General features: G+C 41.0%; 13 protein-coding genes across 13 annotated transcripts; 3 read left to right on the top strand and 10 right to left on the bottom strand.

The window, feature by feature from the left end:
- Positions 1-1852: 1852 nt before the first annotated feature.
- Positions 1853-4153, bottom strand: LOC139445850 (caveolin-1-like). The gene is made up of 2 exons (XM_071227080.1): positions 4007-4153; positions 1853-2573 (listed from the first exon to the last, which is right to left on the bottom strand). The coding sequence occupies exons 1-2, from the start codon at positions 4070-4072 to the stop codon at positions 2247-2249; spliced, it is 393 nt and encodes a 130-aa protein (XP_071083181.1). The 5' UTR covers positions 4073-4153; the 3' UTR covers positions 1853-2246.
- Positions 4154-8753: 4600 nt separating this feature from the next.
- Positions 8754-11191, bottom strand: LOC139445855 (caveolin-3-like). Its single transcript, XM_071227084.1, has 2 exons — positions 11053-11191; positions 8754-9750 (listed from the first exon to the last, which is right to left on the bottom strand). The coding sequence occupies exons 1-2, from the start codon at positions 11116-11118 to the stop codon at positions 9424-9426; spliced, it is 393 nt and encodes a 130-aa protein (XP_071083185.1). The 5' UTR covers positions 11119-11191; the 3' UTR covers positions 8754-9423.
- A 4769-nt stretch (positions 11192-15960) lies between these two features.
- LOC139445353 (caveolin-1-like) lies at positions 15961-17979 on the bottom strand. Its single transcript, XM_071226487.1, has 2 exons — positions 17763-17979; positions 15961-16814 (listed from the first exon to the last, which is right to left on the bottom strand). Exons 1-2 carry the CDS (start codon positions 17826-17828, stop codon positions 16488-16490), a joined length of 393 nt encoding a protein of 130 aa, XP_071082588.1. The 5' UTR covers positions 17829-17979; the 3' UTR covers positions 15961-16487.
- Positions 17980-19716: 1737 nt separating this feature from the next.
- LOC139445523 (caveolin-3-like) lies at positions 19717-21733 on the bottom strand. The gene is made up of 2 exons (XM_071226663.1): positions 21656-21733; positions 19717-20334 (listed from the first exon to the last, which is right to left on the bottom strand). The coding sequence occupies exons 1-2, from the start codon at positions 21731-21733 to the stop codon at positions 20008-20010; spliced, it is 405 nt and encodes a 134-aa protein (XP_071082764.1). The 3' UTR covers positions 19717-20007.
- A 3576-nt stretch (positions 21734-25309) lies between these two features.
- LOC139445524 (caveolin-1-like) lies at positions 25310-26798 on the bottom strand. The gene is made up of 2 exons (XM_071226665.1): positions 26672-26798; positions 25310-25980 (listed from the first exon to the last, which is right to left on the bottom strand). The coding sequence occupies exons 1-2, from the start codon at positions 26735-26737 to the stop codon at positions 25654-25656; spliced, it is 393 nt and encodes a 130-aa protein (XP_071082766.1). The 5' UTR covers positions 26738-26798; the 3' UTR covers positions 25310-25653.
- A 2782-nt stretch (positions 26799-29580) lies between these two features.
- Positions 29581-31577, bottom strand: LOC139446434 (coiled-coil domain-containing protein 91-like). Its single transcript, XM_071227758.1, has 3 exons — positions 31504-31577; positions 30583-30907; positions 29581-29925 (listed from the first exon to the last, which is right to left on the bottom strand). The coding sequence occupies exons 1-3, from the start codon at positions 31575-31577 to the stop codon at positions 29581-29583; spliced, it is 744 nt and encodes a 247-aa protein (XP_071083859.1).
- A 69-nt stretch (positions 31578-31646) lies between these two features.
- Positions 31647-34470, bottom strand: LOC139445995 (caveolin-1-like). The gene is made up of 2 exons (XM_071227262.1): positions 34408-34470; positions 31647-31979 (listed from the first exon to the last, which is right to left on the bottom strand). The coding sequence occupies exons 1-2, from the start codon at positions 34462-34464 to the stop codon at positions 31647-31649; spliced, it is 390 nt and encodes a 129-aa protein (XP_071083363.1). The 5' UTR covers positions 34465-34470.
- A 3218-nt stretch (positions 34471-37688) lies between these two features.
- LOC139445954 (caveolin-1-like) lies at positions 37689-40571 on the bottom strand. Its single transcript, XM_071227200.1, has 2 exons — positions 40515-40571; positions 37689-38021 (listed from the first exon to the last, which is right to left on the bottom strand). Exons 1-2 carry the CDS (start codon positions 40569-40571, stop codon positions 37689-37691), a joined length of 390 nt encoding a protein of 129 aa, XP_071083301.1.
- A 16215-nt stretch (positions 40572-56786) lies between these two features.
- On the top strand, positions 56787-67847 carry LOC139445213 (protein FAM185A-like). The gene is made up of 7 exons (XM_071226350.1): positions 56787-57426; positions 60645-60754; positions 61259-61351; positions 62277-62457; positions 63261-63356; positions 64239-64370; positions 64989-67847. The coding sequence occupies exons 1-7, from the start codon at positions 56877-56879 to the stop codon at positions 65096-65098; spliced, it is 1272 nt and encodes a 423-aa protein (XP_071082451.1). The 5' UTR covers positions 56787-56876; the 3' UTR covers positions 65099-67847.
- A 1224-nt stretch (positions 67848-69071) lies between these two features.
- LOC139445723 (protein UXT-like) lies at positions 69072-75397 on the bottom strand. Its single transcript, XM_071226927.1, has 5 exons — positions 75246-75397; positions 73954-74035; positions 73404-73471; positions 71968-72139; positions 69072-70263 (listed from the first exon to the last, which is right to left on the bottom strand). The coding sequence occupies exons 1-5, from the start codon at positions 75314-75316 to the stop codon at positions 70198-70200; spliced, it is 459 nt and encodes a 152-aa protein (XP_071083028.1). The 5' UTR covers positions 75317-75397; the 3' UTR covers positions 69072-70197.
- A 251-nt stretch (positions 75398-75648) lies between these two features.
- LOC139445028 (ER membrane protein complex subunit 3-like) lies at positions 75649-80924 on the top strand. Its single transcript, XM_071226089.1, has 7 exons — positions 75649-75803; positions 76729-76786; positions 76907-77000; positions 77285-77389; positions 78289-78370; positions 79136-79215; positions 79743-80924. The coding sequence occupies exons 1-7, from the start codon at positions 75655-75657 to the stop codon at positions 79943-79945; spliced, it is 771 nt and encodes a 256-aa protein (XP_071082190.1). The 5' UTR covers positions 75649-75654; the 3' UTR covers positions 79946-80924.
- A 3104-nt stretch (positions 80925-84028) lies between these two features.
- Positions 84029-117301, top strand: LOC139446780 (serine/threonine-protein kinase TBK1-like). The gene is made up of 19 exons (XM_071228104.1): positions 84029-84201; positions 86320-86445; positions 89094-89234; positions 91374-91503; positions 92873-92963; positions 94327-94417; positions 94934-95091; positions 96587-96697; positions 99840-100019; positions 100918-101123; positions 101953-102103; positions 103571-103808; positions 105093-105202; positions 106886-107002; positions 107135-107233; positions 109671-109767; positions 110154-110332; positions 110945-111016; positions 112340-117301. The coding sequence occupies exons 2-19, from the start codon at positions 86320-86322 to the stop codon at positions 112389-112391; spliced, it is 2349 nt and encodes a 782-aa protein (XP_071084205.1). The 5' UTR covers positions 84029-84201; the 3' UTR covers positions 112392-117301.
- Positions 117302-122906: 5605 nt separating this feature from the next.
- Positions 122907-139567, bottom strand: LOC139446105 (uncharacterized). The gene is made up of 5 exons (XM_071227382.1): positions 139526-139567; positions 138639-138717; positions 132430-132481; positions 125431-125676; positions 122907-123685 (listed from the first exon to the last, which is right to left on the bottom strand). Exons 2-5 carry the CDS (start codon positions 138714-138716, stop codon positions 123621-123623), a joined length of 441 nt encoding a protein of 146 aa, XP_071083483.1. The 5' UTR covers position 138717; positions 139526-139567; the 3' UTR covers positions 122907-123620.
- Positions 139568-144179: the final 4612 nt, after the last annotated feature.

Raw genomic sequence — 144179 nt, 5'->3', positions numbered from 1 at the left:
TATCCTCTGGACCATAGAGAAGCATGAGAGATCCTGAACAAATAAACATCATACACCTAATCAATAGAAAAAACTTTCATCTTGGCATATTCAATATATATATATATATGTGTGTGTGTGTGTGTGTGTGTGTGTGTGTGTGTGTGTGTGTGTGTGTGTGTGTGTGTGTGTGTGTGTGTGTGTGTGTGTGTGTGTGTGTGTGTGTGTGTGTGTGTGTGTGTGTGTGTGTGTGTGTGTGTGTGTGTGTGTGTGTGACTACAAGTTGGTTTGTATTCCAGTCATTTCATGGATATGGTTGAACCTTTGTTGCAATGACCATAATATATTTTGTAAAATCGAGACTAATACTTGATTTTGTTATTGCTTTGTTCAATACTAAAAATCTGAAAAGGTTTGTGAGATGAAATAACTGCTAGTGGAAAGTCTTGCATGATACGCTTCAACATACCTGAGAGCGAGTTAAAGTACAGTAGACTACGATTATGACGAACTCGAGGGGACCACTAATTTTAGTTTGGAATAACCGTAGTTCGTTATATGCTTACATACAGCATATATACAACAATTGGTCGGGACTAAAAATAGTTCGTTATATCCGTCAGTTCGTTATAAGCGTGTTCGTTATTAACGTAGTTTACTGTAGTTTGAGACAAATGAAAAATAGGAAAACATTACTCTTTTCTTGATCATGGCTTTATTTGGGGAAAAGCTGTTAGTTGTTTCATTAAGCCGTCTTTAATTTGTGGACATGTAATATCATGACACGGTCAACAAATCGGCGCGAAGAACAAATGCGTGCATCATGCAGTGGGGTGGATGGGTTGGTGTGGAGGATGGAGTGTAAGATGGGGCTCACAGTGTTCATTAATAGAGTTAAACTGCTTCGTGTGGACTTTTTAAGTGCTTAAGCCAACTAATTTTATCTATTATCTGGACAGATACCAGCACTTGGACCTTGATGTCTGATCATATTGAAATGTATATTTAACATCATGCTCGTGCACCAACCTATAGATATATCCAATATTACCACAAACTTCAAATTCATATTTAGCGAACGGGATTGGTATGTGATAAGAATAAATTTATTACTTTATTAATATTATTATTTTTGGATATTCTTTTACCAAGTAGTTTTTTTATATCCTGTAAAATATGTCTGTACAGTAAAAGTGGCAAACACCTAAAAGTAGAGACGGTCGTACGATTCCGACTTTATCATGAGCATGTGTATATAACTCACTATCAAACAGTGATGATACCAGGTGTTCATGAAAAGGTGAGTGTATCTTGCCCCACAACTTTTCAAAACTTTTCCCAACTGAGTAAGCTCTTTCATACGTCTCTTGTCCAACTGTGTGGACATGTGGAGGCCATTTCGCTCAAGTCAAAAATTCCTTATTTTGACTTATACCATATATATGTTCCCGTGATTTTCAGGTGGTCAACTGACTTGTTATTGCTTGTGTTTGTGACGGGTGCCACCTGGTATAATCACTATTTGATAGTGATTCATAAACATATGCCTACGCCATAGTCGGAAGCGTACAATGAACTCTACTTTTGGCAGAGATTTCTTATAATTTTGGAAATGGTTTGTATAGCTTTTAGATACAGCGCCGCGGTTAACCACTAGGCTACCCGATCGCCCCTCATGTTGTGAAATACCTGCATTGTGCCTCTGATTAGAGTGAGTGTAAGCAGCGTACTGAATATGAAGGCCATGACGATTGTGTCATCACACATCACTCATCACATTCACTACAATAAACTATATTTTGTCCTTGTGGAATGGGACACACAAAAGGTCAAAGAAACAGATAATATACCGTATAAAAGATGGTTTATTTATCACAGCAATGCGAACATGCATATATACAATATAATACTGGGATCAAGTTCTTCTTTATCAAACAAAGAATCCAGACCACGAGGATATGTCCCTTGTTTCTGCCACAGTCGAAATATAAACATAAGGCGCTGAATATCCGAGACGAAAGTTAAAAAGAAGATAACCCGAAGAGAGGGTGTTGGACAGTGTAATAGGTGTCTCTCCTCCCGGAACACGCGTGCGATGTTGTGGCGAAACATGGGCGCACTTAGTGTTTCTTCACAAAACGTTTCCAGAATAGACAGTTTAACATGTTCACATTAAAGGCAATGTGTGTTTGAATCATCCAGATCAGTCTTTCTTTGATGTTTCACTTTGTGTAAGAACGCCAGGATACTTCCATATTGTGTCTGTGTTATTGTTTGACTTGAATCTTGCTGAAGAAGGCACCACAGGACTCGCAGCATGGCGTCAGGCAGCAGTTGAGGCAGATGGTGTATATTTTCCTGAACATGATGCAATTAATTTCGCAAGCTCTGATCTGTGGTGTGTACTGCCACACGTGAGCACAGGCAAGCATGGCGTAACTCCAACCGTAGTAGAGGCCGTAGAGAGGACCACAAAGGGTCATCAACATGTAGCAGCATTTGAAGGCGCAGTTGAAGCATGTGTTGGTAAACTTCCAGCAGCAGTCAATGCTGTGGGCACCTTCGGGCTCAGCCAAGACATCCTCAAACTGGACCTGTGGGTTGTAAAATAGGAAACGTCGGTAAGAACGCATTAGGTAATGTGATATGTGAATTGTACTCTACGGTATATTTTAGTCAAAGGAATATTTAGTGACACAGATGGATAGATTGCTTTTTATTTTATTGAACTAAACTGTTAGTACATTGGTACTTGTCATCAGCTTTTTCCAGTGGTTTAAGGCTCCGCAAATTTCTGTGCAGAGTTGCATCCCTTGGGCACGTCAGAAACCTATGAGGGGCGGTCGGGTAGCCTAGTGGTTAAAGCGTTCGCTCGTCACGCCGAAGACCCGGGTTCGATTCCCGACATGGATACAATGTGTGAAGCCCATTTTCTGGTGTCCCCCGCCGTGATATTGCTGGAATATTGCTAAAAGCGGCGTAAAACAATACTCACTCACTCAGAAACATATGATCGTGAGTTCAAATCCCGGTTAGCCCCTATTAAGTTTCTAGGTTCTTCAGCACCATACCCGTGCTCGTAGATTTCACAAAATTGGCAAACGTCTGAGACCTGCATCACTTAGTTGCGACCCCAGCTTGATAATAGTTTAAACAAACATTAATAAATCAAATAAAGGTGTTTACTTAGTTACTGTTAATTAAATTAAATGTTAGGGAGCATGATGGTTGTTTATATTTATTTCGCCTTTTCCGTGTTTTTACAACTTACTGAGATCATTCAAAATGTCAATCAAACACTAAAATAAAAGTGTTTCATTGTTTCATGGGATGATGATGAGTATTGGTTTGATATAGATTTTATAGTTTTCATAGTTTGAGTGATTATCACTCCTTCATATTCAACTTTAACCTCTAAACCCAATTTCCGTAATGGAGAAATCATATTCGAGTAGAGATTTCTCCATCTTTAACCATGTTATGGTTGATATATTACTTCGCTAAAACTTTGAATAATAACCTATTGTTCTTTGCTTGTAGTTTGGACAACATTTCGTGCTCTCCTCTCTTTATTACGGCTGTAAGAGAGTGTGTCATTCTCCAGTAACTTCAACACATTGAAAGATTTACTTTATGCAATGTTTAGAAAGGTAGAAGGTCAAACGAATCGTCTCCGAAAACACCATCTTAGTAGATTATAGTACCATCTACGTAAATATAAGTAACATCGATACGTAGATGAAAGTATTATGTACGTAGATGTTAGTGTTAGACTGTGGCAATAATACGCTTCCATAAATTCAGTATCTTTTCAAACGATGTATGTAATTTGGGGAACATACATCTCAAACAATGATAGGGCACATATTTACATGTATGAAACACCATTGTCGTATTTGCATATGTTCACGAGAAATGATATAAAGATGATATAAAGATATTAAAGTATTTATATTCAATTAATATTAAATTAACAGATACATTTTCACATAATGTGGTGCATACACATAAGCATGGATTCAGTTACCTTCAAATGGTCGTTGATGTTGTTAGGATCTCGGTTCTCCAAATCGATTGTAGATTGTTCTGCCATTGTGAAACAAGATGACTTTCCTAAAGGGCGATACTTTGGAGCAAACGGTTCCCTGCTACTCTCTGGCGCACTTCAAGGCAAAGTGTCTCAAACTCACTTCGACCTCCTTATGCATATGTTCACATAGTTACAGGATCATACACTGGCACTGAGTTCATTGGTCCAAAGTAGTCATGTGGTTGACTGCTATAGAGAAGTCTCTCTTATTTTCGGGTATTGAAATCTCAGCGTTTGTTTCTTTATTGATGACGGTGGTTACTGCGTTGCCCCGTAAATAGAGTCGCGGAATTGCTATTTTATTGAACACCCTGGTATAGGCCTTTGAATAAATCTGACAGATGCTATTGTGCCTATACATTTTGGGTGTCACCTGAATCCGTCAGACTGTGCATATGTGTTCAAGTAAATCAATGTTACATATTGCTTAGTGATTTCTCTTTTCATAACAATCGAACATCAAAACTAATTGAGAAGAAAGTGTCAAAAGAGGTTTATTCCAAAGGTTTCACTACGAATTTGATGTCCAATAAAATGGATTTTTTGTATTGAGGTGAAACTACAGGAAAACACATTAATGTCTAGCAATGAAAGTAAGTGATTTATGTGGAAAACCATTTATCTTTTTAAAACAAGTTACCAAACAAAACATTGTGACAGTCATGAAGCCTCGGACGTGGCGTTAAACAGCAAACCAACCAACCAACCAAGATTACTGTGCTTTTATTTCACTTGACATTCCCATTAAAGACAATGTGTGCTAGAGTCACCCAGATTCATTTTGCACTGATGTTTCACCATTTGGAATGCCAGGCTTGTTCGAGATTGCGTTGTTGTTTGACTTGGACTTGCCAATGCTGTGGACACCTTCGGGCTCCTCTAAGTCATCCTCAAACAGGCGCTGAGGAGGAAACGTTAGTTAGAACGCACAAGTTATCTGATATGTTCATAACTATTTTATGCAGTATATTTTAGTCAAAGGAAACGAATTGTGTCGTATTATAGTTGTCGTTTTATATAATATGGTGTGCTTTTTATCAATATTGGTTGTCATGATTACACCACAACAAAGCCATGTCCAAAATTAAGTGAGTGAGTCTTTGGCGTGACCAGCGAACGCTTTAACCACCACCGCCCCTAAAAAACGAAAAACTCTATCTTTTAGGACTATTTCTTAATGTTTTCGTACCAATCACTCGAAACACATTGGATGGAAAAAATAGAATTACCTATCTTTTATGATTCAACCATTGTCGTGTGTGTATGTGTTCATGTGTTCGTGAGCTTCTCACAAGAAAATGTTCCTATACCAGGTATGAAGATATTAAAGAATACTGCCGGCAAAACTTTAGGGAACTGATGAAATGACAGTGAAGATGTCTCTAAACCTAATTTCGAGCTTGAAGATCAATATCTGGTGTGTCCAGCATGTTGGGAGATACATGCACGACACCTTGTTGGTATAGTGTTGATAGTATTGGTATTGCCCGCCATTGAAGAGCCACCCCAATCTGTGCCACTCCGCATAGAAATACCCCTCAGATGCTCTTTTGGGGATATGTCAGGCGACTTATCGGGCCTGTCCAAAGTACGAATGCCTCCACGTCTGTGATAATCGTTGACGACCTGGCCACGATGTGGTCAGACATTGCCATTTGCAGTTACAAATTTCGGCCGATAACTCTAGCGAATGAAACTTGTGTCAACTTATTGCTGGTTAGTCAAGTGTCCATTCAGAAAAACAAGATCTTCATGTGTGATGCCACCACACACCAAGTAACTACCGCTTTCAAGAATTTTTGCCCTGGTATAACATTCGCCGCTACGTCGCCAGCAATGTCTTCTGCCATCTGTGAATCGAGGGTAAAACCTTGATTGAACTCTGTACATTAAGTAACGCCATTGGTGCACAGCTGGTCTCTGGTGTTGCCTTACCCACCCCAAGCTGTTTAGTGCCACACCTTTCAGAGAACGCCAAGATTTTAATCTATTGTGTGGGTCAATTAATGTAATGAGACGACATTGTTTAGGTGTCGGTTTTTTAGGCCTGCCACGCCCAGGTCTCATTGCAGCCTCAACCGTTTGACAGTACATGTCCCACCTCCATTTTGTCTGTTCATTGAGATACTGTCTCGGAGGTATTTTTAAGCGTGTGCTCAGCTCATTGCATTAATGATTGTATGCTGTAATTGAGTATGGTTTTTCGCCGCTTTTAGCAATATTCCAGCAATTACACGGCGGAGGACACCGGAAATGGGCTTCACACATTGTACTCATGTGGAGAATCGAACCCAGGCCTTTGGTGTGACGAGGGAACGGTTTAACCACTAGGCTACCCCACCACCCCTAATCTCTGGCGTACACACTTTGGCTTCTGCATGAACGTGCATGCATGATGTGAAATATCATTGTGATTAGAGGTGCGTTCAGATGCAACGCCATGGTATTTTACATGTCCACCACAACGATAGCTACATTCAAAACATCGGTTCCCTTAATATTTATTGGTTTATCTATAATCAATTAATTGCGTTGTTAATTTACAGGTTACATTTATTCTCATAATGTAAATATGAGCATATATTCATTTACTTTCACATGTTCGTTGATGTTGTCAGGATCTCCGTTCAACAAATTGATAATCGGTTGTTCTACCATTTTGAGATTTACCTTCAAGACAAAGTGTCTCAAACTTATTACGACCTGCTTATGTATATGTCTACAAAGTAACAGGATCATAAAATGACACTGAGTTCATTGGTCCAAAGTAGTCATGTGGTTTACTGCTATATACAAGAGTGAGTGAGTGAGTGAATGAGTATGGTTTTACGCCGCTTTTAGCAATATTCCAGCAATATCACGGCGGGGGACACCAGAAATGGGCTACACACATTGTACCCAGGTCTTCGGCGTGACGAGCGAACGCTTTAACCACTAGGCTACCCGACCGATCCCTATATACAAGAGTGTGTGAGTGAGTTGGGTTAACGCCGCTTTTAACAGTATTACAGTTATATCGCGGCGTCTCAGCTTAATGTAGGAGGAAAGCCCGAAGTGATGCAGATCTCACACGTTTACCACTTCAGTGAAACCCACGAGCAGGGGTATGGTGCTGACAAACCTAGAAACATAATCGACGTGAACTTGGATTCCAACCCACAATCATAGGTTTCTGGCGTGCCCAAGGGACGCGACTCTGCACAGCGAATCGCACAGACGACTGGGCCACCAGTGCCCCCACATGTCCCTAGAAGTCACTCTTATTTTCGAGCATTGAAATCTCAGTATTTGTCCCTTTATTGATGACGGTGGCTACTGCGTTGCCTCGTAAATAGTCATTCACCTTCCGAACGGAATTGCTAGTTTATTGAATAAATCTGACTGATTCTATTATGCCTTTCCAAACGGGGTTTCAAATTCTTCCATTAAATTGCGTTTAAGTGAGCCGTACGTTCTAGCTCAAGTTAATCAAGGTTACATATCCTTTCGTGAGTTCTCCCCATTTCTTAACAATCAAACTTTAAAAAATAAATGATTTTCTTATACAGATTGAAAATGAAATTTGATATTTGAGAAAAACGTTCATAAATAAATAAAGTATAAATTGTTATCGAAAACAACAGTCTTTAGCATCACCACATCACCAGTGGGTCAAGGTTTTTAATCAACTTACTTCAAAAGAAATGTTGCTTTTTTTAGTTTTTAGTTTCTGAAGTAAAGTTTACATACACAGGTTTCACTCGATTTTAACAGCGTAAGGATTTAACAAGTACATATGCTTGTGAGTGACTGGGTGGGTGAATGGTTTGCGTTTTACGCCTCTTTGAATAATTGCATTGCAAAAATATCAAGCTTGGTACCAGACTCTTTTTACTTTAATTGGCGACACTCACGTTCATGGGGCGCTAGTGTTATTATTCCACGGATCGAATTAGGTCTGTTATTTGAACCCACAATTGACACAGCAGTTGTCGACGTCTCAGATCACTGGGTCTCACACACCCCCATGTGACCAGAAAAAGTCTCCATTAGAATTGATTGCTTCTATTTTCATTAATCTTGTAACTATATTTATCCTCAGCTTATCCAATTGTACAAAGCTCCGGACATTCGCTGTGCAGAGTCGCGTCCCTTGGCCAGAACAGAAACCCATGATCGTCGGTTTGAATCCCTGGTCGCCCTGTTTATGTTTATGTTTCTCATTACCATACCCATGCTCATGGGTTTAATCAATGTCGTCAACGTCTCTGACCTGCATCACTTCCGGATTTCCTCTCACCTTAGCTGACACGCCATGATGTAACTGGAGTATGGTTCAAAGCGGCGTTAAACTCAACTCACTCAAGTAAGTTACGTTCTCTGGGCATACGAGGGTCCGCCTAGAACCATGTAGACATGTATCTCCTTGCAAATTCCTCCCCATTTTAATATCACACACCAAGAAATTCTTCTAAAAACAGCTTGACCACGAATCATAATTTTCGTTCCCCTTCACGTTTTCCATGAAACAAATTTAGTTTTGCATCCGGGAAATTAAGTTCTACACAAACGCAGAAAGTGTTATATGCTTATGAATGAAGTCATTAAATACTAATTATTATCAACATAATTGTTTATCATAAGATTGTTTGTGCGACACATGTTTACTTGTACATGTGCCCATACAATAGAAAGATGCCTTTACCAAATGAATTAAAAGTCAAACTAAACAAAGAATTGTATGACAAAAGAAGATTCATTTGTCGCAGAAGAAATATGTACAATATAATTCGATGTTGTACCACTGGATAAAGCATGATTATTTGTTTTTAATAACACACCCTTTTGACCTTCTTTGTACCTCGAAAGGCGAAATAAACAGAAAGGTTCTTGTATAAACATAACACTTTACATTTATTTTAATAAGAGAAAGTACTATGATATGCATACTTTGTGCTCCTAGAATATAGATTACGTTTAGTCAAATTTCTTGTACACAACTGAAGATACAAGACACAAGATCCTTAAAATACACAGGAATTGTTCAGAAAACGGAACAGGCATGTTTCCTAGAACATATATTACGTTAAGTCAAGTTTCTTGAATACAGCTGAATATAAAAGCCCGATGAAATGCTACACGGTATCCTTAATATACACAAGAATTGTTTAAACACGGAACAGGTATGTTTCAAGTTTCACTTCCAGAAATGTCACTGCAGTAGATGAAGGTTGTTCTCGATGGCAGAACATGTTATTGGTTTTAGCATAACATATTCACATTGAAGCCAGTGTGTCCAAGAGACATCCAGGCCAATCTGATACTGTGTTTTACTCAGTGCAAGAATGCCAGGATACTTCAAGATTGAGTCTGTGTTATTGTTTGACTTGAATTCTGCTGAAGACGGCTCCGCAGGACTCGCAGCATGGCGTCAGGCAGCAGTTGAGGCAGATGGTGTACACTTTCCTCATCATGACGCAGTTGATCTCGCAAGCTTTGATCTGTGGTGTGTACTCCCAAATGTGAGCACAGGCAAGCATTGCGTAACTCCAACCGTAGTAGAGGCCGTAGAGAGGTCCACAAAGGGTCATCAACATGTAGCAGCATTTGAAGGCGCAGTTGAAGCAAGTGTTGGTAAACTTCCAGCAGCAGTCAATGCTGTGGGCACCTTCGGGCTCCGCCAGCACATCCTCAAACTGGACCTGTGGGTTGTAAAATAGGAAACGTCAATTAGAACGCATTAGGTTATCTGATATGTGAATTCACATCATCTGAAAATAATGCATGATCATACCATACAGTATATTTAAGTCAAAAGAAAAGAATTCTTTCCTAATATTAATGTCATATTACAAATCACTCGAAACACACTGGCTGGAAAAAATAGAATTACCTATCTTTTCAAGCGAAGTATGTAATTTTCAATCTGGCGTACACATCTCAAACAATGATAGGACACATTGTCGTGTGTGCATGTGTTCATGTGTTCATGAGCTTCTCACAAGAAAATGTCCCCATACAAGACATGGAGATATTAAAGAATACTGCCGACAAAAACTAAGTGAATGTCCTAAACCTCATTTTGAGCTTGTAGATCAATATCTGATGTGTTCAGTATGTTGGACGATACATGCACGACACCTTGATGGCGTAGTGTTGATCAACTTGCGTATGGTTGCACTTGGTATCGCCCGTCATTCTACATAAAGAGCTACCCCAATCTGTGCCACGTTGGCGGGTGCTGGGTCTCTGGCGTACACGCCCCGACCGAGAACATCCCCGGATGCTCATTTGGGGACATTCAGGGGGCTGAGCGGACCAGAAAAATGTCCGTACGCCTTCTCGTTTGTGATAATCGGTGACGACCTAGGCACGATGTGGTCAGGCATTGCCATTTTGCAGTTACAAATTTCTGCCGATAACAACAGAACACAAAGGTTTGTCGACATATCGATGGCCAGTCAATTGTTAATTCACTCACACAAAATTAGTTCGCCTGTCATGTTAAGTAAACCCCTAACCATGACACAACCGCTCCTATACCGATCATCGTCAAGAATTGTTGTCCTGCCATACTGCTCGCCACTACGTCGCCAACAACGTTTTCAGCATGGTGTGACACCAAACCCCTGCTGCCTAGTCCATCCAAATCCTTGCCGCCCATGGTTAGCTGTTAGGGTCACACCCTTCACAGGACGTCTTGTTTTGAGGCGGGCTGCATAGAGCCGGTTTTTAACGCTAGATGTTGAAATTCGCCTTCCTGTTATTGGACGGAATTCTTTAGTGACAGTGAGTAACCCTGTCGGCGGACACACTTTGACTTCTGTGTGAACGTTCATGCATGATGTGAAATTTCATTGTGATAAAACAGTTTTTGTAAATATTTAGCTCAACTATATTTCCCTTATTATTTTGTCAGTATATTGATATACAATTACCTGCTTTTAATTTACAGGTATATATTCACAAAATGTGGGCATGAATATGAGCTTAGATTCATTTACCTTCAAATGATCGTTGATGTTGTTAGGATCTCGGTTCTCCAAATCGATGGTGGATTGTTCTGCCATTGTAAAACAAGGTAATTTTGTTAAGGGGCGAACGGTTCCTGCTTCCCTCTCATGCACTTCAAGACAAATTGTCTCAGACTTATTATGACTCCTTATGTATATGTTTACATAGTTACAGGGTCATACATTGGCACTGAGTTCATTGGTCCAAAGTAGTCATGTGGCTTACTGCTTTCAACTCGACATGTCCCTGGAAGTCACCTTCATTTTCGGGCATTGAAATCTCAGCGTTTTATTAATTACGGTGGTTACTGCGTTGCCTCGTAAATTGAGTCATTCACCCTCCACGCGGAATTGCTATTTTATTGAACACCCTGGTGTAGGCCTTTGAATGAATCTGACAGATCATATTGTTCCTGCCCGAATGGGGTTTCAACTGTATCCGTCAGATTGTGCTTATGTGTTCAAGTAAATCAATGTTACATATTGTTCTGCGAGTTCTCCCTATTTCATAACAATCGAACGTCAAAACTAATTGATTTCCTTATATATATTGAAAATGAGAATTGGATATATGAGAAAAAGTAAATATGCATAAACAAATAAGTTTCAATAAGTGTCGGCATCATCACATCTCGAACATGCTTCAAACGTAGTTTTATTTCTGATCAGTTTCTATTTTGACAAGAAAGTGTCAAAAGTGGTTTGTACGCAAAAAGCTTCAATACGAATTTGATATATCCTATGCTTAAAAGTAGGGGATATTTTGTATTGAGGTGAAACAAGAGGAAAAACACAAAAATGTATAGCAGTGAAAGTAAGTGATTTAGGTGGAGAGACTATTTCCGAAAAAATCAAGTTACCAAACACAACATTGTGACAGTCATGAAGCACGTGTCCTGGGGCAGCATGTGCAAGGGGTGGTATGTTAGTGGTCTGGGTGGTCACTCAGATTCGGTTGTGAGCAGGTGCATATTGTTTTCTTCAATCAAACGGTCAAAGACACTTTATTGAACATATTTAATCATTAAGGAAGCAACAACATTGATCATGCGACGCTTGCAACGTGCAGAACGTTTACGTGCCACAGGCATGTTGCAGGTGGGCACATGCCAGATTATTGTTAACCAAACGTTGAATGTTTTTCAATCTGTCATCAGCAGATTGTGGGTCCTATACAAACAAACACATTACGTCGATGATAGACGCCACTCTGGACGCCCAAGGACAACAACTGCGGCCCAGGACAGATTAGTCAGAACGATGTCACGAATAAATCGGCTGCAAACTGCCACTTAGATAAGGGACTGGTTGCAACAGGCAACTGGTGTAAGAGTACATATCCGGACGGTGCGACATCGTCTGCACAGATGGCATTTGCGTGCACGACGTCTACGTGTCATCCCACAACTTACTGCACCTCATTTGAATCAGAGGCGATAGTGGTGTAGGGGACGTCAACAATGGGATAATGTCAGGTTTTCTCACCAATGGAGGTTCAATCTCTACTTCCATGGCTATAGGAATCCGGTTTGGAGACCTCCAAATGAGCGTTTTATGGACGTTAATGTCGTACAGCATGATCGTTTTAGAGATGGGTCCATAATGGTATGTCGTGGTATCATAAGAACCTAATGGCCTAACTGCGCTCAATCGTGCCAGGATTGTGACAAAAATACCATGTCATGCCACGGCCATTCAACACCCCTGGGACGATGAACATCGTAGGCAGACGTGTAGATCAACGTGAACATCCACCCACTACTGTTGCTATGACTGATGACTGGAACATCTGAGTCAAGCTGACAATGATCGACTCATCAGAAGCATGCCTCTACGAATCCGATCATGTCTGACCAACAGAGTTGTTATTACTGATATTAGTGATAATGGCTGCAAAATGAAAAATTTGAATATGACCCGCGACCTCTTTAAAGACCAAGTGCCCACCATCTCATCACTCAAATTATTAGAACCCTTCAGATCTGATCGCCTTCTCTCAAGCAGATATGATGATGTCATTCCCATTTGCCAATACCATATAGATGATAAGATATGTCTTGATGATTCCCACTATCCCCTACGTTTTTGGCATTGTATAGTTGGGACTAAACTAGTATATATGCTTGTCAGTGAGTGAGAGGATGGGTTGAGTTTGATGCCTCTTTGAATTATTGCAATTCAGAAATATCACGTTGGTCAGCTTGAGGTGATCCTGGTCGTAGACATGTATAACTTCACGATCATAAGTATAGTGCCATTGTTCCAAAGATCATAAGTAGGTCTGTGATTTGAACCCACTTTTGAAACAGAGCACACACACACACACACACACACACACACACTCACTCACTCACTCACTCACTCACTCACTCACTCACTCACTCACTCACTCACTCACTCACCCACCCACCCACCCACCCACTCACTCACTCACTCACTCACTCACTCACCCACCCACTCACTCACTCACTCACTCACCCACTCACTCACTCACTCACTCAGTACACTTACCTTTTAGCATAAACCAGGTTTTTTTATCACAAATACTCAAGGGGCTCGTTCTGCTTTTATGTCGTGAACGGAACTCATGAACTGTGTGCAGCTTGTTGTTATGCCGTTAAGTAGAATTGTGCGACACTTCTGGCATTCATCCAACATCACGCCCACACGTGTTTTTGTAACTGTATTACTGTTCAAAGCAGCATAAAAGCAGTTGCTATGGAGATTGAGTTGAGGTTAACGCTGCTTTGAACGGTATAGTTATGGCAAACTGAGGATCATCATCAGGACTACCTCAGAATTCGAACCAATGATCCTGTGCATCTACATAACTATTCTCAGAAATTGTTGCGCATAGGTAATCCTTGTACCCCACTATCACGAGTTAACTTTGAAAAGTGTTCTTGAGGGGCTCATCTGATTTGACTTCACATCACCAGACATTATTTTCACCTGCGTTATACTTGCGTATGGGTTCTCTCTCCAATCGAGTTGTGTCTAAACAATATGGTTTCTCTTGCTTATTTGAAACATGTTGCCAACGACAGTAATAATTCTACATCCAATTTTCATATTATTGTTATTTATAATTCATCTAAGTTGTTTACCCTAAATATCATTTCATAACAGAATTTATGCTTGACTTTGAAATCTGGGCCTGTGATGTAGATACGAGATAAGGCAAAAAAACTTTGCTCTTCGTATTTATAATTACCGGGCTAGGATTTAGCGTTTCGAATTCTGAATAGCCCAAATCGGTGTTTGTCAAGATCAAGATTGTATATAGTTGTCTCAAGTTGGTTTGACTGTATGTAAGCTGTGAGCTTCAAAAATGTTATGTAAGATTGATTGGGTCAGGAGTAAAAAGGTCTATTGTTGTATGAGCTGTGTGATTGAATTCAGTTCAGTCCATACAAATTCCGATCATGGTTGGACGGTTTTGGTTTTGGTGTATCTCCAATCTAATGGCGTAAGTAACATTCTGTTTAAATATATATATATATATATATATATATATATATATATATATATATATATATATATATATATATATATATATATATATATATATACACATATATATATATACACACACACATATATATATATATATATATATATATATATATATATATATATATATATATATATATATATATATATGTATTGCCGCTCAATCCTTTTAATCATATATATATATTTGAGGGGGGGATACGGACGGAAGTCTGATCTTGCACATGCTTCATGTATGTTGAATAACCGTGTGTAGTTATTCTGAGGTATTCTTAATAACTATGAGTGTACCATTTTGAGTATATAATACTGATTGTAAGGTGAATGGTTACTAGTATATAAACTGACATGTATCCGTTTGTTGTATTGTGTCAGGGAACACAGACGGGCACACGAGGAGGTAGGGACATTCATTTTATGTCCTTGCCTCCTCGACGACACGAGGCCAAGTATATGAGAATGCTAATCTGGACTGGGTGAGACCTGTGTGAGGCTCATAAACGATGTACAGTGTACAGGATGATGTGGCAGGAGGCGTGAGGAACTTGACTTTGTGCTTATTATGTACATAATGATGTGTAATGTAACATAATTTATTTTTGACATACATGGGTATGAAGTGATGCATTAATATATTGATGTTGTGCTGTATTAATGTTCTGAGGGTGATTGAATGATGTATTGATGAAGGGATTTAGGAGATGGAGTCTTAGTATAATATTAGTGTACTTGTTAGTGTGGTTGAGTAACCTTAAGTATTTGGAAAGTGTATGTTAGAGTGACAGAGTGCATGTGTGAAGTTTGTAAAGTGTATAATTCTTAATTTTATTTAATAAATGTATTCTTAATCCATATTTGGGTTGTATTATAACTGCGTGTTGTGACAGTCGATTATTTTTCTTGGTTTGTCAGCACTTTACACGTGCTCGTTCGGGTGTTTCATCAAATTGGTAAACGACTGACACCTGTATCACTTCAGGCTTTCCGCCCACATTAAGCTGACACGTCGTGATGTATCACGCAGTTACTCACTCACTGGATTACTGTTCAAAGCGGCGTTAAACTCAACTCACTCACTTAAGTTACGTTCTCTGGGCATACGAGGGTCCGCCTAGAACCACGTAGATTTCTACATGTATCTCCTTGGGAATTCCTCCCCATTTTAATATCACACACCAAGAAATTCTTCTAAAAACAGCTTGACCACGAATCATAATTTTCGTTCCCCTTCACGTTTTCCATGAAACGAATTTAGTTTTGCATCCGGGAAATTAAGTTCTATACAAACGTAGGAAGTGTTATGCTTATTAAGAAGTCATTAATTACTTAATACATCAAGAAAATGCCTTCATTAACTGAATCAAAGTCAAAATAAACAAAGAATGGTAAAACAAAAGAAGATTTATTGGCCGCAGTAATGCCAGTAGAAATATGTACAATAGTATTCGATGTTGTTCTCCTTGATGTAGTAGTTAAATCATAAAAAACAGAACACTTTTGTCTTTCTTTGTATCTCGAAAGGCGAAACATACAGAACGGTTCCTTTATAGACATAGCACTTTGCATAATCTTCTTTAATAAGAGAAAGTACTTTTATTTGCATACTTTGTGCTCCTAGAACATAGATTACGTTAAGTCAAGTTTCTTGTACACAACTGAAGATACAAGACACAAGATCCTTAATATAGACAGGAATTGTTCAGAAAACGGAACAGGCATGTTTCAAGTTTCACATCCAGAAATGTCTATGGAGCAGATGAAGGTTGTTCTCGATGGCAGAACATGTTATTGGTTTTAGTATAACATATTCCCATTGAAGCCAGTGTGTCCAAGAGACAGATCCATCCAGATCAATCTTATACTGTGTTTTACTCAGTGCAAGAACGCCAGGATAGTTCCTGATTGAGTCTGTGTTATTGTTTGACTTGAATCCTGCTGAAGAAGGCACCACAAGACTCGCAGCATGGCGTCAGGCAGCAGTTGAGGCAGATGGTGTACACTTTCCTCATCATGATGCAGTTGATCTCACAAGATCTGATCTGTGGTGTGTACTGCCACACGTGAGCACAGGCAAGCATGGCGTAACTCCAACCGTAGTAGAGGCCGTAGAGAGGTCCACACAGGGTCATCAACATGTAGCAGCATTTGAAGGCGCAGTTGAAGCATGTGTTGGTACACTTCCAGCAGCAGTCAATGCTGTGGGCACCTTCGGGCTCAGCCAACACATCCTCAAACTGGACCTGTGGGTTGTTAAATAGGAAACGTTAGCGGGAACGCATTAGATTATCTGATATGTGAATTCACATCATCTGAAAATTTGCAATATATTATGTTATACAGTATATTTGAGTGAAAGGAAACAAATTCTGTCGTGTTATAAGTGTCGTATTACATTATAAAAGATAGCTACGAGATACATCGCAAAGAACAATGAAGACCAAAGCGTGGTTTATTTCACAACTTTTTTCTATCATGGCGTCATTGCTGGATATTCGAAGGCGGAGGAGATAAGACAATAGGAATTGGGAAAAAAGGCACGGGTAATCGACGTGAACATAGTGGGAATAGGCGGGAAATACCCACCTGTGAATAAAATTGACTTGTCCGACATTGCCAATATTAGATTTTATTGAGGGAGTCATCATTATTTGAATACGGGTAAATATTTTTAAAGCTTGTACAATTTAACATTATCCTTAAAGAGGCTGTACATAATGTGGATATCTCATATACGAAATAAACGCTCGTGGTCGTTGAATATCGTACAATAAAACACTGCATGGAGAATAAACCACTCGGGAGTGTTTTATTGTACGATAAACAACGACCACAGGTCGTTTGTTTCTTAAACATAGTATGCTTTTTCAACATCGGTTGTGATCATAACACCACAACAAAGGCTATATCCAAGAGAAAGCGAGTGAGTGAGTTTAGAAATATTTCAGCAGTATCCCAAGAAATGGGATTCACACATTGTTTCCCTACAGGCGCGCACACTTTGACTTCGGTGTGAACGTGCATGCATGATGTGAAATTTCATTGTGATCAGACAATTATTGTACATGTTTAACTCAACTATAGCCCCCTTATTATTTTGTCGGTATATTTAATATCAATTAATTCCTTTTTAAGGTGCAGGTTAATATTCAAATGATGTTATGTATAAATATGAGCATAGATTCATTTACCTTCAAATGGTCGTTGATGTTGTTAGGATCTCGGTTCTCCAAATCTAGAGTCGATTGTTCTGGCATTTTGAAACAAGATGACTTTGCTGAGGGGCAATACTTTGGAGCAAATGATTCCTGCTACCCTCTCAAGCACTTCAAAACAAAGTGCCTCAAACTTATTATGAATCCTTATGTATATGTTTACATAGTTACAGCATCATACATTGGCACTGATTTCACTGGTCCAAAGTAGTCATGTGGCTTACGGCTTTCAACACGACATGTCCCTAGAAGTCACTCTTATTTTCGGGCATTGAAATCTTAGTGCTTGTCCCTTTGTTGATGACGGTGGTTACTGCGTTGCCTCGTAAATAGTCATTCACTTTCCACACGGAATTACTATCTTATTGAAAACCCTAGTGTAGGCCTTTGAATAAATCTGACATATCCTTTTATGCCTATCCGTATGAGGGTTCAACTTCATTCGTCAGATGGTGTTTATCTGAGCTGTACGTAGAGCTCAAGTAAATCAATGTTACATATTTTTTAGCGAGTTCTCCCCATTTCAACAATCCACTTTTTCCTTCCATTTTGCAGACTCCTCTTAATCAGGCATGTTCTTTAATTTGAAATTTGCATGCAGAGGGATTGATGCCTTAAATTTAAGCATCATTCTAAGACAAACATCAGTTTCTCAAAATGTGCCACAATATTTCAAATTTCAGGAACCACTAACAATTTCTTTTACCTATACGACAACCATTACATCCATGTTGTTCAATTATAGGAATGTGTTGCAGAATGGGGTTTTGGCAGTTCACTATGTAGATTCCACTATTTGTGGCTGCCAAGACTCAGCATACTGCTTCGAACCTGTAGGTCATATAATCACAGGTGGTTTATCTATTGTTGAGAATAGCAACTTTCGTCAGCTATTCAAATATGTACCAAAATATCGTGAGGTGCCTCCTTCCAATTGAGATCACAACTTTAAAATAATTATGGATGCTGTCGAAGCATTTGCCAATGAATGTGCCAAAAGAGAAGAGGAACCTGTTGAATGTCTTTCAGAGTGGGTTAAGTCAGTGCGTGATGTCGTCATTGTTAGGGTAACAAAGAGAAAAAGAGGAATCAGAATTGGAATCAACCCATTCTGAACCAGGCAGTTGTCATCCAAAGTCTGGCTTCCCTACAAGGAAGGTTTGTAGTTGTTCCCCCTGACAAGACCTCAAATAACAAAACCATTATATGTTAGCCTCACTACATTAATAGTTTGATCAAAGAACTTGGCAGAAGTGACGTATCAAATAATACCACATGTAAGGCCAGTATGTTAACTGAGGAAGAATCTGCCAAATGTCGTCCCGATTAGATTTGTGAGAACAATACCCGTGCTCATCGTGTCGAACGTCTGAGGCTTGCATCACTTCGGAGTTTCCTTCAACATTTAGCTGACACGGTGTGTTATAACTGGAATATTGTTCAAACTAAACTCACTCACTCAATCACCATAGTTACGTCCTCAAGGCATACCGGGATCCCCTCAAAACCATGTCAGTTCACGTAGATTTCTTTTGGGAATTCCACCGCATTTTAATATCACACACCAAGATATCAATGAAAATCTGCTAAAAACAGACTGAACACGAATACATGTGCCCATACATAAATAATATACCTTCATTAAATGAATCAAAAGTCACAATAAACAAAGAATTTATAACAAAAGAAAATTTATTGGTCGCAGGAATGCCAGTAGAAGTATGTACAATATTATTCGTTGTTGTAATACTGTATACATCATGCTTGGATCAAGCTCTTTTTGTAAAAATATAAAAAACACAAAACTTGTCCATTTTAACCTCGAAAGGCAAAGTATACAGAAAAGGTCCTGTATAAACATGACGCTTTACATAATGTTTTTTTTTTATAAGAGAAAGTACTATTAATTGCATACTTTGTGCTCCAAGACCGTTACGTCAAGTTTCTTGTACAAACTGAAGTGACAAGACAGGTGGAATATTACACAAGATCCTTAATATACACAGGAATTGTTTAGAAAACAGAACAGATGGGTTTCAAGTTTCACATCCAGAAATGTCACTGCAGTAGATGAAGGTTGTTCTCGATGGCAGAACATGTTATTGGTTTTAGTATAACATATTCCCATTGAAGCCAGTGTGTCCAAGAGACATCCAGGCCAATCTGATACAGTGTTTTACTCAGTGCAAGAACGCTAGGATAGTTCCTGATTGAGTCTGTGTTATTGTTTGACTTGAATCCTGCTGAAGACAGCACCACAGGACTCGCAGCATGGCGTCAGGCAGCAGTTGAGGCAGATGGTGTACACTTTCCTCATCATGACGCAGTTGATCTCGCAAGCTTTGATCTGTGGTGTGTACTGCCAAATGTGAGCACAGGCAAGCATGGCGTAACTCCAACCGTAGTAGAGGCCGTAGAGAGGTCCACACAGGGTCATCAACATGTAGCAGCATTTGAAGGCGCAGTTGAAGCAAGTGTTGGTAAACTTCCAGCAGCAGTCAATGCTGTGGGCACCTTCGGGCTCAGCCAAGACATCCTCAAACTGGACCTGTGGGTTGTAAACAGGAAACATTAGCTTGGACACATTAGATTATCTGATGTGTGAACTGCACATTTTCTTGGAACTACACTTATGATCCAAATATTGAAAATATGCATATTACATTATGTTATGTATTTCAGTCAGAGAAATCATGTATGAATGTGATGTATGTACCGCACTCATGCTTTTTTACATTGTGTAAAATCATCGACCATCTATCCCAATCATTGTATTTTATTTGACTGGCGCACATTGAAATATATCATAGCCTTGGTGTGTTTTTATAAATTATTTGTATTTACGTGAGTTGAACATTTTTTAAATACAAATTGATAAGCTGTAGACGTGTCATAATAAATTCAAAACGTTAACGCCAGAGAATAAGCAATCTCCATGAGGTGTAAAACACAAAATAATAATGACAATTATTTGAATGGATCACTGCTGAAAATCAGTGATGTCACCAGGTGCTCGCGAAAAGGGTAAGCATGTCCTGCTCTACCGTTAGTCCACGCCACTCAAACGCATTTTCAGAAGAAAATGTTAATTAGATGCCCAAGGCCGCACCCAGCAATACTGCAATACTGCAAACAATCTAGGGTGGATCAGACAACCCAGCCATCATCATCATCATCATCATCATCACCATGCGCAATGATCCATGTGAAGCATGACCACAGTAAATGATCCATTAAAGTCAGTGCCAGTGAGTAAAGAGAAGTTAAAACTCATCGTTAAAGTCAAAGTACGGGATATCATCACGCATCATGTTGACACGAAACTTGTCATTATTGACATTCATCTGAAACCTTGATTAAAAAGCTTGGCTGTAACAAAAATGTGTCTTATGTGAATTATGAATAGACATTATGTCATTTAAAGATGCCAAAATGCATCCTCAATTACAAAAGACACATTCGTTATTACCAAATCTATGGAGACACATTATGGAAAGGAAGGATTTAACTGTCACTTGAAAGCTATACAATGATAATTAAATTGTTTTACGCCGCAGTTAGCGAAATTAAATTAAGCTGGCTTAATTGTACCTATGTGGGAATTGAATCCGGCGAGTTTGACAAATGCTTTATCAACTTATTTTACTCATCGCCATCAGAGCAATGCTAAAGACAGCGCCTACTCTTGCTAAAGTAATATTTGTATCATTAAAACATGTTCATTAGTGTTAATATTAATCATCTTCTAATAAAAAAATCATTTTGTCTTCTATCACCGATTCCAGGCATAACGACATCAACGTGCTACAGAATATAGGATTTCCAATCAATCAGTTAAAGTCGCATTTTATTAACTTCGATGTTTTTACCTTCAAGTGGTCGTTGATGTTGTTGGGATCTCGGTTTTCCAAATCGATGGATGATTCAACAGCAGCTTGTTTAGGCATCTTGGAATTGGAGGACTTTGTTTTCAGGCGTTAATTGGGAGGAAACGGTTCTGCTGCTTATCAACGCTCCGAACGAAAAAGTGTAGATACGCTTGTCAGGACTCCAATCATATACATGTTTGCGTAGAAACAGGGTCATTCGTTACTCTAACTTCAGAATCAGATATGGTCATTCATTGGTCCAAAGTAGTCATGTGGTGTTCCAATAAATAAATATCATAGTATCATAGTGATCCTAGTGTGTTTCGGGTATTGAAGTATCTATGGTTTGTACAAGTCGTTGGTTTCGTTCTCTCATTCACCAGGCTATTCACTTTCCTCGTGGATAGCTATTATATTGAAAACCCTATTTGAATACACCTTACAGATCCTATTGTGCTCGTCTGACTTGGTCTATCCAGATATAATTTAACGCTAAGGACCAGTGCTAAGCAGTGATGTTTGAGGTGGTTGATTTGCTGAGTTGAATGTAAAAATAAGATCGTGTAAATAAGGAAATACTAGCATAACTATATATTAATCATTTAAACAATCTTTATTCTAGGTACTGATGAGGCAGGGCGTATATTACTCGGTCATGTAACTGGGGATATAGATTTTGTCTTAAAACGAACTTCTTTTCACTGAACTTGTACTTACAGTGTACTCAGCATTTTGGTTTAACCGGGTTATCTACGCCCTACCATTTTACTTGTAGAAAGACAAGGGCACAATTCGGGTTTATTTTTATATATACTATGCAGAAAAAGTAGGGGATAGTGGGAATCATCAAGACATATCTTCTAATCTATATAGTATTGGCAAATGGGAATGATATCATCATATCTGCTTGGGAGCAGGTGGGTGTGATGAGATGATGGCGCTCTAGTTCTCTAAAGAGGTCAGAGGTCAAAATTTTCATTTTGCAGCCGACGTCACTAATATCGGGTAAAGCCACCTCTGTTGGCCTGACATGCAAGAATTTTTCGAGACATGCTTCTGGTTAGCCGAACAATGTAAGCGTGGCTCATGTTGTTCCAGTCATCAGTGAGAGCAACAGCGAGTTCATTGAGAGTGGTGAGTTGATTTGTGTTCGATGAAACAAAGGTCAGTACTGAGTGCTGGCCATGGTATTACATGGCTCTTTTGCTGTTGGATGTATGATGTCACAATCCTGGCACGATGAGCACGTGCATTATCATCTTGACAGATGAAATGTTACCCAACACATTGTGCAAATGGCACCACGAGTGGGGCAATGATGTTGTTCCGATAGTATTGACCTGTGACTGTCATGGACACTATGGAGAGCAGTTAGGCCAGTCATTGTGATACCAACCCATACTATTATGAACCCACCACCAGAACGATCATGCTGTACGACGTTAACGTCCATAAAACGTTCATTAGGATGTCTCCAGACTCGATTCCTTCGGCCATGAAAGTCGAGAGTGCACCTCGAGTCGTCAGGAAACATGACATTACGTCCTAACGGCGATTGGCCCAGTGCTGACGTTCCCGACACCACTGGCGCTTCTGATTCAAATGAGTTGCAGTAAACTGTAGGATGACACGTAGACGTCGTGCACGCAAATACCATCTGTGCAGACGATGTTGCACCGTCCGGGCATGTTGCAACCGTCCCTTATCTAAGTGGCAGTTTGCAGCCGATGTCTTTATGCCATCGTTCTGACTAATCTTATCTGTCCTGGATTGGCGTTGTTGCCGTCCTCAATCATCGACGTTATATGTTTGTTAGTATCAGGCTCAAAATCTGCTGATGACAGATAGAGAAACATGCAGTGTTTGGGTAACAATATACTGATATGTCCACCTGCAACATGTTTATGACACGTAAACGTAATGATTAAATATGTTTAAAAAGTGTATTTGAAAGTCTGGTTCCCAGAAAATATGCATCTGCTCGCAACCGAGTCTGAGCGACAATGGTTAATCTGGCATACCACCCCTTTGCACATGCTGTCCGAGGTCACGTACTTCATGAGTGCCAGTGTTGTGAGTGGAAGCTTCATTTCTTCGGAAGCCACATAAATCACTTACTTCCATTGCCAGATATTGGTGTATTCCCCTGTAGCTTCACCTCAAAACAACATACCCCTACCTTTTTTGTTAAGCATTACCTTAGTACTTTAGCCTAAGAACAACACAAACTGCCATTGGCTTTATTGCAGGTCATGATACATGGAGAAAAGTCCTGCTAATGCTGGTTTCTTCTTTCAGCGAGGTTAAGTTAGTGAGTGAGCATGGTTTTGAAGAGCGTCATACCACTCTTGTTCAAAAGTTGTTTGATCAAGGTTACAGCATTCAAGCCCTCAGTTAAGCTTTCAAAAACTCGCATGGTTGACATGTAGAGGACATTTCAAAACATGACGCATCAGTGACAAAAATGATGTCCGACGTAACTCCCTTTTTTCCCCTATGTTTTTCAATGTGAACAATTGACTTAAAGTTTCGTGTGTTTGTGACGTGTGCCGGAATAAGCTCGCCTTTTCAAGAACACCTGTATCATCACTATTTCACAGTGATTCATAAACACATGCTCGTGATAGAGTCGGAATCGTACAATAGAGTCTGCCCTTACGAAAATTTAAAGGGTTTTGTGGCTTTTATTTACGCCACTTCTATTAATATTCCAAGAATGGCGCCGGATATCAATAATAAGCTTCACATATCGGCCTGACGAACGAACACTTTATCCACTCGGCTAACCTTACGTCCCCGAGGTTAAGGACAAATTGCTCCGACGTCTCCGTTCCAACAACCTCAGATGTCGCCGACCAGCACGTCGTCCTGTTCTCCAACCACGGGATCGACAAGCACGACTTCAGTGGGCACAGGGTCATCACAATTGGCGTCATCGTGAGTGGAGGCGTGTCATCATCTCTGATGAAAGTCGCTTTTGTGTCTCCCATGCAGACGGAAGAGTCAGAATTTGGCGGCGTCGAGGTGATCGTTTCGCTGACAGAAACGTTGTGGAAAGGGATCCATGGGGTGGACCTAGCGTCATGATTGGACTTAATGCGAGACTTGGACCCATGTGCTTTCTGAATGTTGGTCAAGGTCGGGGACACGGCGTCAAATGGAACAACGTTGGGTCTGATCACTTGGTCGATATACCGCTGAGCAGTGACGCCGTGTCCCCGACCTTGACCAACATTCAGAAAGCACATGGGTCCAAGTCTCGTATCTGTACGCAGCGTTGGAGGCGTCATATTCATTAAATGAAGTCGCCTTCAAGTAACCCATGCTTGTCATAAGAAGCGACGAACGGGATCGGGTGGTCAGCCTCTCGCTGACTTGGTTGATGCTTGTCATCGTATCCCAATTGCGTAGATCGATGCTCATGATGTCAATCACTGGATTGTCTCGTCCAGGTTCGATTATTTACAGACCGCCCTCATATAGTTGTAATATTGCTGAGTGCGGCGTTAAACAACAAAAGGTTTTACTTTCAAACAAAGTAAAAGATCTTCATTAAAAAATCAGTTAGTAAAAACAAACAAAGTATTTTATAAAAGACGGTTTATTGATCCCAGAAATGTGTATACAAATATGTACACTATAATACATGTCCAGGGTACACAAACGAAAATGCAGAACATGGCAATTCTGTTCAGTGTTTCTTCATCAAGTGAAATATAGGTATAAACACGCGACTTTGTATGGGAATAACTTTTTCATAATGGTTTAGACAGTTGAATAAATGTTGTTCACGTTTCTAAGAAATACATCACTGTAAGGCTTGAAGACTTCATTTGAAAACATCAGTGTTTAGCATTCCTTCCTGATCCACCCACAGGGCCAATAGTTGACTGTGCTCCGAATACTGATTGCATGGTGAGCTAAAATCATCCGGATTAGACTTACATAATACTTTACTTTGTGTAAGAATGGCATGATAGTTCAATATAGTTTCTGTGTTACTGTTTGACTTGAATCCTGCTGAAGAAGCCACCGCATGATTCGCAGAATGGCGTCAGGCAGCAACTGAGGCAGATGGTGTATATTTTCCTCAGCATGACACAGTTGATTTCGCAAGCTCTGATCTGTGGTGTGTACTGCCAAATATGCGAACAAGCAAGCATAGCGTACTGCCAACCATAGCAGAGACCGTAGATAGGTCCACACAGGGTCATCAACATGTAGCAGCATTTGAAGGCGCAGTTGAAGCAAGTGTTGGTAAACTTCCAGCAGCAGTCAATGCTGTGGGCACCTTCGGGCTCCGCCAAGACATCCTCGAACTGGACCTGTGGGTTGTAAAGTAGGATACATTAGCTTTGACGTCATATTATCTGTGAACTACACTCTTTGATACTGTGAAATACTCTCAGTAAATCATAATTGTCCAGATGAACATATTTGTTAATTTGTCAATACCGTTACGTTATCATGAGTGGGTAAATTTAGTTAGCCTGCGATAAATAATGTACCATACTCATAGTGTTACCAAATATCCATTTGTATTGTATTGTATTTTGAATGATGCCTAAAATCGTATAGTTTTGGCATAATGTTTTGAAGGGAGTAGAAGAGGTCACATCAACAAATGAGGAAGATAGAAGTTTCAAGGCGTTTATTTTCAATGTGTTATTATCGAAGTTCTCTTTTGGATAGTTATGATATTATTTTCGTAATGAAAAAGATTTCATGACAATGTTTCGCCCGAAAGAGAAACAACTACTTCATATTGTCTACTGATGCTTGTGTACACCATTTGTACATTCATTTGCGTAATAATTAATTTATCAGTTCTAATTCAAACATTCTCGTGTGCACATTTCTCACAAGGAAATGTTAACGAGTCTTTGCATTAGGACAACATGTTATACAAAGCTTGTCCGATTTCTGTATCCAATTAATTGATCTAACAATCAGTTCGGCGATATCCAAAGGCAGCATGCAGTGATACGTAAACATAAGGATACATAAATAATATACCTTCAAATGGTCGTTGATGTTGTTGGGATCTCGGTTGTCCAAATCGATGGTTGACTGTTCACCCATTTCGAAATCAGGTGACTTTGTTAACGTGCGATGCTGTAGAACAACCACACCAGCTACTCGCCAAGACTGTTAAAGGCACATTGTATCCACGCCTGTCACGGGGATCATTATATACGCGTTTACATGGTTACGGGGAAACATGGTGCATTAATGTCTGTGTCTGGCCTCCACTGGTCAAAAGAAATCACGTGCCTCACTGATGGTATCGTCGGGTATTCCTTGAAGTTCATTTCGATAATTGAAATCTTTATGATTGTACCTGGAGTGACGACGGGAGATATTTCTGAAGCTTCGTATATACATCCAATCAGTCACTTCACTAAACAGCCATTTTATTGAAGCCTATGTGTGCGGATCTGATAAATAGGGAAACGTATTGTTCTGGTTCGTTTGGCACTATCAACCTCGGACAAGCAGGCTTTATCTTCTCCAGACCTTTAGTTATTACATCGAAAATGATTTGGTGACACGGGTAATTTGAATAGTAATTACTTAGCATATAGTGTTTGAGGATAGATCTAATATAAATAACAATGAAAATATGTTCCTGTCAGTGAGTGAGTGAGTGATATCAAAGTGACATGGGCACTGTTTAACCATAATGTGTATTTTAATCAGGGGTAACCTATACCAAATGCTCTATTGTGTAACTTTCGTAAATCTGCGACTATGCACATGAGGAAATTTCATATTTAAACCAAAGTATTAACTGCGTATGAATCTTGCCTTCTTTACCCTGAAGAACATGGAGTTCGACTATTAACTTGTTTGTTCGAGTCATTTTGGGAATTTTCAATATCATCTTAAAAATAGAGTGAACGGGTGAATGTTTTAGTAATATTACTGACATATCAAGATGTGACTCTGAACCAGACAAGCCAGTGATTGATATCAAGATGACCCACCACCGCTGTTATGGTGAGACACAAATCCTCAAAATAAACAGTAACTGTAATCACCCGATCTCAATTCAGATGTTTCTACCATGCCGAATACTCGATCCAGATTAGTAACATTTCAAATACTCAAGTTCTAGACATCAAATGCTCAGTTACATTTTTAAAGATTGCATTTCACCGTATTCCCGCTCTGGAATCTCTCTGTGCCGGGAGATCCTGTTCATATTTAACATATAGCAGGTGACTGGTGAAGTCGTTGTCCTAAACTAAGGGTTTTTTCGGGGGCTCAGTAATTTTAAACTTAAAAGCAATGTGTGAAATGCGTGAACCTACTCGTACCACCAACTCCAAGAGAGACGATATTTGTATTAATATAATCCAAATTTCACATCAAAGGGGTACTGAATATGAACTATTTTATGATAGCTATTTTATGATTTTTAAAACTGACAATCGGTCAAATGTGGAGGCATTGCCAAACCTACCTTCTGAACGCGTTCCTAGGCAGTCCGTTGTAGTCACGACCTGTAAACAATATATCAGTTGGTTGCACGTTCCCGTTTTCTCGAAAAGAACGCAACTAAATCATATGGTCTTAGTTTAGAATTGTCCGCAATGCGTTCCGTGTTGTGAATGGACAAATGTGTTTCATCTGGGTGTCATCTTTTTTGAATAAGCGCAGCAAACGTATTTTAAATGAAAGAACCAATAGAAGTTTGAAAACGAATTGCACATCTTATTTCACTCAAAATACACTGTCTGGGGGACGCAAATGATAAGCTGCTTTCACATGTGGATACTATTATGAGATTGGACATTTATAAATGTATTTAAGACTGCTTTACTTGTATAAAGTTTATTTCATTCTTGTAGCTTGTACATTTCGGAACGATGTGCCATGCAACTTTCTCAGAGACTAACTCTTATTGACTGTGAAAACATGTGACATTGTCTCTATATAATTAGGGTAACTAATCATTGCTGGACATATGCGGTTGATAAAACGTGAATTAACAGAGAAGCAAATGTTTGCATGGCCTGGTTCACGCTTGGCATGTACAGCCCTTAAACGTGCAGGAAAGGTGGAAAATGTTTCTCATCGGTGCCTAGAATGACGTCCGATACAATTCCCTTCTTTGACTAGTACCACATGTTCCCGTGTTGTTGTTTTTTCAGGTGAACAATTGACTTGCCGTTGCATGACTGTGTTTGTGACGGGTAGGCGGGGCAGGATACGCCCACCTTTTCGCAAACAGCTGGTATCATCACTGTTTAATAACGATTGATAAACACATGCTCATGATGCAGTCGGAATCGTACAATCGACTTTAGAAAATCGATGTTTCTTACGAATATGGAAAGGGTTTTGTCAAATTTATTGACTTCTGCCACTAAGTGATCGAACCCTAACCCGCCAGGGACCTAACCACTTCAATCCGGGGTCTCATACGAAATAGAAACGGCGAACCTAACCTGTGACACAAAAGCTCCGCGATTTGCGGAGCTCTCTCTCTCGCGGCCACCGATAGTTCCTCATCGCGATTTGCGGAGCTCTCTATCGCGGCTTCCAACAGCTCCTCACCGCGATTTGCGGAGCTCTCTCTCTCGCGGCCACCAACAGCTCCTCACCGCGATTTGCGGAGCTCTCTATCGCGGCTTCCAACAGCTCCTCAACGCGATTTGCGGAACTCTCTCTCGCGGCCAACGATAGTTGCTCGACGCGATTTGCGGAGCTCTCTCTCTCGCGGCCACCAACAGCTCCTCAACGCGATTTGTGGAGCTCTCTCTCACGGCCACCAACAGCTCCTCACCGCGAATTGCGGAGCTCTCTATCGCGGCTTCCAACAGCTCCTCACCGCGATTTGCGGAGCTCTCTATCGCGGCCACCGATAGTTCCTCAACGCGATTTGCGGAGCTCTCTCTCTCGCGGCCACCAACAGCTCCTCAACGCGATTTGCGGAGCTCTCTCTCTCTCGCGGCCACCAACAGCTCCTCAACGCGATTTGTGGAGCTCTCTATCGCGGCTTCCAACAGCTCCTCATCGCGATTTGCGGAGCTCTCTCTCGCGGCCACCAACAGCTCCTCATCGCGATTTGCGGAGCTCTCTATCGCGGCTTCCAACAGCTCCTCATCGCGATTTGCGGAGCTCTCTATCGCGGCCACCAACAGCTCCTCATCGCGATTTGCGGAGCTCTCTATCGCAGCTTCCAACAGCTCCTCAACGCGATTTGCGGAACTCTCTATCGCGGCCACCGATAGTTCCTCATCGCGATTTGCGGAGCTCTCTCTCTCGCGGCCACCAACAGCTCCTCACCGCGATTTGTGGAGCTCTCTATCGCGGCTTCCAACAGCTCCTCACCGCGATTTGCGGAGCTCTCTATCGCGGCCACCAACAGCTCCTCACCGCGATTTGCGGAGCTCTCTATCGCGGCTTCCAACAGTTCTCATCGCGATTTGTGGAGCTCTCTATCGCGGCCACCGATAGTTCCTCATCGCGATTTGCGGAGCTCTCTATCGCGGCTTCCAACAGCTCCTCACCGCGATTTGCGGAGCTCTCTATCGCGGCTTCCAACAGCTCCTCAACGCAATTTGCGGAGCTCTCTATCGCGGCTTCCAACAGCTCCTCAACGCGATTTGCGGAGCTCTCTCTCGCGGCCAACGATAGTTCCTCATCGCGATTTGCGGAGCCCCTATCGCGGCTTCCAACAGCTCCTCACCGCGATTTGCGGAGCTCTCTCTCTCGCGGCCACCAACAGCTCCTCACCGCGATTTGCGGAGCTCTCTATCGCGGCTTCCAACAGCTCCTCAACGCGATTTGCGGAACTCTCTCTCGCGGCCAACGATAGTTGCTCGACGCGATTTGCGGAGCTCTCTCTCTCGCGGCCACCAACAGCTCCTCACCGCGATTTGCGGAGCTCTCTTTCGCGGCTTCCAACAGCTCCTCACCGCGATTTGCGGAGCTCTCTCTCTCGCGGCCACCAACAGCTCCTCATCGCGATTTGCGGAGCTCTCTATCGCGGCTTCCAACAGCTCATCATCGCGATTTGCGGAGCTCTCTATCGCGGCCACCGATAGTTCCTCAACGCGATTTGCGGAGCTCTCTCTCGCGGCCACCAGCAGTTCCTTACCGCGATTTGTAGAGGTCTCTTTCGCGGCCACCAACATCTCCTCAACGCGGCCTCTTCTACGCAGAGCACGTCTGGGACATGATTGGGAGACGTGTATACCGTCGTGAAAGGCCACCGCTTCGTGAGCCCAACTGTGACAGGCGCTGCAAGAGGAGTGGACAAGACTCCCTCAGACTGTCATTGGAGGAGTGATTCGGACTATGCCATGCCGTTTAAACGAATGTTTAAGGGCGATTCTGATGATTGTAATGTTGCATCTAGTCCTACCTTTTCCTTATCTATCCATTTCAATCACTCGATACCTCATTGTATTTCGGTAATCATACGTTATTTTAGAATATCCCCTTTCTTTGGCGTGTACATGATGTAGTGGGAACATGGGCGCTTCTTCATTCAACAGTTTCCTGTTTCTGCTTATATCCCCAAAACATCATCCACTAGATCTACTAGACAAAACACGTGTATAAGTATTTATTTGTGAATAACAATTTGTTTAGATAATATTACTGCACAGGTCAAATACTGTATATTTGTTCTGATATTAACGTTTCCGCTTTGTAAACGATAACAACATCTACCAGACAACAATGGTGTGTAAAGATTTATTTGGATTATACAGACAATAATCTATGTACAACAGAAAGGAAATAAACAAGATAGGTACATATACACGTGTATATGGAAAACAACAGTTATATATATACACAATGGATATCAAAGGGTACAGGAAAGATATCACAGTTTCTGAGGGGAAGACAGTTTTCTCAGCCGGCGAGACAGAACTTCAAGAAATAGAGTCGATGTCCCTTCCATCCTCACGAACACGTCTCGTCCAATAGGAACCTGAGCATTTTGATGCAGCGTTGTTAATGAGATTGTGGGCTATTTGTTGGCGACGGCGATTTTACTGAAGCACAGACCACATGCTTCGCAGATCGGGGCCAAACAACAGTTGATGAGGGAGCCGAAGAATTTCTGGTAGCATCCAAGCGTGGAACTGCACATCCTGAGGCAGGGTGTGAACTGCCATATGTGTTGGAAGGACAAACAGGCGAACTCGCATCCCCAGCAGAGAGCCAGGGGAATAGCACAGATGAAGGTGAGGAAGGTGTAACAGCAGCTCTTGCCACAGGTGAAGCATTTGTAGGAGTTACGCCATACACAATCTGCACTGTGGGCTCCTTCGGGCTCCCCGATAACATCCTCGAACATCACCTGCAAACAAGGGAAATAATACTTAGGATTTTGTGACACGTTATATTTACAGATATGAAAACACACCGCCATCGTTGAGAATAAAATGACAATAATAACAAAAAGAATGAAAACGTCCTAGATGATCTGTCCATCTTGCTTGTCCAAACTCCCTTCCTAATTCAATATACTTTACTTTAATGACCCTGGAGTCGGTTAATTCTAGATGTCTGCTTAGGACGCATATTTTACAACATAAAAATGTGCTGAAGAAATAATTTTTGCAATGAAATATCGCCAACTGCATTCTTTGAACACTTTAATAAACTCTGCAAAGAAAAGGAACATTATTTTTTTCCGACAATACGAGGTATATGTAAAAAAGAAATTCAGTAAAACAGGTCTTCGTTACGTTTTAGCACACACTCCACCTTTGAAAATCCAATGGCTGCTCCCCTAGAATGGACGTATTTCAGCAAATAAAAGTCTTATAATTATTTGCTCATACCAACAGTCAAACAGTCAAACACCGAACTTACAGCTTGGTCCCTGCGTATTCCTTATTTATTCCTCATTTTCGGTTGTGTCGAACCTCGGATAACGCGATGCATTACGTAGGGCCTAGTACAACAGTGTTTGACAGCTTATCAGTCAACCAATTGAAAAACAGCCATAAACTGTTTGGTATGAATCAAAGATTGTGGACTTTATAAAGACTCACATCATTTGTCTGATGGACTCGCCAACGTGTTAAAAAACCTATTGCAATATGTTAGAATCATGAAAGTTAAACATTAACTCTTTTCACAAACATAATATCTGGTGAATGTCGAATAAAAAATTTGGGAATTCTCATCTTATAATAAGTATACCTCACCGAAATAGCCAAACATTATATACGTAGAGCAACCACTGAAGGGTCACCCACTTTTGGGGGACTGAAAACATATTTCCGAAAGCATCAAGGAGTCTAAAGAAAACAGAATTTATCAATGCCAACTTTTTCATTATGAGAAAACACAACGTTTCCGAGTATATGCTTATTCCTTCATCAGGTCACTTAATGTTATAAAGCAGAGAGCATATTTATGTATTAAGTTTTAAATCCTGTCTTCCAGTCCATCGCTATCAACTATCAACGCTAAGTAACTGTTAAATGTTGGCTTCCATTTTTTTCCATTGGTAAAACCTATCGACGTCAATTAAGTGTTGACGTCCCTTGTTAAGTTTCCACCTTTGTTATCTTATTATTATTATTATTATTATCATCATTATTATTATTATATATGTTCTCTGCTTTATAGTTTTTATTTACCTGATGAAGGAGAAAGTATATGCTCCGAAACGTTGTATTCCTCATAACAAAAAAGATGACATCCATAAAAGCTCTTCCTTATGAGTATCACATCTAAATGTCATTCAAAGACTTGATTAAAGAGTCTACATACATGCCGAATGCATTGCGTTTTAGTTCCAAATTCGAAACAAAAGAAAAGCGATAGCAAACCAGCGATGGGGCAGTGCAATGGGTACTCAGCTCCTGGGGGCATTGTAGAGAGTCAGTATATTGAGTAACCTCCCCTGTTTCTCATCGTATTGGTGCACTTTGTCCTCAGACTTCTACCCCTGTCCTTAATAAGCCTGGGGCGTTCGACTCTCGGGTGAAAACTCTTTGCCGAGTCCCAAGATCATGTGGCATCGGCGCCCAAGTTTGTCCGAAATATGTTCAATTAGCACACCACTCCATTCCGCGGATGTCTGGTTACAGAATAAGGACAGTATTCATCTTGTTCGCATATTCTTTTCATTAATAATGTCACAAATGTTCATCACTATGTGGTCTTAGACGATTGGAGCTATTTCATTCCAATTCTATTTCTGTACAGGAACTCTTCAACTCTGATATTCGTATCAATACTTGCATTGAGTATACGTGCTTCCAGAACACAGCCTATTGCCATGTTCCTGTACTGCTAATTTCAATAAAGACTTCGTTGATTGCCTAGGCCCGGGCGCGTATGTATTCAGAATCTTTGGTTGGCTGGTGATTAATGTCAGAGTGCCATGTGGAGTTGTGGAAAGTTATGATCGAGATGAAATAAAAAAAAAGTCTCATTAAACCATTAGTTCAGTTAAGGCATTCGTTGCATCTAATTGTCCATATCTCTTGAACTAATGTGGACGGATAAGAAGATTGATTTGACATAGTATTGCATTAATGGAGATCATATATATCTTAGACCTTTCCTATACATGACCTCGTATTTTAAACCTTTGAGCATTTAATAGATCAAAGTACATATTAACATACTAACACCGTGATTAAACATATCAATACTTTCACTTTATTCGTTTCGTATGAAATTGATAAGGTTACTTCATATATCCTTCAAATTTTATTTGCATTTTGAAACGTGTCTTCAAATCATTGTTATTATTTGATACGTACCTTCATGTGGTCGTTGACGTCGTTGGGATCCCTGTTCATCATGTCAAGTTCTGCCATTTTGTTTGAGATCGGTGATTAACAAGTAAAACAAATCCTTGCCGCGAGTTGTTGAAGGGAGTCTGTCCGGCTGAAACTAAGGTTGTTTTCCTCAACACTGGCCCTTAAATATCACCAACAAAAATGTTTTCCTCGATTGCCAAGTAGCAACGTGTCCGAGTGTAGGAATAACTTGAAAATGGAGCACATCCCTTACCAAGTCACGCAACCGGTTCAATCTGAATTTACTTAGCTTAAAGTTGAAAGCATTATCATTCAAGGATTATGTAAATATACACATCGGAACACGTGGGTGCGTTTCGTGAAATTCATAATGACATTGGCAGCCTTGTGCAATATATGCATGATGACTGTCCATACACGAAAAGTTTAAACAATATGGCAGGTTGCCCCCATACGTTATTGTGCTATGGTTACCCTTCAGTTCATTCATAGTGACAGATATGCAAATACGGTCTCCCATCAGAACAGTGGCAAGAACACGGAGATCACTGTGTTGAGGTACTTCGGTATAACATGTGGAAACAATCCCGATCCCGTTGGAAGTATTTCTAGCTGTATATATTTTTGCACGTATGAAACGTATGTCGACACTTTGTTATTTTCAATCGTTTATAAAACAGTACATGTTTTACTTAGGGCATATGGCCTGGTCACTGGTATGACCAAATACATGGACTGACGAGGGATTGGGCCACAAACATCTGCTTGTGCAGCTAAACAACGTAACATACACAACGTCGACGCAGGGGGAAACTAACGTCGGTTTAGGCCAGATTCCATTTGGCCAAAACGCAAATTAGCGTTGAAATTATATGAATTGATCCCTGAAAACCACTTCAAAGTGTTTCCTTCCTTTCTTAACGTTTAATTAAAGTTAAAACCATATACAAAATGCTATCTCAATATATCAGTGTGTTAAGTAATGATCCTCACTGTTGTCATCATCTTGATTCCGGGACAGCTGTGGTAGTACACTGACCGCGAAATACAAACAGAGGTTGTACACAATCTGAAATTTAATCAAACACCTTGAATTATCTTTTGTATTACAGAGTTGATTTCTGCTACTGAACAAGTGTTGGATTTTAAAGAGGTTGGACTGGAGCACGTATGTGGAAACCTATGTCTTGCAGCACTACCACATGGTAACGATCTCCCATGGAGTAGTAGTTACACTGTGTACCTATTCCTTCCGTGGTTCAAGCCACTTGACATCTAAGTTGCAAGGTAGGACACTCTACTACTAAGGTACTAACTCTCTCATTTACTGTCGTATATGCACATCAGCTGGGACATGTGCGTGTGTGGGGGTGGGGGGGGGGGTGGGGGGGGGGTGGGGGTGGGGGGGACGAAACGCGGCGACAGTTGCATGAAGGGATTCCGAAGTTGATTTTTTTCAAAGTAACATTTGTTTCAAAGGCGACTGAAATGGATTAGGGTGGTATGGTTAGGTTACCTGCTTGATTGTGTGCCATCGTACCCCGACTGTGTGGGACGTTGCTCATGATATCAAGCACTGGTTTGTCTGGTTATGACTCGATTATTTACAGGCTGTCGTGAAATGACTTAAACGTTGCTGACTGTCGGGTGAAAAAACATTCATATGTTTTACGGACGGACAGTATACTCTTGTATTTGAAGCACAGTCCTGGGTGGCACTTCCTCACAGCGATCAGATCCCAGGGCATCTACATCTACAGTGCCATCGTCCTCGTGCCATAATCTTCTTAACCAAACAGCTTTGATTTCGAGTGAAAATTCGTATATGTTACAAACTCGTTACTAATGAAATTTTGAAAAATGATAATATCCTTGATTACCATGGAGCTGGGGCGTGGACATGTGTATATGCACATGCATATAAAACGGGCATATGGGCAGTGATTTGTTATAACGAGAGGTGTGACGGCCTGACAGTGCCCACTTCCTGCCTGCCGACATTGGGCTCATGTAAAGTACTGGGCACCCGTCAGGACAGTCCGCAGTCATTCAGAGTTTGGTTCCCGCGTCATGATGAAGAGGCAGAGTCAAATAATGTTAACACTCTAAATTCACAACATTCCGATTTTGTAAATAGGTTTTGGTTACATTTTGAATTTTAATGCGGCAAGAATTACGTTGAAAACTGTGCGACAAACATGGCTGTTCATTCATGAAAGCCCTCAGACTGACATTTAGACCCAGAACTAAAGATTTCTCATTTATATAATATATATCTACAAAATAAAATAACTAAAATCCAAACAGAACCCAGAGCAGTCCTTATTTTCAAAGCTGAGGCAAGGCAGACTTGCCGAACCATTATAGACCTGACTAAAGTACCAAACCAATCAGGTGTGCGGAAACAGGAAAGGGCACTCGAGTGCAGCTGAACTTCACACCTTTTGTCGTGGAATCCTTTTTCTATAGGAATATAGCTGAATTATATTGTCAAAGAAATCAGCTAGCGCTACAAACAATAATTGAGTTTTGACTCAACCATGCATCAACATATTAGCAACGTCGTGTTAACTGCTCGAAAATAGGATACGCGAGGTGGTGCCTCAGTGAGGGCGTTAATCACACTGAGGTTTGAATCGCACCGAAAACGTGTGAAATGCTGGACATTTTTATTTCATAGAAAAATAACGACTGTAAGTATCTGTCGGGGTGAGGTCGTTATGTCGTGTTTTCCGATCGCAGCGTTATGTGTGAGGGGATCTGTCTGTCGAAAGCCATTAGACTTGTCATGACCATTATTGAGTTTTATGAAGTGTCTTTATTTCTTTGTAAACATCCATCTGTTTGCATATTTTTGCAAACATGATTGCGCTGTCTATATATGTTCTGCTACTTAATATTTACTTTTACTGTTTACGTGTTTATCCCCAAAACACCATCTACCAGATAACACACGTGAGTAAAGATTTATTTGGATTGTACAGACAATAATCTATGTACAATATGATTCAAATTTGATTGTCAAAGCAAACAACAGAAAGGAAATAAACAAGATAGGTACATATACACGTGTATATGGAACACAACAGTTATATATATACACACAATGGACATCAAAGGGTACAGGAAAGATATCACAGTTTCTGGGGGGAAGACAGTTTTCTCAGCCGGCGAGACAGAACTTCAAGAAATAGAGTCGATGTCCCTTCCATCCTCACGAACACGTCTCGTCCAATAGGAACCTGAGCATTTTGATGCAGCGTTGTTAATGAGATTGTGGGTTATTTGTTGGCGACGGCGATTTTACTGAAGCACAGACCACATGCTTCGCAGATCGGGGCCAAACAACAGTTGATGAGGGAGCCGAAGAATTTCTGGTAGCATCCAAGGTAGCTGCTGCACATCCTGAGGCAGGGTGTGAACTGCCAGATGTGTTGGAAGGACATCATGGCGAACTCGCATCCCCAGCAGAGAGCCAGGGGAATAGCACAGATGAAGGTGAGGAAGGTGTAACAGCAGCTCTTGCCACAGGTGAAGCATTTGTAGGAGTTACGCCATACACAATCTGCACTGTGGGCTCCTTCGGGCTCCCCGATAACATCCTCGAACATCACCTGCAAACAAGGGAAATAAGCTGTGTGTGAGTTCTAGATATCAACGTCACGAAATAAGATAGATATGGTTGTGGACAATTTGTATTACGCCTTAGTATAATGGGATGAATTCAAGGGGTTTTTTTCGATTTAGGAAGTACAACATAATGACATCGTGGACAATGCAGAAGCATGGGTCATAAAAGACAAGAAAACGGCAAGGATATAATAAAATAATCAGTCCATCCTTCTTACCAAAATCTGTTTTGTAGTTCTAGCAAAATTTAAACGTAATACTCTATGGAAACTTTGACGCCAGATTAAAGATGAACTTATAAACTGTGTCATTGTTGTATTGCAAGTTATGTGTAAATGTCGTTTTTGTACGCTATGACTAGCTTCCTAAGTGGGGATTACCAATAGCATGGGCTAGAGTGTGTGGTTTGGTGCGTGAGGGAGGTTACACCGTTCTGAACATTTCACGTCTATCACGACATGCCGTCTTAACGCAGGCGGCAAAGCCGAGATTACCACAAGGACAGTTCGGAATCATAATACGCAGTTTGAACAACTGAACGCTGTGCTGCATAATATGGTAAAATTTCTTTTTACCCTTGTGGCAGCAGAGCATTCACTCGTCAAACTGAAGACACAGGTTCGATTTCCAACATGGTACACTGTGTGCAGCCATTTTTAGGAATATTATTTGAAGAGTGTTAGAATACACTCTCTTGCTCATTCTTGCTTATAACCAAGTTGATCAACCCAGTGAGTGAAGATATCTGACAATCCAACAACGGCCAGAGAGGGAAACGCGAAGGAAGGCAATTCAGCAGCATGAAGTATTCCACTGGCTTCTCGGTTCACAATGTTTTACTATTGCTTCTGTATATCAAAAGCAGTTTTTATTCTCGCAAATCGCAAGTGCGTAGATTGTTTGTAAACACATAAATACGTGCACAGTTAACACATACATACGTGCACAGTTAACACATAAATATGTGCACAGTTAACACATGCATACGTGCACAGTTAACACATACATACGTGCACAGTTAACACGTAAATGCGTGTACAGTTAACTAATAAATACGTGCATATAGATAGGACTCCAATACGTGATTTGGGGTTCATATTAACACCAGATATTGTCCAGGTCTTTTCATAAGAAACGCTTATAAGTCGGAGGACTTTTTCCAATAGGGGCGTCGTACTATAGTAAATGATTACACACATAGTTCGTCTACATAGACACAGGACCGGGCACTTCCCCAGTGGGGGACAAAAGCTTTTATTGACAAACCCATCATAACACATACATTTCACTATTCCCCTGCGGTCCCTACGTGCCGATCACTGTGTTGTCATTGGCAACAGGGCCCTAGCAACGTAACAACAATATACAAACGATCCAAACTTTGAATATATATATATATATATATATATATATATATATATATATATATATATATATATATATATATATATATATATATATATATATGCATGATATATCGAAAATCTATTGTAAGTCTTCAGTAACGGATTTGAGTAAACTGAAGGAAAAACAAATTTTTGCGAGGATTATTGACTTCATACAGAAAACAGTACATACTATGTCATTTGAGAGACGCACTCAAGTGTAAGCAACTAATTACAATATGCCAGAATCGGGAATTGTTAATGTTGCTCCGAAACCTGATAAATAGTTCCATAATCTTTCCAGTAACTTGTTGTATTTCTTTGACTGTAGACTGTATCATATTTTTCGGTAGCTTTCAGCATACAAATATGTGTGGCCATACGTTACTGAAATACCTACACATTATACATGATCCGAGAACACAACCCGTAACCCAGTTCTTGTACTGCTACTTTCAATAAGGTTTCATTGATTCCGATGCCCGGGTGCGTCTGCATTCACCCAGAACCATTCACTCGACACTTGGCACGATCGATCACGTAGCTATATCGTTGATGATTTATGTCAAAGTGTGTCGTGGAGGGAAATTTGATATAGGCAAACCCACAGAGATTCACATTAAACCATCACGTTTAGTTACCGAGATGTAATGATTGACATGCCCCCGTGACACGATGCTGGATGAAAGGAGAATTGAACATATTATTGATTAAAAGTCTGACTTTTGTGGACATCATATATATCGTGGAGCAGTATATGTGTGTCATTAAAATGATACAATACATGACGGAGATACCTTCATATATTGCACTTTTAAATAAAAGTATCTTTTTAAGACGAATAAAAAATCCATCCAAATAAACATATATTGAGCAAACCAGCAATTTTATCCTATCCGTTTTTCGTATGGAATCATACATTGACTTCATATACGTTAAAATCTAGTTTCTTTTTTAGTTTCTTTAACATTTTTATTTCCCATTTCTGTATACAGCGTGTAATTAAAGGTATATAAGCAGTACATGTACGTTCAAAACTTAATTTGCACTTTGATGCATGTTTTCAAATCATTGTTATTATTAAATACGTACCTTCAAGTGGTCATTGAGACTGTTGGGATCCCTGTTCATCATGTCAAGTTCTGCCATTTTGAGATTTGGTGATTATCAAGTAAATTAACCGAGTTGTTGCACGGAGACTGTCCAGCTGAAACTAAAGCCGTTTGCCTTGACACTGGCCCTTAAATGTCCCCAACAAAAATTGTTATCCCAGATTGCTAAGCAGCAACGTGTCCAAGTTTACGAATAGCTCGAAAATGGAGCACACCACACCCCTTTGGATGGACGTTACAGCAGACGACAGGTCACGTGACCTGTCTCAAATTTCAATGTCCCTGAATTCACTTGTTAGTTTGATGGTTATTCAAAACTCTCTGCTATGGTTACCCCCCAGTAGGAGTTGATTGAGAGTTTTAAGTGATTTGGTAAACATTCCCTACTCCGGTCTCTGATAAGCAAAGGGACAAGATCAGGTATATATTTGCGTTAAGGTACATTATAAGGAGTTGTAGTTGTTGGAGCAATCAAGATCCCGAGGGGACTTTGGCCTGAGCATATTTTCAGGCACGATACACATTTTTCATGCTGTTCAATCCTTTAGAACATATCATATTTATTTTTTACATTGAGGGACATATGGTATCTACGACATGAGGTCATCAACTCACCACAATCGACTCAAGAGGGGCTGAACCAAGAGCATCTTCTGATCCAGTCTGCCTCTAATCCGATCAGAATGTTTCCAACTTTTTGTAGTTACATCTGGTTAACACCATTTTCAGTGCAAATAAGCATCATCATCATCATCATCATCAGACAGAGTGAGAGAGAGAGAAGTGGGATGGCTGCAAAAGGGCAGAGGTTGGTTAGTTGAAGTGTTGAGAATAAGCGGAGGTCGAAATTACTCTCTCAACGCAACGACCCCGAGGTCTTTCTACAACGCCATGGCATTTTACAAACCTACTACCCATGAAATGATGTAATTATCCTATCCTTGCTTTCCATGGCAACCGCGAGTAAATGTCGGCCCCTCAATGAGTTAGAATTTAACATCGTCTCGGAAATGTGTCTCTCGAGAAATCGAGGTATTTCTGTCGTGGAAGTTCTATCGTAGAATCGTAGAAAGTTACTCGTTCTTTATGTCATTAAAAGACCTATGATTTTGTGTTGTAGAAATACCTGTCACGCGCATTATCCCCCCCCACCCGTACTATTAGTTACTTAAATATACATGTACAATGCACTACGTACACTTGATATTACAGTGACCCCAGCTATATAGGTGTCAGTTTCCAATGAGATATGCCAGGATAACTGGTGTTATACAAATTGAAATAAGACTCCCCGTAACGTGCACTCTAGTAAAACGTCAAACTACACAAGCATATTTGTGGCGTTGTACACGAAACAAGGCACTATCTTGTTTCTTAAAGACACCACCACATGTAGAGATTTTAAATCCTGAAGTCAAGATGGCTGCCATCCATTTCATTTTGAAACACTCTACATTTGAAGTTACATTCGACCCGTGAAGATTCGGGTGAGAATTGGTCTTCAGCAACTAAAAGGAGGCGACTAACGGGATCGGGTGGTCAGGCGCGCGGACATGGTTGGTGCATGTCATCGTATCCCAATTGCGTAAATCGATGCTCATGAATTCAATTACTGGATTGTCTGGTCCAGACACGATAGTTTACAGACCGACGTCTTATAGCGGGACAATTGCTGAGTGAGGCGTTAAACAACAAATAAACAAACAAAGCTACATTTGTCAATAAAGTTTCAACACTGCACGCGCTACTATAACATTATTTAAAGCATGTCTCCATTCTCCGTGTATTGATTAACTGAATTGTCAGTTAAAGACCACTGACAATGACGGAACTTCTTTTTTCCGTATCATGTCTGGTTTGTCTGACCATTTCAACGATTACACTCGTGGTATAACTTTTACATATGCTACTTCAGCTCTGTATATGCTAATTTAACCTTGTGTATTCAACTTGTAGTAACTCTACAGAGGATGACAAACGTCCCTGATTCTTTATTGCCATCAGAAAACTGGTCACATACTCAGTGTGATTAGTTTTTCTATCTAAATCCTATATGAAATGGCGAATAACTCTATTACGTGGGTGTTTATTTTTACTAGATCCTTGACATGTGCTTATTTAATCGAGAAAGCAATAGTACTGGCAGTAATTATCGTCAACGCCCGGATATGTGCTGTTTGTGCCTCGTGTGGAAAATCAAACCAGATCAAAGCTATAAAGAAGCTTTAATTGACTTCCATGGTACCCGACCCATATAGATGATATCGCAATAATAGACATCAGATTGACTCGACTCGACATCGCGGTGATGAGATCAATACGTTATGATCAGGTCGCCGGCTGTCCCACTCTGGCAGTGAATTCTGAACTTTGAAACAGCAGTCGCTAACTGCAAACATGTGGTTGTAAGTATCATCACCGCCACGTCACCCAGAGACGACGCAGAAGCAGCCAGTTCCCCAGTTGTGACTGTCCTGGTAACTGTCATAACATCATCACCGCCACGTCACCTAGAGGAAACACACAACCAACCAGTTCCCCAGTTGTGACTGTCCTGGCAACTGTCATAACAACATAAGCACCACGTCACCCAGAGACGACACACAACCAACCAGTTCCCCAGTTGTGACTGTCCTGGCAACTGTCATGACATCATCACCGCCACGTCACCCAGAGACGACACAGAAGCAACCAGTTCCCCAGTTGTGACTGTCCTGGCAACTGTCATAACATCATCACCGCCACGTCACCCAGAGACGACACACAACCAACCAGTTCCCCAGTTGTGACTGTCCTGGCAACTGTCATAACATCATCACCGCCACGTCACCTAGAGGAAACACACAACCAACCAGTTCCCCAGTTGTGACTGTCCTGGCAACTGTCATAACAACATCACCGCCACGTCACTCAGAGGAAACACACAACCAACCAGTTCCCCAGTTGTGACTGTCCTGGCAACTGCCATAACAACATCACCACCAAGTCAATACAAGAGCAACAGCCATTATAACAACAGCCGGTATAAAATCAACAACAGTCAGCCGAAACAGTCATTACAACAGCAATAGTCATTACAACAGCTACAGTCAATACAAGAACAGACATTACAACAGCAACAGCCAATAAAACAACAGTCATTACAACAGCTACAGTCAATACAACAACAGACATTACAACAGCAACAGTCAATACAACAACAGTCATTACAACAGCTACAGTAATACAACAACAGTCATTACAACAGCAACAGTCAGTACAATAGAAACAGCCACTACAACAGCAACAGTCAATAAAACAACAACAACAATCATTACAACAGCAACAGTCATTACAACAGCAAAAGTCAATACAACAGCAACAGTCAGTACAACAACAGACATTACAACAGCTACAGTCATTACAACAGCTACAGTAATACAACAACAGTCATGACAACAGCTACAGTCATTACAACAACAGTCAATACAACAGCTACAGTCAATACAGCTACAATCATTACAACAGCAACAGTCAATACAACAGCAACAGTCATTACAACAGCTACAGTCATTACAACAGCAACAGTCAATACAACAGCAACAGTCATTACAACAGCTACAGTCATTACAACAGCTACAGTCATTACAACAACAACAAGAACTACAGTCACTACAACAGAAAAAGCCATTACAACAGCTACAGTCATTACAACAGCAACAGTCATTACAACAGCTACAGTCATTACAACAGCAACAGCCATTACAACAGCTACAGTCATTACAACAGCTACAGTTATTACAACAGCAACGGCCCTTACAACAGCAACAGCCATTACAACAGCTACAGTCATTACAACAGCTACAGTCATTACAACAGCAACAGCCATTACAATAGCTACATCAATACAACAACAGTCATTACAACAGCAACAGTCATTACAACAGCTACAGTCATTACAACAGCTACAGTCATTACAACAGCAACAGACATTGCAACAGCAACAACCATTACAACAGCAACAGCCATTACAACAGCAACAGACATTGCAACAGCAACAACCATTACAACAGCAAGAGTCATTACAACAGCAACAACCCCTATATCATCAAAAGAACCAGTCACTACAACAGCAACAGCAAAGACCTGTTACAAACTCAACAGCTACGGTCATTATAAAAGCAAACAGCACCAACAACATTTACAAAAACAATTACTGCAGAGCGCCAGGCCAGGAGATACTTCTCCGGGAAGACGTTCTAGCCATTCCAGCGAGGAAGCTGTTCACTTCATTGAACTGTGAGTACTTACAATATATATACATAGTGTATTATACAATATAACAGTAGTTTCTGTCCCCGTAAATAACAACCACTGGTGTCCCCTTCTGCAGACAGAAGCACATGGCGGACATGGTGTCAGGTTCTCATTGAATGAATCTTCTCAAATAAAGCCACAGCGGTATTTTTTATTCTTGTATCAGGATGGCCCAGTAGTCGAAGGCGAAACTATTCGCTGTACATACTTGCATCCTTTGGGGATGCCAGGAACCTATGATCGTAGGTTCGAATTTTACAGTCGTGTTCGTTGGTTTTCCCGATGCGCTAAACATCTTATAATTCCACCAACAATACTGCGGGGGGTTCCCCCACATCAAAGCGGCGTTTAACAACATCGCTCGCTACTCTATATTCACCAATACTTAATGGCGTAGGTGATCAATTCTTACTACTGATAACTATTGCCGGACACCTTTAATCGAAGACTTCTCATTGCCGTTCCATAAATACCTGACTACCCATGACCCGCTGACAACACTCATCGTTCATAGAAACGTCAATAAATAAGGACTGTAATGTTCGCATGTGGGAAATTCACAGAGCACCATATGTATATGTGATCTCCTTACAAAGATCTGTTAATGCGAAGGGACCAAAATATCTGCTTGGCATTATGTTGTGGATTGACACATTTTTACGGAAGCCCTTTAGAGCCATTTGCTTTTCTATCTTTTTTCTTACAATTTCAAGATACTAAGTTCAATTTTCAAGATGCCATGTTGAAATTTCAGGATACCAAGTTCAAATTTCAAGATACGTAAGTTCAAATTTCAAGATAATGATCTTGAATTTTTCAGATAATAAGTTTTGTCACCATTACTATACTTGATCACAAGTTCACCAGTACTAGATACATGTATTCCGAGGTAGTTTCTTATCTTGAAATTTCAAATTATCTATCTTGAATTTTCAAATTAGTAACTTGAAATTTCAAGGCAAGCAAAAACAATTTAAAAGCAGATGGCCCTAAAAGGCTTCCGTACATTAAGTTTCTCTCAATGCAGTGAAGCCAATGTTTGGAAGGCAGTCAAGTCCGATCCATCCTCGTTATCATATTCAGTTTATGCGAACAACAGGGAAAACTGAACATGTGTATCCCTCATGTAGTGGACTGAACGGTGGGTTGCGCAGTGATCAGGTTTATATATGGTGCTAACTGTGGTGTGGAACATTATTTCAGTCGTTCACTTGGCAAACGCACTGGTGGCTGGGATACCACACATATGAGGGTCAGGTCCTAATGCGTAAAGCGTCCATAATTATGTCTGTGCTTGGCGAAATATATCATGTGTCAATATGTGATTCCTTCGTAATGAAACAAATAGTGAGTGAGTGAGTGAGTTGGGTTTAGCGCCGCTTTTAACATTATTCCAGTTATATCACAGCGTGTCAGCTTAATGTGGGAGGAAAGCCCGAAGTGATGCAGGTCTCAGACCGCTTCGGTGAAACCAACGAGCACGGGTATGGTGCTGACAAACCTAGAAACATAATCGGGGCGAACCGGGATTCGAACCCACAATCATCGGTTTCTGGCGAAACCAGAATCGCGGCGCCTTAGACGACTGGGCCAACAGTGCCCCAGAAACAAATAATGCTAATGATACACTACATTATATACATTGCAAACTGCGTGCATTGTTCCAATTAAAAATGACAGACAGGTTATTTTTAGCTGATAATTGTGTCCCTTGTGTTTTGTTAGACTTGGAGATTATTCCTAATTTTTAGGTAACACAGTAGATAGTATGAATAAGTGAGTTCTATAGTAACGGTTGACTACATTTTTGTTACTAATTTGTTTTGTTTGTAGGTCCTAGATTAAGTAGTTATAGACACCATTGAAATCCAGGTTGATCTCTAAGAGTATATGTTTATACGTTTGACTTTGGTCTCTCAACCCTCCCTCGCCCCAACACCTCCCGCCTCCCCTCCAACGACCTTGCGGTACGGGTCGGTGTTGGTGCGGGTCACAGCCGCGGGGAGCGGTGGAATGCGGGGGACGGGACATAAATGGACATGTGTAGTAAACTGTGTCAGAGAATAAACAACCACGGTTGTGTCAGCCTCCAAACTTGTGGATCGGCAGCCATGGTTGCGGAGTTGTTGTTGTGCGTCCCTAGCAACCATTGTGTCCGCCATTCCCGTATAGCACGTCGCCATTGAGCACACACGATGGCCGACTTTTAGGTGTACTTTTGAGGCGCACTTCTATGCAGTAATATAATCAGTGCGTTGCAGTTGAAATGAGTGAGGCAAATCTTTGAATAAAAAACATAATGTTAATATAGTACACATATAGTTTCTAAATCTGTGTAAGATTATTTTGTAAAGACAGATTCTACAATGTACAAGAGACATATGATAACCACATGTGTTCATTCTGTATAGAGTAGGATTATGATGAAATAATTATCTAAAATCATTTGCATGCAAAACTCTCTGTTGTATAAATTTCATACCAAAACATGCAGTCATTCCTAAACACAAGTAAAGTCCCTGAGTGGTAGAGCAGACACACACGCGCGGGCGCTATATATAACTGCAATAATCTTGAACGCGACGTTAAATCCTATTTCACCCCGTAACACAACGTAAACACGTGGGAAGAAGCCTTATAAGCGCAGGTGAAGCATTGAAACTGAATTTCAATGACTGATCAACGGTCACCAACAGAAACTCGTATTAATTTCAAAAGCCTGATATAAGTTTGTGAAATGCTTTTATATACATGGATCCATGTTTTTGCATTTTGTGAATTAAAACATCGATTCATCATTTTTCTCATATTTGTTACAGTTAGCATGAATTTCATTTTCTTATAATTATTGATAACACGTTACACATATGAAACTTCCCGTTACTTATGGCCTGTATTTGTGTCCATATTTCGTTGCCTGTTGCTAATACATGCTTAATTAGGTTATCTACAAGGGAATATGTAAACATAACGTCTAAATTGGGTGACAGTAACCCATATTACCCACTGATATATTCATGGTGTAATGTCATACAGTAATTGTTGTTAAATGTTTCGATAAATTCTAATCATATCTAATTTGGAAGCTGACATTGCCTGATGCAAATACAGAAATCAATTAACTAGATCCGGCTCGCTATAAGCTGGCTTCATACAGAAAGGTCAGTCGGTTTAACACAATCACTACAATGCCTGACAAAAATATCTAATTTAATTCAATAATCGGTGATGTTGGACGAAATCAAAAGACGAATGCAGTATTGGGGGAATCTATTCTTCAGCGCGTGAGGTAATGGTGTATAATACGATATCTCCAGGGCTGCCATCGAGGCATGCGTACTTGATATGCACATGCTATTCATACTTGTCAAGTTCACGGACAAGACGCGACATGCCACGTTGCTATGTACGTCAACTATACTTTGCCTTACTCGGGATCGTGTGTGAATAATGAATACTAGCCTACGTGTGCTCACATGTGATAGTGATTTACTGGTGTGAAATAAAGATTCAGACCATATCTTGATAAGCTGCATTAAATTACACGATATGATTAGTGTGTGTTTTTCACATCACCGCCTCAGTATTCTGTGCGGAACAGACAACAGCAAGTACATCCATGAGTAACGGTGCGTGTCAGGGGCTGAACTTCGTGCAGCGACGTCACCGCCAGGTGATAGGTATATGAAATCTACACTACACGTTTAGGGGAGTGTTTGCTACAGTCAATGATACGTTAGCACCACACGTTGCTCACCCACACCCTCCCTCCCCACCCTCACCACACCCCATTCCACCACCCACCACCCACCACCCACCACCCACCACCCACACCACATTACAACTCAGATCATACCGGGAATAACACATAAATCAGTTTTAAAATTCTGCAAGTTTAATAAATACTTTAGACCCATTGTGTTAATTTCTTTATAATATCATCTTCATATGTTTAGTGTGTATAAGACTATACGATATATGATGTATAAAGAATATAAAACACTGTTTGAACCTGAAAGATATTTGAGCATTTACAATGGCAAACATGCACGCAGTGTTTTTATTAAATTAAGATGTAACGTTTTACCTTTACGACAAAAAACGAGGGTAGATGGCAATCTATTGAATCATGTTTACGTATGTGTCCTGTTTGCAATATGTCGGTTGAATATGAATATCATTTCGTATTGATCTGTAAACACTATACTTAGCTACGTAAAGTTTATTTGCCAGAATTGTATTGCAAGTTTCCAACTATATATAAATTCAAAAAACTAGTGTGTACAACTCAGGATGAGTTATTAAAACGTCTGCGATATTTTGTATATTATGCGTATAAACAAAGACAGGAAGTCGTAAAATCTATGTAATGTGCTTCACATTGTATTATTGTCACTGCATTTTCTTGTATGTGGGCCAAAGGCCTACACACAATTATACTAATTTTGACTTTGACTACCCACAAAGCCAGTCACCCTCAAATCAAATAAATCCGCTATTGCATGCACTTTCGAAAGTGGCCGATTCGTTCCACATTTCTGAACTCCGTCATATCATGGTGCAATATGTACCGTCTTGGCTGCATATCAGCACACGGTGTGACTTGAGGTCGATATTCAGTATTCAGGGTCACCAACAAGCTATTGACATACCATTCTCCCCGATCTCTACAGGGTTCATGTTTGGCAAAATCACCATGCTCACAGAACAACACTAGTCCTTTCAATTTACGCTCTGCTGGATTCTAAACAAAGCAAACTGCCTAACCTTTACTGTAGGCCAGTGCGTCCACCCGTAATACACAGTCAAAGCACACATAGTTGACAGTTGCGAAATATACAATTTCTTAGATAGTGTATATGAATTCAATTGGGAGATGAGCCCTTTATGAAAAATTATGAACACTAACTGTGTAGTGTTAACGCCTATGTTACTGTGTAGTGTTAACGCCTATGTAACTGTGTAGTGTAAACGCCCATGTAACTGTGTAGTGTTAACGTCTATGTTAATGTGTAGTGTTAACGCCCATGTTACTGTGTAGTGTTAACGCCTATGTTACTGTGTAGTGTTAACGCCTATGTAACTGTGTAGTGTTAACGCCTATGTTACTGTGTAGTGTTAACGCCCATGTAACTGTGTAGTGTTAACGCCTATGTTACTGTGTAGTGTTAACGCCCATGTAACTGTGTAGTGTTAACGCCTATGTAACTGTGTAGTGTTAACGCCCATGTAACTGTGTAGTGTTAACGCCTATGTTACTGTGTAATGTTAACGCCTATGTTACTGTGTAGTGTTAACGCCCATGTAACTGTGTAGTGTTAACGCCTATGTTACTGTGTAGTGTTAACGCCTATGTAACTGTGTAGTGTTAACGCCTATGTAACTGTGTAGTGTTAACGCCTATGTAACTGTGTAGTGTTAACGCCTATGTTACTGTGTAGTGTTAACGCCTATGTAACTGTGTAGTGTTAACGCCTATGTTACTGTGTAGTGTTAACGCCTATGTTACTGTGTAGTGTTAACGCCCATGTAACTGTGTAGTGTTAACGCCTATGTTACTGTGTAGTGTTAACGCCTATGTAACTGTGTAGTGTTAACGCCTATGTAACTGTGTAGTGTTAACGCCTATGTAACTGTGTAGTGTTAACGCCTATGTTACTGTGTAGTGTTAACGCCCATGTAACTGTGTAGTGTTAACGCCCATGTAACTGTGTAGTGTTAACGCCCATGTAACTGTGTAGTGTTTACGCCTATGTCACTGCAATAGGCCGCTCTAAATGTTACACACACACATAATATATACCAAGGCTTATACATACAGTGTGTTTACTGAATATGTATGTATATTTTAAATTAACATATCATACATTCCGTGCAAATGATATATATTTCTCTTTGGCACCGGCCATTTGATAGTAGGCGGAGAGCTGGGATTTTATATTGATAATAGCTATTTGTTCAGCTACAGCAACAAAACCAGATGTTAAGAAAAACGCCTTGCAACAATGTAATTTTTGTGTCATTCAATTGCTTTCTTTCTTTTTCAACAGTCAAGTTTTTATCAAGAACTTTCGGGGATAAATTATGTTTGGATACCCCCCCCCCCCCCCCCCCCCCACACACACACACACACACACACACACACACCCCTCCGAGTATACTCTGTCATTCAGGATATATTATTGGGTATATGAATAAATGATAATCGTCCACACCCGACCAAGCTGATCTGTGTTGTGCCGCCCAATCCGCCATGGTAACCTCGATAAACTACAGTTTGTCCATAAGTCTTTATCTCCAGGATTCTTTGTGGGGCAAATCGAATAGTCTTGTCCGCAGTGACGCAGTCGGTCTTTGAAAACTCAACAGCCCATGGCTGACAAACAAATATTGAATTGACAGGAAGTACATCCATGCCCAAGAGAAACAATGTGAGCTCAGCCTCAAATCAATAGGGCTGTGTCCGTGGTCTAGTGGTCGAGCGTCCGCAAGGAGAGCGGTAGGCCCGGATGTCGATCCCCGGCCGCGTCTTACAAAGAGAAGATAGTGCTTGTTGTTGCCCTGTCGGGCTCTCGGTATTTTGGGGCTAAAATGCTGTCAGTATAGTGTGTCTCAGTGGGGAATTGATATTAAACTGCGGCATGGTATCTCAGTGGACTAGCACTATGATTTCGGGATATCGACTAGTACAAGCAGCACACACACCCATACACGTGGATGCACATCGCCACCCCACTTCCCCACCTCAAATCACTGGCAGATACCTTGTTTGAAATCGCTCAGAAACGCCACATGTGTATAATGTTATATATTCATCCCGTGGGAAAACATCTAATGGATAATTCGGTAATCTGTATGCAGTGCCAATTTAAGTAATCATTGTTTTCTTACGTTTATGTTGTAACGGTTGTTACATATAGTACTGATTATTACGTTAACTTACTAATTCGGATGGATTTCTACTCAACATACTGACGAGTAATTTGAAAATTAAAATATGATGTCAAAGATCCGTTCCATGACCGTGACCCCAACGCCTGTGACCTCCACGCATATGACCTCCATGCCTGTGACCTCATAGGCGTGGAGGTCAACTAACGGGATCGGGTGACTAGACTCGCCGACTGGGTTGGTGCATGTCATCGTATCCTAAGTACGTAGATTGATACTCATGATGTCAATCACTGGATTGTCTGGTCCAGGCTTGTTTTTGTACAGACCATCATCATACAGCTGGATTATTGCTGAGTGTGGCGTTAAACAACAAACAAACAGACAAACTAGCCCTAATATGAGAGAGGGATAGGATAGCATGGTACCGCGGCTATAACACTAGAGGGGCGGTCGGGTAGCCTAGTGGTTAGAGCGTTCGCTCGTCACGCTGAAGACCCGGGTTCGATTCCCGACATGGGTACAATGTGTGAAGCCCATTTCTGGTGTCCCCCGCCGTGATATTGCTGGAATATTGCTAAAAGCGGCGTAAAACCATACTCACTCACTCACTATAACACTAGAAACATATCCGTAGTATCTCCAAATAAAGAGGATTTCATTTATTTCCGGATATACTGTCCAGCAAGTGAAGCGTCCAGTGTACCTAGTGTGGTCTAAAGAGGTTCCACTGTAGAAGGGTTGAGTTTATCCCAGGCGAGTGGTCCTTCAGCAAGCGGTCTCCAGCTGATCGGATATCATCACGCATGTGTGTACTCCGGTGTACGTCATTAACGGTACAGCCATTCATACAAAATGGTCAGGTTGTTTCAAGAAAAGCGGACAAGTATATTAACAATGTTTTCACTTTTTTTATGACCCTATCCTGATTGTGTTTTTATTCAGGGTGTGGTATCCCTTCATTCTACCCGGACCCAATCCAAAGACAAAAACGCTTTACTTATATCTATATAATATTACTTATCGTGAAATTAATTATTTTATTCATTTTACAAAATAAATAAAAACCTTTGATAACACTTTTGAACCAAAAGCATGTCCAAAATTACGATTAAATTACTAGACTCTGTTAAAGAGATATATACTCAATACGCTCTTCGTTGGTAACAACCATTCACCAACACAGATCGAGCCGAGCGGATTTCCCAGCTGAATCGATTTCGATTGATTGACGTGTTGTTGTGATATTGACAAGCATTCAGCTCCTTGGTGACAGGAAAACTGTACCGGTTGAATTACCATGAAAAAGGTAGACCGTCGCGTGGGGTAGCACCAGATTTGAAGGCAGTGTACGCTTCGCAATGAAATCAATGAACAGGATAGTCAGTCCGGACTATAGCACAGTTTAACACAAGTTATGTGATATGTGTTCTCTGCACTGGGCACGTTTAAGACATATCAAATTGTTAGCCCTCTGTATATAGTATGTGTATTTGGCTGTACTGTGCATCACGTATGGTTAAATTAGAGTTGACATTTAGTAGATCAATGCAATCAACAGACAATACAACAAAATGCGAACCATTCCATAAAGAAAGAGTTGCATTGTCTTAGCAACACAAAAGGTGTTGGGTTTTTTTTATAGAAAAAGCGAAACACATTGAACTGTATCAATGAAGTCGACATATTGCTTTAGACGCTCTAACGTCAAGGCCCCGACAGAAATCTTAATGTATCATTTGTATATCCGTTCAAGTCAGTATATCGGATAAGTCAAAGGTTTGTAACATTGTGTCGTAGTATCCATTTTCTCGATTGACTGAAGGTGTATGTTTCCGCCCGTCACAGCTCTGGTTAGTTCTCATTATGTCGACAAATTAGCCGTGTAAACAACGATAACAACTGAAACTCGAGACACGCATCTCGTCACGCGGGTCGAATTACCACCGAGTCTAGTAAACAATACAATTACAGTTCTTTCTATCTATCTATCTATCTATCTATCTAACTATCTATCTATCTATCTATCTATCTATCCTGAATAATATTGCAAACAGCGACACTCGCTGCGATCGACAAGCGAAGCTTGTGTGGTGTGTTACCTGACTGATTCCACTCCACGTATATATAACTAGAGGTTCAGTTTAAAAACATATCTGAATAGATAAGTAATTGTGTCTTATCTCCTTCATTCGTTAGACCCGTGAAGATCCGGGTTAGAATAGGTCTCCAGCAACCCATGCTTGCCAGACCCGTGAAGTTCCGGGTTAGAATAGGTCTTCAGCAACCCATGCTTGCCAGACCCGTGAAGATCCGGGTTAGAATAGGTCTTCAGCAACACATGCTTGCCGTAAAAGGTGACTATGCTTGTTGTGAGAGGCGACTAAAGGAAGGTCAGGCTCGCTGATTTGTTTGATGCATGTCATGGTATCCCAAATGCGTAGATCGATGCTCACGATAACAATCACTGGATTGTCTGGTCCGGACTCGATTATTTACAGACCGCCGTCATATAGCATGAATAATGGTGGGTGCGGCGTTAAACAACAAACAAACATTCATTCATTGGATAATGTTTTACCAAGCTCCGGTTTCGTAGTAACACCTGGCGAAGTGTTGTTTGATCAGACAGGGGGGGGGGGGGGGGGGAGAGATTATTCAAGTGGGGGAGTATTCATGCTGCATGAGGGGACAACGTATATCATAGATGGCGAGATGAAGACTGAGCAGAACATATACTTCCCTGTGCACACTGTTGCATCTGCATATAACATGGGGGCCGTTTTAGAGAGTGGTCTTGGGGAGTCTACTCGCATAGCTACCTACATTTTTAACAGGTAAAGGGAGGGATAAGTGGATAAGTGGATCTTGTATGTCTGAGCGTATAAGAGTGATTACATGGCCCCTTGACTGTTGTCAGACTCTCTCTCCAGTCGTGTATGTGATACAATGTCACGCCCTGTATGTGATACTATGTCACACCATGTATGTGATACCATGTCACACCCTGTATGCGATACCATGTCACAAGGTGTATATGATACTATGTCACATTGTGTAAGTGATACCAAGTCACGCGGTGTATGTGATACCATGTCACGCGGTGTATGTGATACCACATTTCACCATGTATGCGATACCATGTCACAAGGTGTATATGATACTATGTCACATTGTGTAAGTGATACCAAGTCACGCGGTGTATGTGATACCATGTCACGCGGTGTATGTGATACCACATTTCACCATGTATGTGATACCATGTCACACCATGTATGCGAAACCATGTCACAAGGTGTATATGATACTATGTCACATTGTGTTTGTGATACCACATCACACCATGTATGTGATACCATGTCACGCGGTGTATGTGATACCACATTTGACCATGTATGTGATACCATGTCACGCGGAGTATGTGATACCAAGTCACGCGGTGTATGTAATACCACATTTCACCATGTATGTGATACCATGTCACGCAGTGTATGTGATACCACATTACACCATGTATGTGATACCATGTGACACGGTGTACGTAATACCATGTCACGCGGTGTATGTGATACCATGTCACACCATGTATGTGATACCATGTCACGCGGTGTAGGTGATACCATGTCAAGCGGTGTATGTGATACCATGTCACGCAGTGTATATGATACCACATCACACCATGTATGTGATACCATGTCACGCGGTGTATGTGATGCCACATCACACCATGTATTTGATACCATGTCACACCATGTATTTTATAACTTGTCACACTGTGTATGTGATACCACATCACACCATGTTTGTGATACCATGTCACGAGGTGTATGTAGTACCATGTGACGTGGTGTATATGATACCACATTACACCATGAATGTTGTAATGTGACACCCTGTAAGTGATACCATGTCTGACCATGTATGTGATACCATGTCACGCGGTGTATTTGATACCATGTCACATTGTGTATGTGATACCATGTCACACTGTGTATGTGATACCATGTCACACTGTGTATGTGATACCATGTCACACTGGGTATGTGATATCACATCACACCATGTTTGTGATATGTTGCCAAGCGGTATATGTGATATCACATCACCTTATGAATGTGATACCATGTCACAAGGTGTATGTGATACCACATTACACCATGAATGTGATACCATATCACAAGGTGTATGTGATATACAATGTTACACCATGTATGTAATACCATGTCACGTGCTGTATGTTATACCACATCACACCATGTATGTGATACCATGTCACAGGGTGTATGTGATACCATGTCACGCGGTGTATGTGATACAATATCACACCGTGTATGTGATACCATGTCACGCATTGTATGTGATACCATGTCACACCATATTAGTGATACCATGTCACACCGTGTATGTGATACGATGTCATGCGGTGTATGTGATACCATGTCACACCATATATGTGATACCATGTCACGCAGTGTATGTGATACAATGTGATATCATGTCACGCAGTGTATGTGATACCATGTCACGCGGTGTATGTGATACCATGGCACGCGGTGTATGTGATATACAATGTCACACCATGTATGTGATACCATGTCACACTGTGTATGTGATACCATGTCACGCGGTGTATGTGATATACAATGTCACACCATGTATGTGATAACATGTCACGCGGTGTATGTGATACCATGTCACGCGGTGTATGTGATACCATGTCACACACATTCCCGTTGCGTTCCCTTCCATACGCCAGCGTCGAAACTGATATATCTTTATGTCAGCATTCGGAAGGTGAGAGTTAAGCTGTTTTAAGCAAACTCTTATTTTATGTAACATTTTAACCAAAACACGTATAAAAAGCATCCTTTTTATAAAAGAATAGCTGAACACTAAAACATTCAAACAAATTGTTCACAGGTCGACGTTCACAAAAAATGTCCACAAACACAATAAGTATATTGTACGTCCTCTTCGTTGAATTTTATCTGAAGGGAATTCCACCGGAAGGGATTTCCCAAAATATGAAAACGAGACTGGGGATTCCCTTACAGATGTCGCTGTGAACAAGTGTTTCAATGCATAATTATTTTGTGTAGAAAAACAGCGATTTCACTGATAGAACTTAGGTCGGCGCTAGCCTGTCAATCGTGGCATGTTTCAATGTGTGTTATCAAGGATTGTGACACAAAGATGTGCGTATTTCCAACAGGGAATAACCTGCCGAACGTTTCAAGCTGACGAAATGATAACAAAATTATTCCAACAAGCCTCACAATCTCATCGAAGAATTCACCGATCTGCAATGATGCTGGTTGCAATGACTCGTAAGCACAACCCCGTTGTTTCAAAGAGAGTTTTAGCAAAAAATCTTACTTTGACAACTGGCGAATTGTCCGTTGCAGGCAGATTAATAGAAAAATGGATTTACGAAGTTGACCCTTTCGGGAAACTTGACATTAATGTCCCGTTTGACGTTGAAATCTCAACTCTAAATCCACAGGAATATCCGGAAATGAACAAGGCGTTAATAACAATACTCACCAAGGAAGATGGTCAGAATGACAAAGCCAGATCATTCGCAGACATTTACAACTTAAAGATAGATTTATGTGGTGATAAGAAGAACCTAACAGTGACGACCGCCATGGCAGACGGGATAGTCCTACCTGTGATATGCAGCATTAAACTGCCGCTGAAGTTTGGTAAATATCACGTTTTTAATCAACCAAGATTCCCCATCTAGTCATAATGTTTTATGTGGCATGTACCATAATCATTAATTAACAGTCGACCAATATTCATTGCAGTAATCATTAGTTAGTCTGTGATTCAGAGCCTTAAACAAGTCCAGGCCATGCAAGTCTATAATAGTTGGCAAGTCTAGATTACGACAGTTTCAGTTTAGAAAATGAAGGAAGTCTCTTTGCTCTTTTTTATCATACTGGCCTACCTTTAGAATACAGTAAAACAAAATTGTCAAACACGCAATAATACCCTATGACTTTATCTGTGATATATTGTTGCCAGATATTTCAGTGAACTTTTCTGTAAAAATATCATTTCATAGACTGGATGTTAGTCTACACATTTGGCAGTCCAAGCAAATTAGATTCAAGCCGTCATAAACCCACTTTGTTTGTCTGTAAACTCAAACTGTGTGATGTACATCAGTCAGTTAATTATGTTATTAAACACATGCAATATCTCAGTTTGACACTGGTCATTTAGTACACTGTTAATACCTGGGGCACCAGATCATGAAGTGTAATTCTGCCCCCCAAATTAATTTTTAACTTTCTTGTATTTCTAAATCTACCCCCTAGACCAGACCCCTAATGGAAGTCGTCTCTCATTTCTAAACCTACCCTCTAGACCAGACCCCTAATGGAAGCTGTCTCTCATTTCTAAATCTACCCCCTAGACCAGACCCCTAATGGAAGCTGTCTCTCATTTCTAAACCTACCCTCTAGACCAGACCCCTAATGGGAGCTGTCTCTCATTTCTAAACCTACCCTCTAGACCAGACCCCTAATGGAAGCTGTCTCTCATTTCTAAACCTACCCTCTAGACCAGACCCCTAATGGAAGCTGTCTCTCATTTCTAAACCTACCCTCTAGACCAGACCCCTAATGGAAGCTGTCTCTCATTTCTAAACCTACCCTCTAGACCAGACCCCTAATGGAAGCTGTCTCTCATTTCTAAACCTACCCTCTAGACCAGACCCCTAATGGAAGCTGTCTCTCATTTCTAAACCTACCCCCTAGACCAGACCCCTAATGGAAGCTGTCTCTCATTTCTAAACCTACCCTCTAGACCAGACCCCTAATGGAAGCTGTCTCTCATTTCTAAACCTACCCCTAGACCAGACCCCTAATGGAAGCTGTCTCTCATTTCTAAACCTACCCTCTAGACCAGACCCCTAATGGAAGCTGTTTCTCATTTCTAAACCTACCCTCTAGACCAGACCCCTAATGGAAGCTGTCTCTCATTTCTAAATCTACCCCCTAGACCAGACCCCTAATGGAAGCTGTCTCTCATTTCTAAACCTACCCTCTAGACCAGACCCCTAATGGAAGCTGTCTCTCATTTCTAAACCTACCCTCTAGACCAGACCCCTAATGGAAGCTGTCTCTCATTTCTAAACCTACCCTCTAGACCAGACCCCTAATGGAAGCTGTCTCTCATTTCTAAACCTACCCCCTAGACCAGACCCCTAATGGAAGCTGTCTCTCATTTCTAAACCTACCCTCTAGACCAGACCCCTAATGGAAGCTGTCTCTCATTTCTAAACCTACCCCCTTGTTATATGGGAATTTACCTGGGTCCATATATATGTTTTTAGTCCAGGGGAGTCTCAGCATGCTCAGTAATACAGTGTAAATTGCAGTGTAAATTATTCTTCAAGTTTCTTCTTAAATATGGGCTGCAATATTTTCCAAACTTTGAATAGAACCAGAAAAAAAAGAAAACTTAAAAAATACATTTAAAACATGCAGACATTTGTTACGGAGATGTTCATTTACGTTAGTAGGAATCAGTAATGAGCTAGATAGTAAAGGGTTGCACTGTATGTAGTTCAGAGCTCCAGATCCCTTCGTGTTTGCATGAAATACATAAATATGATAAATAAATCATGACCTATGACGACCCGGTACCCAATTAATTCTGAGTGGCTTGCATACAAATATGCATGCAATTTTCAAATAAAACACGATATATTAACTCAGATGCACACCTGTGTTTTGTATCTGATTGAATGCAGGCATCACGCATGCATGAACTCAAATGCAGTATATTAATGCATGGAAGTGCTGTGCTGATTGATGGAGCGGAGATAAATGTCAGACTGTTGTGTGTCAGTGTGACATGGGACACACTTAGGGGGGGCTGTGATCACTTGATGCACAATTGCAAATTAGAAGTCACCTGAAACAGCATTTGAAGAAGAGCTAGTTTTGTTTAAGTACTTAAATATGCAGTAGACTTTTAGGGATTTTATTGAAAAAAAGAAACTGCCCCAAAAGTGCTTGAAAATATATTTATGTATCAAAATGTTGCAAAAAAATGAAATTGTGTGTCACCAAAAATAAAGAAAGACAGGTCAGTAGGTAGGATGATATGTGTTCGAGTTAATTTGGGCAGACTGTTAAATGAGGTGCGTTAAACACTCAAATGAATGTACCTGTAATCAAATATGAAATGACAAAATAGTTCACAATGACATTTGAGAACATATTTGCCAAGAGTCTTCATAATATATCAGATTGTGCAGCTGTCAAAATGCAATAAAACAATAAATTGTGACAAAAAAACTTGTACCATGGGGGACGCCATTTTGAAGGGAAAACATATAGGAGGTCTTTTGTGGAATTTTTATAACCTCAGACATTTTGGGGGTCTAATTATCTAGGGGGGGTTCAGAATAAATATAACCCATGTTTGCCATATAAGGTGACTATGCTAGTTGTAAGAGATGACTAACAGGATTTGGTGGTCAGGCTCGCTGACTTGGTTGATGCATGTCATTGTATCCCAATTGTGTAGATTGATGCTCATGTCAATCAGTGGATTGTCTGGTCCAGACTTGATTATTTACAGACCGCCGTCATATAGCTGGAATATTGCTGAGTGGAGTAAGTGCAGAGTTAAACAACAAACAAACAAAACTAATTGTATGCAGCTTTGGCAATACTTTTTGTGTGATCTGCCAGCGACAGGAACTGAAAAGAGGAACAAATATCACGCTCTAAGTCCATGAAAATGCAGGACCGAAGAGACTGGGATGACAAACACGGCATCTCAACTGTTTTTAGAAAATATTTGTATGACAAAACAAAAATCTTGCATGTTTACGACATAAAAGCGGGTATTTCATCAATCTAGCCCTGAATTGCCTGATCACTCACTCTTTGTTATTTAGATGTGAGAGTGAGAAATACACAGCCATGTGATGTGTCTATCAAAAAGACGGAGTGTGCTGATATTGATGTGGTGCTCACAAGGGGAGACTGCCTGTTGAAGAGTGTGAAGGTACTGTCTTTCTCACATGACTGACATTTGTCTGGTGTTCCACTGTTCTGAATACACTATTTAGGAAGATATTATTTAAGTCATTATGGGGACCAGGGCGTATGTGGCAATTTTTCCTGAATGAGTATATAGAAAAACAAATATAATTGTACATTGATTACATTTTGGGGAAAAACACTCCCAACATGTTGTTATTCCCAGCCCTCCCAGAGGATGCCAGTTTGTCAAAATCAAATAACATCAGGAAAATAGGTATAATATGTCCAATACTCATCATGTTTATCAATTAAATAACTCTCTCTGCCTATGCCCCAAACTGTGAATCATTTCAGCCCACCTCCCCACCCCCAAATTTTATCACCATATTTTATCCCCAGGCTAGGCCACTTTGTTGATTCTGTTTCAAATCTATCTGTTACTTTTTTGCACTTTTCAAAAAAAATATATATAATCTGAATGATTATCAACAAGTAAACAAATCATAAGATGTCTTCCTCCTTTCAGAGTGGCCGGGTGGCAGTGGAATGTAGTAATGGGAATATCACTAGTGACTCTCTGCTGCAGGGAAACATCACACTCAGAGCCGCAGGAAAAGGGGTAAATTGATGTCTCCATGGCAACCAACTTTTCGTGTTGTGTCATTTCAGTGCCCTGAGTAATAATTAATATTTGATAAAGTCTCTACAGTATTCTTATATCAAATCAATATTTTCAAAACACAAATGGGATATCTGGCATGTCTGGCTCACTGAGCTTCATCTTCAGCTTCAGGGCCTCTGGTCATGGGGCAAATCCCAGGTTTGATACCAATGTCCACACTCTTTTTTTTTAACTTTAAAATTTAGAGTTATGACAAGAATCCCTTAACTTAAGTTAGTTTGGTGGCAACACTGTGCCAGGTTACAGAGTTTAGCCTGCATCACTGTGGGTTTTCTTTCCACATTAAACTGACAGAACTGAAATAATGTTCAAGGCCGCATCTAACAACTTGTCCAACATCAAGGCTACGTCAAACACACCCACCTTGTCCACCATCAAATGGTAAATCTGTTAGTGCAACATGTTTAATGCTTTTACAATAATATATACAGTAAACTACGGTTATAACGAACATGCTTATAACGAACTGACGGATATAACAAACTTACTTTTTTGGTCCAGACTATTTGCTTTAGTTATGCTGTATATATGCTTATAACGAACTACGGTTATAACGAACTAAAATTAGTAGTCCCTTTGAGTTCGTTGTAACTGTACTTTACTGTATATGTATTTAATGTTGCAGAGGAGAACTTATATTGTGTTCCTAGTAGCTGAGAATGTGCACAGTCATTCATGATTTAAAAAGCTAACAATTAGGTTTTTGTGGCTGACTTTTTATTTTTGTCTTCCATCAAAGATTGAGTGGTCAGCTAAATAAAAAATAACTTGAAACTATTTCTGTTTTCTGATTGTGTTTTTTTTTGTTCAAATCTGTAAACTTAATAAGAGTTGCTCACTCACTGAACACTCTTCCTTTCAGTATATCAAGGGGAAACGCTTCCAGGGTTCAACTGTAGAGTGTATCACAGACGCAGGAGACTTACATATAGGGGCCATCTATGCAGACAAGAGTCACTTCTTCAGTTGCCATGGTGATGTACATCTTGGTTCTTGCCATGGAAATACTGATGTAAAAATTGACACTGGGAACCTCACTGTAGGTGTGTACTGGTACATCTTAACCTACTCTGAACCTTGCAGCTCCACCCTGTGATAGGACGTCCTAGGACAAAGCAGGCCACACAGCCCCACCCAGCAGAACAGTCATGACTGTTGTATGATCTGAGTTATCTCCCTTGAGTTTCAAAATCAGCTGAAGAAAATGCAGTCTGTTTGAAGTAGTAGATCCAGTATGACTTTGGGAAGCTGACCTGAAACCAGTCACTATTGATACATATATATATGTGTGTGATATATAAACTGCAATGAGTAATATATAATCATTGAAATGTCCACATTTTGGTCATACGGATGTCAACTGGAACTTGACCTGTTGTGTATTTAAGCTGCATAATTGAAATCAATCTGTTGCCAATTTGAAACGATGACATCAAGAATTGTTGAATAGAAGTCACATGGAGAGAGAGAGTGAGAGATTTTAATATCCACATCCTGTTATAATATTCCAAAAATTAATTCTTATGATTATACATTCGTGTATTTAAAATATGTGAAACTAGGATCGCGATGAATGATTTTCATAAAGGCCGCTACATGTATATAATAAAGTGTGAGTTTGACATGGTAGTGAACAAGTGTGCCTGACACAATCCTAACAATAGAATGCATGCTAACCCCATTCTCTTTTTTTCATTTGGACAGTTAAATTATTTGATAATGATTTTAGAAATACATAGTGGAAAAAAGTTAATACACATTGTGGACATCCGTAAGAATTTTAGTATTGATGAATTCTATTATCATAAAACATGTTTTCTGACATCCTTTAAAACATTGCCTTCAGATACTTTAAATGGAGATTTGACTGCTGCAATAGACAATGGCAATATTGATGTCTTCATAGAGCGACACGACAAAGTAGATGTGTCTTGTGGTGCAGGTGAGTCTTCAGTGGCTGGGCATCGTCTGTAGCGGCATCACAGTGGTGTCACGCTACAGAGACGTGAACCATGCAAACTAGTGCTTGATAGTGTGAGCATTTATATAAACAGGATGACACCGGTCACATCTGAACAAACAAAACACATTAACCAATGGTTACTGATCCAAGTAAGCTATATTCATTCTCAGCAGCCATTATGGCCACACAATACCAATTTTGGTCATCTCCCATTATTACCAGTACTTAAGGGACTGGTCTGACAATGTGAATAACCTACCCCAGTTGCCTACCTCATACATTACACATTGTTTAATCTCTCAACATCGCTGGGCTTATTCAATGACATTGACAATGACAATGTGTGGGGTTGATAAGATCACTGGGAGGAGCTTATGAACACTCGATGACCCCCGGAACCCTGTTGCTTGGCTGAGGTCACAGGGCATTATTTCGCCAGTGTATCTTGCAACAAAATTTTCACATATCATGTCCTATGACATTGTGACATGTTTATAAACGTTTTGGTGCCGAGTTCTAAAGTATGGCAGTTGTATGGTATTAAAGTTATATGTGTCAGCTTTTAATGTATTTGATCTGTATTATTCTGTTAAACTCAGTTTGATCGTGTTGTGGATCACATCGATGTCTGCTTATTTACACTTGAAATGTTGTTTTCATATCTTTGACCTAGTTTATGATGGGAATTCCCATAGTTTGATCAAATGACATTTTAAAAAGGTATAAACGGCAGGTAATAATTAAAATACTAAACAAGCTCCCTTGTGATACCATTTTCATGAAACAAGTGAATAAGTATTACAAGGGAGCTCATTTAGCAATGTTTAGTATTCTCTGTACATGTGTTGTGTGTATTTGCAGGTGACATCAGTCTGAAATGCAGAAAAGACCTAGAATCCGAAATGAGAGTCATAGCTGATTCCTTGGCTGTTGATGATGACATCAAGTTTGACCACACGACATCATCTCACAAAGGTCAAACCAAACATGAAGGTCAGCAGGAAGATGTGTTGTATCTGTACATTAGATAATGGTTGTATATTTGTGCAAACATGACCCTCATCAAACTCTCGGGTCCTTGGGTATGATTGTATGTTAAAGCATTTGCAGCCAACACCATGAGCTTGTCATTGTCTTGACTGTGTTTCTTTGTAAAGTGAAAAGTATGTTTAGCATAAAAAAACAACTGAGCAAAAAAAATAGTTCCAGTCAGAACAAACATTTTATTTCAGCCTAATTTCAGCTTAACCTTAAGCTTAACCAGCCTAATTTCAGCTTAACCTTCATACCATATTTAATGTTTTAATGTGTTGAAAGGGTGAGTGACATTTAATGCACAGTAATGAGGATAACAGGGCGAGGCCTGTCGCTTTTCATCCTAAAAGTGTACAATTATGAGTCCTGGATCTGTCTTTGAGCACAGCCAAACAGTGAAGTTGTGTTTGTGCATTTTAAGATCCATGCAGTTTGAATGTTCGTTGTGTAAAGGGTATTGTAGGACAACATCATTGGGATATACTTGGACTACAGATGGACCCAGTGACGAACTCCATCAGACAAGAGCCTCTCTGAGATCTTCGTTTGTGATAACTGAAACAATTTCTGTTTCAGGTTTTCTCACCAGCCAAGGGGGAGGGGAGATATGTGCACACACAAGGAAAGGAGCAGTCAGGATCACTTGTCACAACTGGTTATCTTCCCTTGGTCTCAAGTTTGACTGATCCACGTCTGCTACAGCTAGAATATCACTACTGGTAGTTAACGGCACGTCTTCCCTTGGACTCCAGTTTGACTGATCCACGTCTGGTACAGCTAGAATATCACTACTGACAATAATGGCACATCTGGTTATCTTCCCTTGGTCTCCAGTTGGACTGATCCACGTCTGGTACAGCTAGAATATCACTACTGACAATAATGGCACATCTGGTTATCTTCCCTTGGTCTCCAGTTGGACTGATCCACGTCTGCTACTGCTAGAATATCACTACTGACAATAATGGCACATCTGGTTATCTTCCCTTGGTCTCCAGTTGGACTGATCCACGTCTGCTACAGCTAGAATATCACTACTGACAATAATGGCACATCTGGTTATCTTCCCTTGGTCTCCAGTTGGACTGATCCACGTCTGCTACAGCTAGAATATCACTACTGACAGTCATGGCACAACTGTGACTATATCATCCTCCATATCTCCAGGGCTCGCATTTCAGCAAGCCTATACTAAGCCCTGGATCCATTCCACGTTCTTGCAATCTCAATTTACCCTCCTTCATTTTCATTAACATTTTACCGACCAATCAAATGTGGAGATAAGGAATAAGGAATTAGGCAGATTGCAGGGAATGCTTGGAAGCGAAGGGACTTGCCACCATCAGTGTTAATAGACATGAAGAGATCCTTTCCATCAAAAACATTATTTAGGGCTTTCTTTCTCATGTCAGTCAGCTTTTCAATGTTGAATTTCTTGCATGCTCTATCAGAATCAGTGGTACTGGTCGCCATGTTGTTGATATTGCTGATCCAAATTTTAAGGCTGTTTTGTAACTTGCATTCTGATTGGTCTGTTAGACTGAGTAGCACAGTAAATCAAAGTGATTTATGGAAATCAGGGGCGGTTAATTTGAGATTGCAAGAACCACGTGAACGGATCCATTTGGCTTTACGCTACTTTTAGCAACTTTCAAGCAATATCACGGCAGGCACTTTTATCATTAAACAAAGTACATGTCTTCACTAGAATGGGTCCCTGCTTTGAAAAACTTTCAGCCAAGATTAGTCACAGGTCAAGGTTACTCTTTTTCATCCTCATTCCGAGGCACATTTACCTCTACAGCCCTGATGACTTATATATGAATATATATATATATATATATATGAATCCCTCGTCAAATGTCAGTCATCTTTGAGGTCATTGTGGAGTGGTTGTGTCATTCATTGCCAGTCACTGTTGCACCTTAGTTGATGTTAGATGATGTCATACTGGTATTTGTTCCTTCACAATACATGCTACACTAACCATGTTGCCAAATTCAGATGTGACATCACCAGATTATAAAGCATATGTCTTTCTTATAAAGCACTGAGCTTTCTGTACTGTACTAGGCCTCCTAAGTATTCACATTACATCATAAGTTTATTTGGGTTTCTTATTAGCCTAGTTGGGCGTTTGGTTTGTTTGTTGTTGAACGCTGCACTCAGCAATGTTCCAGCTATATGACAGCAGTCTGTAAAGAATCATATCTAGACCAGACAATCCAATGATTGACATCATGAACATCACTCAACACAATTGGGATCCCAGGACAACCAAGGCTCCACCTGGTCCATTTAGTTATCTCTCATGACAAGCATGGGGACCTATATTCCAGCCCAGAATCCCCATGGGGTGGACAAGCATAAATTGCAGGGGATCTCTATTCAAACCCAGAATTCCCAGTTCCCTATCCATAGACATGGTACTTTCAACTTTAAGCTTTTTCTGTTGTTAGCATGTGTTTGCCCAACTGGAAGTTGTAAGTTAAGACTGAAGGCAACTTCTGATTGTGAAAGTACTTGCAAACACCAAGTACATATACAAGTCAGCATGGTAAACACTATCACTTAATAACAGACTTCTGAGTCAGGAATTACATATTTGACTGACTGGAGTGCAAAGGTAATAAAATTAGCGTCATTTTTTGGGTATTTATCTGTCCATAAGCATTTTTATTTTCTCACAACACCGACCAAAAATGAAATAAATTATGCCCAAAATGATATGATCAAAACTTGATCTACACATTTATATTTTGACTGACAGAAGCTATTATGTTTGCAAGCCCGAAGTGATGCAGGTCTCAGACGTTTACCACTTCGGTGAAACCCACGAGCACAGGTATGGTGCTGACAAACCTAGAAACATGATCGGGGCGAACCGAGATTCGAACCCACAATCATAGGTTTCTGGCGTACCCAAGGGCCGCAACTCTGCACAGTGAATCGCGACGACTGGGCCACCCGTGCCCCCACCAAGCCAAGGAGATTTAAACTTTTATCAATGATTGTTGATATGTTTAATATCAAAAGACACTCTGGTGAGATTCTATTTTTTCATCCAAAATCATTCTTCAAACTTTTATAGTTTGTAGACAGTTAAAAGCATGTCAGAAGTGTAAAATGTACTGCTAATCAGCTTAAGTAGCAGAGCCATTAGTGATGTCATTTGATAGTGATGTCATGGTAACCGATGATGTCACAATGGTAAGCATTGTGAAGCAATGTCAGTGCAGCAGTACCTCCTGTTGGAGCCAGCTTTGGATGATAAATGGCGTTCTCTATGGCATGTGTTTTGCATGGAAAATATTGTTAAAATATATCAAAGTCTTAGTCAATGTTCACATGTGTATTGCATCAATTACATGCAACAGGGCCAGCATGTCACTTCCCATTTCTCTCCTTTCTAATGGTACTTGCAATCAGTTTGTGTGGGTGCGCTATCAGGTCACTGCATGTATAATGTAACGAAATAAAAGTGTTCCACAACTGCAGTATAAATGTTGGTGTTTTGGATGTGTTGAGTGTCTATTACAGTGTGTCTTTGTTGAGTGTCTATTACAGTGTGTCTTTGTGTGGTTTTCAAAGACCCGTTCTCTTGATTGTGAGACCAGACTAGGGTATTTAACATGGGAAATGAGCTTGTTGAAATTAATAGTTAATAGTTTGTGTTCAAAGCAGTTACTTTCAATCACAAGTTGCTGATATGTGTATGCACGACAACCTTAGCCATCTACCCATCACAGCACAAACGACAGTGTGTCTTTGTGTAGTTTTCAAAGACCCGTTCTCTTGATTGTGAGACCAGACTAGGGTATTTAACATGTGAAATGAGCTTGTTGAAATTAATAGTTAATAGTTTGTGTTCAAAGCAGTTACTTTCAATCACAAGTCGCAGATATGTGTATGCACGACAACCTTAGCCATCTACCCATCACAGCACAAACGACAGTGTGTCTTTGTGTAGTTTTCAAAGACCCATTCTCTTGATTGTGAGACCAGACTAGGGTATTTAACATGTGAAATGAGCTTGTTGAAATTAATAGTTAATAGTTTGTGTTCAAAGCAGTTACTTTCAATCACAAGCATTTCAGTAAACCTACACTAACCCCTGGATCCATTCCGTGGTTCTCGCGATCTCAAGAGCCCTGCAGATATACAGCATGACACGACACATGTACACATCAAATTTGGAATAGAATGTAGGTACAATATGTGTCCATGATGTCCATATTTGCTTTCCAACTGCATCCTCGTTGTAACTAACCTTGCTGGGAGCGTGTGAGCGCCATCACAAATTAAAAAAATTAAGCATTTGGCTCCAAATTTCCAGGCATCATATACTCAATAACACCTACAAATCTGAACAGAAATTACCTCCTAATTATCAAATCTTTAGTAATCATATACAAGAATTAAGTTGTCCTTTAATCTTACATTAAATATCCTCAGCGTCGGCATCAGAAATATGTCAGCTATTCAAGGTGTTTGATATCCTTTGACCCCCATTTGGAGAGCAGAGCTGGTAAATCAAATATGACAGTCCCTCCACCTGAATGATCTGGCAAATGATATTGTCCACTTTATAGTTTATGATGATGTGTTTTATTGTCATGAATAGTATATATACAATGTGTCTATTTCACAATACTCTGATTCATTTCTAAACCATGGATCTGTAAATATGCCCAAGTTCATTCCATGTTTTGAGTTGGAGAGTACTCTTAAAGCATCTTGGGTGAAAATCTTATCTCTGTATAAACAGTTAAACAGGCCTGATAAACAATTATACACACCACAGTGGCTTATTTCAACACAGGCCTGATAAACAATGGCTCACTTTACCACAGGCCTGATAAACAATGGCTCACTTCACCACAGGCCTGATAAACAATGGTGTCCTTCACCACAGGCCTGATAAACAATGGCTCACTTCAACACAGGCCTGATAAACAATGGCTCACTTCAACACAGGCCTGATAAACAATGGTGTCCTTCACCACAGGCCTGATAAACAATGGCTCACTTCACCACAGGCCTCATAAACAATGGTGTCCTTCACCACAGGCCTGATAAACAATGGCTCACTTCACCACAGGCCTGATAAACAATGGCTCACTTCACCACAGGCCTGATAAACAATGGCTCACTTCAACACAGGCCTGATAAACAATGGCTCACTTCAACACAGGCCTGATAAACAATGGATCACTTCAACACAAACCTGATAAACAATGGCTCACTTCAACACAGGCCTGATAAACAATGGTGTCCTTCACCACAGGCCTGATAAACAATGGCTCACTTCAACACAGGCCTGATAAACAATGGCTCACTTCAACACAGGCCTGATCCATCTGGGTTGGATGGTCAGGGTGAGATCTATCGGGGCAGGAGTATCAGGGTGAGTTCCATATGGGCAGGGTGAGTTTCATCAGGGCAGGAGAGGCAGGGTGAGTTCCAATGGGGCAGGAGGGGCAGGGTGAGTTCCATCAGGGCAGGCGGGGCAGGGTGAGCTCCATCAGGGCAGAAGGGTCAGGCTGAGTTCTTTCAGGGCAGACGGGTCAGGCTGAGTTCTTTCGGGGCAGGAGAGGCAGGTTGAGTTTTTTCGGGGCAGAAGGATCAGGGTGAGTTCCATCAGGGCAGGAGGGTGACTTTGCATCAGGGCAGGAGGGTGACTTCTATCAGGTTCCATCAGGCTAGGGGATCAGAGGTTAGGCCAAGGATGGTGTGCTCCATCAGCACTGTCAGCATCCCACCCCTCATCTCACTGTGTGCTCCATCAGGCCTGGGGGTCACGGTATTCCACATCAGGTTTATCACTGATCAGCTGTACCTCTCTCAAGCCCTTAAAATGAACACTTAAGATTGTCAACAGTATGAACTGAATAATTTTAAAGCTATCCCAAAGCTACCCTAGCAAGAGGTGATCGTAACTCCGATACTTTAACATAGATTTTACGCTAGTCGAGATCGCTTTGTGTAATGGGGTCCTAAACCCAGATTAGGCCTTATATTTTTACTTGTTGGTTTACAAAACTCAATGAAACCAGCTGATACTTAAAGTTAATTTGGAACTTAAATTTTAGATCAAGCATTTCATAAACCAACAATAAAAAAAAGACCTGTGAAGATCTGGGTTAGATTAGGTCAGCAGCAACCCATGCTTGCCGTAAAAGGTGACTATGCTTGTAGTAAGAGGCGACTAATGGGATTGGGTGGTCAGGCTCGCTGACTTGGTTGATGCATTTCATCGTATCCTTATGAGATTGATGCTCATGATGTCAGTCACTGAATTGTCTGGTCATTATTTACAGCCATCATATAACTGGAATATTTCTGAGTGTGGCGTTAAACAACAAACAAACAAACAAACAAAACAGAAAAGAAGGCTTTGTGGCCACTTGACACTGGCTAACACCCAAGTATTGTTGCCAACTTGTGGCTGATTGATGTAACATCTGTGTTGATTAACGCCACACTCACCAATATTCCAGCCATATGGAAATAACTTGGATCAGATAAGCCAGTGATTCGTCAATTCATACAACAAACTAAGCTTGCTGGGCACCTGCTCTAACCCGGAAAAGCCAAAAGGATATCAGTAGTAGTGGACACTGGTATTAATTAATGTATATCAGAAACCTAGGCTGTCTCTTCCTTTTAGCTTTAAGTCATTTAAAACAAGAAAACAGTGCCACTGGGCACATTAGAACTTTGTTCATTCAGTAGTGAATAATATGGAGGTTAATGTTAACTTTAACTAAAAAGAATCCCAATAAAACTTAAAGAATTGATAGGCACAAGGGTGGCTTTTATGTCAAGAAAAATCTGATTAAATGTAAAAATAATACACACAAGAAGCCCCTGATAAAAATATTTTATGGCTCCAAATTTCCGAACTCAATCTTGATAAGTATCTCTTAGATGTGCTTGCCAAGTTTCATTAATATAACTTACGTAGTTTCTGAGAAAACCTGTCCCCATTGCAAACACTACGCACAAAGTAAATTAATATGTATCAAGGGCTGTAACTGTGAATGGACAAATTCTAAGAACATGTAGCAAGGGATGCAACTCTGGGAAAAAAATAATTTATGGCACCAATTTTGGGAAGTATCTTTCAGATAGGCAAGCAAACTTTTATTCATGTAATTTAGTAGTGTCTGAGAAAACTTATCCCCACTTCACGCAGTATGCACTGAGCTGAAAGGCTTGGAGCAAGGTCCTTAACTCTACAAAACTGAATTTGACACACAATTTTCAAACTAATTTTGAAATCATGACCAGTAAAATGTGTGTAAAAATTCATTGCTCTAACTTCAATAGATTTTGAGAAAATTTGTCCTTATTGAGAAGCGGATGGACGGAGGATGGACAGACAAACTCTGTTCCTATATCCCCTGCCCCATATTATATCACAAGCTTGGATACTTCAGGACTGGTGTGATCTACTTATTTCAAGATGAGAAATATAACAATTACTATGTATCAACAAACAATGTAAGAACTGTGCCAAGTGGCCATGATAGTGGGCATCTGTCCAACCCACCTCTAGAACTAGCCTGATGTGAGCTTTGACCTTAGCTGCATCTTTAGACAGTTGATCTGTTTTGTCGGTCAGGGCAGCAGTCTTCTTATCAATAAACTTGAGAGCCTCGTCCAGGCTGAACTCCAGGAAGAAGCCAAATCCTACAGCTACACATATCCTGGTGGTATCGGGTCTGCAAACACACACAGGAAATACAGTCACACTACATCTTCTCGAGGACAGGGAGTTAAATGACTGTACAAGTCCAGTTTCCATCCTTGCCGAACTACGCTGGAATTTCTGGGCTTGATCGAAGCACCACTGGTTGCTATTACAATATCACATCTATGTCCCTGTTATTGACCAATCAGATTCCACCTTTCATATCACTTGTGATATGCATCAAATCACATGAGCACCTTCATTAAAAACATGAAAAGATTTAGAAAATATCTGCTGATGTCGAGTTGGTGGTACACATGCTTTACAAATCCTGCAATCGACCGAAAACTGCGCAGCAGTTTATGAGCCATATGTCGATTTTTTTATGCGATTTTGATTGGACTATGCATAGACTTGTTAGTTCAGCTAAAATATGACTCCATAACTCCAGACTAGTTCAGCAAGGGTGGAAACTGGACTTTTACATTTAGTTAAGAAGATGGTCAAACTATTGTTCAAATGTCAGAGAGTGATTAGTGTCTGTAATATCACAGGACTCAGCTGCCTGCAAAGACATTCGGCCCAAACCAGTAAGTGAAGCTGTCAACAGAAAAAGCATTTACATGTAGTCATCTGTACCTGCCAAACTAACTGATATAGTGGGAGTGAGTGAGTTGGGTGTGATGTGGGAGGAAAGCCCGTATTGATGCAGGTCTCTGACTGTTTCTGGTCTGCCCTAGGGATGCAACGCTGCACAGAGACTTGCAGTGCCGCCATAGACAACTGGGCCACCTGCCCCCCACCCACCTCACCCGCCCCCCATCACATTTGAATGAACCCTGGCCTGCGTGCATAAATAGCCTCAGCTGTAGATTATTTGAACCTGTGGTAAATTTTCCCAAACCAAAATTTCACAAAAGTCTAAAAACATTAAACTTTTATTAATTCTAGTCTAGTGCAGCAATTTACAAAAATAAAAAAGATTAACACATGAAGCAAGTTAATATTTTGATGTTTCCTAATTCCTACAAATTTCACTTTTTGAATTTTTCTGTATTTCAACTGTCCAACAATTTGCTTACAAACACACTTAACAAACATGTTTCTAAAGTTTCAAATTAATTTTTATTTTATCCCAAGACTTGACAGGATTTGCAAATAATTATTTTAAGCAAGTTAAAAGTAGAGGTCAAACATTGAAAAACAATAGTTGTAGCACAAAAATCATTTTTTTTTAATGTTCCTTGGGCCCATATTTGTCTGCCCACAATCAAAGTGAACACATTTTTACTTACACTTTGCCTTGAACATAAAAGTTACAGCCCAGATCTACCTGTGTCTTCAGTTCTCCGCCATCAGCATCCTGGAGATGAGAAAATATTATAAACTTGATTAAAGCTGAAACACAATACTATACTATAGTATTAGTTGTCAACCAGTCTTGAGGGGTAAATCGGGTGATGTACCCTCAGAGTGTGTCTATGTACCAGCGAGGACTACATAGCCTCTCACACAGGGTACATCACATTGTATAACCCCAGGGACCGGTTGACAGCAAGCTTTATCTTACCGGCATAATTTTTCCTCGTTTATCTCAGATGTTTTCTTCAGTATGGTAGCAAACCATTTCACAGACATCTTGACAGATACCAGACAACATACATACACACATTCAGTGTTGTCACCCTTGCATTACACCAGGATATGCATGGTCAACTTCGCTAAACTGCATTTGATAGGTGTTCAGTTATGTGATATATAGTCATACTATTGTATGAATGTGTGTTGACAGACTTAAAATGAATATTTTCAAGCCATGCAATCTGTTAAAGACTAAACTGTCACCTTTGTTTTTTCAATGACTGTCTTCAGTTGGAGGTATTCTGCAATCTGACTGTACACTTTGTCTCTTTCATCAAGTATTTTCCTGTGCACAAGATATTTGAAAACAATCATATCATGATCACTGGATAAAACATACATGCATGGTTTACATGTGACAAGTTAACACAAGAAAAGGGCTTTACACCCTAGCCTCATAACAACCTCACAGCTGTAGGATTTTTTGTTTGTTTGTTGCTTAACGCTGCACCCATGAATATTCCAGCTATATGATGGCAGTCTGTAATTAATTAAGGCTGGACGAGACAATCCAGTGATGGATATTATAGACATCAATCCACGCAATTGGGATACGATAACATGCATCAACCAGTCAGCATCTCTGACCACCTGATCCTGTTAGTCGCATCTTGCGATCTCATGACAAGCACAGTCACCTTTAATGGCAAGCATGGGTTACTGCAGACCTATTCTATGAGGGGCAGTAAACCTGTGGTTCATAGTTTGAGAATTGATCTACCTTGATGCATGATCTACAGTAGGGCACTAGCCGGGTACTCAACCACCCTATTATCCAACCCTACCCACATGGTCAGACAGAAATGTGAACATCAGCGACTTGAGCGTAACCATGGAGTTTTATGTTATTGTCACCGACCAAAGACGTATATATTAAATTAGGGCTGGGACGAGTCCAAATTTACTACCCGGATCCCCGACCCCCTATTACCCGACCCTACCCGGGTCCCCACTGCAGGTCTCAAGAGTTGGGAACAAAATGTCTGATTGGGAATTGTTTTACCGCAGCCCTGGCCAAAATTATTCAGATACACATGTATCAAATGATTAGATCATGTGTACACTGAAGTTGACTGAAGCTTTATCCCTACTGAAACATATACATGTCAAAAGTAATGTGAGCATCGTCAGAAAGAAAGAAAGAAAGAGTTATATGTGACTAACCACAGGTCAGGGTAGTCCTGTGGGTACCCGGGTCCTGCTCAGGACCCACCAGACCCAAGTTAGCTGTCCCAGCCCTTGCATATATGTCTTTGCACCAACTATAGTACATATACCTGTACATATACCTGTGTAGGTACATTTTATTTATTATCTGATTATGTGTAGCAGGATCATCAACATCTTCTAGTTCCAACTTTAGCAAGTCTGAATAGGTGAGTCATATAAGGGAACATTTTATAAGGAGCTGATAACCTTTCAAAAACAAACATGATCTTATACAAAAATATCAGATCAATAATCAGTGATAATTGAACTATGTTTAACTAAGATACCTTAAATCCTCTCTTAACGTTTCATTAAGGAACTTTTCATATTCGACTATTTTGGATTTTCTTTCTGCCATGATTGCATGAAACCTCAATGCATATCACATTTCTTGATATCTTGCTTTGACCATGCCTCAGTGACTACGACAATCAGTAAAAAGTAGTCAACCCGCAGGAGCTCGTTGCCGAGGGACGGGTTGTTTCTTTGTGTATTTTTATTCGTTCATTATGATTAACAATGACCATGTAAGTATCTACTCGACTTATGATTTCATATACAGTAATTTTTAAATTGATATTGTGAAAAAATGTGTCTTTGATAATCAAGTTATTAATATTCTATTATTCTAATGTATTCTAATTCATAGAAATGAACAGTCCCTGATACCCGACGTCACTTCCTCTCAAAATCAACATGGCGGAACTGCTGCTTGATTCCAACATTAGAGTTTGGGTTTTCTTACCTATAGTTTTAATCACATTTCTGATTGGCATAATTAGACATTATGTGACAATATTGATATCCTCAGAAAAGAAGTCCGAATTACAGCAAGTATCTGACAGGTATGTCGGAATGGATGTAGCTAATTTGTTTCGCCGGTTTTACGGACGTGCAGCTACAGCTCATATTTGCGAATATAAATTTTAGCATCGGTACAAAAATTCATTTTTTTGGCAATACTGCAGGGTTACTGGGTAAGACTGCAGATTACGGGGCGCAGCTTAAAGCGCTAATTGGCGACTTGATTAGACTCCTGTCTGTGGCACGCGTGCCTCGTTGATCCTGCCTTAGGGTTAGGCACAGGAGCATGTAACTAATAATAATAAGCAAATTCGCAAAAAAATCGTAGAGGAGGCACATGGCCCAGTGGGTTAGGGTATACTACACCCAGCCATAGGACCACATCACTACAATTCTATAATTGTTATTATAGAATTGTATATGGGTAGTACTGTGCCCCAACTCTACTCTTGGACCTTGGATTCCTTTTCTGACCCAGTTCCCTTGGCGATCTTTAGGGTTAGGTATTCCAATAAAACACACCTTCATGGTCCTTAAGGTTGAGTGCCCCTTGCCAAATAAAACAACCCTTTACGACCCTTCAGTTTAGGCGTTAGCTAGTTCACCGCTGTCAACGCGTTAATCCAATATAATTTAGTGTAACAATACTAACATGCATTATGTGTGATGTGCACAAGCTCCCCGTTGCTTTTAAATCCAAAAAAATGCACTCGGTAAAGTGCAGTACTCCCTAGGGTTTATTCATTCTATGACAACAACAACAATCTAAAATCAGTTTATATTCATGTCAAACATGTTTAATTTATGCGAAGCTAGTTACCGTTTTGTTTGGTGCTGTTTATGCTATAGCCCTATGATCCAATGATTTGTATGCAGGAAACCTTTTTGCCATCTTCATGATCATAGTCATGATTTTATAAGCTTTATGCATGCAAAGTGCTTTATTAATTGTTTGCTTTCTTACAGCCATGCACTCATCAGAAGCAGAATACTGAGAGAAAATGGAAAATATATACCAAAACAGGTAACTTATGTTGTTGCAGAAATCTTATTCTATTATTTCACTTCCCTACTTGAACATTGTTGAAAATGATGAAGTAATAAATTTCATAATTATATGCATTATTATTGTTCTGTTTTCCAGTCCTTCTTGGTTCGTAAAAATTTCTTCAACAATGCTGAAAAGGGATTCTTCAAAACAGAAAAAAGGGAAGCCCAGGTCAAGAATCCTATGACAGGTAAACTTGGTCATGTCGTGCTAGAGCTCTGTGTTATACATGTAGTGTAGGAAGACATTGACATGTAAAAGCATTGGGAGAGGGGGGGGGGGGGGGGGGGGGGGGTAAATGTAAAGAATCTCTTTAAGTATTCACTTATTATCTTGATTTAATGCTGTAAAGTAATAAACACAATTATTATTAAATTGATCCTGAAACATCATTTAATCATATCACATTGTACATGACTCAAGTGTGAAATACATGAAACTGAAGCTTCATCATGTTAATCATACCTTTATCAGACCCGACAATGATGACAGACATGATGAAAGGCAACATCACCAATGTTCTTCCTATGATTGTCATCGGGGGCTGGATCAACTGGGCTTTTTCAGGATTCTTGACCAGTAAGTAGACTAGACCCTTTTTGATGACCAAATAGTCTCTCCATATACAATGTTTAATCATTGAAAATAAATCTTATCTTTATCACATTCCGAGTAGGACTGGTACAAGGGTTATTAACAAGGGATTATGGGTTTACACCACTTTTAGAAACATTCCCGTCATGTCATATCAGAGGAACATCAGAAATGGTCTGTACACATTGTCCCCCTTCTCGGGAATCAAACCCAGGACATGACATGACAAGTCATGGCTTTTACCCTTGTGCCACCACTCAGGGTTATTAGTAATCTGGTACTACTGTAATGCATTTTTTCAGCTATAGATATTATATAATAGTTTCGATCATTTCCCTTATAAGTTATATTTTATATGAAGTTTGTTTACTTTTAAAATTTGTTTGAATTGGTAGCATATTTTTCTATCTTAGTATCTATTACATTTTAGTGTTTATTGTTAAAGTGATAGTTTTAGGTATATTTTAAGTCACTTACGTAATGTAGCTATTTATATATAGGGGTTAATAATAAGCATGAAAAGCAGACAAGAGAATATTTTGGTTCAACTTAATTTACTTTTTGAAGAAGGGGCGGTCGGGTAGCCTAGTGGTTAAAGCATTCACTTGCCGAAGACCCGGGTTCGTTTCCTGACATGGGTACACTGTGTGAAGCCCATTTCTGGTGTCCCCCTTCGTGATATTGCTGTAATATTGATAAAAGCGGTATAAAACCATACTCACGCACTTACTTTTTGAATAAGACATGAAATAGACAGAAGAAAATGCCTGTTCAGTATCTTGTGCTTGTGTTTTATTTTTAACATTTATACATGAACAGGAATGTGGACTATTGTTGACAGTGGTTGATGCATTGAGATTTAACCGAGTGTCATCTGCTTACAGCAAAGGTTCCCTTCCCTCTAACGCTGAGATTTAAGCCAATGTTGCAGCGAGGAGTAGAGCTGGCCTCTCTCGACGCTTCGTGGTAAGTCAGGATTCTGTGCCCTGTGTTCATGGTGTAAGAAGATCTCAAATGTAATTTATTTTAGTGCTCCCCTTTTCTTGCAAGATGAACCTGATGACATTAATGTGGTTTTCAGATTTAACTATAGCAGTGTACAACTTGAAAGTAATAGGGCCCTTGTCATAACCCTTATTTTTTAAATGAAACTTGAGGGGCCCCTAGATGCTGATACAATAGCAGCAAACCTCAAGGACTCCCAAGGTGAGGTGAAATGTCGCGTCCAAGATTATTGCACTTATATAGCGACGTGCATGCACGTGTGTGTGTGTGTGCGTATGTGTGTGTGTGTGTTTGGCTGCTTGTCCTAGTGCAGACTGATGCCGATTTCTAGTGCTAGGCCACTGAGATACCATGCCACAGTTTAACATGAATACCCCACTCAGACATGGTATACTGGCTTCGAGCTAACCAGTTCTTGTTTTAGCCCCTTAATGCTGAGCACCAGACAGGGTAACAACAAGTACCATCTTTTAGTGTCTTTTGGTATGACACAGATCAAAATCCGGACCTTCCGCTCTCCAGGCGGACACTCTACCACCAGACCACGGAGGCAGTCCAAGGACACCAAAACCATGTTAATATTGAGTAGTGTATAGGATAGTGAAATGAAGACATGGGATGCACTCATATAGATCCTGATAAATGTTAGTACCTTTTAATAATTTCCTGCTGCTATATTGGACCTGATTTAAGTAACACTAGTGATGTGCTTTTGATGTGTTGCAGGGTGAGCTCTGCCTCATGGTATTTTCTCAATGTGTTTGGGTTGAGGAGTATGTACACCCTTATACTTGGTCAAGACAATGGTAACTATGATCTTTATTGTTATTTGTTTCTTCACTACATGTTGTATGTATTCAGGGATGAAAATGAACCAAGACTGTCTGCTAGTGATAACATATAGCAATACCCCCCAAATGTTTGAATTTCTACTAATGCTTAGGATACCTTTAATATTAACAAAATTGGTCCAGGCTAGCAGGCTAGTCCTAATTTGCATCCCTGAACATGAACGGCTTGGGTTGTCCGGAAACTATTTTGAACACTGCGCTATATGTTGCCATATTTTTTGACCAGGATCTAGACTGTGTAAATATAACTGTGTGTGAAACTGGGACACTGTGTCAGTGTAAATTTTCGGGTAATCATAGACAGGTGGGTTGATGTCCTCATCGTGGAACAATAAGAATGGGACAAAATGGTGATTCAGGGATTCTTTTCAAAGCTGTGAGGACTGCATAATAGCCAAAAGCCTAGTTGCCGATACTCCCCAAAAAGCCATGGAATGTTTTTGAAAAATGTTAATTACCATTTACCTATTGCCTGTTGCCAGCTGCTGACCAGACGAGAGTTATGCAGGAGCAGATGTCAGGGTCGGCCATGATGGCACCTCCGGACCCCATGAAGGCCTTCAAGGCCGAGTGGGAGGCCCTGGAGGTGTGTACTCATGACTGGATGCTGGAGGCGGTGGAGGAGGAGCTCACAGGGGGCATCATCCAGCCAGAAACTATATACATCAAAAACAAATTTGCATAATCATTATCATTGAGCTATGTATTGATGTAAGTCATAAACTTTGTTCGTAAAAACAATTCAATTCTGATATTCTGACACTATACTAAGGACATCTTTGTACCATTTGTTGTTTAGTGTATAGAGGAATAAGATAAAAATACAGACTTGAAGTCAATATTGATATACTTGTCATCTATATGCTGTTACTGTGTATTTATCTCGAGTTTCCTTGTCATCCTACACTCCTCGTAGTTGTGCTCGGAAACAGGTGCCCCAGTCACCTAAGTCGTTGATTATTTACAAGTCGCCATGATATAATTGGAATATTGCTGACTGTGGCATCAAATGAGCATTAATAGCATATAAAGATTCACCATACATCATGCATGTTATAACATAGTTTACTGTATCAGTTGGTTGGGATGGTGGCACAGTAGCCCAGTCATCTAAGGCTCTGCAGTTTGCTGCGCAGAGTTACATCCCTTGGGTGCCAGAAACCTGCGATCCTGGGTTTGAATCTCTATACGCCCAGATTATCTGTCTAGGTTTGTAGAAGTATACCCATGTTTGTGGATTGCACCAAAGTGGTTAATGTCTAAGACATGCATTGATATGACTGATACAGTTTAAAGTGGCGTTGAACTCAACTCACTCATAATTCTGCTGCATGTATTGGTGTGAATGTTCAGAGCAGCTGCTCTCAAATCTCTGTGTACCATCCTCATCCATGATACACAAACCTTTCAGTTCTTCACGCTAGAAGAGTGAAAATAATATTTGTTTGGGAGAAGGAATTCTTGCACTGGTGTTTCACTTATGTCTGTCTGTGAAACCAATGTTTGTTTACATCATGCATTGTTATTTCTGAGGATGGGGAGTGATGTTTGTAGTCCGCGTTTGTATCATTATTCAGACTTGAGGAATGTCAAGAAAAGTGTGACTGTCAAGGAATGAGCAGTACTTCTTTTTTCCCTTTGTGTAATAAAAGTTCTCAAACAGGTTTCAGTGTTGAGTTGTATGTGAAGCATGTTCTGTTATGGATTGCTTTGTTTTTAGGGTTGATGATACAAATATTACTATGACCTTACATTGTTTAGGACAATATAACTGTTTCTAACGTTTAGGCCACAACATACTAGTTATTTGTTTCTTGGAATTGATGCTTCCATGCTTCAATATCTATCTGTCTCATTGTCTTCCTTACCTGATAGATTCAATAATAGCTTATCCTTGATATCCCACCCGTCCATGAGATGCTGACGTCTGACACCATGACAGTTATAGATGTATGGGTCATGAAATCTTGGAGAAGTCATGGAATTGTAGTTTTGAGTTTCCAAATCTAGGATTAGTTTTGGAAAATATTCTTTCATTCAATCGTAAAAAAGTCATGGCAAAATATAATAATTAATAATACATATTTTGACCAAAGTAAGAAGTTTGAATTAAGTGATTTAAGTTGGTTATTTTGTCTGGATTTTCATTGATATAATATAATGGAAAACTGGCATCATACCTTGGAAAAGTCATGAACATTTGTCAGACTTGTAGTGATGAATGAACCCTGATAGCCCTATCTTCCAAACCAGTAAACTAAGAACAGTAAACAAAATTGTCACTTTCTTGACCTCCACAAAATATGTTGGTATAGGAAACAGTGGAGGGTTTGTCCCAGGCAACCAGGAAGGTTGAATTTCTGTTGGCCCCGGCCCCTCCAATGTTACTTCGTGGGGACAGTGTAAACATAGTTACCTGACAATCAATGAGAAAGGCTGTCGAAAGGTGATTATTTTGTCAGCTATATAGCCAATATTTGCTCAAACCAACACATAAACATCCATACACCCACACACAGGATTCACCCACTTATAAGTCTGATAGTGGTAGACACGACCTCATGCATATATAAATAGATTATTACTTCCACTCAGTGAAGGTTGAGTCCTTCCCCCTGTCATATAATACTGCAACAAGCGACGTGAAACAATCTTCACTTCTCTGCTGTTATCTTGCTGTGTCGTCGCCATGTCTACCACTGGTTAGACTAGATTATCGCGATAACAGCTGGAATATTGCTGACTGGCGTCAATTAACATTCACTCATGTTCGTCCACACGCAAGATGGATGACCCATTATAAGACATACTTAAAAGCTATATTTAATCAAACCAACCACATTTTTTTCATTTTTCATGAAGATCCGGTTTAGAATAGGTCTTCAACGACCCATGCTTGCCGTAAAAGGCGACTATGTTTGTAAGAGGCGACTAATTGGATCGGGTGGTCAAGCTCGCTGACTTGGTTGATGCGCGTCATCGTATCCCAATTGCGTGGGTCGATGCTCAGGATGTCAATCACTGGATTGTCTGGTCCAGACTCGATTATTTACAGACCGCCACGTGTAGCTGGAATATTGTGCTGAGTGCGGCGTTTTATTGCACGATAAACAACTCCCTCTCGTCGTTTATTTCTTAAATATATGAGTAAAAATCACAACACAACAAATAGTGGTCTGTGCTGCGTTTTTCAACAAACAAACAAATTAAATGAAATGATACAACTGGACGGCTCGGAGTCAGTATGAAGTGTCTGAGTGGATTCCGGACTGGTACAAGCAGCCACACCGACACGTGCACATCGCTACATGAGTGTAATTATCTTCGACGTGACGTCTACCGCAATTTCACCAAGTCACCATTGTGTTACAATGGATACCCTACACCCATTCGTCATCATAACTTCGTTTCATAGAAAGTCAACACAGAAATTCTCTCGTCCGTGACGGTTGTTTTAAGCGTCGTGGCATTAATGTCGGTCTCAAGACGAAGCTATCCGATATGGTACACTGGATAATCGACGGTGGTGTTTCCCTGACTAAATTAGCTACTTTGGCCAGTTGATTGACTGACATCACAGATGAACAGATATGATGAGACTGCATCGCACAGAATGATGTTATATATTACTATTTTGTAAACCGTTTGTTCGTTAATCTCTTTTTAAAGATCACACAGCTGAAACCAGCAGAGATGAAAAAAATGTATTTAAAACAAACTACAAGCTACCCCTACCCCTAATTTTTAAAAGACAGTACGAGTACAGATAATTACACTCATGTAGCGATGTTCACGTGTGGCTGCTTGTACCAGCCCGGAACCCACTCAGACACTTCATACTTCCAACTACAAGCTACCCCTACCCCTAATTTTTAAAAGACAGTACGAGTATAGCTTGTGAGTTCACAGAATTTAGGGAATGACATGTAAAAACATAACGTATCCGTGTTGTCTGCGTCACGTGTTGAGTTGTGGCTGATTGTAAAGAGCATCTTCAAGATGTGATTATGTGTAATGATAAAGATGCAACCTTTTATTGGGGTCCATTTTTCCAACTTTCGTTCGTAACGTGTCAGTTCTGCAAACTGGAGACATGTACCTAGCTTTGTTCTTGAAACGTAATGAGTTTGAGACAAGAAAACCGATATGATGTGCGTAACTTCTCTTCATGTTCAAACCAACATTTGGGATTCCGTTAAAGATGCAAGTATATATTTATTAGAAGTTCTCATGAAGTATAGAAAATAAACTTAGATCTATCTCATGTTAGATATAATTTAAATACATTCAGTTGGCGTACTGAAGCTCTAGTGTTACCAAATCATATGTTGTAACAAAAATATATGCCCAAGGGGTGAGTTGAGTATTCATTGACTCCATTGTAACTAACGGTATAAACAGATACCTGGAGCATGAAATTAGTTCAATTTACACACTAAGTCTTAGTGGAGAATGAACCAAAATCGACATAAACCCAAACTCACTCACTAACTCACTCTGTAACACACACAATCATACATACCAATTTTAATTATCATATTTACATTCATTCATTCATAATTTACACTGTATAATCGTTGTCGGCGAACATACAATATCAACGGTAAGTTATAAAATGGAAACAATTTGGGTGGGTGTCGATGCGTCACCTATATCTTTGTGTTGATGTAACAAGTTCGTAAACTCTTAACAGGATATTTTCATAAGCGCTTCATCGAGTCTTCACACACTGGTTCGCTGTATGGAGCTTTCATCCCGGAAGCGAAAGCCAATCCTGACCTTTACCTTGATCAGTACTACTACTGTGATGGCACTCTGTCCACAAGGCTGAATAACAGGGGAAATACTCGACTGTGTCGTTGGCAGATTTCGGTCGCGGTGGATAACGATGAGACCAGAAAAGAAATAACGTTACCAGGAGGTGTTACAGCCGTAATCAATGTGAGTGGATTCAGGACAACTTGTTCACCGCCCAGAACGGGAGTAGTGCTTGTCGAGTACTGAGCCTAGCCATCAGTGAGACAAGATATTATGTCATTGCTTACCAAAGTTGTCTTTCATTATCAGATTCATGTATGTTTTGATCTTTATAATGATAGTATCAAATTATCACATTTATGTTCTTATTATTCAAGTAAACACATGTTCACATGTGATGTCGAAATACATCGAGTACATTATTTCCTTTTAAGGTGTATCGGCCCAAGAGGTCTTGTGCCAGTGTAGGACTAGATGTAGTGTAGATGTATCGGCCCCAGTGGTCTTGTGCCAGTGTAGGACTAGATGCAGTGTAGATGTATCGGCCCAAGAGGTCTTGTGCCAGTGTAGGACTAGATGTAGTGTAGATGTATCGGCCCAAGAGGTCTTGTGCCAGTGTAGGACTAGATGTAGTGTAGATGTATCGGCCCCAGTGGTCTTGTGCCAGTGTAGGACTAGTTGTAGTGTAGATGTATCAGCCCCAGTGGTCTTGTTCCAGTGTAGGACTAGATGTAGTGTAGATGTATCGGCCCAAGAGGTCTTGTGCCAGTGTAGGACTAGATGTAGTGTAGATGTATCGGCCCAAGAGGTCTTGTGCCAGTGTAGGACTAGATGTAGTGTAGATGTATCAGCCCCAGTGGTCTTGTGCCAGTGTAGGACTAGATGTAGTGTAGATGTATCAGCCCCAGTGGTCTTGTGCCAGTGTAGGACTAGATGTAGTGTAGATGTATCAGCCCCAGTGGTCTTGTGCCAGTGTAGGACTAGATGTAGTGTAGATGTATCGACCCCAGTGGCCTTGTGCCAGTGTTCAGTGTAGGACTAGATGTAGTGTAGATGTATCGTCCCCAGTGGTCTTGTGCCAGTGTTCAGTGTAGGACTAGATGTAGAGTACATGTATCGGCCCCAGTGGTCTTGTGCCAGTGTTCAGTGTAGGACTAGATGTAGTGTAGATGTATCGTCCCCAGTGGTCTTGTACCAGTGTTCAGTGTAGGACTAGATGTAGTGTAGATGTATCAGCCCCAGGGGTCTTGTGCCAGTGTTCATTGTAGGACTAGAGGTAGCGTGTACCATGTAATTTACATACAGAGAAAACAGTGCCTTATTACCGAAATATGTATCTAATGTGAATGTGTATTTACTATATTTAGCACCAGGGAATATTTAACTGTGTCCTTATTGGTTTTTACGAGCTATGGTAAAACAACTTGTATACACCATGTACACTAGCGTAAGTGAAAGATTGATCAAAGTTTTACTGTTAAAGTGTAACAAAAATCACAATGAAATGCTGCTCACTCCTACATACAAAATGTAAGACAGTGGTTGCATTAAAACGAATGATTTGAAACAAACAAAAGTTGTTTGAAGATTAAATGTTTTTTCAAAACTCAAACACATTAATTTTACTGAAGGAATTATTACTGCCTGCAGACTGAAGGCCATATGAGGCCCTACTGAGTAAAATTACTACCCCTAGTAAAAGTGGTTGCTTGTGGGGTTATTGTCTTCAATTAGTGAGGTATCCATTTTGCCAAGTCACATTGCACATTTATCCCAAATATATGATTGAGGGATAAAAATGATGCAAAGAGAAGTATTTTTAAGTATTCATAAGTCACATATATTTCAGGATCCAATCCTACTTAACTTATGTTTTTCTACCAATCAGATTGTAGTGGTACACTTTAGAAATACTTCTGGGCTAGAAAAGCTAGGTCCCAGCCCTTGCTTGTCTTATGAGACGACTTAGCAGAGTGGGTAGTCAGACTTAGTGACTAAGTTAATAGGGTCTGACCCTTATGATATGGGACGTTGCTCATAATATCAATCACTGGTTTGTCTTGTTCAGACTCCATTATTTGAAGGCTGTTATGATATGGCTGGAACGTTGCTAACTGTGGCATTAAACAACAAAGAAAGAACTATTATTTGACATGATAATTCATGAGCCACATTCCTACCATGTCTATCACTATCTATCCTTCAAATCTCAGTTACGATATTGCTGTAATATTGGGCTCAATTCACTCTCCTTTAGATACATTTGACATGTCTTCAATATCATTACATCAATGCTACTAGATGACGTCCTCCTCCTCATCATCGTCGTCGTCCTCTGTCCTGCGGGGATCCAACAACTTCGTATGGGACCTGAGCCGACCGCTGGGTCAGGGGGCCACCAGCATGGTCTACAGTGGCAGGAACAAGGTAAATACTGTCTGTGTTGGGCTATGGCCATCATGCTTACCCCTGGTGAAAACAGGAGTTTATGAATATAGAAGTCAGAATTTAGTCACTGGATGTCTCGTACACAAACAGGAGTTTATGAATATAGAAGTCAGACTTGGTTGTTGCATGTCATCGTTTCCCAATTGCGTAGATCGATGATCATGATGTCAAGCACTTGATTGTTTCGTCCAGACTCAATATTTGCATGCTGTCATAGATGGAATATTGTTCAGCGTTAAACAAACAAACAGACTAACGAACAAACCATTGTTAAGTATCTAGTGTATTACCCAGTATATTTTGATAATTACCTAGTCCAATTCACACTATAGCTGCATTCTTAGAATCTTAAGTCCAGTTCAAATGACAGGATGCTAGGAATAGCCATCCAATCCAATGAACCTATTCTTCATTATTGAAACGTCACCTGTACCTGTCTCCTCTTGTTGGATATGGTCTCCAGGACGTCTAGGATTGGCTGAAAGGATAAGGACTTACCCGCCTCAGTCTTAATACTCAGGGAAACAGTATTCCAGCGCAAACATCATTATATTTCTAATTTGATAAAGCTTGCGGAGGACTCGCTCACACAGTTTTGGAATCTATCTGAACTGTTCAGAAGAGTTCATTTGTTGATTTCAAGCTTTCGGACAAGAGACAAAAGAATTGGAAGAGATGGTATCGTCACTTCTTTAAAAGCCTTTGCTCTTCACACTGAAGACCCCGGATGCATTCCCCTCATGGGTACAATGTGTGAAGCCCATTTCTGGTGTCCCCCAACAGGATATTGCTGGAATATTGCTTAAGGCACGAAAAACCATACCCACTCCCTCACTCACTCAAATGGGTCATGGGTATTTATGATAGTAGAATGTAGAAATAATATGCTGGACAAGCTAGGATACTTGAATACCAGCGTGAAGTCATGTTACATATTATAATAGTGCCATTTTCTGTTTCTCCTGTCATCATCAGATTGAACATGTTGAAGATACGCTCACCTGGCTCACCTGGCTTACCTGACAATAATTGTGACTTGGGCCACAATTTGATATTAATTCAACTGCATCCAAATGTTTTTTATCTTAACTTTTCAAGGCTTCTGTACACATTAACTGTCAACAGGTGTGATTGTATAGAGCATGAGTGTTCAGTAGGACTGTGTACCATAAATCTTGACATAAATGCGCCTCTAAATTAATGCAACTGCTCCATCCTAGCTAAAAATGCGGCTCAATATCAATGCAAAGTCTCTCTCCCCCCCCTTCCAACCCAAGCAGATTTTTAGAAAGAGATACTGACTTTTGTCCACCCGGGGCTTGATCCCCGGCTGCGTCATACCAAAAGATGTTAAAAGATGGTACATGTTGTTACCCTGCCTGGCACCTGGCACTCGACATTATGGGGCTAAAACAAGGACTGGTTGGCTAAGATTCAGTATACTGTGTCTGAGTGGGGTATTCATGTTAAACTGCTGCATTCTATCTCAGTTGGCTGGCACTATAGCTCTGCATCAGTCCGAACTAGTACAAGTAGCCACACACACTTACACCTGCATGCACATCGCTATAGGAGTGCAGTAATCTTGGACACAACTTAAGCCCCATTTCTCCTCACCTCACCTATTGATGCCTTGAAATAGGGCTTGGACAAGTCCAAATTTACTACCCGGGTACCCACTGCAGGTCTCAAGAGTTGGTAACAAACAAAAATGTCTGATTGGGAATTGTTTTACCGCAGGCCTAGCCAAAACTATTTAAATACATGTATCAAACAATCAGATCATGCATATACTGAAGTAGACTTAAGCTTTATCTTTACTCAGAAATGCGAACATAAGCGACATGCAGATTGTTTGTTTGTTTGTTTGTTTGTTTGTTTGTTTGGGGTTTAACACCACACTCAGCAATATTCCACCTATATGACACTGGGCTGTAAATAATCGAGTCTGGACCAGACAATCAAGTGATTGATAACATGAGCATCATTCCACACAATTGGGACGTGATGACATGCATATCAACTTCCATTGTAACCACTGAGCTATAGTGAGTTTGTTCCAGCAAACCTCCTACCAGAACAATATATCACATGACTAAACACAGGTCTGGGTAGTCCTGTAGGTACCCAGGTCCTACTCAATACCCACCCGACCCGAGTACCCAAGTTACCCGTCCCAGCCCAACCTTGACACAGTTGACAGAGAATGTATCATAAATGCCAAGCTTTTCATCGTATGAAGGAGGGGCGATGGGGCAGCCTAAGGATGGCCATCCATTAATTCATTCATTTATTATGGCATTACATATAAACTATGACTTAAATCTAAATAAGTAACTACCATATGGTTAGAAGATTTGAAACTAATGTGTAAGATTGTCCAGGGATTCAGATATGGGGGAAGAATGTGTGCAGTTTTCTGCTGTCAAGATAATGTAACTTATCAGGTTATAGAGAAAGGTGAATCAGTGTATCATTATGTGGTCAAGAGGCCAATCTGAGTGACAAAAGCTGTACTGTTTGAAGGAGTGACAAATGCATGATCTTCAACTATATTTTGCCATGTACAACAGTTGTTGAAACTAAATATAGCTTGACAATAATTGCCTGTGTTGTCATGGTAACAGAGGACGGGGGAAGCTGTGGCTGTGAAGGTGTTCAACGCCTCAAGTTACCAGCGTCCTGCACAGGTCCAGTTCAGGGAATATGAGGTCATGAAGAAACTAAATCACGAAAACATTGTCAAGTTCCTGGCAGTGGAAGAGGAGGTAGGGATAATCTCACAGAACATAATGGAAACTGGCTCAGTTCCTACCTTCTGATTGACTGTGTACCTGTATCTGATTGTCTGTGTCCCTGAATCTGATTGACTGTGTACCTGTATCTGATTGACTGTGTACCTGTATCTGATTGACTGTGTACCTGTATCTGATTGTCTGTGTCCCTGAATCTGATTGACTGTGTCCCTGTATGATTGACTGTGTCCCTGTATCTGATTGACCGTGTACCTGTATCTGATTGACCGTGTACCTGTATCTGAATGACTGTGTACCTGTATCTGACTGACTGTGTACCTGTATCTGATTGACTGTGTACCTGTATCTGATTGACCGTGTACCTGTATCTGAATGACTGTGTACCTGTATCTGACTGACTGTGTACCTGTATCTGATTGACTGTGTCCCTGTATGATTGACCATGTACCTGTATCTGATTGACCGTGTACCTGTATCTGATTGACTGTGTCCCTGTATATGATTGACCATGTACCTGTATCTGATTGACCGTGTACCTGTATCTGATTGACTGTGTCCCTGTATATGATTGACTGTGTCCCTGTATATGATTGACTGTGTACCTGTATCTGACTGACTGTGTACCTGTATCTGATTGACCGTGTACCTGTATCTGACTGACTGTGTACCTGTATCTGATTGACCGTGTACCTGTATCTGATTGACCGTGTACCTGTATCTGATTGACCGTGTACCTGTATCTGATTGACCGTGTACCTGTATCTAATTGACCATGTACCTGTATCTGAATGACTGTGTACCTGTATCTGATTGACCATGTACCTGTATCTGATTGACCGTGTACCTGTATCTGAATGACCATGTACCTGTATCTGATTGACCATGTACCTGTATCTGAATGACTGTGTACCTGTATCTGATTGACCATGTACCTGTATCTGATTGACCGTGTACCTGTATCTGAATGACCATGTACCTGTATCTGATTGACCATGTACCTGTATCTGACTGACTGTGTACCTGTATCTGATTGACCGTGTACCTGTATCTGATTGACCGTGTACCTGTATCTGATTGACCGTGTACCTGTATCTGACTGACTGTGTACCTGTATCTGACTGACCGTGTACCTGTATATGATTGACCGTGTACCTGTATATGATTGACCGTGTACCTGTATATGATTGACCATGTACCTGTATCTGATTGACCGTGTACCTGTATCTGATAGACTGTGTACCTGCAATCTATTGACTGTGTACCTGCACTGTATTGACTGTGTACCTGCAATGTATTGAGTGTGTACCTGCACTGTATAGACTGTGTACCTGCCCTGTATTGACTGTGTACCTGCCCTGTATTGACTGTGTACCTGCCCTGTATTGACTGTGTACCTGCCATGTATTGACTGTGTACCTGCAATCTATTGACTGTGTACCTGCACTGTATTGACTGTGTACCTGCCATGTATTGACTGTGTACCTGCCATGTATTGACTGTGTACCTGCCCTGTATTGACTGTGTACCTGCCCTGTATTGACTGTGTACCTGCCCTGTATTGACTGTGTACCTGTCTTGTATTGACTGTGTACCTGCACTGTATTGACTGTGTACCTGCACTGTATTGACTGTGTACCTGCCCTGTATTGACTGTGTACCTGCCCTGTATTGACTGTGTACCTGCAATGTATTGACTGTGTACCTGCACTGTATTGACTGTGTACCTGCAATGTATTGACTGTGTACCTGCCCTGTATTGACTGTGTACCTGCCCTGTATTGACTGTGTACCTGCACTGTATTGACTGTGTACCTGCCCTGTATTGACTGTGTACCTGCCCTGTATTGACTGTGTACCTGCACTGTATTGACTGTGTACCTGCCCTGTATTGACTGTGTACCTGCACTGTATTGACCGTGTACCTGCACTGTATTGACTGTGTACCTGCAATGTATTGACTGTGTACCTGCAATGTATTGACTGTGTACCTGCCCTGTATTGACTGTGTACCTGCCCTGTATTGACTGTGTACCTGCCCTGTATTGACTGTGTACCTGCCATGTATTGACTGTGTACCTGCAATCTATTGACTGTGTACCTGCACTGTATTGACTGTGTACCTGCCCTGTATTGAGTACACCTGTGTTCCAGCAAACCTCCTACCAGAAGGTGCTAGTGATGGAACTCTGCCCACATGGGAGTCTTTTCACGCTGCTGGAGGAACCAGATAATGGCTTCGGGCTTTCAGAAGAGGAATTCCTGCTGGTGCTGAAGCATGTCTGTGAGTCAACTTCCTAAACCACAACCTCACCATCATAGACTTGGAGCTGATAAGTCAGAATCTCACCCAGCATAGACAGGGTGCTGATACAGGCCAATAAGCATGATAAGTCAGAATTTCACCTAGCATAGACAGGGTGCTGATAAGTCAGAATTTCACCTAGCATAGACAGGGTGCTGAAACAGTCCAATAAGTCAGAATCACACCCAGCATAGACAGGGTACTGATAAGTCAGAATCTCACCCAGCATAGACAGGGTGCTCAAACTGGCCAATAAGTCAGAATCTCACCTAGCATAGACAGGGTGCTGAAACAGACCAAATAAGTAAGAATCTCACCCAGCATAGACAGGGTGCTGAAACAGGCCAATAAGTCAGAATCTGACCCAGCATAGACAGGGTGCTGATAAGTCAGAATCTGACCCAGCATAGACAGGGTGCTGAAACAGGCCAATAAGTCAGAATCTGACCCAGCATAGACAGGGTGCTGAAACAGGCCAATAAGTCAGAATCTGACCCAGCATGGACAGGGTGCTGATAAGTCAGAATCTCATCCAGCATAGACAGGGTGCTGAAACAGGCCAATAAGTCAGAATCTGACCCAGCATAGACAGGGTGCTGATAAGTCAGAATCTGACCCAGCATAGACAGGGTGCTGAAACAGTCCAATAAGTCAGAATCTGACCCAGCAGAGACAGGGTGCTGAAACAGGCCTTTAAGTCAGAATCTGACCCAGCATAGACAGGGTGCTGAAACAGGCCAATAAGTCAGAATCTGACCCAGCAGAGACAGGGTGCTGAAACAGGCCAGTAAGTCAGAATCTGACCCAGCATAGACAGGGTGCTGAAACAGGCCAATAAGTCAGAATCTGACCCAGCATAGACAGGGTGCTGATAAGTCAGAATCTGACCCAGCATAGAGAGGGTGCTGAAACAGGCCAGTAAGTCAGAATCTGACCCAGCATAGACAGGGTCCTGAAACATGTCTGTAGGTCACCTCTTGAGAGCATGAACAGGGTGCTGAAACATGTCTGTAGATCACCTCGTGAGAGCATGGACATCACTAATGTTGGACAGGGTGACAATGGACTTGTTTGAGATACCCGTCAATCAATAAGAGTACACAAGGCATGAAACTAATGATTTCTGTCTCTCTCAACACTTGAATACCTTTGTCACAGGTAGATTTTGCAAATTGTTCTATTTGTAAGTGTAATTTTCAAAGAAGAAATTATGCAAAACATTTACCAGCATGCAATGTCTTCTTGCCTTCAGACTGAGTGCACTGTAGAATTGTCAATAAGATGTTGGTTTACCATGTGTGTGTGTGTGTCAGTAGCAGGGAGTGATGGTTGTGGTGTAATTCTGCAGCTCTGGGCATGAAGCACTTGCGGGACCTGGATGTGGTGCACAGAGACATAAAACCAGGGAACATCCTCAGACACATCGGAGAAGACGGCAGGTGAGATTCCAGGCTGTAGTGGGTGTCACCACTGTCTGACACCCCTATACAGTTAGCTCTACATTCTCAGTCACCGTGGCTGCTGGACCATGAGGACTGTGTTCTCATCTGGATAGTCTTAGAGTAATGCCTACCTTATGTTGTCAAATAAATGGATAACAACACTGTTTGTATTATGCATTGAACAAAAGAAATGTACTGTTCAGAATGTCTACTCTTAGCAACATATATGGCAGGCAAGACAGTTTTTGTATCCATGTCATGACGATACATCAGTGCCTAGCCATGTTATCAGGTCTGTGTTGCTATGGTGCAGAAAGGAAATGAAAAATAAAGGATCAGGATGTCGACTAGTAGTGGTGCATCGGTGGAAAACAATTTTGTACTTCTCGATACAAGTATTGATCACAATCACACACAAAGTAACAAGTACTTCCCTTAATGTATTCTTTAATAAATATTACACCAAACACTAATTACCAGTGAAAATGAGTAGTGAAAATGTACATATTTTAATCCATTGCAACACTTAAGAACGCCAACTGTAAATTGTTAGTGTGCCAAGTATTTGGCCATCTTGAATATGAAAAATATGGCTTACGCACCACAGATGAGAGTACATATAAGTATCGTGATACACATCGGATTGTGAGCAAGGTATTGTGATGCATATTCAACCATGTCCCGTGGTCACTGAAGCAGAAACTTCTCTCGCGGAATAAGATAAGCTTGAGGTTTACCGGCTATTGTTTGCAAACAATGGCCTGGTGCTTTAAGAATGTTTGGCAAATAGAAAGTCAATTTTGTATAAATTTTGTAAGTCAGTTAGGAGGTTAGCTTGTGCTGTCATATGACCAATCCATATTGTAGTAAGCTTATGTTCAGATCTAGTTTGAAAGCAGCCTTCATAGTTAGAGCTCAGTGTAGGAAAAGTCACATCAAGGTGCCTATATTAGCATACAGGGTTTTACCTTGACTTACTAAAGTTTGGGTCTAGGGGACCAGTAATAATTAATTTTAAGGGTCCTTGCAGGCAACATGAGTGTCCTGTAAAGTAATGAAATGGTGTAGTGTTCTATACATTTAAATAATTACTGTAGAGCCTTGAATGAATCAGTGATCATGTGGACAATGGTCATGATTTATGGATGAACTGCTCTGTACGAACATTGAATATTATTGTGCGTCCCATGAGACGCAGTATATTTTTTTTCTGCATCCATTCTTTACATTTGGGCATGGTGGATGCACATTTGGGCATCGCATAAAGGATTGAAGGAATCTTTTGTGAAGGAAAATCTTTTTTTAATATTTCAATGTTCACAGTTTTCGGGGTTGTAATGCTAACATTGTTTGCCGGCAGATCCATTTACAAGCTGACAGACTTTGGTGCAGCACGAGAACTTCACGATGAGGAGCGGTTCACTTCACTGTATGGGACAGAGGAATACCTGGTACAGTGAGGCACACATACTGCAGCAGCATCAACAGTGATGTAGTTGTAGTGGCACTTTCCTTAAAGAGTCAGGGCGGTCGGGTAGCCTATTAGTTAAAGCGTTTGCTCGTCAAGCCTAAGACCCGGGTTTGATTCCTGACATGGGTACAGTGTATGAAGCCCATTTCTTGTGTGACCCGCCGTGGTATTGTTGGAATATTGCTAAAAGCGGCATATAACCATACTCGCTCACTCTTTTTAAGAGTCAAATTTGAGCTCATAACTAGTAGAGACATGTGGAAATTACGATGTTCTAAGATGAAGAACTTTACGCGTATGGCAAATGTATTTAAAACACTTTTTCAATACTATTCAGGATATCTCTTGGTAGGTGCAAATTGTTTTGTATCAGGAGTCTTTTACCGATTTGTTTTTAGTCAATCTGTCTGCAATACAAAGCAGCATTCCTACAGAGTTAGATATCCAACAAAAGTTAATTAACACTAATGAATGTGACTTGCTTCCTGTTGTCTAGCACCCGGATATGTACGAGAGAGCAGTGCTGAGACGAGGATCTGGACAGAAGTTCTTTGGCACCGTTGACCTGTGGAGCCTGGGAGTGACCCTGTACCACACGGCCACCGGCAGCCTCCCCTTCAGGCCCTTCGGGGGACGTCGCAACAGGGAGACAATGTAATCTTCTGACTTAATCTGGGGCACAGTAGTTAGTGCTGGGAGTGACCCTGTTCCACACGGCCACCGGCAGCCTCCCCTTCAGGCCCTTCGGGGGACGTCGCAACAGGGAGACAATGTAATCTTCCGACTTAATTTGGGGCAAAGTAGTTAGTGCTGGGAGTGACCCTGTTCCACACGGCCACCGACAGCCTCCCCTTCAGGCCCTTCGGGGGACGTCGCAACAGGGAGACAATGTAATCTTCTGACTTAATCTGGGGCAAAGTAGTTAGTGCTGGGAGTGACCCTGTTCCACACGGCCACCGACAGCCTCCCCTTCAGGCCCTTCGGGGGACGTCGCAACAGGGAGACAATGTAATCTTCTGACTTAATCTGGGGCAAAGTAGTTAGTGCTGGGAGTGACCCTGTTCCACACGGCCACCGGCAGCCTCCCCTTCGGGGTACGTCGCAACAGGGAGACAATGTAATCTTCTGACTTAATCTGGGGCAAAGTAGTTAGTGCTGGGAGTGACCCTGTTCCACACGGCCACCGGCAGCCTCCCCTTCGGGGTACGTCGCAACAGGGAGACAATGTAATCTTCTGACTTAATCTGGGGCAAAGTAGTTAGTGCTTGGAGTGACCCTGTTCCACACGGCCACTGGCAGCCACCCCTTCGGGGGACGTCGCAACAGGGAGACAATGTAATCTTCTGACTTAATCTGGGGCAAAGTAGTTAGTGCTTGGAGTGACGCTGTTCCACACGGCCACTGGCAGCCACCCCTTCGGGGTACGTCGCAACAGGGAGACAATGTAATCTTCTGACTTAATCTGGGGCAAAGTAGTTAGTGCTTGGAGTGACCCTGTTCCACACGGCCACCGGCAGCCTCCCCTTCAAGACCCAGGTTCAATTCCCCACATGGGTACAATATGTGATGCCAATTTCTGGTGTCCCTCACCCTGATATTGCTAGGATATTGCTGAAAGTGGCAGAAAACAATACTCACTCTGTACAGGCTGCTGTCTTATTGCTGACCACGGCATAAGAGGAACACAACATGTTGACTGTGAATCCTTGTTTGTTCCTCTCATGATGTTGTTGCATTTTCACTGTGTCCTTTACTGAAGACCCGTGAAGACCTTGGTTAGAGTAGATCTTCAGTAACCCATTCTTGCCTTAAAAGGCAACTATGCTTGTCGTAAGAGGCGACTAACAGGATCGGGTGGTCAGGCGCGCTAACTTGGTTGATGCATGTAATCGTATCACATTTGCGTGGATCGATGCTCATGATGTCAATCACTGGATTTTCTGGTCCAGACTCGATTATTTACAGACCGCCGTCATACAGCTGGAATATTGCTGAGTGCAGGGTTAAACAACGAACAAACCTTTACTGGACAAACTGATATTTTGTGGCTCATATTTATGCCTTCAATTCATGTAGAGACATGTTCAAACAGATGGCCATGGTTGAGTAGACAAGGAACTGATGCTCCATTCCTGTGTTCTGTCCCCAGGTACCAGATCACTACGAAGAAGGAATATGGTGTGATATCTGGGGTACAGCGGTGTGAGGGTGGACCGATCGACTGGAACCGAGAACTCCCACAGACGTCACGACTTACAAAGTTAGTCATGATCATATACTAGGCACAATAAGAAACTTTGCATGCGATTAAGTAAAATATTAAAGAAAATCTGTCCAAAAACATTGACAGTCATTGCCACATATACAACCAATGAATAATCAATAAATAATCACTTGTTTCAGCTTGGATAGAAAGGTTTAAAATATTAATTATTTTTATCAAAGCCGTGTCTGTTTTCCAGATATTCATGATGAACTCAGTGTGGGTTGTCATCTGTACATGTTCCTCTGGGACTGGGACTTGTCTGGGTAGCAGACATGTCAGCTGTGTGTACATGTATCTCTGGGACTGGGACTTGTCTGGGTAGCAGACATGTCAGCTGTGTGTACATGTATCTCTGGGACTGGGACTTGTCTGGGTAGCAGACATGTCGGCTGTGTGAACATGTATATCTGGGACTGGGACTTGTCTGGGTAGCAGACATGTCAGCTGTGTGTACATGTATCTCTGGGACTGGGACTTGTCTTGGTAGCAGACATGTCAGCTGTGTGTACATGTATCTCTGGGACTGGGACTTGTCTGGGTAGCAGACATGTCGGCTGTGTGAACATGTATATCTGGGACTGGGACTTGTCTGGGTAGCAGACATGTCAGCTGTGTGTACATGTATCTCTGGGACTGGGACTTGTCTGGGTAGCAGACATGTCAGCTGTGTGTACATGTATCTCTGGGACTGGGACTTGTCTGGGTAGCAGACATGTCAGCTGTGTGTACATGTATCTCTGGGACTGGGACTTGTCTGGGTAGCAGACATGTCGGCTGTGTGAACATGTATATCTGGGACTGGGACTTGTCTGGGTAGCAGACATGTCAGCTGTGTGTACATGTATCTCTGGGACTGGGACTTGTCTGGGTAGCAGACATGTCAGCTGTGTGTACATGTATCTCTGGGACTGGGACTTGTCTGGGTAGCAGACATGTCAGCTGTGTGTACATGTATCTCTGGGACTGGGACTTGTCTGGGTAGCAGACATGTCAGCTGTGTGTACATGTATCTCTGGGACTGGGACTTGTCTGGGTAGCAGACATGTCAGCTGTGATTGTCTTAACCAGTTAGTTAATATTGCAGTATTAAGATGGTTAACGACCCTATGGCAGAAGTATTAAGAGTAACCTTCTTATGGTGCAGATGTCCTGCCATTAATCACCTCGTCCACCTGGTCTTTTTTATTTCACATGAAAATTCCATGATTTCAATCGAACCTGCAACCTCACATATCATGTTAAGTTTTGTCACCCACCCACTGTTTTCCCACTGAGCCATCAGGGCAGCTGATGAAAGTTTGTTCAATTTTACATATCATGACTAAAGTTGTGTTCATGCTGCATGTGGTTTTTCTCTTGCATGCTTTGATAGAATTCCTTTTATACCGCCACACACTGTACTGTTTCACTGTAAGGTATCTATATTTTACTTATTTTCTTTCTTGTATTTCTTACATTTCTCTCACTTTCGGGGGTACGGGTGGCCCGGTCGTCTAAGGCGCTGCGATTCGCTGTGCAGTGTTGCGTCCCTTGGACACACCAGAAACCTATGATTGTGGGTTTGAATCCCGGTTTGCCCCAATTATGTTTCTAGGTTTGTCAGCACCATACCCGTGCTCATGGGTTTCACCAAAGTGGTAAACGTCTGACACCTGCATCACTTGGGGCTTTCCTCTCAAGCTGACACACCATCATGTATTTAATTCTATTGATCTGTCAATATTCAAACATAGTGGCCGAATGCAAGCTTGACTCCTGAGAGTTTCTAGGGCTTCGGCCCTGCCCCAACCTGAAGCACATCTAACACATAGGGTGTCTCTATGGGCAAGTGACTTTGTTCAAACTATGTCTCTGTTCACCCAGCAGTAAGTGGGTACCTTGTAAGATGTGATGGTAATTTGACTGTTAATGTTCTAGTGCCTCATAGTGCAATGCATACTCCCCAGGGAGCTGAGAATGACAATCAAGTGCACACTGATCCATTGACTGGGGTTATACTGGTGTCATGCACATGTGTATAGAATGTAGTGCATTGTAAGTACTCGTCATTATTACTGTTAGGGATGACTTGATTATTATTATTGTCCCCCGCCGCGCGAAAGCGCGAAACGGGGGATATAGTATTCACGACCGTCCGTCCGTACGTCCCACCTGTTTGTTGCCGCGATATCTCAAGAACTAAACACTGGATTGTCTTCATATTTGGAACTATGGTGTATATACAGACTCCGCAGACACCAGTCGGTTTTGGTGACCTTGACCCCATTTTCAAGGTCACAGCAGGCAAATCTGCTTTTGGAGTTGGAAAACGGTGTTGCCGCAATATCTCAACAACTAAACACTGGATTGTCTTCATATTTGGAACTATGGTGTATATACAGACTCCCCAGACACCAGTCGGTTTTGGTGACCTTGACCCCATTTTCAAGGTCACAGCAGGCAAATCTGCTTTTGGAGTTGGAAAACGGTGTTGCCGCGATATCTCAAGAACTAATCTCTGGATTGTCTTCATATTTGGAACTATGGTGTATATACAGACTCCGCAGACACCAGTCGGTTTTGGTGACCTTGACCTCATTTTCAAGGTCACAGCAGGCAAATCTGCTTTTGGAGTTTGGAAAACGGTGTTGCCGCGATATCTCAACAACTAAACACTGGATTGTCTTCATATTTGGAACTATCGTGTATATACAGACTCCGCAGACACCAGTCGGTTTTTGTGACCTTGACTCTATTTTCAAGGTCACAGCAGGCAAATCTGCTTTTGGAGTTGGAAAACGGTGTTGCCGCGATATCTCAAGAAGTAATCGCAGGATTGTCTTCATATTTGGAACTATGGTGTATATACAGACACCGCAGACACCAGTCAGTTTTGGTGACCTTGACTCTATTTTCAAGGTCACAGCAGGCAAATCTGCTTTTGGAGTTGGAAAACGGTGTTGCCGCGATATCTCAAGAACTAATCTCTGGATTGTCTTCATATTTGGTACTATGGTGTATATACAGGTGGGGGACATTTCATCACTTTGTGACAAATACTTGTTGTTATTATTATTATTTATCTATTGAGGTCAAACCCTGATCAACTGCAATGACTGTGTAGTTTGACTAGTGATTACATGATTCCTGGTTTCAGTGGCCTGAAGCTGTTGATGACGCCGGTTCTAGCGGCTCTGCTGGAGCGGAACCCCGAGAGAACCATGCTGTTTGAGAAGTTTTTCCATGAGTCTGCAACGATATCCTCCAAGCTGAGCACGGACATCTTCTGTCCTGCCCTGTGTGCCAGCATCCGGGTGTTCCTGGACAGATCTGATGTGTGAGTTGTCCATCATCCAGGGGTAGTCCTGGTTTCACTGCCAGCGTATGCATGCAATAGGCTTGTCTTGTTCTTGTTTAACACCCAACTCACCAATATTCCAGTATGTGATGGCATCCTGAAAATAATCGAAACTGGACCAGACAATCCAGTGATTGATAGATGAACAATGATGCATGCTATCAACGAAAACACTGAACCTGACCACCCGATCTTGCAACCAACATTAGTTCCTGGGGACCAACCCGAAATTACCAACAGGGGCCTCTCTAGTGGGTGGGTAGAGTTCCTGGTATAGATTGTTGCTACTGGTGAGTTGCACAGCTTAATGAGTTCTTCGTATCATTAGGAAAACCTCAATAATGCTCCTTTTATCATGTATTCCACCGTATTGAATTATAGAACATTGCGCGTGAACAATTTCGACACCACCCCAGAAGAAATGTTGGTATTATTTCCATTACTAGAATAACATATGGTTTCTATCTAATTTCACATTTCTATTTTCAAATTAATTCCAGATGACATATCTATCGTATTAAACAGAATGTGATCGGATGCTCTCAGACCAGACAGTCCAATGATTGATAATGTGAACAACGATCCACACTGTCGTTGTACGGTGACACGCTATCAACCATTTCACTGAGCCTGACCACCTGATTCATTTGGTTGTGTCTTACGACTGGCATAAATTGCTGGAAGCCAATTTTAACCCGGAATATCCAAAGGGTATAGTGTTGAAAATGGTATTTGTAAACATGATATTTAGATAAGAGACCTAACAATGGGGAAACAGGTGATACCCTGTTGTCATTGGCTACTCAGTACAAATTGGACATCACAAAATACAAATGTCATTGAAAGTTTTCATAAGTCTGTATATGTTCCTTTAAAGTTATTCGAAGCTCCAAGAGAAGATTGCAGAGCAGACGGACATTCCGGCAAGTGACCAGCTGATCCTTTATGATGGCCAGGAGTTGACCTCTCTAGTTGACCACATTGCCCCGGTCCACACATACCCCCTGGACATCTCCCCAACTCACCCCCTCATCGTCTACAACAAGTCAGATGACCATCTCTGTTACTGCAAGCCAGCTAAGGGTAAATATCATATACCTATCAATGATGTGAGGTATTTTGCATGTGTGATAAAGCCAACATGGAGCCAACTCGTATTACATCCCCTGCTGGGCTGATATTGCTTATCAATACATTTTGATTGGGCGATCAATATCAGCCCGGGTGGTAAGAAATGGGAGTTAACAGCCTCTGTGCATCATCTCCCCCTCTGCACAGCTAGCTTTCCCATGACAATGACTTTTACTTGCAAATATATACATTTTACAATTTGGTGTCATGGTATATGATAAAAAGAGTATTATATGGCAGTTTTCATATCATACCCCATATCAAACCTTGTCCCCCCTTATCAGGCTTTCTGACTGATAAAATCAAGGGATGGCTGCTAGTAATTTGTATGCTGCATGCTCATTCTTGATTAGTAGTTGATTTCAAATTCATGAGCGAGAGAAACACTGCACCAAGTTAGGGATGAAGGTGATGACATCACTATTGAAATAAGGTGTTTTCTGGCGAATGGGTCCTTGGTATTTATGAACATAATCTGGAGATATAATCTACTGGATACTCAAGGTTGTGCTTAGCTGTCTTACCAACAAACTGGAAGACATCAGTAATAGAAATTAGCACTAGTCCTATAGTCCTTGCCAAACTGCCTTATAGTAAATTGACTGGTAAAAGTTTGCAATTTTTAAGGGCTTTGCTATATGTTATCATCATAAGGACTAGTGGACTAAAGATGTTGTTTCTACTGCTGAGACATGCAAGCATGCATCCATCCATCCGTCCAACCATACATACGTATGCACGCATGCACACACTGTATTAGCTGCCATTTGCCATGTTGCAGGCTCCTTCCCCAACCTCCAGAGCACAGGTTACCTGGATGTAGATGCCAGCATGGCCAAGAAATGCAGCATTGTGGTGTGTTCTAAAACCCGCGCTGTTGAGACGCTGCTGTCACGGAGCTGCCAGATGCACGTCGCCGTCAGACAGTATAGGTGAGGATACCAGCCGTCTTTCATCTGTGACCTCAGTACCCAGTGGTCACTGGAGTTGTTGGGTTTGAATATCACTTTGATCGCGGGTCTCAAGGGAAGTGGATTCTGCTGCCCTGATGGTGTGGAGCAAGGATCCGGAATAATTTTGGTCACGCCCACGTCATATTTTTCAGTTACTGTTGAACGTTCATGTATGAATAAAATAATAACAAAAATAAAATCATGGGTCACTTTCATAACATTAACCGTATTTTCTTGAGTATAGTGCACACTTTTTTCCATTAAACACACCACAATGAGTTTTCCCTGATGCAAACTAAAGACATTACCATAAGCACGCAACACTGGAAATACCATGTCATCAAGTCCATACTGAATTAACCATTTAATCCTGTTATTACACTATCTGGTTTTAAAAAGTGTTCATTGTATATATGGACTTACATTTGTAGCCTATTTCATGAATTTTTTCAAACTGTTTTCATTCAATATTGTTTTACATTAATTTAGGTAAAATTGTGTGTGTTTCCTTATCCTGGTTGGAGTATTTTTCCTACTATTGACCTGTGGTCCAGGCATTATCTCTTGCAGGCCACAGTGATTGATGGGTTCTTGTCAATTCATGTTCCCGAGGCAAAGGAGTTAACTGAGTGTAAGAGTTGATTTTCGTGGCATGATCGCAGTGTCACCAGTGGCTATTACGAGTGGAGTTATTGCCATGACCCTCCTATTGACCACTTGCATTTGCTTCAAACAAAATGATGGCTCCCATTCAATACGATCGATAATCAAGATCTATATTGTAATAAAACAGGTCTTACCTCACAAAGTGCATCAAGTTACTAGAACGCCTTGATTTTAAATATGAAAAGATTTGGAAAAAATCTGTCGACACCAGGTTGACAGGATACATACTTTGCAAATCCTGCAGTCGACTGAAATCTGCATGTTGAAATCCATGTTGTCTACAAACCAGATGTCTAGTTCTTCAGGGGGCATGGGTGGCCCAGTCATCTAAAACGCTGTGATGCACTGTGCAGAGTTGTGTCCCTTGGGCACGCCAGAAACCTATGATTGTGGGTTCGAATCCTGGTACGCCACAATTATGTTTCTAGGTTTGTCAGCACCATACCCGTGCTTGTGGGTTTCACCGAAGAGGTAAACATCTGAGACCTGCATCACTTTGGACTTCCCACTTCCCACATTAAGCTGACACGCCATGATATAACTGTAATACTGTTAAAAGGGGCATTAAACCCAACTCACTCATTCACTCTAGTTCTTTATGCGATTTTGATTGGCCAATGCATAGACTTCTTAGTCCCGCCAGACCAACTCCGGAACTCCAGCCTATTTCGGCAAGGGTGGTAACTTTTATAGTCAGTTAACTCCCTTGTCTCGGGAAAATGTGTCAATATGACTTTTAAAAGCTCTTGAAGTTACGTTGTCTTCGTTGCTTGTTTCCAGACAGTCTTTGTACAACCGAATTAACACAGTGACCAACATCATGAACAAACTGCTCCCCTTCTGCCTAGCCACACAACAGTGGCATGAGAACTTCTTACGGCTACAGAACCAACAACTGCGTGTGCTGCAGCTACTCCTCAACACCAGTGTGGGTGGCAGCAACATCCAGACTCTACTGAGTCAGGTGCAGGAGACACTCCGGACCTCGCAGGCCAAATGTCAGTCTGGGGCTCTCAAGGTGAGCATGAATGTCAGTCTGGGGCTCTCAAGGTGAGTGTGAATGTCAGTCTAGGGCTCTCAAGGTGAGGGTAAATGTCAGTCTGGGGCTCGCGAGGTGAGGGTAAATGTCAGTCCGGAGCTCTGAGGGTAAATGTCAGTCCAGAGCTGTGAGGGTAAATGCCAGTCCAGAGCTCTGAGGGTAAATGTCAGTCCAGAGCTGTAAGGGTAAATGTCAGTCCAGAGCTCTGAGGGTAAATGTCAGTCCAGAGCTCTGAGGGTAAATGTCAGTCTGGGGCTCTGAAGTTTAATGTCAGTATGGTGGTCTGAGGGTAAATGTCAGTCCAGAGCTCTGAGGGTAAATGTCATCCTGGTGATCTCAGGGTAAATGTCATTCTAGAGCTCAGAGGGTAAATGTCAATATGGTCCTCTGAGGGTAAATGTCAGTCTCGAGCTCTCAAGGTGAGCGTGAATGTCAGTCTGGTGCTCTCAAGGTGAGGGTAAATGTCAGTCTGGTGCTCTCAAGGAGAGGGTAAATGTCAGTCTGGGGCTCGCGAGGTGAGGGCAAATGTCATTCTGGGGCTCTCAAGGTTTGGTAAATGTCAGTCTGGTGCTCTCAAGGTGAGGGTAAATGTCATTCTGGAGCTCTGAGTGTAAATATCATTCCGAAGCTCTGAGGGAAAATGTCATTCCGAAGCTCTGAGGGTAAATGTCAGTCTGGAGCTCTGAGGGTAAATGTCAGTCTGGAGCTCTGAGGGTAAATGTCATTCTGGAGCTCTGAGGGTAAATGTCAGTCTGGGGCTCTGAGGATAAATGTCATTCTGGGGCTCTGAGGGTAAATGTCATTCTGGAGCTCTGAGGGTAAATGTCAGTCTGGGGCTCTGAGGGTAAATGTCATTCTGGAGCTCTGAGGGTAAATGTCAGTCCAGAGCTCTGAGGGTAAATGTCAGTCCAGAGCTCTGAGGTTAAATGTCAGTCTGGAGCTCTGAGGGTAAATGTCAGTCTGGTGCTCTGAGGGTAAATGTCAGTCTGGTGCTCTGAGGGTAAATGTCAGTCTGGTGCTCTGAGGGTAAATGTCATTCTAGTGCTCTGAGGGTAAATGTCATTCTGGAGCTCTGAGGGTAACTGTTATTCTGGGGCTCTCAGGATGAGTAATAAGTAACTTGGTCATCCTGGTACACTCACTTGCGGTATCGACTGTATGAACTGTGATGGATATCTGAATTTAGTTACCAAGTGTGTCCAAGAAATAGTTTCCTAAATAGCATTGAAAAATTGCTTTGAGTAACTGAAAAACACCTTCCAGGTGCAGCAGATGCTGGACCAGGCCAAGAAGGGACTTGGCTCCGTGGAGGAGCTGCACCAGAAAGTGAAGAGCTGGAAGCAGGATGAGAAGACCTTGAAGGAGGAGAGATGGTAGGTGGACAGTAATGGTAGTAATGGTACATAGGTATATGTGCGAGAAGGTTTAGATGAGGAGGTGACTAATGAGGAGAGGGACAAGGAGGAATAGATACCATATTTTCTTGAGTAAAGTGACACTTTTTTTCCAAAAAACACAGCTGTGTAGAAAGGGGTGCGCATTATACACAAACACGGGAGCCTTGATGGTGACTGGTCAGACTGGTTCCATGTAAAAAATAATACCCAGCAATAATGATCAGCTGCTCCCCTTAGGGTTATTATTATTTGAAATATGTTTAGTAAAAGCTGCATCTAAAATAACAAGATATTTGAAAATATTATTCCTGATAAAAAAATAGTTTCAGATACAACTTTTGCCGATCCTTGCATTAAAATCCTGTAAAGTTATATCATTGGGTGTGTCTTGACCGAATCACCGGTAGATTCCAAGAAAACGTGTGTACAGCTGATTGCTGTGTCCGGCTTAGTTTACGAGAAAATACACATGGTAATCTTAATCCCTGGATATAAAACAATGCCTAGCTGAACAAAGAAACCAATTTAAATGGTAAATCAACATGTCTGGTGATTTTTTATCTCAAATTTTGAATTTGTACTGACAAAGTTTCTCATCACCCATTCGTTTGCTGGACTTCGCTGAAGGGTAATTTTTTTCTGAGCATAATATTCAAATTTCTATTTTTCCAAAATATTGAACCCGCTAGAGGGGGCTGCCCATTATACATGGGTGCGCACTATACTCAAGAAAATACGGTAAGTGGGAAGATGGTTGATGAGGAAAGGAAAGAGGAGGAATAGATATGTGAGCAGATGGTTGATGAGGAAAGGGAAGAGGAGGAATAGATAGGTGAGGAGATGGTTGATGAGGTGATTGGAAAACAGCTAAAAACAAGCATTTTTAACAGTCATGTAATTTGTTTAAATACAAAGAGGGTTTGATCAGATTAGGCTGCAATTTTTTTATGTAGTTCTCTGTGAAACTTGTTGATTTCAAGCTTATGAGTAAGAGACATTCTCTGTCCCTCCTATTGACCAATCCACTTCACATATTACTTGTATTTCCTTCAAATATAATGGCATCACCCTGTGAAGACGATCTGATAGAAAATGAAGAGATCTATGTTGTGTAGGTCTTCAGCAACCCATGCTTGCCGTAACGGGATCTGGGGGTCAGACTTGCTGACTTGGTTGATGTGTGTCATCGATCCAAATTGCGTGGATTGATGCTCATGATGTCAGTCACTGGATTGTCTGGTCCAGACTCGATTATTTACAGACCGCCATCTTGTAGCTGGAATATTGCTTTAAGCGGCGTTAAACAACAACCGACTATGTTGTAATAAACCTGGTCTTCGCAAAGTGCGTCTAATCAACTGAGCACCTTGATTGAAAGCATAAAATGATGTGGAAAATATCTGTTGACTCTAAGTTGTCAGTACACATGCTTTGCAAATGAACCAAAATTTGCACGAGAGTTTACCAACCGGATGTTGATTTCGTTATGTGATTTTGATTGGACTATGCATAAACTTGTTAGGCCAGCCAAAATATAACTTCTTAGTTCGGCAAGGGTGGAAACTAGACTTTCACAGTCAGTTAGCTCCCATTAGATGAATTCTCACTACACCCACAAATCTGGAGGGGCATGTTTACCCCATGGTGTGTGTTGTGCAGGTTGGCCAGGATCCAGGTGGTCAGCAGCAAGACCAAGGCCATCCTGTACAAGTTCAAGGAGGACAAGGCCAAGAGAGTCCTCAACTTCAACGAGGAACAGATCCACCATTTTGAAAGGTGGGAAGCACATATTTCTTCTTTTATGTTCACGAACCATACTAGCAGAGTCGGAGTGATTGCTGCTCTTTGTCAGTTAGCGACAGCATTTATATATTTAAAATTACACCTTTCTCCCCGTCGTATTTCCAGATCCAGCCTGAATGAGATGTGCTCCAAAGCCAAGTCTATCTTTGAAACTGTGGATGAGAGAGTAAAACTACAGGCGGGGGTGTACAAGCAGTGGTACAGGTACGACAATAATGGCTTTATAAATATTTCTGACCTAACCGAAACATTTTTGCATCAATTCATTTTCAACAAGACAATTATAGCATAAATAATGAATAAGAGACAATGAAGATGTGATTACTGATGGTAAAAATGATTGTTTGTGAAGAAGCTCATAAAAAACAATCCAGCAGCATAACATGGGTACCCGGCAGGAGGTGAAGCTTTTGTGATTGTTAACTCTTAACATTATGCATTTGATCTGCAGAAGTTGTATTTTTCCAAGGGGGAATAAATATCTTACCCTGCCATGAGCTATACAGGCTGCACGTGGATTTCTGAGAGACAGAATATATCCCTTATACCCCACTTATAGCTAAAAAAGTGCACGCTTTTTCCGAGTCAATGGAAGTCACATGACACAGCACAAGGTAACCTCAGCATAGTGGAACAACTGTTTTCTATCCATTTTCAATTAGTTTCAATCATTTACAATGTCATATTAAAACATGTCGGTAAGATTCATTTGTTGTATTAGAATCATGTGGGGTACATGAGGTTTTATGCCTCCCATGTTAGTTTGGTTACCACAAGCCAGGCTCCCATGTACCCCTTGTGATCCTGCTTCAACTTATATTGTCAACTACTGGAATTATAAAGTAGCCAGATGTCACTGTGCAGCCATGCAGCTTGGCCTAGTGCTGCAGCATGTTGTTACTGTTGCAGCTTGGCCTAGTGCTGCAGCATGTTGTTACTGTTCCAGCTTGGTCTAATGCTGCAGCATGTTGTTATTGTTACAGCTTGGTCTAGTATTGCAGCATGTTGTTATTGTTACAGCTTGGTCTAGTATTGCAGCATGTTGTTATTGTTGCAGCTTGGTCTAGTGCTGCAGCATGTTGTTATTGTTACAGCTTGGTCTAGTATTGCAGCATGTTGTTATTGTTACAGCTTGGTCTAGTATTGCAGCATGTTGTTATTGTTGCAGCTTGGCCTAGTGCTGCAGCATGTTGTTATTGTTACAGCTTGGTCTAGTATTGCAGCATGTTGTTATTGTTACAGCTTGGTCTAGTGCTGCAGCATGTTGTTATTGTTGCAGCTTGGCCTAGTGCTGCAGCATGTTGTTACTGTTGCAGCTTGGTCTAGTGCTGCAGCATGTTGTTATTGTTGCAGCTTGGCCTAGTGCTGCAGCATGTTGTTATTGTTGCAGCTTGGCCTAGTGCTGCAGCATGTTGTTATTGTTGCAGCTTGGTCTAGTGCTGCAGCATGTTGTTATTGTTGCAGCTTGGCCTAGTGCTGCAGCATGTTGTTATTGTTGCAGCTTGGCCTAGTGCTGCAGCATGTTGTTATTGTTGCAGCTTGGCCTAGTGCTGCAGCATGTTGTTATTGTTGCAGCTTGGTCTAGTATTGCAGCATGTTGTTATTGTTGCAGCTTGGTCTAATGCTGCAGCATGTTGTTATTGTTACAGCTTGGTCTAGTATTGCAGCATGTTGTTATTGTTACAGCTTGGTCTAGTGCTGCAGCATGTTGTTATTGTTGCAGCTTGGTCTAGTATTGCAGCATGTTGTTATTGTTACAGCTTGGTCTAGTGCTGCAGCATGTTGTTATTGTTGCAGCTTGGTCTAGTGCTGCAGCATGTTATTGTTGCAGCTTGGTCTAATGCTGCAGCATGTTATTGTTGCAGCTTGGTCTAATGCTGCAGCATGTTGTTATTGTTGCAGCTTGGCCTAGTGCTGCAGCATGTTGTTATATTTTGCAGCTTGGTCTAATGTTGCAGCATGTTGTTATTGTTGCAGCTTGGTCTAGTGCTGCAGCATGTTGTTATTGTTGCAGCTTGGTCTAATGCTGCAGCATGTTTTTATTGTTACAGCTTGGTCTAGTGCCGCAGCATGTTGTTATTGTTGCAGCTTGGTCTAATGCTGCAGCATGTTGTTATTGTTGCAGCTTGGTCTAATGTTGCAGCATGTTGTTATTGTTGCAGCTTGGTCTAGTGCTGCAGCATGTTGTTATTGTGGCAGCTTGGCCTAATGCTGCACATGTTGTTATTGTTGCAGCTTTGTCTAATGCTGCAGCATGTTGTTACTGTTGCAGCTTGGTCTAGTGCTGCAGCATGTTGTTACTGTTGCAGCTTGGTCTAGTGCTGCAGCATGTTGTTATTGTTACAGCTTGGTCTAGTGCTGCAGCATGTTGTTATTGTTGCAGCTTGGTCTAATGCTGCACATGTTGTTATTGTCGCAGCTTGGTCTAGTGCTGCAGCATGTTGTTATTGTTGCAGCTTGGTCTAGTGCTGCAGCATGTTGTTATTGTTGCAGCTTGGTCTAGTGCTGCAGCATGTTGTTATTGTTGCAGCTTGGTCTAGTGCTGCAGCATGTTGTTATTGTTGCAGCTTGGTCTAGTGCTGCAGCATGTTGTTATTGTTACAGCTTGGTCTAGTGCTGCAGTATGTTGTTACTGTTGCAGCTTGGCCTGTGAGTGTTGGCGGCAGTGTCAGGTGCTGGAAATAAGGCTGAAGGATCTGTTTGATCAGCAGTCTCACTTTGTGGAGAGTCTCAGCCTGGTGAGTTCACTTGATTGCAATATTACTGATATGATCTCATGTCATCATGACGTCTTCCCTTGTGTAGACAGCTAGACGCTGCTTATCATCAGATGACTGATCCTGAATTCACAAATTATTAGACCATTGACCATGAATTCACTCATTCTGATCACTAGCTGGTCATTAAGTTACCTTATAGTTCCCTAAACATGAGATGTTCATCTGAGGAGGACTAAGATGCGTTCACTTAAGAAGTTGAAACAAGATGACTAGAAACACCATTAGGAAACTTTAAGAATGTAAACTGACAAAAAATTACAGAGATTTTAATTAGAATACTGATCACTTAATTCTGAAATTGCTAAGTTCCCATGGTGATGTCCACACAAATGCCTTCTCTCCAGTTCTGTCACAAGTACCAGCAGATTGTGGAGGACCGTCTGAAGCGCATCGAGCAGGACTCAGGTGTGGCGGACCTCAGCCTGGCAGAGTACGACAATATTGTCAAAGCGGACGACCTCACAGTGGAGGTCAGCAAGGAGACCCCATCCAGGAAGGAGGTGACCGGAGACTTCCTGGAAATGTGAGTACCATGGTGGAATGTCAACTGTCAACTGTCTGCTTCAGTTGTCAGATTTACCAACTAGTGAACTGAATGGGTCCAGCTGATCCAGGTAAGTCATCTCTTGCATCCAGCAATGAGTTGCTGAGGACCAGGGACAGATTAAGAGCTGCATGAACACATAGACTGATAGATTTTCCAACCAGTGTATTTTTTCATGATATTCTTCTTTTTTAATTATTTACAAAAATAAAAATGTAAATATAAATTCTTAAAATAATTTGCCTTTGGACAGGTAAATGACACATTTGATATTGATTAAGCACAGTAGGATGTAGTCACACTTTATTAGCATGTTTGTTTGTTTGTTTGTTGTTGAACTCAATTATTTCAAGTTGAATCGATGATTGAAATATCTGTAATGTAAATAACATAATACAGTGGTCCCTCGCTACAACGCTACCAATGGGGTCCAAATAATTGGTGGGCGTTATAGACGATAAGCCGTTTAACCGAGGCCGAGGCGGGGGAGCACGCTCGGCAAATCTCAAATCATCAATATGAGTTTATCTCACGTCACGTCACATAATAAATGTTATCAATTAAAGTTGAAATAGTAGTGTTTTGTTTCAGGATAAAAACCTCCAGGTCTTCATTAGAAGAAGTGATGTTGCTCGTGCATGAAAACACAAGTCTTCTCCATAGGTGGGTACTCTCTGTAGTGGCATGTTTAGTGGTGGTGTTTTCGTATCAAATAAAATTCCTATGATTTTCTTTTAGGCTTTAAAAAATAAAAGAATTGGTTTTCAGGCAATAACTTTAGAAAATATAGAACAGGCAGTGTATGTTTTTGTTGTTGTTTCTTTTTGTTGCTTGTTCAAACTACATAGTATGTATCCGAAGATACAATAACAGTTGTGTACCATCAACCTGGGAAAAGGCATGTCTATATTAACGAGCATACAAACTCCATTGCCACCATGACCAGAACACAAGATGCACAGTAAAGCAGTGTGCATGCAAAGGGGCTGCATTCTCTTTTGGATCATATTTTTTTTAAGTGTATTAATTTTTTTTTGGGGGGGGGGTGTGGAAATAAAAACGAAACGTGCGGCAGACTTTATGATGATGCGAGCGGTCCTTGAGAACCAAGACTATTATTATTTTTAGCCTTAAGTTGCTATTTATGTGCAGCGTTTCATCTCACATACTTTTATTGTATCTTGAATTGGTTGATTCAAAGTTTAGAACCAAGTTGTATACCTGCTATAATATTTAATAGAATATACAAAGTAGAACTTTTGCCTCGTTACAATGTACAGTTTAAGAAAATGTATCCTCAAATAAGACTTTCCACTCACTTTAACCCTGAGTTGTGCAGACCTACACCAGCCAGTCTATACTGTTAGATAAACAACCTTCCTTGTCAGCTACATGCATCTATACTTAATAAACACTGAGTTACCCTTTCATGGACCTTCCTACTTATGAAAAACAATATGTGCAGATGTAGCTTTGCTCTTTGGTAATCTCATCAACAGGGTGTCGCAAAGAAGTCGAGACACAGTTAAGGCTAGCTAGTATAAGCAACTCGCAGTAATTTCATGGTGCCAAATTTTCCGGATTTACAGTACATGGTACATGTTTGTTTGTTTCTTGTTTAACACCGCATTCAGCAATATTCCACCTGTATGATGGCAGCCTGTGTTAATAATCCATTCTGGACCAGACAATCCAGTGATTGATATCATGAGCATCGATCCACACAATTGGGATCAATGACATACACCAACCAAATCAGCAAGCCTGACCACTCGATCCCATAAGTCACCTCTAACAACAAGCATAGTCGCCTTTTACGACAAGAATGGGTTGCTGAAGACCTATTGTACCCCGATCTTCACGGGTCACATGGTACATCTGGTGTCTTGTTAGGCCAGTGGCTTTATATGATAGTAGAATGTGAGTGGAGTCAAGTGACATTTTTCATCTACTATAGCTAATGTTCAACTACTTTTTCCTTGACAGCTTCAACGGCCTAGGCGTGGACACAGCCTGGCAGCAGCCGGACGTCACATGACCTACTGACCAGTACCTAGCTGTTGTATATCGCCCCAGTAGATGTCCCCGATATATGTCCTGCCTTAGTGTCGAAGTAAGGGGCTGTACTTACAGTCCATACATTTGTGTTTTAACTCAGCCAGGCAATAGTCAGTCTGCCCTACATGAACCGAACTTTGTAGTAACAGGATCACGTGAGTTGATTAAGCAGTATGAATGGATATCTGGGTGAAGGATAATATCAAGTTTTGGTGTACGAATCTGAAAGATCTACTGTTGGTGTAATGTGTCATACATGATACTGGTACATGGTCTCTGATTTGTCTGATCATTATCTGATTTGGTCTATACTTGAAATACCGGTATTTATGACTAAAGTTATGATTAAAGAGGGGAAATTAACTTATCTGTGATGAAACTTTGGAACTATTGCCTGTCACAGGACATTTAGTTCAAGACAACCATGAGTTTCACAACGTCAACACAATGTTCAACACAACGGTACTAAACTGTAGTGTATTCTGAATCCTTTGGCACATTAATTAGAAATGACAAGATATTGCCTTTAGGGAGGTATACCGTGTACAGAATATATTGTGTTAACTCTGACCTGTAGATATGTGGAGATGACTGGCGTTGGTCTGGCGTCATGTGTGTAAATACATGGAGTTGAACAAATACTGTTCCTCATAAACTTGAAAATGTTTCTGCCACCAGTGCCATTATATGGAGATGTTTGTGTGACTTAACAGGGATGTTGTTTAGTAGGAGAGTTATCTCCCCGCCTTGAAGAGGATTGTTTCTTCCTGTACATCGTGTAGTGTTTGATTGAGCCTCATCTTCCCGAGGCAAGGGAGTTAACTGATCAGAAAAGTCCTGTTTCCTTGTTGAAGTTATATTAGGAAGTTATATTTGGTTGGACTATGCATGTACGGCTCAAATATTATATCATGGAGTCATATTTTGGTTGGACTAATGAGTCCATGCATGTAAGACCCGTTTTATTCCAAAATAGATATTGATCATCAATCAGATTGTCTTCACTGAGTGACACCATCTTATTTGAAGCAATGCAAGGTGGATTGGTCAATAGAATAGACATAGAAGGGACATAACTCGTCACTGGTGGCGCTACGATCAATCCCAGAAATTCTAGGCTAGGGTGGAAACTGGAATTTTGCAGTTAGTTAACTCCCTTACCTCAGGAAGATGATTGAACCTACATGTAGTACAGGACCGGAGGCACAAACCTCACGGCACATGTTTGAGTCTTGTTCTGATGTTTTTAGTTGATGTGTTTTTATTCATTCATGCATGATGCTAATTACAGGCTTTCCCTATTAATGGATTTTTTTATTTGATCATGCGATCAGTTGGCTAGGTTTTATATAGACTTGGAAAAGTGGGGTCAAGGAGACCTCCAATAAGAAATCTTTAGGGTCCTTGCAGGCAAAAGGAGGGTCCTGTAAAGTAATGAAATGGTAGGGTTTACTGTATGTTTTGATAATTACTTCAGTGCTAGGAATGAATCCATAATGATGTGGACAGTGGTCATGGTTGATGGATGAAACTACGCCCATAACTGCACTTGATGCACTGTAGGTAGTCTGTCATACAGACCTTGAAACAAAAATATTTAATGCAGCCCATGCAAGTCTATCATAGTGGGTTGTGTCAGTTTCTCTGGGCTCCATTGAATTATACCTTATTTCAGATAATTTAACAACATTTTTTAAAAGTATAATACCGGTATTCTTTTTCTGCACCCATTCTCAACAATTGTGCGTACTGGTCGCTTAATTGTGCATCACGTAAATCCCTGATTTGTCATTCCCCTACATTTAGTAGTACTTGTTCTCATGAATCATTTTGGTTAAGAGGCCTTTCAGGCTATGAAGCCAGTTTCTGATCCAAATAAGAAAGTATTATCGCAACCATCAGCGATCACTACACACGAAGATGTGGGTATATTGGCTGATACACTGAAGAGAGTGTGAGGTACCTAGATTTTACCCCTCTGGAGGCATGTCAACATTTTTATACCTTTTATATTTTATGTGTAAACCCCACATCTGTAACAGTCTGTGCCCAAACTTCTACTAGCCTGACATCTTCACTTGTATGACTTGCTGTAGATTTTAGTGTTAATATGCAGACTATCATAAGCTTTGTGTATTTGGCCAAGCACAATTTTGGACTTGGCTTCAGATAGTGGTTGAAGTTGCAAACTGCGATAATTGAAAAGAAAGAAAGGAGTGTCGGCCACCTACAGATTAAAGAAATGAAATAGATAGTGAGATAGAACTGGTATGGATACAAAACTTCCCCTGGAATACGAAACTGCCCTCTCTGCTTTGGGAATGACTTTACGGCAGCCATCTTGGTTTGCTTTAGGAAGGCAGTTGAGTGACAACCTGTGTGAGTGCAGGAAGTTTCTTGTGTTGACTGAATACAAGTGTACATATGAAGAGTCTGTGACTGTCTATTTTAACAAACTTCTGTTCCTGACTGTGCCATGTGCCATGTGTTTGGACTTCAACCTACAGCAACCTTGTCAGCTGGCTGATGAGCTGGGCTTGGCCATATGGGCAAGGTGTTCTCCAGAGGTAGTCACTGGTTTGGATCCCAGTCTGGTAATGAATACATAGAGGTTATCACGCGTGTGTGTTTGGGGATGGTAAATATCCTGCATTAGGAATAAACAGGCGAGCTAAATACATAGTGTTTATTCCTAATACAGGATATTAACCATCCCCAAACACACAAGCGTTATAACCTCTTTATCATATAATGTCATTCTTTAATTCTGTGCTTTAAAATCGCTTTCTCTCTCTCACAAACGTTACCGAAATGTTGCGAGTTTTCCTGGAATGGGCGCATTAATATGTATTACGTCACAGGGTAAGTGATGTGTCAGTCGGACAGTGACAGTAGCCAATATAGTTCCAACTGAAATCTGTTTCTTATACAATGGTGAAGTAACATATACGCAAAACAACAGTTGTTTTTAATTGCCTTTCGCGGCAATCCATCGGTCTGTCCGCTAGAGTAACTGCCCTTTGTCAAAGGGAAGCTACTCTAACCCTAGTCTATGAGACGTCACGGCCACGGTCAGATGTTGACAGTCGGTCTGTCCTGTTATAACGTTAAGAAGTGTAGTCAGATGTACACACAGCGACTAAACGAAACAAGGTAACAATTCAAACATATTTCGGCAAAATCCAACTACTTTAATTTGTGGAGAAAGTTATAAGTCTCAGAGGTCTACAAGCACAGATATGGCTACTGATCCCGCTTGGCTAGGCCTCGTGCCCTCGCAAAATTGTTTCGAAATTTATATCTCCAAAGTTGCCAAAACTTATAAAATGCCTTAGCTACGTCACAGTTAGACACTGATTTTCAGTATAATAGACTGTTCTTTTGATAATGATAGCAATTATCCCTGTAGTTTATCCAGATTCCCGATGGTTAATTCTGACTCGATCGCTGAATGACTAGGGCGACACCATGTTTGTTTATAAACAGCAAAAGTAGTCCTACTTGACCTTTGATATTTGCATCTCTATCCGCATATGACCCCAATGGATATCATTTTTATCCGTTGGCTTTATCCTGCCGAGAAACCTACCCATTATATGATAAATTGTGATATTAACCTTCCTGCCACAATGATATTTTTCTCATTGAAAAGAAGTTGATGTTATGGTGCCCTAAAGTTCTCATGATTTTGTAGGTGATGATAATGATGTTTGTGAACTTAAGTACAGTTCTCAGTATGTGAGACCTGCATGTTTTGTTTTGGTTATTTTGTTTGTTATTTTACGTCGCACTCAGCAATATTCCAGCTATATGACTGTGGTCTGTAAATAATTGAGTCTGGACCAGTCAATCCAGTGATTGACATCATGAGCATCAATCCATGCATTTGGGATATGATGACGTGCATCAACCAAGTCAGCGAGCCTGATCACCCAATCCCGTTAGTCACCTCTTTCGACAAGCATGGGTTGCTGAAGACCTATTCTACCCCGGATCTTCACGGGTCCAGAGAGACCTGTATGCACATGTGCACACTGTAGTGGGTGGGTTGTTTTGAAGTGCCTCCAAATAATTATTGTGAATGGTATACTGGAGGAAGGAAGTAAGGGAACAAATCGAAATATTTTGAAATTCTGTACTATTTCTTTTGTTAACAGTAAAGGTTTGACAGAGTATAACGTCAGTGTTGATGGTGAGTTTGATGCATTGCCAGTGCCCTAATTTTGTTCCATCAGTATATCCTGACATCCTGAGTGTTTTGCTGTTGGCTGTTACTACAGTGTGTCTTCCCCGGGTGGAATACATCGATGTTGCTTGACTGGAGTTTGATGATATGAATACTCCAGTATCATAACTACTATCTTACAATTACTTGTGTCTTGTTACTTGTTTCTCAGATCTGCAGACCAAAAATGTAACACGTTTAGAATAATATTCAATTTTTCATAACAGACATTTTTCTTTCCAACTCATTGAAATGACAATCATTTTTTTATCTTATTTTTTGTTCATTTTGACCTCTAGTTTGTTTGGGAAATAAAATGTGTGAAGCATGTCATGTAAACATTGTATGTCAGGGCCTTCTATATTATGGTAGATGACTGATGGACATGATTGTATAGTTATATCCACAAAATGTACTCGACCAATAAACTTTATACAACAGTAGCTGCAAGTACCTCAAGATTTACAGAAGCATGGGCTGTGGGTGTGAGTGAAAAGTGCTGTTAGTGTGACTGTCTACTGTTGCGTGGACATGCTTTTCATGTGACTTGAGTATTGGACTGTGCTCACAGACAGAACATGTAACTGTCCTTTATCAGGATAACAAGGAACAGCTGGGGGAACAGGGCCATGTGTCACTCCTGCTTTGTTCTCGCACATGCACCATTATGTGTGTCTTGAGATAATTCATCTGAAAACATTGAACACATAGAATCATGATTCACTCAAATAATAAAAACATCAAATTTCTTATTGAATCAAAATATGTTCAGTTTTTAAACCATAAATATTCTTACATATTGGTTGCACACTTTTTTGCTTTTGTAAGCATTTGAATATTCTTTTAACAATAATAGAATCAGAATTTTATTTGCATAATTTTGTAATGACATATTTATGTACATTTATCACATGTAATTACTCTACCCTTTTCTGTGATATAACTCTCTGTACATAGTCCCACATTCCATGTCTGACAGAAGCTGACCACATGATGACCTTGTGTGGCTCTAATAAACTGTACATTATGATAATGGCAACATGTATGTACACTGTTTAATGTTTTCTTCACAAAAAATGTGTTTGTTTCAAGTCAGAAATATCTGCTGTATGTTAGCCACTCTTCAAGTTATCTAAAAAGAAGTTTTCTGTATAAGTTTTGGGGGGATATGTTTGTGACATTTCATTCAGTTTAAATTTCAGGTGATGCGAGGTGATGAAATTGGGATGCTGATACTTACTGATTCATCTTAGTCATCGGAATATGTTTAATTGCTCAAGTTATTGGCACTGATAAGTAACACAGATGTTTCACACAGGATTTGTGGAGCGACACATTTGAACTATAATAGGTCCATGCCTAAGTGTTGGAGTTGTAGATCAGAAGCTGTGAGAGAAGTTTACAATAGCAACAGCTTACATTCGTTAACAATAGCGACAGCTAACAGTCGTTAACAATAGCGATAGATAACAGTCGTTAACAATAGCGACAGCTCACAGTCGTTAACAATAGCAATAACTCCATGGAAAGAGATTAACAATATGGAAGAACTACCAGGTTTGGGGAATATTTTTCTTGTAGGATAGTCTTAAAATGTTTTTAGAACTGCGTGCCTTATTAGAGTTTTTACTTGACTGTCATTCTTTTGAAAATCCAACAGTAATGATATAACAATCAATATTTTTTTTTATATTTGGATAGGAAGGTTTTGGAACTGTTAGATGCCTGAAATATGCTCTTGGGGAACTGCAATCCTTAGGATTTTGCCCCATGGGCATTTATCATATTGCACATAATTTGAATATTATTGCATAAATCTCTTTTGAAAATTTGTTATGGTCAGTTTTGTTAGAAAGTAAGAATTTCTACAGCCATAGGTGGGTACAAATATCCTGGGGTTTTTCCAGAGGTGATAGATTGTGTCCTATGTTCTACTCATTTTCATATACTGTGGATGTCATGTTGTTGATGTGATGGTACCACCTCATGGCTTCTGTTAACAGACCTCATGGCGCTCTCTGTGTGCAACTCTCTATTCATGTTAATAGTGAGAGATTTTCAAAAAAGTTATAAAGAGGAATTGTGTTCAATTAGCTGACTTTATGCAATCTGATCTTTAGCTTCTATCTAAGAATATATCATCCAGAAATACACATGGGGGAAAATAAGCACCGCTAACTGTGTATTCAATATAAGGTAGCCATAATATTGTGTTTTTTTATTTGATGAAATACATCTTCGGTGTCTTTGTGGCATATGATGCGACCTTGCAGCATATGATACGACCTTGTAGCACATGATACGACCTTGCAGCATACGATATGACCTTGTAGCATATGATACGACTTTGTAGCATATGACACGACTTTGTAGCATATGAAACGACCTTGTAGCATATGATACGGCCTTGTAGGATATGATACAACCTTGTAGAATATGATACGACCATGTAGCATATGATACGACCTTGTAGCATACGATACGACCTTGTAGCCTGGTAGCTCTTGGGGTACAATACTAAGCATGTTTTGTGAGTAAGAAAACGTACAACGTTTATGGATAACAACTTCTGGTTTATTGCAAATGGCGATGTTTCTCACACGGTTATCAAGCTTGAGTGACTACAACCAAGTGAAGAGAGGTAAGCATAATTGTTTGTGATCAAGGGTATGACATCTTGTCTGCCTATGAAGAGTTAATCAACCAATGTTTTTTTATTATCCAATCAGCTTGTCACGGCTTTGAAATCCTGTTAATCCTTATCCTTAGCTGGCTTAATTACCAGTGGGCTATTTGTTATTCTTACTGTACATCTGGCTTCATCCAATCATCTCTGTGCTACGTGTTATCTATTACTTGTTGTTGTTAATGTTAATCTGTTGATCACAACGTGTCATGCATATTTACCTCTCATCACTTGGTTGTAGTCACTCTAGCTTGATAACAGTGTAAGAATCCACATCAAAACGCTAGATGCAATAAACCAGAAGTTGTTATCCATAAAGTTGCAGATTTCTTATTTACTAACCAACTTATAGAATGTCAATCAAACAGTTATGATCTATGAGATTGAAGGTTCAATTCACTTGAATAAATGTAGTGTGAAAAATTGTGTATTAGAAAATCAGCATTAGATGCATATTTAAAGGCTGTTTATGCAATTCAAGGGTAAAACCTAGGTCTTATCATTCAAATGAGTGAGTGAGTTTGGTTTTTAACGCCGCTTTTAACAGTATTCCAGTTATATCAGGGCGTGTCTGCTTAATGTGGGTGATAAGCCCGAAGTGATGCAGGTCTCAGATGTTTACCACTTCGGTGAAACCCACGAGCACGGGTATGGTGCTGACAAACCTAGAAACATAATCGGAGCGAACCGGGATTCGAACCCACAATCAAAGGTTTCTGGCGTGCCCAAGGGACGCAACTCTGCACAGCGAATAGCGGTGCCTTAAACGACTGGGCCACTCGTGCCCCCTATATAATTCAAATGTAAAACCAAGGTCTTATAATTCAAATGTAAAACCTAGGTCTTATAATTCAAGTGTAAAACCTAGGTCTTGTATTTCAAGTGTAAAACCTAGGTTTTATAATTCAAGTGTAAACTCTCAGCACGCCTCACTGGAGAGTAGTACCTCTCACAAGACTATTACGAGAACACCTACAATACTATAGCACAGGCGAATCCAGAGAGGACCGGCCCCTTGATGAGGATGAATATGCCCACATCTATTGTGCATGGTGTGGTGAACATCCCTTTAACTGTATGTATATGTTCCTATGTTGATGGGTATAGGCTTTGTGTACTAAACCTTGTTAGAGATCAGTAATGTAGACTGTCACTCATCTTGCCTGGAAGGAGAATGTGGAACTCAGTGCTGATTTCCCTTCCATGGCACTATAGAGATTCCAGTGAGAAATAGGTCCCCAATACAGCATGGTTCCAATGATGATCAATGGCGATTGTGTGTCAACATGCCTGAAGACATGGATCGTTGCTCGTTCTGTCAACCACTGGTTTGCTTGACAGTGATATGATTGCAATATTGCAGATTCCCGCGTTTCATTAGAATGTGGGTCCTGCCGATGACAAACAGCCCCTTGTTTCAGCCTTGGCTGTACCTGTGTTGCTCACCTCAGTTACAGGGTTCCGAATTATGGGGCCTTTTGTTTTGGCTTTGCCTCATCATATATTTCTTCCTGGTCTCCATCTATCATCGACGTTACCATCGTCATCATCGAATTTAGTAGTTGTCCTCATGTTACTGATGTCTATATTCAGGAACGTCTGTATATTTCAATAGGATCACAGCTCTATTGATTTTCAGATGAAATAAATAAAATGTTGATTGACTTCATTTTGCTGTCTTTATTTCATCCAGTTATGTAAGTGGATAAAAAGGATTTCGAGAAAGGATATCGAAAATTGAATGATACACATGCACTTTTTTTTTTTCTTAATGTTTTTGTACAGATTGCAGCTGCTTTAAAGGGTTGTGTGAACCCAGGTGTAAGTTCAGGATTACAACAGATCCTCCGGGACCTCTGCTGGTCATAAGAGGCGACAAAATGGATCGGGTGGTCAGGCTCGGTAAAGTGGGTGCTTGCCCCTCGTTGCTCATATATCAATCACCGGATTGTCTGGTTCTGGATGATTACTAATATTTACAACCCGCCGTCATATGGCAGAAAACGGAATTAACACCCAAAACCAAAAACAGAATTATTGGACAATCGAATTCGACATGAGACGGGGAGGGCAGGTCATGTTCAATTATCTCAAGTCAGTTGTTCTTTAAGATCAAATTTGCAAAATTCTATTGTTTTCATCGACATTTTAATACAGATAATGCGAGACACCTGATATGATTGTGTTTGTTTGCTGTGTAACGCCGAACCCCGCAATCTTCCAGCTGTATGACAGCGGACTCTAACAAATGGGGTCTGGACCAGACCATCCAGTGATTGACATCCCGAGCATCTACGCATTTGGGATACGATGACATGCATCAACCAAGTCAGCGATCCTGACAACCTTTTCCCGATAGTTACGACAATTGCTGAAGACCGCCGAATCTAACCAGGATCTTCACGGGTCTGATTTCATTTAAAAGGACGACAACATTATTTCATTAAGCAAGTTTATTCTTTATAAATGATATAACTAAAGTATTTTCATTCATTAATAAATATACGACAGATTTACAGCTAGGGCTGAAAACTTGGTTTCAGTCCCTGTCACTACGTGTATACTACATGTTCTGTGCTCGACTCTACTGATTCTTTTATTAAACTGTCAACTTCTACTGTCTCGACTTGAGGGACCTATCAAAGCGATCACTATTCAACATTCTGTTTTCTGCCGTTATGGAAACGTTTCCAACGACACCTAACAACATTATGTTTATGCGTTTAAAACGCTTTGATTTGCAAAACGTTTATGAACCTCAGTGTAATGTTATGGCGAAACACGGGCTCTGATAACTCAGTTCCTCGAACAAGAAACGAAGTTAACCGATTTTGTCAAAAAGAAACATCAGTTTGTAACGCTGCAATCTACGAATAAGACGTTTATTCAACGAAAGTTGCAATTAGAGTTTTCAACATCAGTTAAGCTCAAATGCATCTTAATATATTATTTGCATTTCATACAGTGCAGTTTGAAAACATAAGCTAATCACACACAAACTTCTATATACAGTCAGTAATACTGATTCGGTATGGGGTCCCCTTGGGCTCTGTAAGAAGAGGGACTGCGCCCGACCCCTATATAACGCGGGTTACTACAACACATACACACTACTGCACAGGGAGAACCTCGAGTCTTCGTCTACAGGTTGACCTCTGCTCCGACTTGGCATCCAAAATGTGGAACGTAAAAGAAAGAACCTCGAACTGGTTTTTGGAAACGACGAAAGGTCCACACGACTACCGGTACAGTGTAGTCCGGGGATGTTCCGTGATGTTAATCATATATTTTCATAATATCTGCAAGTCTTGAAAAGTTCATTTCTTTGCAAAACTAACAGGAAGCAGCATCTAACAAAGTCCCTCGAAGTCAAGAGCCCTGAATCTATGTACACCTATTACATATTCTGTACAACATACAAAAATACGCATGGAAATTTATTAAGCACCGATAACTCATATATTTCCATACATTTCTAAGCCATTCGAAAAAAATTCTTATCATGCATTTGTTTTTCAACGAAACACATCTGATTTGATTACAAGGTGATTTTAAGAAAATAAAAAATAATATAAGGTGGCATACTCATACTGAATTACAGAAACAAATTGTTTATGTAATTGACCAATGTTAGGTTACTATGGCAATAGCTATTTGACAACTATTTGATCCAGTCTTTGCGACCATCTAGAGTGTTTTCATTATTAGCTGTTAGGCATCGGTGGTGTCTTTGATACTTGTAGAAATAAGATCAATGTCACGTGTAGATATTCCCAAAATCTACAGAGAAGTTAGGAATATAGGAGAATAAGGAAGGAGTGGTGCTTAACGTGTTTCCAAGTGTATGTTAAACAGCATCGCCATCTCCGGATACAACAGTTCAGTACGCAATATGGACGGAGAAGAAAGAAACAACAGTCCCACTTTGGTAAAATCATTTTGGCAGTTTTTGTCAGGACGGAATATATGACTTGGAACACATTATAAGGAACACATTAACATACCTATACAGGCTCAGCTATATAACACCATAGGTGTCCACACTTGAGCTATTGGTGAACCTCGTGATTACACCAGATTATAGTATCCTTCACATGCGTTGTCACGAGGTTATAAATGCCATATCTGTTATGGAATTACACCAAAGGCTGGATTTTATCTTGCATAATAACATGATTTGGGTAAGAAGCGCATCCCATAATTTCAACTCGTAATTCTCTATCCGCTGCGATCCAGAGCTTGATGATTGGCAAAGCGCTAGTAAAATCATGATGTAATCAGCTTCATGGTGTGCTTTCCTATGTTCTTGGGGCGTTGCCAACGCCTAGCACCGTCTTAAAGGATCCAATCCCATACCTGCCGTCTGCAATAGAAAAACGAAATCAGTGCAAGGATAACACTAACATCAAGTCTCTGAAATGAACATATTTTACAGAAATAAACAGTTGTTAAATTAAACTTATACAATTATAATTAAAATGAGCCTAGAGACTTTCTCCATTTTATGAGACTGCAGTAATTTAGACTTGCCAAATATTATAGACTTTGATGGGCTTTATTGGATATATTAGTTTCAGAGACTGCATGACAGACTATGCAAGGATGTTTGGATATTATATTTAATTAATTAATTAATAATGACAGCTATCAGACATTTACATGGCGAGAAATCAAGTATAGTCCCTACAGCAATAAGGTAACAGCTTGTTTCAAATGGGTGGGTGCTTTTTGTAATCACAAGGACACACATGGATTGTTCAGTCGGTTTGTTTTGGTTGAAAAAAAATCCCCAAAGGAGTTGGTTGTTATGTTGTAATGGTGGAAGCTGCACAAAGGGGGCGGGACGGGGCAGTGCACACCCCGTCCGGATCCGAGCATGTTCAACATTCTGCGTTAATCGTGAAATGGCAGCAAGTGCAGCATAGTCGCAGTCAGCAATATGACGGCTATATCTTATACTAATTTTGGCAAGGTAACCGAGGGTTTGAGGTCAACAACCTCTGCCTTGGGGTACATATTCCCGTGGCAAGGGCGTTAACTCACAATAAAAGTCCAGTTTCCTTCTGTAGTCAGTTAACTCCCTTGCCTCGGGAAGATGCAAGCTCCTTCCCAGCGCGTGACACCTTCGTTACACTCTCGACCCATTTCAACGTAAACGATTATTGAGAGCTCCGCGAACGGGCTATCGCTGTGAGGTGCTTGGGGAAGATGTTGGGCAAAGATCACAGGAACTCGTTATTGGTCATTAAAGAAAAATATATACACCCTATATGTAAGTAGAGAATTCTCAACTTACATATAGGGGGTATATATTTTTATTTACTGCCAATAACGAGTTCCTGTGGCAAAAATAACATTTATGCTTGTCCTAAGGACCAGCGAAAGTGAGTATTGGGCGGTTACAGTGTCTGACTTAGCTGGATATACCAAGACTGCAACCGCTGGGTTTCCAATTCGATTATTGACAAGCAGTCACAGGAACTCGTTATTGGTCAGTAAATAAAAATATATACCCCCTATATGTAAGTAGAGAATAAAAATATATACCCCCTATATGTAAGTAGAGTTTTACATATAGGGGGGTATATATTTTTATTTACTGACCAATAACGAGTTCCTGTGCAAGCAGTGGTGATAAAGAAAACTGATCGTAGACTATGGCGTAAAGGAAGTTTGTCTCGGCCACTCTTACAGCATGGGGACCACCAGGAGCACATTTCGCCTAGTTTGGAGCATGGCTCACTTTTACATGGTTGAAATTTTGAATACTTCTAAAAATAATTGTGTCACAAAAGGAAATGGTATACTTTAATGAGCAATCACAACTTGCAAACTTATACTGGGAACTGATACAGATGTAGTCAATTGTGTTGCAGAACACCCCCGTGTAGAGTTGCGTCCCTTAGGGGTGTTAGGAATTTATGATCGTGGGTCAGATTCCCAGATTCGCCCTGATTGTTTTTCTAGGTTTGTTAGCACCATACAGTGCTCATGGGTTTCCCTAGAGTGGTAAACATGTAACGATTTGCACTAGTTTGGGTTTCCCTCTCACATCAAGCTGAAATACCGTTCAAAGCGGCGTTAAACCCTCACTCACTCTATACTTACATGAAGTAGGCTTGGGCTTCTCCATCAACCAGTACCTGAATCCCTCCTTGGCCCTATCTTGGTACGAGTTCCTCAGTGTAATGTCGGGCAGTGTCGTCCTGGACCTCAACTTGTCGTAACTCCCTGGCACATTGCCCTGGAGACTCCCGTGAATGTGGTCGTCGAAAGACTGGTTGGCGAGTCGTCGGTTGCCCCCCATGGACCAGTCGAAGCCGGTCGACGGGCTCAACCATGACGTCGTTGCATCTGCAGATGAAGAAATCACACTACAGTGCCTGTAAATCACATATCCTCATGTGTCCTAATTGGTACTGACACGCAAAAAGTCTCTACATGGTAAAGAAACATCAGCTGGATTTCTCACAGACTTCCTGTCACGTGTTTACAGAGGGATTAATCATCATTATACGTTTCATTTCTGGAAATATCCAAGTCGACGATAATCGGTATTTGTCCAACATTTAGTGACACAAATACGACTCAATATTTGATAACTTTCTTGTTCAAATATGAATCCTAGTTATTGCTACGAACTGGTGTTTTGTGCAGGAAGACACTTGTAAAACAACATTCTTTGCGTCTAAGGCCTTTTAGCTCTGAGGAAAACTGACGTTATTTTCTAAATACAACATCACCTATGACCCGAAACTGAATACCAATTTTCGTTCATAATCCATAGCCATCGTCTCCTGTTTTTATGCTAGAACCAATAATCAAACAACAAGTTGCGCCTTATGTAACAGATGATAGTACCTTCACCAAGCAAGCCCTTATGACTTTCGTAACAGATGATAGTACCTTCACCAAGCAAGCCCTTATGACTTTCGTTACAGATGATAGTACCTTCACCAAGCAAGCCCTTATGACTTTCGTACCAGATGATAGTACCTTCACCAAGCAAGTCCTTATGACTTTCGTTACAGATGATAGTACCTTCACCAAGCAAGCCCTTATGACTTTCGTTACAGATGATAGTACCTTCACCAAGCAAGCCCTTATGACTTTCATTACAGATGATAGTACCTTCACCAAGCAAGCCCTTATGACTTTCATTACAGATGATAGTACCTTCACCAAGCAAGCCCTTATGACTTTCGTACCAGATGATAGTACCTTCACCAAGCAAGCCCTTATGACTTTCGTTACAGATGATAGTACCTTCACCAAGCAAGCCCTTATGACTTTCATTACAGATGATAGTACCTTCACCAAGCAAGCCCTTATGACTTTCATTACAGATGATAGTACCTTCACCAAGCAAGCCCTTATGACTTTCGTACCAGATGATAGTACCTTCACCAAGCAAGCCCTTATGACTTTCGTTACAGATGCTCGTACCCTAATCAAGGAAGCCCTTATGCCTTTCGTACCAGATGCTAGTACCCTAATCAAGCAGGCACTTATGCATTTCGTTACAGATGCTAGTACCCTAATCAAGCAGGCACTTATGCATTTCGTTACAGATGCTAGTATCCTAATCAAGCAGGCACTTATGCCTTTCGTGACAGATGCTAGTACCCCAATCAAGCAAGCCCTTATGTATTTCGTACCAGATCCAAGTACCCTAATCAAGCAGGCCCTCATACCTTCCGTTACAGATGCAAGTACCCTTATCAAACAAGCCCTTGTTTAATATAAAACCAAAACGTTGCACGGAATGAATAGAGCAGTCGAAATCCATCAACTCTGTCGTCATATAGATACAGCTATCGTGGTTTCCCTTGCGGAGTACATTGACTATACGTCGGTTTCCACGTCAGGGCAAACACCACGAAAACTAGTATATATTGTTTTTAAATATTTTCGAATTACTATTACACTGTCAAACCCTATCTGTGAACTCCAATTTCTTACCACCCGATCGAGCCACCCGTGAAGATCCGGGGTAGAATAGGTCTCCAGCAACCCATGCTTGCCGTAAAAGGCGACTATGCCTGTCGAAAGAGTCGAATAACTGTATGATCCAGACTCGATTATTTACAGACCGCCGTCATATAACTGGACTATTGCTGAGTGCGGCGTTAAACGACAAACAAACAAACTGTGAACACGTGACGTTAGGATGATAAACGGCCTGCTGTAAAGTCAAGTCATGGCAATAACATGGTGTTGGTTCGCCTTCGTATTGACCGGTAAATGATACAATAGCATAATTTTCAAACGATATATTTTGCAGGAAGCGTTGACAATGGTTGGTTTCCTTACCTACGCGAGTCTGGATCCCTGCTACTGCCCACTATCTCCCAAGTACCAGACTGACGTTAATTATCAGTTACCCAATATTTAACGGTGCGATGTTCGGGTATATGGGCAGTGAACACGCATGCTCAATTACCGAGCACTGCGAGGGTAACTTTCAATCAATCACCTGTCAGGAACGGTTTAATCCATGTCTATTGCCTATCTCTCACACAACTGTGCTGTACTTCACAATTCTTACGCAGGTGCACTGACTGACTTCTTGGGGACATCTGTATAGAGTAATTCGAGTGAAACTGGGGAAGACAACGTTATGCCTCACGTGGACGTGATCAATATTGCAATGAGTGAGTGAGTGACTATGGTTTTACGCCGCTTTTAGCAATATTCCAGCAATATCACGGCGGGGGACACCAGAAATGGGCTTCACACATTGTACCCATGTCGGGAATCGAACCCGGGTTTTCGGCGTGACGAGCGAACGCTTTAACCACTAGGCTATCCGACCGCTCCCAATATTGCAATGCAATTTCTTTTCAGTGTAATTGGTTTATAAGATATAGAGCCAGCAAAAATATTTTACATATACTCATCAAAATAAAAACAAGAAAACCCTGTATATAATGAAGATATTTTCTGAGGTTGAGAGATTTGAACAGAGACGGGTGAAAAAGTCACAAACACAGATGCACGAATACCATTGCTTGTATGGTATGAACACATCTTTGCCTGATGGTATCAGCTGGTGAATGAAAAGCGGCCCTTCGGCAAGAATAGTACAAGTATCAAAATTCATAAAGGCCCTGAAACTTATGCCTAATCACACGTATCACACCCCTTTCTCCTTCCAGCCAAACGCAACCGTGCACGAAGTGTCTATATCGATAACCTCATCCCAACATTGGCTATAAAACCATGCCAGCAAGACGACCACTCTGTGCCTTAGATTGTTAAGGGCAGTATAATGGCTCCGGCATGGAATATGCATTAGGGAAGTGGCAAGGCGTTTGCAGAAATAGTCCCCGGACTATAGGCAAGACCGTCATGTTAAGGATATTCCGTATGTACAGGTGCCGAAGACACTTCATCTAAAGTATGCGGGTACTTGTGAAATACCTCCAGAGATCTCTACTTGTGTCCTAGCTAGGGTTCGCCTGTCATGCATAACCACCATGCTGTCTTGCTCTCTGTGACAAACGCGTAGAGCTTCGCGGAATTAATGATTTGATTATGAACATTGACTCGACGAAGATGCAACATCAAGAAACATTTGTAAAACTACAGATAAGCATTTCTGTTAACGCACCTAATGATAAAACTCGCACACACGCCCTCACCCTCATCACACACACACACACCACCCTCATCACACACACAAACACACCATCCCATCACACACACAAACACACACCACCCTCATCACACACACACACCACCCTCATCACACACAAACACACACCACCCCAACACACACACAAACACACACCACCCTCATCAAACACACACCACCCTCATCACACACACAAACACACACCACCCTCATCACACACACACACACCACCCTCATCACACACACAAACACCACCCTCATCACACACACAAACACACCATCCCATCACACACACAAACACACACCACCCTCATCACACACAAACACCACCCTCATCACACACAAACACACACCACCCCAACACACACCACCCTCATCAAACACACACCACCCTCATCACACACACAAACACACACCACCCTCATCACACACACAAACACCACCCTCATCACACACACAAACACACCATCCCATCACACACACAAACACACACCACCCTCATCACACACACAAACACACACCACCCTCATCACACACAAACACACACCATCCCAACACACACACAAACACACACCACCCTCATCAAACACACACCACCCTCATCACACACACACACACCACCCTCATCACACACACACACACCACCCTCATCACACACACACCACCCTCATCACACACACACACACACCATCCCATCACACACACCACCCTCATCACACACACACACACCACCCTCATCACACACACACACCATCCCATCACACACACCACCCTCATCACACACACACACCACCCTCATCACACATACACACACCACCCTCATCACACACACACACCACCCTCATCACACACACACACCACCCTCATCACACACACACACACACCACCCTCATCACACACACACCATCCCATCACACACACCACCCTCATCACACACACACACCACCCTCATCACACACACACACACCACCCTCATCACACACACACACACACCACCCTCATCACACACACACACACACCACCCTCATCACACACACAAACACACCATCCCATCACACACACACCACCCTCATCACACACAAAAACACACCATCCCATCACACACACAAACTCATAGAGTAGTGGTAGTACTGATCAGTACGTTAACCTTCCAATCATGCATATTAACTGCCTTCTTTCCACACATAACGTTAACCCCAACATGTCCGCATTACAACAAAAGTTCCTGTGATATGGAATAAGCTTTATGCAAAGTTACGTTTTTTTTGTAAACGTCGTTTACAAATCAATAGCGAGTGCAAGCAACACATCTTCGCCTCGTGGAATGGACCAGGCGTCGCACAAAGTCCTGTGGGATATCTGTCCATATCTGCTGGAGCATGTTTCGAAGCTCCTAGAGTGTCTGTGAACACGTGGTTGACGTCGAAGGCGCCGATCCATCACATCCCACATGTGCGCGATTGGTGAGAAATCATGGGAGCGAGCCGTCCAGGCGATGACGTTCACGTTGTTTAGTTAAAAAGAATCCTGAACAAGTCGAACAATATGAGGCCGGGCGTTAGCATGTTGAAAGGTAGTGTCTGGGCCATGACGACGCAAAAACGGTAAAACAGCAGGGCCGATGATCTCGTCGCGGTAGCGCTGTCCATTGAGATTTCCCTCCACCACTATCAAACGGGTCCTCTGTCTTGCTGTAATCCCACCCCATACTATAACGCTACCGCCCCCGAACCGATCTTCTTCCATGACACAATGATTGACGTAACGTTCACCTCGACGTCGGTACACTCGAATCCGTCCATCGCTGTGGCTGAGGTGAAAACGAGACTCGTCAGTGAATAGCGCTTGTCCCTACTGCATGGCCGTCCAGCGTAGACGCTGTCTGCATCACTGTAGACGTGCTCCCTGTAGACGGTTTCCTGTCAAAATGGGACGTCTGGCGGGTCTGCTGGCTGGAATCGATTTCGTAGGTGTGTTGTTCGAATCCAGTCTCTGACTGCATTCGTCTGTTGCCAACGTTGCCATAAACAACAAATGGTGTTTCTGTGGACGTTAAATTGTCTTGCAACATCACGTTGACTCGACCCTGCTTCAAGTATACCAATGTCTCGCAGACGCTCATTTTCGGAAAGGCGTAGCGTTTCGTAAAGTTGAATACATTGCGTAATTTTGTTGTTTTTCTGAGTGGTGGGTGTCAGCACGATGCTAAACAATGCATATGGAATCCCGTTAACGCTCATGTTTTATACCCATTTGGGGGTGTTAATATGCATGGGGCTTGCATAAAAGTTAACTTTTGCATGAAATGCATGCTTTTCTGTAGCAGTTGCGTTTTTGTGACTTGATTCCATACATGTACTACAATATTGAAAACCAAACTTTACTTGTTTGAAAAATACACTAAAATATTGGTTTCACAGGAACGTTTGTTGTTGAGTATATATTGTTAGTGAAGTCGTTGCTGGGGAGTTAAAGTCTGGTTCATATATAAAGGTATTGATTTGTTCTGGTTAAAAAACACAATGTATGGAATTAACCAGATGTGAGCAGCACGTCTTCCGTCGAATAAGTCCACTGAAACTATAGATATTGAAGAATTGCAACGATGTCAACTTTTAACTTGATACTGATTTTGTTTGTTGTTTAACGCCGCACTCAGCAACATTCCATCTACAAGACGGCGGTCTATAAACAATCGAGTCTGGACAAGACAATCCAGTGATTGATATCATGAGCACCGATCTACGCAACTGGGATATGATAACATGCATCAGCGAGCCTGACTACCCGATCCCTTTAGTCGCCTTTTACGACAAGCATGGGCCACTTATGGCAAGCATGGATTGCTGAAGACCTATTCTATCCCGGATCTTCATGGGTCGTCATTAGAGAGAACACCAGCCAAAGCGGCGACTGAGGAGGTCGCAAATTAGAACTAGGTGTCGTTCCAAAGAGCGATTTTAGCGCTATGTACAACTATTGTAGGCCTGCGTTACAGTAAGATCGTTTTGGGAAGCTGACTCGCTGACTTGGTACGTCATGAGATCCCATTTGCGTAGACCGATGCTCACATCAATCACAGGATTGTCTGGTACAGACTCGATTATTTACAAACCACCGCCATATAGCTGGAATATGGAGTGTGGCGTTAAACAAACAAACAAACAAACTTTTGTCGGTTCTTACAACCAGCACATAACACGGGGACATTTTTTCCGGGATGTACAGCAGGATCTACTTCAGAAGCTATTGTTAGATCTATACTACAACATACATATAACCACCCGTGTGGATCTAGATTACAATTGGTCTTCCCATGCTTGATCGATGCTCATGATATCAATCATTGGTCCAGACTCGATTATTTACAGACCGACATTATATAGCTGAAATATGCTGAGTGCGACGTTCAAAAACAAACAAACAAAACACACGTATGCCATAAGCGTGTGTTTTTTAACTGTACTTACCGCCATCTCGCCCAAGAGCCGAGCCTCCCACATCGACGCGGAACATACTGGTCTGCAACATAACACTTGGTGTTGTAGTTCATCAATAATAACAACTTGTGAAATAATTTGCTGTCTAAACACAAAATCAAATCAATATGAACGTATTGTTAGTACACGTGGTCTGCGTGTCAGTGTTTCAAGTGATACGCCATTAACACCGTAACGAAGTAGTACTGACTTCGACCATGCAGTCAGCTGCGAGACTCCGTCCGATCACGTTACAACAGACACGTTCCCTCAATCAGCCCAGGAAATTCCGTATACCTTAATGAAACTTCTTAATCCTGTACGGGAGAAAGATGTAGATATCGATTGTATCCTTATACATCTTCCCGAGGCAAGTGAGTCAAATGACTTTAAAAGTCCAGTATTATGGAGTTACATTTTGGCTGGACTAACAAGTCTATGCATAGTCCAATCAAAATCGCGCACCGAAATCGTAATCCGGATCGTAAACTGTCAAGCAGATTTCGGTCGATTGCAGGATTTGCAACACATGTGCACCGCTAACTCCTTGTCAACAGATATTTTCTAAATTTTTCATGTTTTTAATCAAGGTGCTCACGTGATTTGATGTATTTGGCGATGTAAGACACGTTTTATCACAATATAGATCTTGATTATCGATCAGATCGTCTTGACTGGGCGCCGCCGTTTTGTTTGAAACAAATGCAAGTGATACGAGAGGTGGAATCTGATTGGTCCATGGGAGCGGCTTAGAAGGGACATAACTCGTAATAGCCACTGGTGGTGCTCCGATCGAGCCCAGTAATCCCAGCCTAGTTCAGCAAGGGTGGAAACTGAACTTTTATAGTCAGTTAACTCACTTGCCTCGGGAACATGATCCTTATATAACTCCATTCTCTTTTAAATCCCGAGGGAAGGGAGTTAACTGACTACAAAAGTAACTCCTTTGCCTCGGGAAGGTGAAACGGAGGCAGTGCTTTACGAACTGCTATTCGGTGCATATCCCGACAACAAGGATCCGATACTAGCGTTCATTAAATATGCAAAAGGAAATATAATAAGTCAATAACTGATCAAGAAATAGAGTCAAATTTCATTTACAGTACATGTTTGTGAAAGATGTTTGTAGAGCCAAACCCGAAGAATCCCTGATCTGGGAATGTCTGTGTGAGAACAGCCTACATCGCGACCGTTTTGAGTCTATTGATTAAATTTCATACCGCTGCTGATCGATGCGTATAAATGTTTATATCTATTCAGTCCCTAGGTGGACTTAAGCAATGCACGATTGGGAATCAGGGAATTCAGCTTTGTAAGAATCATTATGGTCATATTACTGTTATGACAGATTCAAGAAAACGAACCACTGACTTTGACCTTAGACGGTCATTTGGACAATTTATAACGACCTTATACGATTTTGTTTGTCGTTTAACGTCGCACTCAGCTATATGACGGCGGTCTGTCTTTAATCGAGTCTGGATCAGAACATCCAGGGACTGACATCATGAGCATTTTCCTACGCATTTGGGATACGATCACATGCATCAAGCAAGTCAGCGAGTCTGACCATCCGATCCCGTTGGTCGCCTCTTACGACAAGCATGGGTTGCCGAAGACCGATTCATGCGAGGGAGAGGGGTCCGGCAATTATGTCAGTGTCAATTACATTTGACATTTATAGAGGGCGATCCAAGAAGAACTTTTCATGGACAGAAGTTGCAAATGGCGATGGAAAACATTCATATAAATCGATAATATATGAATGGGAATCTGTGAGATGGCTCTCAGTTACGTTATCCGATCTGGAGTCAACAACAGAGGATGCTTTTCCCGATTACATCGAACAATCTCATTCTAACATACACGGTAGTACCTAAATATACATATGCTCGGATTATACATTTGGAATGATATTTCTTTCAGATGTATATTTATAATCTTAATATACAATCAAATAAGTGAGGCTTATCTATGTTTACTGGCGTATTTCTCACAACAGTAAATCTGCGACCAGCTCGCCGGCCGTTGTACAGATGGCTTGTGTTAACACTCACCAAGTAGGCATGCATGGTCTAGCTCTGTGTTAGGCCACCACCGAGTCTCCCACGTTCCGACACAACGTATGGGCAAGCGTGACAGCTGTAATCTAGGACTATTGATGATTCAACGAGTGACAAAATTCCCACTCATGGTCTTAGGAAACAATCTGCCAAAACCGATAATCCTCACAAACTTTAATCCCGTAGATCGCTGATCTGTAGGCAGCCATATAGCAGAACAAAAGATTACATTTAACAACTGAGAATTCACGAGCGGATTCTTGGGCTCATTGTTGCCAGCGACAAAGCTGCCACACGGGGTAATTCTACCAGGGAGTTATCGTCGCTCCGTGAGCATATTCTATCACTGACACAACGCTGTATTCTATTGGGCATTACATCGGCGGTAAGAGCTTAGTGTACAAATCACAACCACAATGCTCACTGACAGGGTACGTCGCCGAAATGGATGAGATTCCTCTTGATCGAAATTTTGAATTCACTGGCTTTATAAATGAACACAGAGAAAGTGTCACTTTCCGTCTGTTTGATGCATTCAGTGTACGTGTTTGCCGATCTGGTTTTATTGCTTCCTCCGACTTTTTATTGCCGGGTTGGGTCAATATTATTGATGAAGTTTTAAATGTCGTTAATCTTTTCGAGGAGACAAGTGATTGCAGTCTTAAAGTCATACGAACATACTAAGCCTAGCAATACGAGTGAGGGATGATTGATCAGTTTATTGTTATGCAGTGTCTGGAATTTGTTTTATTGTACACTGTATAAATGTCAAATATAAATGATACTGATATACTTCCTGCACCAGTTTGACAATAATAGTTTTATTAAATTCTGTTTTGTAAGATGTACTGGTCTATGAAGTAGATTTTTTTTTTATTAAACTTTCTATAAATCTGACTGTTCGGCATCGATCTGAAATTTTTTTTTCCAGATTCTAACACCCGGAAGACGAGATGTACGGATCGGGGATCTACGGCATTTGTGATATGTACAAAGATATATACAAACTCGGTAACGTACGATTGACATGTATAGTTAGGTCTTGTTTATGCTTCGCATATGGACTGTACACACCAGTCAGTAAACTGCACAGACAACCGTTACATCAAGCGTCAATAATTGTAGACCAGTATATACATTCGTGCGATGGACATCATTAATATAGGCTGTGAGTGAGTGAGTTGGGTTTAACGCCGCTTTAAAAGGATTCCAGTTATATCACGGCATGTCAGCTTAATGTGGGAGGAAAGCCCGAAGTGATGCAGGTCTCAGACGTTTACCATTTCGGTGAAACCCACGGGTATGGTGCTGATAAACCTAGAAACATAATCGTGGCGAACCGGAATTCGAACCCACAATCATAGGTTTCTGGCGTACCAAAGGGACGCAACTCTACACAGCGAATCGCGGCGCCCCAGACGACTGGGCCACCCGTGCCCTCACGTCCATGTGAAAGTAGCTGAGCCGGTGGTCGTGCTACAATCGTTATGCAAAGCGAGGACTTGCACCCGCATGCTTCAGGCGTACTAGGAACGATCCCATTCTTTTATAAATGTAGTCCCCAGACCTTATATGTACTGAACTTTAGGGCGGTGAAATAAACTCGATTACTCTTTTACACCAAGTTCATCATTTCATTGATAATGGACCATTTGATCCATAAATATCCAAAAACAATGTACCTAAATATTTATTTTTCAAAAGTCGCTTCTAAATCTATTTGGGCAGTTGGAAGCCTAAGGGTGAAGGCCTTCTGATTCCATTCCCAATCATGGTGTACGTTGTGAAGTTCACATTTGATGTTCCTGACGGCGACCTAGTCCTTGCTCACGTTGAAGAACATACAACTTTCAACCTTACATGCGAGGCGGGGTAAAGTGGGGTTAAACGTCACGTACAAAATTACTCTGTGTATGTGTTCGTGTTGTGTCTGTGTTGTGCGCGTGTGTTGTATGTCTGTGTATGTTAAGTGTCTGTGTTCGCGCGCATGTGTGTTTAGTGTCTGTTAGTGCTTGTTATAGTCACGACAGATGCCTGCTTTACCTTGCCGCAATGTAACATAGTTAGTCACTCATACACGGTACGAGTTCCGTACGACTCCAAGCCGACCAGTCCATATTGTATCCCCTGAATGTCGCCAGACAGGGGTACTACTAACTCATACGGACATCAGACCAAAATGGACAACCTCATAAGACGTTTAAACTACGCTATACGCCAAACCCTGTGCGCATTTCACGACAGAATTGGTCTCCATTGCTTATCTTAAACTGGGATAGCTTTTTTAAAAAGAATTACATTCTGTGAGTCAGTAGTGCTTCACGCCGCTTTGAAAAATATTTCAATTATATCACAGAGCATACTCTTTTATATATGGGAGGAAAGAACTAAGGTATGAAGGTCGTAGACGTTCACCACTTTGGTGAAACCCATAAGCATGGAAATGACAAATCTACAAACACAGTCAGGGGGATCATATGTTTCTGGCACGCCTAAGGGATGCAATGGATGTGATAAACGACAGGGAAACCCGTGCTGCGTTTACCATCTGGGATCTGAACGTTCGCGCTGATCGTTTCCTATACTTATCAACAACTGGATTGTCTTGCCAAGGCACGACTCTATACAATCCGCGGTCCTATAAATGCACTTATGCTGACTGTGGCGTAAAACAATATGCATACACCCACTCACCTGCTGCCCAGGGTCTAGCTCCCCTACCACGCCGATAGTGACACTCGGCACTTCTCGTGATATATAAACTGCCGCTAGTCCTCTGAATCTGCTCGACCCCGCACATTTGATTGTCTCCGCCAAGACTACATTTTGATTCAAGTAATAACCTGTTATGACCCTCAAGGAAACGGTCTTTATCAACAGTATATATATCAATCAGCCCTTATTGCAATTCAAGACGTGCTCGCGTTAATAATGTCACTTTCATAGGCAGTGATAAACATCCCGATAAGAAGGACGTATTGTGCGAGTCATTGTACAGAATGTTGACACTAAACCTGTTTATTGTCATAGTGAACAAAACCAAAGAGATTTTAAATATTCCACCATGGAATGTCTTCTTGTAAATTCTACAGGTCTTAGGTGACGTGAGTGAAACGGGCGTTCTACTGTTATTGATATGGTAATTCCTATACGCAGTTCTATAAGTACACTGTCTGTTTTTATGAACGTAATTTGATGGTGGTGAGAAGTTAGGCATAACCATAGATCAACCTTCTTACTTTCCAAATAATTTTTAATCAACTTTGCACAGACATATATCACAAATTTGATATGGTTCAAATGGAAATTGTAAAAATACCACACTGAACAAGATATGACGACAGTGAACAGTACTAAAGATTTGAGGCCGTGCGTAATAATATGTTCTGGTTTTGGTGTTGAAAAGCTGTCGTTTATACAACAAATACTTCAACAATAGCGATGAATATCACACTGAGTGTTATTCGAGTTGCAAAACCTGTGCCATATATCATGTTGACAAAATTTAATAAGATTTCAGATGAATGAAATGGGCATGGGCATCTGTTTAATACCCTGTGGGTATCGCCCGATGACTTCCTTAAATGGAGGCGTGTATTATAAAAGAACGTTGACTTTCTGTTATATCACAATTTAACATAAGAACTGATTGTAGGCACGAGAACACCATTAGTAAAGGTGTTCCATTTATGAACAATCGAACCTCGTCATAAGTGTATAATAACGTTATGTTCAGTTTTGGGGGCCCGTTTGCTCATCTACGTGTTTACAGAATAGATTATGAACTCCTTTCCGACTATTTGTAAAAGATGACAGTTACCGTGAGTACCCGTCGAAGAATACCCAAGTGTAATGTATTTTAAAATGACGAGGGGCACGGGTGGCCCAGTCGTCTAAGGCGCCGCAATTCGCTGTGCAGAGTTGCGTCCCTTGGGCACGCCAGAAACCGATGATTGTGGGTTCGAATTCCGGTTCGCCCCGATTATGTTTCTAGGTTTGTCAGCGGCGGCGTTAAACCCAACTCACTCACTCACTCACTCATTCTAAATGACGAGGTTGGTCAGCATTCTGACTAAATGTTTCAAGTTAAGTTTGATGGAGGGTCCCTAGGAAGAAGGCACTGCAGCTTACACTCACCCTTGTTTTCATGTTTGACCAGTGGTCAGTGTTCCCTCTGGGCTGGCTGACCGGGTCATAGCGGGACCAGAAGGTCATACTGAAAACAAGGACAACAGAATTAAATACAGGTCAAACCTTCTCCCATCCTCTATTATCTTGGGTGTCGTTGTACAAAGCTATCATAGCCCGTAGGTGATCGTAACACCGATACCTTTACATAGACTTGCGACAGCCGTAGCGCTGAGGCTGTTTTGTACAACCGCGCCCATGCTGGTCTATATACATTCCAAGTTGGAGTACCCTGGAGTCGAGCCTCCAAAGTTTCGTTTCGGGAATGACGTTACCATGTCCCTTTCTCTGATCACCCGATTTCTCTGGCTTACGAGTGTAACAAGATTGAACCGCTATTTTAGGTTGTGCCAGTTATATCCGGCTTAAAACGAAACTGGTAGCAAATGGGTTCAGTGTATTTATCAGAATGAAGATATATTACACTTTTCTACTTTAAGGTTAGAAATAACCTCATAACAATCGTATGTGCACTAGTCACAGATCACTTCACGCGCACCAGTGTATTGCTTACGTCATGTGGACGACACTCGACAATTGTGGTGTTCTACGACGGCAGTCGTGATCAGTGCATTTTCTTAAAGGGGAACTAAAAAAGAATTAAGAAATAGTGTCTAACAAAGAAATTGTTACACTCTCAGGTGTATCACACTGATTTTACTAAACTCGTGAAAGAATTCATGTATTACACTCGCTCTCGCTCGGGAAATACAAGAATTCTGACATTCATTTCGTAAAATCAGTATGAAATACATGCTCGTATAATAATGCACTATATAACCGAGACTGACCTTCTCCGTCTACATGCATAGGACCTAGCGAAACACGTAACCTACCCATATGCATCACCATTCGATACTCTGCCCTGGGGTTGAAAGATTTAACTCAATCCAAACTGCTGGAACACGCCCTGGACTACAGCCCTGGACTACAGCCTTGTTGAAATACAGCCTAACAAACACATCCGACCAGACGGGTGTCATATCCATCGTGAATGTTGCCTCCATGTATTTATTATGACGGTTGAATCTGCCTGTAACTGACACTCGCACAAGCAATAAACTACACATCACCGTGACATGGAGAGGCAGTCAGCAGTGAACTCGAACAGAACCTGATCGCAATTGACACTTTATATAAGTAATAAACTACACATCGCTCTCACATCAAGGGTTCAGCAAATCTGAAAACAAACTGGGTGCCTGGCAGACCTCGAGAAACTGACTTCTGATCAAGTCCATTTCCATTCCAATATGAAATAAAGCGGCTCAAATACAAGATTCTGGTTACTATGTCAACATATCAAGCCCCGACCCTGTATTGTGGACAATGGAGTGGACATGGCCTAAGTAATTTGTTTGAACATGTGTCCACGAATGAGATTATCCTGAGCTTTATTATACGCGTGTCAGGCGAGAAGCTGGTTTTATTGTAATGGTGTTGATTTTACGAAACCGATCTCATCAGACAGATTATATGATTTACATAACATAACTAAACAGCCCAATTCGTTGTGACGAGACAAGTCTACATCGTCGAGCATTTGGACCGTAAGGGCCGGATTTACGTCTTAGCATTCAATATATATGGAACAGATTAACTTAAAACGCAGGTCACCCGTGATCATCCGGATTAGAATAGGTCTTCAGCAGCCCATGCTTGCCGTAAAAGGTGACTATTCTTATCGTAAGAGGCGACTAACGGGATCGGGTGGTCAGACTCGCTGACTTAAGAAGATGAGTGCGTGTGAGGTTGTGACGATTAATATGGGATAACCAATATTTGATGATGCATTATGTGTTAACCAAATACTTGAACATGTGATTGTGAGACAAAAAATACTTGAAGCTATGATTGTGAGATAAACAATACTCGAAGATGCGATTGTGTGATAATCAATACTTGAAGATGTGATTGTGAGATAAAAATACTAATACTTGAAGATGTGATTGTGAGACAATAAATACTTGAAGATGTGATTGTGAGATAAACAATACTTGAAGATGTGATTGTGAGATAAACAATACTTAAAGATGTGATTGTGAGATAAACAATACTTGAAGATGTGATTGTGAAATAAACAGTACTTGAAGATGTGATTGTGAGATAAACAATACTTGAAGATGTGATTGTGAGATAAACAATACTTAAAGATGTGATTGTGAGATAAACAATACTTGAAGATGTGATTGTGAGATAAACAATACTTAAAGATGTGATTGTAAGATAAACAATACTTGAAGATGTGATTGTGAGATAAACAATACTTGATGATGGGAGTAGAAGAAAACAGATGCTTGGTGATATGTAGACATGAGTAAATCGGTATTTAGTGATAGACATTATGGAATAATAGAATATCTTCATTCAAAATGATACAAGCTTGCAAAAAACTTGAAATCGATAAATCATTCTTTAAACGGTTCAATGAGGTTGGAAAGCACGCAATTCACACACCACCATAAAGCCAGTGTCTTTAGAGTTCCGTACCAGTTGACTCCGAGCTCGCTGCTGAGTGCGATGTCTGGGGTCACTGGTTTAATGTGTTTAGACATAATTAGAAAACCCCAGAGTCAAACGTAAATCGATTGCAATTTCCCAGGTGGGGTTATGGCGTAAACCGTACGGAAACAATTTCACACTTAGTGGGATATGTGCGTTTATATTGTATGTATGGGTTGCTTGAGTTATGTTCAATGACTCATAACTTTCTTGTTTCTTCGAAAGCATCTAACATTCTTATATCACGTCACATAATTACACACAACCACCTCCCAGCCCCCCCCCCCCCCCCCCCCAAAAAAAAATAAATAAAATAATAATAATAATTAATAAATAAATAAATAAGAAAAAATGTAAAAATAATAAATAAATTAACATAAATATATAATAAAATTACAAGATATAATAAAATAAATAAAGTGACCATTTCACATACAGGACACGGTAATGAAATCGTATATATACCTAGTATCATATCTAAAGCAAACTGTCATAGCACTCTGTCGACCCTCCGATCGTCAGGTACAAGAAAATATTTTCGCATTAGAACATTGCTGTCTGACACCTGTACTTAGTATGTTCAAACATATGTCTCTTGTATATCGGTCCGCAATACCTTTGTGTAATGAATATCATTGTCAATAGCATATATTGGATTGGAGTCAATCTTATTCCTTTTTTATCTACATAAGAGCAGGCGCAAAAGCTTAGCAATGTTTAATACCGGGTCTACAAGAACGCCGCCTTGTGGACCACAACGCAGGTAGTTTCACCGGGACATTTCTCTTGTGATAGCATTATATGGTGGCATAAAACAGTTGCTGCCCACTCAGTGGTACAAGACATGATCATATTTAGGGTACTAAGACTGTTACGAGACACTAGGTTTTCTGTTAACGTTGGTGGAGTCAATATTGGTGTCAATATTATTACACACTGTGCTCAAATGTCAATGGCCACGATGTCACTTCGTGCAAGAATACTAGAGTAGGGAATATTGTTAATAAAGTCAATGATCATGTCCAGACAGCGCCGCCAGCATTTGTGCTCCCATCAACCACGACATTGGTTCTATAGAGAGTGGACAGTGATGTATTCCCTTGGAATTACAGAGCCAGAATCAACAATCACCTCGTTCTGTTCCACAACAAATAACGCAACGCTCATTTGACAATATAATGTATATATTGGAATTGCGTGGTGGGTAGACTATATAATCACATACGTGTCACACCGGTTGCAAATCTTCCTTCGTCAGCAGATCTTAAACCACCTGTAGACAATCGCAGTGAACCGTATCAGCTCATTTGGAATGGTGCATATCGTTGGGTGGGTTCAACATTTTCATTGATTTAAGCTTATGACAGCGCAAACCCCAAGTACACCCACGCGAGGCCCAGCTTTCCTGCAATTGTGCATTTACATTGCCTACGGACGATATGTAATTTGATCCTTGTATAAAATAAACATGTTCGCATGACACGTACACACACGTATGTACATTTACACACGGTACTTGCAGACATGGGTTGAGGTTGCGTGGGGTAGAAATTCAACGTAATTTGATAGATTAAGAGGTAGCATTTAATTATCTCCAATCAGGAATGCATTAGAGCACACGTAGTTTATGTACTAACATACCAGTATATCTAAAGTCACCTACTGGTGTGTCATTACAATACCCTCTGTTATCTCGGGACTAACAATGTCTCATTAACCCCACACATCAGGGGTATCAAGAATGCCTTATTGAACCTATAACAGTTGGTGTCTAACTTCCTGCGACAGATCAGAATGATGAATATAAATATGTCACTGTTAATTGGTGATGGTTACTTTGGCTATAACTAAGATACCTACACACCCTATCTGCGCAAACCCGCATGTTCCCCACCTGACACGCCAGGACGCTGGACAAGGGATACATGGCTCTGTACAAATCACATCCACCTTGGGTCATATGTTTCGTATTAAATGCACAGCACGACCTTAAAGACGGGTTCTCTCCAATCCGTTAAGCTGGGACGGCCTAATTTTCCTCAAACAATTCTCACATACAATGGTAGACAATCAAGGTCCACCACGAAATATAATGATTCCCCAAATAACAATAGATATCCCTCAAATGTTATACACGGAAACACGGAGAACCAATAAAAAAGCCCACGCTAAAATTGGACACAGTTTTGTTATGGTGAGTGAGTGAGTATAGTTTTACGCCGCTTTTAGCAATAGTCCAGCAATATCACGGCGGGGGACACCAGAAATGGGCTTCACACATTGTACCCATGTCGGGATTCGAACCCGGGTCTTCGGCGTGACGAGCGAACGCTTTAACCACTAGGCTACCCGACCGTCCCGTTTTGTTTTAGACGGGAGCATCTCTTTAAGAAAAATTGATGTATGTACCTCACGACTGAAGTTTATAATTCCTTTTGTATTTGCCGCAGTACATCGAGAACAGTACATCGATATTATAAGAGTGGGTATCGGGGTGCTTTCAGGTTAATATTAATCTATATACTAGTAATGGGGATCAATGTATTCAACGCTACCCGCCGGGACAACTACACAACACAACCTGTGGGGTGTAATGAATTATAAGGAAAGCTTGAAAAGAACCCGCTGATCAACTGCACCTGTTAAATATCTATAAAGGTTCGATTGAGTGTGCAAGGCAAGAGACAACTATCGCCTATACACACATGTGTCGCCTTGCTGCGCACTCTCTATACCATTAACACCTGCCTGAAGACATTTCTATCAAAGTAATGGCGTTCTTCTTCACGGTTTGTAATTGCTATTAGCATTTGTCTCACGGTCAAACAGTCATACTTCATCATGCATTACGGTAAACATAGGATACTATAACACGGATATATACACCACTGTTCAAACCGAATGTTCACAGGATTGCGACCCGCGAGCGAACATGTCGCGCCACGGTGGCGATCTTGGTTCGTTTGTTTATGCATTACTGTTAAAAAG

This window comes from Haliotis cracherodii, unplaced genomic scaffold (assembly GCF_022045235.1).
Source record: "Haliotis cracherodii isolate W230 unplaced genomic scaffold, xgHalCrac1.p SCAF_6, whole genome shotgun sequence".
NCBI lineage: Eukaryota > Metazoa > Mollusca > Gastropoda > Lepetellida > Haliotidae > Haliotis > Haliotis cracherodii.
Note: the sequence above shows the minus strand (reverse complement) of the source record. Positions and strands in the feature narration are given on the sequence as shown.

Bases quoted from the DNA above. Each gene is read 5' to 3' on its own strand.
- LOC139445850 (XM_071227080.1), bottom strand. From the start codon at position 4,072: ATGGCAGAACAATCTACAATCGATTTGGAGAACCGAGATCCTAACAAC. The intron at 2,574-4,006 runs GTAACTGAATCC...TACAACCCACAG, and splicing joins ACATCAACGACCATTTGAAG to GTCCAGTTTGAGGATGTCTT.
- LOC139445855 (XM_071227084.1), bottom strand. From the start codon at position 11,118: ATGGCAGAACAATCCACCATCGATTTGGAGAACCGAGATCCTAACAAC. The intron at 9,751-11,052 runs GTAAATGAATCT...TACAACCCACAG, and splicing joins ACATCAACGATCATTTGAAG to GTCCAGTTTGAGGATGTGCT.
- LOC139445353 (XM_071226487.1), bottom strand. From the start codon at position 17,828: ATGCCAGAACAATCGACTCTAGATTTGGAGAACCGAGATCCTAACAAC. The intron at 16,815-17,762 runs GTAAATGAATCT...AACAACCCACAG, and splicing joins ACATCAACGACCATTTGAAG to GTCCAGTTTGAGGATGTGTT.
- LOC139445523 (XM_071226663.1), bottom strand. From the start codon at position 21,733: ATGCCTAAACAAGCTGCTGTTGAATCATCCATCGATTTGGAAAACCGA. The intron at 20,335-21,655 runs GTAAAAACATCG...TACAACCCACAG, and splicing joins ACATCAACGACCACTTGAAG to GTCCAGTTTGAGGATGTCTT.
- LOC139445524 (XM_071226665.1), bottom strand. From the start codon at position 26,737: ATGGGTGAACAGTCAACCATCGATTTGGACAACCGAGATCCCAACAAC. The intron at 25,981-26,671 runs GTATATTATTTA...TACAACCCACAG, and splicing joins ACATCAACGACCATTTGAAG to GTCCAGTTCGAGGATGTCTT.
- LOC139446434 (XM_071227758.1), bottom strand. From the start codon at position 31,577: ATGGAAGGGACATCGACTCTATTTCTTGAAGTTCTGTCTCGCCGGCTG. The intron at 30,908-31,503 runs GTGATATCTTTC...CTCCTCTTGCAG, and splicing joins CTGTCTTCCCCTCAGAAACT to CGCCTGTCACAGTTGGGCTC. The intron at 29,926-30,582 runs GTGAGGAGCTGT...GGTGGCCGCGAG, and splicing joins AGAGAGCTCCGCAAATCGCG to AGAGAGAGCTCCGCAAATCG.
- LOC139445995 (XM_071227262.1), bottom strand. From the start codon at position 34,464: ATGGCAGAACTTGACATGATGAACAGGGATCCCAACGACGTCAACGAC. The intron at 31,980-34,407 runs GTACGTATCAAA...CCTTGTTTGCAG, and splicing joins ACGTCAACGACCACATGAAG to GTGATGTTCGAGGATGTTAT.
- LOC139445954 (XM_071227200.1), bottom strand. From the start codon at position 40,571: ATGGCAGAACTTGACATGATGAACAGGGATCCCAACAGTCTCAATGAC. The intron at 38,022-40,514 runs GTACGTATTTAA...CCTTGTTTGCAG, and splicing joins GTCTCAATGACCACTTGAAG to GTGATGTTCGAGGATGTTAT.
- LOC139445213 (XM_071226350.1), top strand. From the start codon at position 56,877: ATGTTTCAATGTGTGTTATCAAGGATTGTGACACAAAGATGTGCGTAT. The intron at 62,458-63,260 runs GTGTGTACTGGT...CATTGCCTTCAG, and splicing joins CACTGGGAACCTCACTGTAG to ATACTTTAAATGGAGATTTG. The intron at 64,371-64,988 runs GTCAGCAGGAAG...TTTCTGTTTCAG, and splicing joins AGGTCAAACCAAACATGAAG to GTTTTCTCACCAGCCAAGGG.
- LOC139445723 (XM_071226927.1), bottom strand. From the start codon at position 75,316: ATGGCAGAAAGAAAATCCAAAATAGTCGAATATGAAAAGTTCCTTAAT. The intron at 73,472-73,953 runs GTGACAGTTTAG...TCTCATCTCCAG, and splicing joins CAGTCATTGAAAAAACAAAG to GATGCTGATGGCGGAGAACT. The intron at 72,140-73,403 runs GTAAGTAAAAAT...GTGTGTTTGCAG, and splicing joins TTTTATGTTCAAGGCAAAGT to ACCCGATACCACCAGGATAT.
- LOC139445028 (XM_071226089.1), top strand. From the start codon at position 75,655: ATGGCGGAACTGCTGCTTGATTCCAACATTAGAGTTTGGGTTTTCTTA. The intron at 76,787-76,906 runs GTAACTTATGTT...TCTGTTTTCCAG, and splicing joins GAAAATATATACCAAAACAG to TCCTTCTTGGTTCGTAAAAA. The intron at 77,001-77,284 runs GTAAACTTGGTC...TACCTTTATCAG, and splicing joins GGTCAAGAATCCTATGACAG to ACCCGACAATGATGACAGAC.
- LOC139446780 (XM_071228104.1), top strand. From the start codon at position 86,320: ATGACGTCCTCCTCCTCATCATCGTCGTCGTCCTCTGTCCTGCGGGGA. The intron at 96,698-99,839 runs GTTAGTCATGAT...TCCTGGTTTCAG, and splicing joins CAGACGTCACGACTTACAAA to TGGCCTGAAGCTGTTGATGA. The intron at 103,809-105,092 runs GTGAGCATGAAT...AACACCTTCCAG, and splicing joins GTCAGTCTGGGGCTCTCAAG to GTGCAGCAGATGCTGGACCA.
- LOC139446105 (XM_071227382.1), bottom strand. From the start codon at position 138,716: ATGACCTTCTGGTCCCGCTATGACCCGGTCAGCCAGCCCAGAGGGAAC. The intron at 125,677-132,429 runs GTAAGTACAGTT...CTTCATCTGCAG, and splicing joins GGCTCTTGGGCGAGATGGCG to ATGCAACGACGTCATGGTTG. The intron at 123,686-125,430 runs GTAAGTATAGAG...TTTCTATTGCAG, and splicing joins GAAGCCCAAGCCTACTTCAT to ACGGCAGGTATGGGATTGGA.